The 103,778-nt window shown below is 36.5% G+C and overlaps 8 protein-coding genes across 15 annotated transcripts; 5 read left to right on the forward strand and 3 right to left on the reverse strand.

Moving 5' to 3' along the window:
- Positions 1 to 14,744: 14,744 nt before the first annotated feature.
- RB195_016277 (uncharacterized protein) lies at positions 14,745 to 24,319 on the forward strand (the record flags this gene model as incomplete). Its single annotated transcript, XM_064207360.1, has 10 exons — positions 14,745 to 14,852; positions 16,384 to 16,491; positions 18,354 to 18,510; positions 21,079 to 21,279; positions 22,285 to 22,446; positions 22,503 to 22,633; positions 22,726 to 22,877; positions 22,942 to 23,042; positions 23,998 to 24,123; positions 24,204 to 24,319. 10 exons carry the CDS (start codon positions 14,745 to 14,747, stop codon positions 24,317 to 24,319), a joined length of 1,362 nt encoding a protein of 453 aa, XP_064063241.1.
- An 887-nt stretch (positions 24,320 to 25,206) lies between these two features.
- On the reverse strand, positions 25,207 to 27,188 carry RB195_016278 (uncharacterized protein; the record flags this gene model as incomplete). Of its 2 annotated transcripts, XM_064207362.1 has the most annotated exons (6): positions 25,207 to 25,233; positions 25,315 to 25,364; positions 25,414 to 25,475; positions 25,970 to 26,050; positions 26,750 to 26,852; positions 26,969 to 27,188. In XM_064207362.1, the coding sequence occupies 6 exons, from the start codon at positions 27,186 to 27,188 to the stop codon at positions 25,207 to 25,209; spliced, it is 543 nt and encodes a 180-aa protein (XP_064063242.1). The 2 variants fall into 2 exon arrangements, with proteins under 2 accessions (XP_064063242.1, XP_064063243.1); XM_064207361.1 differs by lacking the exon at positions 25,207 to 25,233 and having other exon boundaries at positions 25,322 to 25,475.
- Positions 27,189 to 31,791: 4,603 nt separating this feature from the next.
- Positions 31,792 to 34,365, forward strand: RB195_016279 (uncharacterized protein; the record flags this gene model as incomplete). The annotated part of the gene is made up of 5 exons (XM_013437678.2): positions 31,792 to 32,071; positions 32,730 to 32,840; positions 33,756 to 33,863; positions 33,943 to 34,145; positions 34,285 to 34,365. The coding sequence occupies 5 exons, from the start codon at positions 31,792 to 31,794 to the stop codon at positions 34,363 to 34,365; spliced, it is 783 nt and encodes a 260-aa protein (XP_013293132.1).
- A 1,203-nt stretch (positions 34,366 to 35,568) lies between these two features.
- Positions 35,569 to 52,740, reverse strand: RB195_016280 (uncharacterized protein; the record flags this gene model as incomplete). Of its 2 annotated transcripts, XM_064207363.1 has the most annotated exons (7): positions 35,569 to 35,683; positions 35,768 to 35,948; positions 36,991 to 37,004; positions 37,042 to 37,079; positions 42,857 to 43,014; positions 52,219 to 52,435; positions 52,738 to 52,740. In XM_064207363.1, 7 exons carry the CDS (start codon positions 52,738 to 52,740, stop codon positions 35,569 to 35,571), a joined length of 726 nt encoding a protein of 241 aa, XP_064063244.1. The 2 variants fall into 2 exon arrangements, with proteins under 2 accessions (XP_064063244.1, XP_013293133.2); XM_013437679.2 differs by lacking the exons at positions 36,991 to 37,004; positions 37,042 to 37,079; positions 42,857 to 43,014; positions 52,219 to 52,435; positions 52,738 to 52,740 and having other exon boundaries at positions 35,768 to 35,943.
- A 5,692-nt stretch (positions 52,741 to 58,432) lies between these two features.
- Positions 58,433 to 77,573, forward strand: RB195_016281 (uncharacterized protein; the record flags this gene model as incomplete). 3 transcript variants are annotated; one of them, XM_064207366.1, is made up of 26 exons in its annotated part: positions 59,710 to 59,784; positions 60,766 to 60,890; positions 61,920 to 62,023; positions 62,489 to 62,612; positions 63,615 to 63,731; positions 66,733 to 66,812; positions 66,915 to 67,147; positions 67,506 to 67,601; positions 68,522 to 68,531; positions 69,143 to 69,181; positions 69,248 to 69,315; positions 69,408 to 69,542; positions 69,665 to 69,766; positions 69,896 to 69,994; positions 70,067 to 70,162; positions 70,449 to 70,601; positions 70,739 to 70,881; positions 70,963 to 71,089; positions 71,596 to 71,678; positions 71,757 to 71,835; positions 71,905 to 71,987; positions 72,530 to 72,623; positions 72,720 to 72,846; positions 75,790 to 75,990; positions 76,041 to 76,138; positions 77,460 to 77,573. In XM_064207366.1, the coding sequence occupies 26 exons, from the start codon at positions 59,710 to 59,712 to the stop codon at positions 77,571 to 77,573; spliced, it is 2,805 nt and encodes a 934-aa protein (XP_064063246.1). The 3 variants fall into 3 exon arrangements, with proteins under 3 accessions (XP_064063245.1, XP_064063246.1, XP_064063247.1); XM_064207365.1 differs by lacking the exons at positions 59,710 to 59,784; positions 60,766 to 60,890; positions 61,920 to 62,023; ... (7 more) ...; positions 76,041 to 76,138; positions 77,460 to 77,573 and having other exon boundaries at positions 69,283 to 69,315; positions 75,790 to 76,031; XM_064207364.1 differs by lacking the exons at positions 69,143 to 69,181; positions 69,248 to 69,315; positions 69,408 to 69,542; ... (12 more) ...; positions 76,041 to 76,138; positions 77,460 to 77,573 and adding an exon at positions 58,433 to 58,572 and having other exon boundaries at positions 59,676 to 59,784; positions 68,522 to 68,581.
- Positions 77,574 to 81,056: 3,483 nt separating this feature from the next.
- Positions 81,057 to 81,317, reverse strand: RB195_016282 (uncharacterized protein; the record flags this gene model as incomplete). Its single annotated transcript, XM_064207367.1, has 2 exons — positions 81,057 to 81,123; positions 81,181 to 81,317. 2 exons carry the CDS (start codon positions 81,315 to 81,317, stop codon positions 81,057 to 81,059), a joined length of 204 nt encoding a protein of 67 aa, XP_064063248.1.
- Positions 81,318 to 84,455: 3,138 nt separating this feature from the next.
- On the forward strand, positions 84,456 to 93,079 carry RB195_016283 (uncharacterized protein; the record flags this gene model as incomplete). 4 transcript variants are annotated; one of them, XM_064207370.1, is made up of 14 exons in its annotated part: positions 84,456 to 84,599; positions 87,899 to 88,066; positions 88,155 to 88,345; positions 88,819 to 88,963; positions 89,258 to 89,344; positions 90,071 to 90,160; positions 90,229 to 90,267; positions 90,329 to 90,344; positions 90,539 to 90,577; positions 90,637 to 90,705; positions 91,661 to 91,672; positions 92,245 to 92,337; positions 92,835 to 92,902; positions 92,966 to 93,079. In XM_064207370.1, 14 exons carry the CDS (start codon positions 84,456 to 84,458, stop codon positions 93,077 to 93,079), a joined length of 1,275 nt encoding a protein of 424 aa, XP_064063249.1. The 4 variants fall into 4 exon arrangements, with proteins under 4 accessions (XP_064063249.1, XP_064063250.1, XP_064063251.1 ...); XM_064207369.1 differs by having other exon boundaries at positions 90,229 to 90,256; positions 90,334 to 90,344; positions 90,645 to 90,705; XM_064207368.1 differs by lacking the exons at positions 90,329 to 90,344; positions 91,661 to 91,672; positions 92,245 to 92,337; positions 92,835 to 92,902; positions 92,966 to 93,079 and having other exon boundaries at positions 90,229 to 90,307; positions 90,637 to 90,713.
- Positions 93,080 to 96,168: 3,089 nt separating this feature from the next.
- RB195_016284 (uncharacterized protein) lies at positions 96,169 to 96,434 on the forward strand (the record flags this gene model as incomplete). The annotated part of the gene is made up of 2 exons (XM_064207371.1): positions 96,169 to 96,224; positions 96,287 to 96,434. 2 exons carry the CDS (start codon positions 96,169 to 96,171, stop codon positions 96,432 to 96,434), a joined length of 204 nt encoding a protein of 67 aa, XP_064063252.1.
- Positions 96,435 to 103,778: the final 7,344 nt, after the last annotated feature.

Consider the following 103,778-nt stretch of genomic DNA (forward strand, 5'->3'; position numbering starts at 1 on the left):
GTCGTTGTGGATAAGGGATAAAATTGAGAAAATCCGAAAATTTGATTCTATTAGGTTTGTGAATGCGAATCAAGTCAAAGCAGCAGGAAAATGTCAAGAAAAAAACGTCGAGAATGTTCTACAACTACAAAATGGTGCAACAGAGGTTCCAACCAAAAAGAGTTCAGGAAAAAGTTCTGGAAATTTCAAAAAATGAATGAGAAGACTTTCTATCTAGCTTAATATATAAAAGGCATAAAAATAAACGATAAAATCGGATAAAGTCACTGAAGTATCAACACATTTTGAGTTCCTAGGATACGCCAACGAGTTTCACTGCAATTCCTAATCGTTGAGGCTTTTTTCTGGAACTCGTGTTGGCCTATACAATGGCTAACGGAGCTCAGCCGCGATAACCAAGTCAGTGCTTTTCTCCTTCCAGACTTTAAGTCTGAAGTGTGAATTTATCCCACATCCGAAGGATGAAAGGCATGGTTGGGCCCTGGGCCGATTTCAAACCATCGACCGTGTGGCGCCACAGTGGACCTCGCACCGACTGCGCCACACCCGCCTGTGCAGATAAGTAATGTGTAGTAATATCTATGTGAATAATAATAATAATAATAATTTTATAATGTCTATATAAATATAATCTTTATTATATTATATTATGTTATATTATATTATATTATATTATATCAATCTTTATTATTATTATACTATGTTATTATTATTTATCTTTATAATATAATTGAATAATAATTAATATGTAATTTATAATATCTCTACATAATGTACCACCCTGAGGCTACCAAAAATGCAAAGGAACTTTTATTTTTCTACTCTGACCCCCTCCCCCTCCACAGGAAACCTCTCGGACGAGGATGATACGAGTTTTTCCAGTGTTTATTTGAGAAAAAGTCAAATTCACAAAGAACGACAACTATTCCTCCCCCTAGCCCTTTTGTTTCAGGGTTTCCAGAACACAACCAGGATACCTTCCTCCCATATGAGCTAAGTTTAATGCTCCCCGAGGATAATGCGTGAAGTATGTACATATATGGTAAGTATAGCGTCTAATCCAGATAGTAACCTATTCAGCTAATTCTACACCTTATTTTATTTTTATTTTTATAACTTTTTAAAATCAGCTCTTTTTTTGAGTGGACGTGAAGTACACGGAATGCTGGGGAACTCAGAAAAAGGAAAAAACGAAGAACCCTAATTTTGAAGTGCTGAAAATTCTAGAACTTTAAATCTAGAATCTATTAATTCACTGGATAACCAACCGCGCGATTATATTGTGTATATTCTTGTAGTCACATTTAGAACCCGATGATTCTCACAAAAAAAGATGAAAAATCAGAGAATCAGTAAAAAAAATACTCTGGGCGCAAGATCAGATATGTGAGACGTTGAGGAAAATGCATCATGCATAGAAAATATATTCCTACCTCTTTCCGGTCATCACTTTTGATGAATGAGTACGAATACATTAGGATTTTTTCTCGGGAAGAAAAGGAATAGGATGAAAAATTTGGCTTCGATCTGGTGGAACGGATGCAATCCTCCTTTTTCAGAACGACGTACGGGGAGCAGCGCGGAGAGGTTCGGATGGGCTCTCTCATCTCCACGCTAAATCCACGACGAGTGCTGTGCGGTCGTGTATGAAGGTCAAACGGGGAAAAGCTTGACATATGTGAGACGAAGGCGCTAAGAGAAAAATTAATTACTAAGAGCCACTTGAACTATTTATTATATTTATTTATATTTATCTTAATAAATTAAAGTATTTCTTAAAACTTCAAGTATTTACATTTATATTTATTTATATTTATAATTATCTATTTGAAATTTTCGAACTTTTATTATTACCTGTTATTTTTACTTCTTTCTTACATTATTTTTTTTTTAATATTTTTTAATTTCCATTTTAAACGAAGCACACACAGCAACATATTTTCGTCCATTGCTATGTCATAAACCCCAATTTTTTGTTAAAATCGAAAAAATTGAACTGACACTAAAGATATTGCCCTTATCTAAACTTATCCTAAGAAAGGAATCCATAAAAATTTAAACTCCTAAAATTTGTTTAATTTTTTCCTGGACAACTAGCTCACATCATTCCCATTAACGATAAATCATTGATTTTTAGCATTTGCATAGTTATTGTGAATTTTTCAAAAAAAAAATCCCAGAAAATTTTGCCGTATATTTCTACGGAGCGAAATCGAAGCGCTTAAAATTATCGATATTTGCAAATGAGGCGCTTCGGCTGCTCTTTCTGCGAGAAACAAACGCTCATTCAATTCTTCGCTTAGAATTTTCAAGAAATTGTTATGAAAAAGTTTGTATCATACATTTTTGGTGAAGGAAAGAAAAAATCGACAATCTGTTAATCAATAATCGTTAAAACTAGATCCCTGTTGACTAAGGTCACTAAGGTAATGAACAGAAATTTATTTCTAATTACACTTTTTAGGGCCCCTTTGGTACCTCTGAAAAAAATTAAAAAAAACTAATTTGACGCCAAAAATACCCATACAATATTCAAACGACTTCACGGTTCCTTCTAATACTTCATCTTTTCAATATTTTCATGTTCACATTTTTTTAATACGACGAACACCACTAAAAAATTGGAAATTTTATAAATGGTAGTGTTGATTTCACTGAATAAAAGAAAATGATGAAGTAAGATGCATTTTATGACAGTAAAACCGTTTCAAGGTTCTTTTTTCGCATTTTTTTTTGTTTTCTTAATAATTTAAAGTAAATACAACAGATTACCTTACCAGTTCTACGGTAAAACCAACTTGTTACTCCACTTTGATTTTTTTATTGTTTTTTCAGATGAGTTACGGCAATAACTGTGAAAAAGAGCATCCGCAACTTTTTTTCCAGAAAAAAATACGGTAATTTCATTGCACGGATAACCTGTGGTATATCCATAAAAGATATGAATAGGCCCTCACCTTCTCGAGAAAAAAAAAACACACACAATGAGGGAAGAATAAAATAAAATAAAATAAAATAAAATAAAATAAAATAAAATAAAAGAATAAATGGTAATAGTACTAAACATCACAGTGATAACAACAGATAAAACTAAAATAATAAACTAAAATAATAAAGATAAAATAACTAAAATAATAAAATAAAATAAAATAAAATAAAATAAAAGAAGAAATAATAATACTAATTACCACAATAATAACAACATAATAATACTAAATTAATAATAATAATAAAATATAAATAAAAAAATATCCAAGCAACATCCGTCCATTGCAAAATTATGGCCGAGTTATCGACAGCCGCTATGAGGTCACACGTATAGTCACATAATTATCGCCGTTAAGCCACATGCATCCGTCAGAGGAAAAAAAAAATTGTCCGTGGAAAAAAAAACTCAATCCTTCATCCGGCTTTTTCACACAAAGACACAATTAATTGAGTTTATCCAGAAATTTCTGTTTTTTCCGATGTTTTACACAGTTGTTATCTCAATGTATCTTTTGTGGATGAATCGAAAATCGAACAAGAAGTCAAATAACAGGTGCTGGGGCTGTTTACCTTAGCTGACATTTTTGTTATTGTTACTTCAAAAATTGAGAACTGGACTACTTTTACTTACTGATTCTTTCTCTCTCTCCCTCTCTCTCTCTCTCCCTCCCTGTTTTCCTCTCCGTGCTCGTCCATTCTCATCGACCTCTCTATCCTCATTGCATCACTCACACGGACTCGTTCGTCTCATCGTCGTCGCTGCTGGATTATTTACAAATGTCCGCGTTTTACACAACGCACATCGCATCGCATCGCATCGGATCTCACGTCCGATGTGTCTGTGCGTCCGCGTCCGTGTCCGATCCAGGCACCACCGGCACTTTTTCCATGACATTACACAGCTGGTCATTAATTTTTATTTTATTCTTAAATCCTTCTGATTTTCTGCAACAAATCATCCTAGATGATTTCTTCATCGTTTTTTTTCCTGGAAAATAAAATAATATGCGTGCGTATGATTGCTCTTTCTGTTCTGTGAAAGAAAAACCAGGAAAAATTACGTTCTTTCGATGGAAAGCATGGATTTGTTAAGATCAATTAAAATGATTGAATAAGGTAACAATTTATCCTCATTTTCCTCACAAAGAAATGATGAAGTACTTTTTCCATGACATTACATAGCTGGGCTGGTCATAAATTTTTATTTCATTGTTAAATCCTTTTGAATTACTGCATTATATCATCCTAGATGATTTCTTCATCGTTTTTTCCTGAAAAACAAATAAATATGTGTGCGCGCGATTGCTTCTTCTGCAGGAAACACACTCCAATTCAATTTCTATCCTGAAAATTCTACGAGATTTTTAAAAAAAGGTGCTACTCACTCCATTTATTCTTTGTGAAAAAAGAAGAAAATAATGGCAGCTTAATTGATTATTTTTCTTTTCTACTTTTTATTTTTTTTTATTTATTCTTAAAAAATTTACGTTTCTCGGTGAAGGAAACATTTCTTTAAATACCACTTACTCACTTCATCAATTCTTTGTGAGGAAAAGGAGGATAAATTGTTATCTTATTCAATTATTTTAATTTATGTTAAAAAATCTATGCTTCCCAGCGAAAGAACGTATTTTTTCTGTTTTTTTTTTCTCAGAATTGTTCTCAGTATAAATTATTTATTATCTCGTACATTTTTCTCATTTTTCCCATTTTTCCCATTTCTTCCATCCAATTTAACCGGTTTTCTCTTCAGTTCTTCGAAAAAATTATCCAAAAACTACTAAATATATTACTGAGTTAATTAGGAAGCTAATTAAAGTTTTAAAGCAAATAAATAAAGAATTTTCCATGCTCTGGCTAGAATTAGTGGTATTTTATCTGCCATTTTCGAATTTTTTCAGTCCTGTAAGAAAATCATCTGATTGCACTAATTAGGAAGTTAATTATTCTCTTTACCGTGTTATTTGAACAGAAAACTTCTGAAAATCCTTGTTTTTTTCGTGGATCTAGTCTTGAAACTGAAAAATTACCACCTAGATTGTAGCTTTCTCGAGTTACAGCGAAAATTTAATTATGACGACCTTAAACACTCCCTCAAATGATCTCTGACTAATATTTTTCATTCGCTCCAGAATTTCTGGCAGAATTAAAGATTTGTTTTCCATTGGATCTTAGCTGTGATTGATTGGATATGGTGGATTTTTCTTCTCGGATCGAGAATCGTGGAGTAAACATGGTTGAGAAAGACGTTTCTCACGAAACGGCGCCTCTATAGCGTATACATTATTCATGATGAGTAGATTTCTTGATAGCAACTGGTAGGAATCGATTATTTATTTGTTTATTTATTTTATTTATCTTTTTTTGCTAGTTGCTTGAGTACAATAAACACGTTTTACGTTCCATCTCAATCCACTAATGTGTTTGTGATTCGCAGAAGAAAATTCCCAGAAAAAAATTGATTTTTTAAGGAAAGAAGAAAACTTTTCACTAATATTTGTTTATTATCCTGTGCTCGCTCTAAGAGAAAAAATCTTCTAGAATAATGAACAGTGAAAAATTCTAAAAAAAACTCACCCTCTGATTTATTTTATTTTTCAGAGATGAACTTAAAACTTTGACAGGTGGAAAATGGATATTTTCTTGCAAAATAATTTTTCCTTCTTTATATTAAACTTTCAACTTAGTTTAAAGCCACTAAATTAACTTAACTTAATTTAAGTATTTTGAATGTTTTACTTTTATTTTTATTTTAACTATTCTATTCTAGTTTTATTTCAACTAAATCTGCCAACTTAATTTAATCCAACTCGACTTTTTTAAATATTTTACATCTATTTCCATTTCAACAATTTTATTCTGTTTTTATTTTAACTAATTTAATTTTAACTAGTTAACTTGCCTGCCTAATTGAAAATTAAATGCAATTTCGTCTAATTTTTAACCTATTTTTTTCTGAAAATAAAATTCGTATTTTCCTATGCTGTCTACTATTTCATTTCATTTATTCATATTTCATTTTTTATTTGTTAGCTGTAATTTCATATTATATTACAGGTTTCATATTACAAAAACAATATTTATTGGTTTTCTTCGCGTTCAATTAGCGACTCGATATCGATAAATTTATGGGGCTCCACAATATTTTTTTTTGGAATGCTTGAGGTTAGTCGAGCACCGACGTGTGTGTGTGTGTGTGTGTGTGTGTGTGTGTGTGTGTGTGTGTGTGTGTGTGTGTGTGTGTGTGTGTGTGTGTGTGTGTGTGTGTGTGTGTGTGTGTGTGTGTAATATTGCAAACACTCGCTCCGCCCCCAGCATATGTTTCGTTTTCGGATTACGTTTCAGGTGTATTTCTTCGTACGGCCGCGAATCGTAAGAGTCGTAGTAGACGCCGATTCCAGCGTTATCCGAGAAAATAATCCGCTCTAACTCGAAAAACTTTGAGAAAAATCCAGCAACGATCGCAGCCGCTAGGTCAGGAACTAATCTGCTCTGTATCCTCCCTTTAACCGGATTTATGGACGAATCGTTCTTTTCCCCTGCAAAGATGAGCGCGGCGTTTACGGGACGTAAACAACCAGGTCCCATTCAATAGCCAATGAGTAGTTGAGCGTCACGATCCTCCTGGTGTTCCTTCCTGCCAAGAACGGGAAGAGTAATTTTAAATTTGTTAGCACTTAATTAAAATTTAATTAATCAAATCGATTGAGTAATTAGATTAAGCAATTAAGTAGGTCTAAATCTTCTTTTGAATAAAGTTTAATTGAAGAAAATTTTTGAATTTAGTTTAGTTTTAGTTCAGAAATATAGGACATTTCTGAAGGTTTTCACTAACTATAGGAATGCAGTTATTTTGTAAACAAACGCATCGTTACATCAAAATCATCGTCATTTTACTTTTTACGCCAACGGTTTACTTTAAGCGGTGAGATTATTCTCGTTCGTCGACTGTTCTCACGCCCTCTTTCTCTTTCTGGATTTTAAAGGCGTGATGACTTGATTTTTTGTTTGTTTTTTGTTCTTGTTTTTGTTTTTGTTTTTTTGTTTGTTTGTTTTGTTTTTGACGGTGGTATCATCCACGAATGGATGGTGATTACGGTATAGTTCACTAGTATGACTGAGATCACGCTCAGTTCCTTCTAGTAATCAAGAAAAGTAGCATGTGAAAAAATCCGCTTGATCCCTTTTATCCCAACGTTGCAGCTTATTACAGGCAGTAGAACGAGAGCACTACGCAGCGTTTGCACGTTCATTTGGAATATAACGCTTGGTTAGAATGGGTGACAATGTTGAAAATTTGCTGTTCATAAATAAGTTCGTAAAGTCTACTAACTGTGGTTAAGGATCGCGCCATTGGGTGACCCTACGAAACAGAAGTTGTTCGAAAGCTTTATGAAATGCGGCGCAATAAATTGCATCGTAGTGGGCACGGGTACACTTGAGGCCGATTCTCACGCTCTTTTTCTAAAGAGCTGGGGAGAATTGAGCGTAATCGCGATCATAGTCGTAAACTTCACACCCATCATCGCCTATTCAAGGAAGAAAACTCTGCTATGTCGTCGTATGTTTCCTGATACGCCACCCTAAAATTGTTCGTTCGTGAAATATTTCGTCTCGAACCCCGCCCGTTCTTAGTATTAGTGGGACAGTAGGGCCTGAAGAAAAGAAGTTTCTGGAACCTTTTCCCTCCATTATTTTTCAATCGGATTACTTGTTTTTTGTGTAACAGTGTATGAACAACGATATATTAAAATAATATTAATTTTTTTGTTAGTTTTGTCGTTCCTAAATCAAGTTTTTTTGATGGTATATTTTTCACAGGGAACTCGCGTGCTCTGATAGACATTTTTCAAGTTTTTTTTTTCAGGGCTGATGTGGGACTCGGGACGATTTTTTTCACGGGGGACTCGCGACCATTTTTTTCACAGGAGACTCGGGACTATTTTTTTTTTCAGAGGGGACTCGGGTGCAATTAGCTTGGTCCAACGGGTGTTTCTCACGCTTTTGCCTGAATAACTGAGGAGAATTGAGGGTAATTACTCTCCAATGCATGATCTACACCCCCGTCGTTGTCCACCCATTCGTGGACAAACGTGACATCGTTATTTTTGTGTCGTTACCCGTATTATTTATCTTTTTCCTCCCTGTTTACACTTAATTGTTGAGCAATTTCGTTGACATATAGCCGGTGCTGTGGGCTCAACATATATAATCAGCGTGCCGCTTTTTCTTCCCATCGAGTCTCGTGCTCTCACGTGACTTGTCATAACCGATTTCTTGGATATATACCCCGTTGTTCGTAAATAATTTTAAATAATTTATTGTGGTATTTTTTCTTTCTTATGCTATCTGATTTTATTCGCTAGAAACTGCCTCCGACATATAATAATATAAAATTCAATTATAAATAATATAAAATTACAATAAATTCTATTACTAGAACGCTATTCCATCTTTTCTTTTTTCTCGTTTTATGGCACACCTGCAGGTGTTTCAATAAATAAATAAATGAACAAATAAATAAACAGATTTAAAAATTGAATAATTAGCGCTTAGCTAGCGGTTTTATTCTGTTTATTTGGTTTTTTTTCAATTATTTCGATCTAATTTTCTTCTAATTTTATTTTTCTTCCATTCATTTTAATTTTCCATTTTGCCTTCAAATAAGTTACTGTAATATTTTTTTTTTACAAATGTTACTCTCCAGATTTACATACTCTCCAGAACTTCTTTCCAGTATACAATAACGTGTTAATATACTAATATAATTAAAAATTACAATTAATTAATTTAAAAATCAGATAATTACACTGGTCTAGGAGCGTAATTCGAGCTTAGCTGATGTTTTATTCGATTGATTTGTTTTTTTTTTCAATTATTTCGATTTAATTTCCTTCTAATTTCAATTTTCTTCCATTGCGTTCATACATTTTTTTTATTTTCTTATATTTTTTAATTTCATAGTTGTGATTTCTTCTAATTATAATAACTTCCACTGATTTACTTGTCAGAAGCTGCTTCCGATATAAAATAATACATCAATTTATTCATATATAATACAAAATTATAATCAATTGACTAAAAAATTAAATAATTACTCTGATCCAATTGTATAATTAGCACTTAGTGATTCTATTCGGTTTGTTTGTTTCTTTTCTATTATTTCTTTCTAATTTCTCTCTAATCTTAACTTTTACTATTGGAAATCAACAATTGACTCATCCTACTCATTGTGAGATGTAAGAAACTTTAAACTGAATGAAATTAACTACTAAGTGCTAGAGGATTCTATTTTAATAGAATGAAATTAGCTACTAAGTGCGATGTTTAGTCCATTCTCCAATTTTTTAGGAATATTTCTTAGTCCTAAATTTTTATTATAATATTTATATTATTGATTAGTCATTTAAATTATTATATTATTGAATTTTTATTAGTATATTTATATTATCAATTAATCATTTATATTTATATTGTTTATCATTTATCATTTGTATATTATTTACTGTTTATATTATTTACTATTTATATTGATTATTTATATTTCTTCAATTCATATCTTCTTGAATTCTATCGATATTTCGATTGATTTCTATTCCTTTCTCTTTTTCCTTTCTCACTGCTGTCAGCCCGTACATAACCATGCCCGAGGCAGCACTCCTCCGTTTATTCGCGCCAGAAAAGAAAAGAAATTGTTGACTGCGTCAAAATTAGGTTATCCTAGCCCTGGGGTTATATTCGGCTGGGTGTTTTTCTTCTAAGAATTCATCTCCTTACTCGACAAGCTCTAGAAAGAAGGCAAAAAAGTTTCCACTGACATTTTATAGCCAAAAAAAATTGCAAAACGTCTAATCTGATCATGTCGAAGAAAAAAACATTATTGACTTTTTTGAATTGAATTTTTTGAATTTGAACGAATCGTATTGAAAATTATTCACAATTCCTAGCTTGACATCCCAAATTGACCTCCAGAAGATGCTCATCGTGGAAATTTTCAATTCCAGAAGCAGAAAGGGAGGAAAAAAGAAGTGTCGCGGATTTAAATCCAGGCTGAAAGGTGTATGCGATCTTCGAAATTAGAAATTCTTATAAAATCCTTTGAGTACACCCATAGAAACCATAAATGATTGGAGCATTGTTGACATGAAAAAACAACAACTATACGTTTTTTTGTGGAAATTTCTACACAAATCCATTGGGAAATTCCCATGGAACTTATTTGTAGTGGCCACACAAATGACTGTCTTTTTGTATTTCGAGAAATTTCACCAGAATCACTTCCAAAAAAATTTGGAACATCCATAAACCCATCATTTTTTCCACGGATCTCTCAACCTTTGATTTGACTCGCTCCTCCATCACCTCCTCGTGTCATCCACTTCCAGATTTGATTCTTTCAATCCGTAATGAATTCTTTTTTTTCAATTTCGGATTTCAATGAGAAATCTGACTACCGTCTTTATCTACCAACCTAAGAAACGTTTTCACCTAAGAAAAGTTTTAAAAAATTTAAAAAGTAAAAATTTCAATCTAAGAAAATCTTTTACATCAGCATTTAATCGATTGAGAAATGAGACTGTACAGTTCCTCTCCCCCTCTCCTTCTCCTCCTCTTCTTCCTCCTCCTCCTCCGCCGAAAAAAAAACTTCTAAACTTCTTGCTACGATTTTGGCAAGCATCCAGGAGACACCTTCACCAATCCTAAATGTCCAATAAAAATCAATAAATCAATCAATGTGCATTGAGCTGAACCGTCTATAATTTATAATATCTTGGAAACCTTCTTTATAGAGTGATTCTTCTGTTGTCTTCTATTAGAGGTTTGACGGTGGTCACTATTTCTTCATTGATCGTTATTGATTGATGTAGTTCACTACGGGGATCGTCATCGATCCATACTCTGCTACTGTTTTTGAATCCTTTTCATCCATACGGCAACTTTTGTAGCTTTTTCCAGTACAGCTCCATCATAAAAAGTTATTTAGATGATAATCGGCTTCAAACCGTATTTGTGCCGGAATATCAAGTCCAAATCCACCTAGATTTTCGAATTTTTCAAGTTTTATCAAAATATTTTTGGTTTTTTTCCAGATTTACTAGCCCTAAGATTCAAAGTCGGGAGAATCCAGCCGTTGGAGTTTTCGACACTTTTTCAAGTTTTATTAAAATATTTTTTCCAGATTTACTAATTCTATAATTTGTTAGGGCTAGAAATAAGAAGTCTTTTTATTATATGCCATATTTTTTTATTATATTTATTTCTCGTTAACTGTTAAGTCATTAAATAACTAATATGCTAGATAATATTAGACCTGGGACTACTGTAGAGCCCTTGTAGGTTCAAGACGGGCATTTTGGTTCCATTATAATATCTGGTATATTTATTAATAATATTTATTTGTATTTATATCATTTTATTACTATTTTATTATTATTATATTGTTATGTTTAAATTTGTGTATGGTTATAACTTTTAAATTTACTCTCTTTCTGCCTTGTAATAATTGCTTATAATATTGTCTTGTAATAGTAATTGCTTATAATATCTCTTATTATATTTATTTTATTGTCATTATTTTATTGTTAATATTTTATCATATTTATATCTATTTATATTTATAACTTTATATTTTTTTTGTCATAACAACGAGTATTTCCGCATAAACCAGCATATTTTTAGACTATTTTTATTTTTTTATCACCTGTCTAGTATAATTATTTCCTATAAATTTTTTCTTGTGCCCAACCACGTTCTGTGCTCTATGTATCCGTGTGTTGCTCCCCCTCATTAAGCTGGAAAAAGCTGTGAATCCATTTTTCTTTTTGCCTATCTAGTCCATCCAGTTCATATTTCTTAGCGCTCCGAGTTTTTCCCCGGGCAGGGATTACCTGTCTCCTCATTATCACTCAGAAATTGTCCGTGCGCATCCATCACGCATCATCGTAGATGACGTTGCGATCACCGGTTGGACGTGCTCAGAGCCGTGCAACGTGTGCCGGCGAAGTTTCGGCGCACGTAATTTCCGCCGCGAATTTTCTGTAACGTGTAGTGATCCATGAGCACACAACGTTTACTTTACTTAATCAATAATCAATAAAGATAAGCGATAAAGTCAAAGATAAAGTCTGTCGTTGATCAATCCGCTTGGAACCTGCGCCGTCAGGTTAAAATTTTGCTGGAGACCCTTAAACCTTATTAAGACCTTATTTTGTTGTTGGAGAAGAAACGACAATTACGCTTGATACGCGAAAATTTCAGGACCTCTGGATTTTGAGAGTTCCTTTTCCAGAAATTTCCATTTCTATCAGAAATTTTATCTGAAGATCAGGACTTTTAATGGATCGAGACTTGCGCCAAACTATATAAAAACAGATTTCCGAAGATCCCTCCGTACTACCGTATTCTCTTTTGATGTTTACAGTTACATTGCAGAGAGGATCTGAGGAGATTCTCATGAAAAACGTATAATTTAAACAATAGCATCACCCAGTCGGTCTGATGGGACCGAAAAAAATGAACTTTATTTTATTGCACCATTATAAAACCATAAAATTTAAAGTTTAGGTTTGAATTTTGCTGTGGACGCTAAGAATAACGTTTTATAGTTCAAAATATCGGATATTAGTCCAGAAACCCGGAGATATATTTAGTTGACTCTCGTCTTTGCGGGCACTTTTTTTTCTACGGAGAACATCTGCTTAACACAAACAGTGTGTCGTTCATAAAATATGAAATGTTATCCACGATTTATTATGAAGGACAAAGGATAGCGTGGATAAAGTCAATCCGGCGTCAATCAATCCGTTTGGGACCCACCTGCGCCCCCACATTCACGTCAACTCAGAATCATTTGAGGTTTACGAACGTGTAACTGGCCTACAATGGGTTACGGGGGGCTGGCCGATGTGTCAAGTCAGTGTTTTTATCCTCCCAGACAAGTCTGGTATCAATTTATCGACACCGGAGAGACGAAAGGCTTAGTCAGCACCAGGGCGGATTCGAACCACCGATCGATCGTGCAGGCAGAGGAACCTCTAACCGCTACACTACATCCGTCAATAATCAACAATTATTTTAATTTTTATTATTTTATCATTAATAATCAACTTAACAACTAAATTAATATTAATACTTGATGCCTAATTTACACTTACGGAATAACCTCCTCGTTTATTTAAGGAAATAATGTGATTCTCAATGAATAAACGTTAAATTTTAGTGTTGTGTGATATCCTCCGCAGAAAATCTTTCCCGTTCACCTCATCCGTGAAGCTTTTAGCTCACCTCTCTTACTTGAAACAATCAAATAAGGGAGAAAAAGAAAATTTTATCCATAACCACCTTAAGTATGGCATAAAAAGTAACGAGGACGCCTTGTATTGTCACTCTATGAAATGTTGAAGTTACAGTCAAAGAAGAAAGATTTTCCAGAACATTTACAGCACTCGGGTGAATAAACCACGGAAAATTCCACAGAATTGGAACCATCGAGACCATCTATTTCCCATATCGTCATTACAGGATCACAGGATATAGGAAATCGTCCGAGAAAATTCCGTCGATTGTAATTCAATCACTTATACTCTTTCGTTTTTTTTTCTGCGATACTTTCTTTATCACCATCGGTCCCCTCTTTCTTCTCTTCGTGATTTTTTTTCAATGAAATTCTTTTTTTGAAAAAAGATTAGTTCTCATTTTGGTCCATCTTCTTTATTTTGCTTATTTTTCTGCTGCTCATCAATTAATATTAACAATAACGTCAATCCGTTCATATTTTCACCTTTTTTTATTGTTACTATTACTATTCACTTATTTTCATTCATTTTTTTAAATTAATGTATTTATTTTATTACTATATTATTTTATTATTATTTTATTTTATTATTTTATTTTGTTGGTGATTATAGGAAGTTAAAATTCTAGTTTAAAAATAAAATATGACACTGCGTAAGTTCGGAAACTTCCATTTTATTCCAGAAGTCGAGGAACTCGAGTTTTACTGGTTGCACGAGAACTGTTCCCCAAATTTTTTGATTAGTTGACGAATCACTGAAGAGTTTTCTGAAAAGGCGATTCTTCCACAGAAATTGGGTTCACACCAGTCAACAACATAAACAAATACAAACAAACACCACAGCAGAAAAAGAGGGAAGGAGGTTCCGAACAAGGACCAGTAGAACGAGGGAGCGGCGTCAGTGGCGAGGCGTGTGAAAAGAGAGGACGAGCGTTCGTGAGGCGCAGAGGCAGGCGGTGTGAAAAGGTGGTGGTGCGTGCGTCGTGCTGCGTTCCGTGCGCGCCGCCTCCTTCTTCACATCCAAGCACTTTATCACTTGAATCGTTGGAGACAAATGGTTGTAGAGTGCGTTAGCACCGGGGAAAAAAAGCGGACGGCAACAGCAGTGGGGTTGTGCGGGCGTATGTGAGTGTGAGGGAGTGAGTGTGTGTAGGTGCACCTCGGGTAACTCCGTTCTTCTCCTCGTTCCGATATCAGTCTCCAGGATCCCGCGAAAAATTGATTATTCCCGAACTTTCTTTTGACTTTTTGAGTTACCATCCAAATTTCTTCTTTTTTCCCTGCCTGTTCCAAAATATTTTTCTCGTCGCCTTTTCCATCATCTCCTACCTCAAACTTCACCGTCCTCAATCACCTCAAAATCGTAATAGCGTTTCCGGATTTTTTCCGGACACACCGCCAACCACTCGACTCCGCCCTCCCAACATCTGTTCGAAGTTCTTTTTACAGTTTTTATACGACAATGCAGCAACGAATATTAAGACGAACGAGCCTCGCCGGATCGAACTCCAGTTTACGACGAAGCAGCATCTCATCCAAGGATATTCACGCTATTCAAGCGGCTTTAATGGTAAATTCTTATTTTTTACTTTTTTGTATTTTTTAAAGTGAAACGTGTTGTGTTCATTATTACACTTTAATTTCTCTAATTAATTCTGTTATTAAATTTCAAAAAAAGGAAAAAAACCCAGTAAAAATAGGCGGCAATCCTCTTCGCGAAAATCGCATCCAGAACCCCATCTACGACAAAAAGAAAAGGAAATTTCGGTAAACTATCACCAAATCGCTCTTATGACCATCTTTATGGAAAATACATGTTTATAGTTTTCTTTTTTTTTGGTTTTTTTTTTGTTTATAGTTTATAATGGGCAAAGTACACAAGTGGAGTGGTCGAATGAGTTGGTTGATTGAGCTTTCTTTTTTCATTTCGGATCATTAAAGAAAAAAAGTAACGTAAAGTAAAGTAAAAGTTGAAAAAAAGCAAAGAAAAAAGCCATAGTGAATTGTTCGGGTAAAATAACTCCCGATAACGACTTTTGGAAACTCTTGTATGGCCTAATTTAAGTTTTTAACCATTTAGTCATTGCTTGCAAGGTGATTTGAGGCACTTTTGAGTATTTTGAGGAATTCGGAATTAAAATTACTGGTTAAAAGAAAAATTATGACCTTCTCATTCGGAAGCATGCGCTTCGGTATTCCACTACTTTTCGCTTATTGATTTTCTTGGCATGAGACTCCTTTCAATATAATTTCGCTAAATATTTTATTATTATCAATATTAATTTGTTTAATAATATTTTATTTTTTAATAATAATAACAATTGTTGTTTTTCTCTCATTTTCGCCCTATTTTGTTTCGTCTTTGTTTGTTTACAAACTATGAAACATTTTGTTTTCTAAGTTGAATTAAAATAAAATAAAAAATTAAGTAGTAATATAATACTTTGGGTTAATTATTAAAATTCAAAAATAAGTTTGAATTTTCAGTTGTTTTAGTTCTCGTGGATTTTTTGAATTCTCTCTCCGTGTTGCGTCACACTACACAAAAAAAAATCCACGATCTAAACAAACATAGTCTGAAGTCAGCAGTGAAGTGGTTTCGATTCGATGAACACTGAAAAAGTTGGGGAAATCGTGAAAGTGTGAATTCCACAGGAGTTCCAGGAGAATCTGTTTTTATTCTAGCTTATTTGTGGATTTTATTACGCTCCGCTAACCGCAAAGTGTCCACGAAACTCGTTTTTTTTCCAATTTCGAAGAAATATAACGGAGTATAAACCTGATCGCCAAGGAGTATAAACCCGGCCACGGGGAACATTTAGCTACACTTCTGAATTTTTTAAAATTTCCCAACGATATTGCTGCAAACGGTCAAGAATATTCGCAAAAAGAAATCCTAATTTAAATCTTTTCGTTCAAAAAAGAAAAAAACGTACATGTGCGAATATCGCGCGTGAGTCATCGGTGCATCACATTGCGCATAAACAGCGAAACATATGTATGTGTTCAGCACCGAAAAGTTATTTGAGTTAGTAGTAGTCATAGTTCGCATCTCTAGGAATTTTGAAATTTCCTGGAAAAAATTTTATTCTTTTTTTCAGAGGCAACAAGTATCAACGGAGCTGGTTTTATGCTTAATTATTGCTTTACCGACGTTCTCGTTCTTCTATTTATTCGTAATTTATCAACATCAAAGTAATCTTGGTTCGGTGAGTCAATTTTTCTGGAATTTTTCAAAAAAAAAAACTCTACTAAATGTTGCTACTCTTTACACATAGCAGAATGCGGTTCTTCTCTGTGTTCCCTTTTTTCGTCTTCTGAGAAATTAAAATCAATTAAAAAAATTAAATTAAAATTAAAATGAAATTAAAATGAAATTTTAAAAAAACCTTTACTAGCTACTACTACTCATTACATAGCAGAATGTGGTAGTTTTTTTTCCTTTCTTCTTTTTTTTTCTTTCTGAGAAATTAAAATGACGACCCCTTGGAGGATAGAATCTATGGAGGAGAATTTTGAAGGGAAATTTATGATGCCGCCCTGATATTCCTCGTTGACATCGCTGCTCCAGAAATAAAACTTTTTTTTTGTAGTAGATCGAGGACGTTTTTTTGTCTAAGAGCCTATTTAGAACAATGGGAAATGATTTCTTTCTCTTTTTTTCCTACAAGTCCTCTTCTTTTCCGTTCACGATTTAATAGAAAAAACTGTGGGTTGAATAGTAAGTCCTGGAAAGTTTCTGGGTTGAATAGCAAGTAGTGGAAAATTTTCGGGTATGTACATTATACACAAAGAAAAATGTTATCGTCTTTGCGTCAGTGTTTTCCTACTAGTTTCTTTTTGATTTTCCGATTTTTCTCATTATTAGATTAAGGATAACATTCCCCCTAGTCACTGATTCTACTGAGAGAACAATCCTAACATGCATCCTTATCTAATTCCTTGGATAATTGAATTTGGATTTGTGAGGTTGCTACGAACGTAGAAATTTTATAAGAAATCTAGAAACTCTATTCTGACACCTTTTAGTATGAATGAATAGAGAAAAATTTCACACAATTAGAAGTATTGGAAGAAAATCAGAAAAATTAAAATAGTTCCGGTAGTGTATGGCAGTTCTTGCTTACCTGTATCCGAAAAGTGATTGTCAGCCTAATCCAACAACTAGCCTATACGTAAATATTTGTCTCTGAGCAAATCAACGCGAAATTTGTCCCGCTGTTTTGAAAACACTCATGCGGGAGCATCCAGGAGTGAATTGTGGCGATGGGTCAACACGGGCCATCCAATATTTTATGCAGGTCTCATACGGAAACCTCTCAAGGATCATACGCAGGGTGGTCCACATGAACTCTGGTGGGAATATCTTTTTTTGGAAAATCCAGGGATGCGTTGATTTATTTTCCGTTTTCAAAGAAACCGGTAAGGACACTTACTGGACCTTTCTGCAAAATTGGACGCGAGCCCACGGTGCAAAGAAGACACTGGAGTGGTCTCAGACGAATTTTTCTTTTTTTTTTTGTTTTTCTTTCTTTTTTCTTGACGTAAGTGTTTGGTCCTCAAACTCCAAGCCCGAGCTCAACTCTTAGAATTTTCCCGTCTGGTTCAGTTTTAGAGCAAAAATCCTGCTTTTTTAAGTACAAGTCATTGGATTTGCTGAAAAAAGTCCTGGAGAAGGTATGAGCTACGGGAAATGATCGTGCGCATCCTCACAAAAATTTCCGGAAGATATTAAATGTTTATATTAAAGCTAAAAGCGGTCATTTTGAATGTCAGATGATGTGATTTTATGTAAAATTTTGTGACTATTGAATTTAGAAAAAAATAATTCTTATTTGGTGTAAAGTTGAGGTCCATAACCTTAAATGAAAAGTCATTTAGGTTAACAGGAATAGAAATCAGCTTTAAAAATGATAAAAAAAAATGTAAAATTGTTGTCACGCGTAATTTGTAAATGTTGTAAAATTGTTTTTTCTTGCATCACACCTCATATGGACCACCCTGTATATTTAGCTCCGGAAAACTTGAAATCCTTCTGATTCCGGATCCTGATTAGAGGGGAATTTTTCAGGCAATTTCTGCATTGTTGACGAGACCGTACCTCTTAGCTCTACTGCCACCGTTATTCGATATAACGGCATGGAAATTCACTATGGTCTTTCTTTCGTTGCAATTAATTTTTCATTGGATTTTACCTCATGACACCGTGTATCTACTAAGATCAAGCGGTAAGTGCTTATTTTCAACACATTTCAGGGAAGCCTTTCACTTTTTTTCAAAAAAAAAAAATGTTTTAAATATGAAATAAATAAAAAATAAATATATAATTTTTTTATTTTAAATATAAATATGAAATAAAAATGATTGTAAAATAAATAAATAAAATAAATAATGATAAATAAAATAAATAACAATAAGTAAATAAACTAAATAATAATAAAATAAATAAAATAAAATATTAAAATGATGCATTGCTTTTTTCTAACTGATTTGCTTGAACAAATAAAAATGAACATAAAATAAATAAATAATAATAAATAAATAATAATAAAATAAATAATAATAAAATAAATAAAATAAAACATTAAAATGATGCTTTGCTTTTTTCAAACTGATTTACTTGAACAAAGAAAAATGAATATAAAATAAATAAATAATAATAATAAATAAAATAAATAATAATGAAATAAATAAAATAAAATATTAAAATGATGCATTGCTTTTTTCAAACTGATTTACTTGAATTGTAACCAAGTTAAGTATTGATCTATCTGTGTTAACTAACGTTTCAGCGTTAGACGTCAGACCCTGAAAAATCAAGGTTCATCAGTGATAGTAAAAAAAATAATTTAAAATAAAAATAATGTACTTAATCATACACGAGTAATATCTACGAATGGATCTAAATTTTTGTTCATTCAACATTCTTCAGAGCAGTTATTTTTTTTAGTAGCACCACTAGTTTCGCTTTCCAAGGCCTCCAGGATCTGGGACGCTTCCCCCCCCCCCCTCTCCTTCCCTACTACTCTGTACACTCTGTGAGCAACTTATCCGAGCTCACAGCGTTGCACTGAGACTCGGAGGTCCGTTATCGCATCTGAAAGCTGTTTGAGCTAAAATTACTGTTTTATAGTCCAACATTGCGTTATTGATTGCTTACGCGACGATGCGATTTTTAAGTGCTCGCAGGTGATTGCGATCCCGTTGCTAGGGCTCCGCCCACGTTGGTTGGTGAAGTGATGAAAATTTTCGGATAACCTGGTTGATTACCTGATTCCTACGAAGGATACCGACCCCGTGGTTCGTTGCGTTACGGTTCCACCGTTACTTGTTACGCACTCGCTACGCATCCGCTCGGAATGAGCGTAAAAACCCTTTGTCAAAACAAGAAATCAGATGTAGAGTGCATCTGTCAAATATTCGCGCTTGATCTAATTATAATTCCAAAAATAATTAATTTTTCAACTGGTTAGCTTATTATTTCTAGTGGCTCATGTCCACAAGGCTTTTGATGGAATACCACGCTCACGTTTTAGGCCTTGGCAAAAAAAATTAATTAAAAAATTAGCGGCTGGTGAGGAGCTAGATACAACTTTAAAAAAAAACTACTCTTTCTAAACATTGTAGAAAAAATCTTTTTAAAAAAATCGAAAGACATGCTAAATGCTATTTAGAACTGTCTGTCAGAGGAATTTTTCCTCTTCGCTTTGTTTTATATATATTTTTTTAATGGTTTGCCACCTCATATTAAATTTTCTTAATGGTTTACGATCTCACAGCGAAGGTGAGTAACTCTGGGCATCAAGTTACGATGCATAAATTAAAATTTCTGGGAATTTTTTTAGTTATGGAAGATGAAAACGATAGAATTTTTTTTTTCATTTTCTAGTATGGTACACTATCATGGTAAATGGTATAGTAATTTTCAGTGCTTTCCTTTGGTGAGAGAAATTTTTTGAGGACTTTTAGAATTATTTAATAGAGATTTTTAGGAGAGATTTTTTTTTGGGAACCTCAACCTGAGATTGACGACAGTAATGTGAATACCTTAGATTTTTGAAGTGCTCAGTTACGGGGTCAAAATAAAGCAAAAAAAAAACTCCATAGCCACATTATATGCCCTTAAGCAATCAAAGTGTATATGCCCTTAAGCAATCAAAGTGTAATAGGTATCCGCTAAAAACAACAATGCGATCACTATCGCAGCCACGCAAAAATATGAACCTTGCGAGAAATTACTCAAAGCAAAAGTTAAGCAAAACATTCCAATTAAGGAGGTTCTATAAAATACAGCAAAGCTTAATATTTCTAGATTTTTTTCAAAATATTTATTTATTTATTTATTGAAAACACCTACAGTTGTGCCATAAAACAAAAACAAGATGCAGACAGAGCTCAGTAGAAATTTACAAGTCTTTTAATTAATTTTTTTTTACACAACAAGACTGGCCCTTCAAAGCATAAGGGGTGGCAGGTCATTCTTCTGCTACAGCAGGAAGAAGTATATGCTTACTCTTTTCTCCGTAAGGATATTAAATCGATTGATCGAGATTGATTTTTTTAAACCCTCTACTTAGGAACTTATTTAAATGGGGGTCGAAGATTATCATAGTATTTTTCATTTCAATGACATAAATACTAATTTCTATAATTTAATAATTCATAATTAATTTAAATACTAATTCATTCATAAACACTAATTTCTTTATATCTGATGGATTTAAAAGTGACGAATTTTCTTTTTCTCTCGCTGAAAAATGGAAATTTCCCCCAGAACTCACTTTGTGGTCCTTCAGGTGACATTCGTACGTCAGTGAACGGTTTTAGTTCCTGTCTTCTTCTCTGTCTACTGTATGTGATGGGCAGTGGATTGGGAATCTATCGACATGATCTTGTATTTATTCACTTTTCATCTATAATTATGTGTCTTGCCACCGTTTGTATTACGATATTTTTATTCATGTTGATCACATATCGATGCGGTGATTACTACAATGGTAGGTGAATTTTAATTATATTTTTTTTTCGAACCAAACCATAATATTTTTCCTACGCCTCCTAAATATCTAGACCGATCCTATTTCGTCGTCGCCGTGTCTTATTTTTCTTTTTTTCCTACCTCACCAATCCATATAGACACAAAATTCTCAGCTTAGCCAGTTATTTTTTTCTATATTTCGCGGGTAAAAATTGATCTTTGAGGGCTAGGATACTGTAGTAAACATTCATAGTGGATAAAAGGATAAAGTGGATAAAGTGTCTGGCGTCGATCAATCCGTTTGGGACCTGCGCCCTCACGTTCACTTCAATTCAGAATCGTTTGAGATTTACGTGTAACTTGTAAATGGCCCGTACAATGACTTGCGGTGGCTGGCCGATGTGCCAAGTCAGCGTTTTTATCCTCCCGGACAGGTCTGGCACCAATTTATTGACCCCGGAGGGAGGAAGGGTTTGGTGAGCACTAGGGCGGATTCGAACCTCCGATCGGTCGATCGTGCAGGAAGCGGAACCTCTAACCGACTGCGCTACACCCGCCAATACCATTTTGTAATACAGGTTACACACACCATCAGCGACTCTATGAAAATATAGTAGGAAGTAGAAAAAAGAAGGATCCTCTACACTTCTAATTTTCCGTGTTTTTTTTTTTTGCGGTGACCGAAAAATCAGAAGCTTAAAGGTGGCGAAAATTTCGAAATTTCGGAATCTGTGGCTCTCCTAGAATTTTGGGAAAAGTTCTGGAATTTTGGAAGTCAAAATCGGGCTCGTTCCTGATCTCCCTGTCAAAAAGGAAGAAAAATAAAGTCCAATATCCAATGAAGCAGAATCAAATAGCGTGCTATACAAGGAAAATAACAAAATCCGAGAGATAAGAGCTTTTGGGGTTAATGCGGTCAAAAATACGTTTCAATTACCGCCTCTTTTCTCATATATCACATCATGTTTGAGATTTTTTTTGTTCTGGAAAATTCAAAAACTCAAATTCATTTCCTGTGTTTCAGTCACAACAATATCCGAATTTTGCTTTGGTGTTGAACTGCATCCATCTGTGCTCGACATTGACATCAAACATTTTGTCCGGTCCCGGGTTACGCTCGTCCTTTGGCCTCTGTTCATCATTTCAGCCGTGTACTACCAAAGAAATATGTATGGAAAAGTGTCTAGTGAGTTCCTGACAACAAAGAACAGATTTTTCCGGAGTAATCAATAATTTTTTTAGAAGGTTTAATTGGATGCAGTATTGTACAAATGGTTTACATTGTGAAATATCATTGGACGGAGTATTTGGCGTTAAACTCGCTCGACTATAAATGCGCAAATTGTGGTTTTTATAAATTATGGAGTGATATGGTAGGTTCCGTCTCGCTTCCAGACCATCAATTTCAATTCGAATTCGAATTCGAACCGATGAATGATCGTATTAATCGATATTGACTTAATAGGTGCTCTTCCCGGTGCTCTATTGCTCACCAATAGCTGTTCTAGCTCAAACACAAAAATCGATCTCATTCGTCCCATGCTGCATCCTAACCGTTGCAGCCCTATTCCTCATCTGCTTAACAACACTAATTGATAAACAAAAATATGAATTCAGGTAATTTCCTGGATTTCCCGAGCATCCTCATCCTGCATTCCATGAATCCTTGACCCTATTTCAGGAAATCAAAAGGTGTAATTAAAATTCATGGTGTTGATCCGTTCTTTATCACAGCCAAGTACAAAAATGACAACGGTGACACGTCAGCGAATCTGCTTCTCGGTTGGTTTTACGTTCGAATTTAGACTAATTCAGGATCTGAATCCACATTCTTTATTCTTTCTTTTCTCTTTTTTTTATAACAAAAAAAAATTCTATCCATTTTTTCTCCTCAGCCCAGAATATATTTCTGTAAAATATATTTCTCTAAATGAAAATAAAAATAAAAATAAATAATAATAATAATAATAAATAATAAATAAATAAAAATGAAATTTTCGTGAAATTTTTTCCCTTTCTTTCAGTAACAGTGGATTTTTGCGCAAATATTAGTTCCCAGTTATTTCCAATTACTTAAAATTGAATCCGGCGGGGCTCCTTCTCCTTAGGTTCTTCTCCTAAAATTTCTAATTTTTCCCGGAATTTTCTCCCTGTTTTTTTTTCCTGACATTATTTGTAAGTCTACTCAGAAAAGTACTTGGAGACTTCTATTTAGGGATATCAGAGGGAAGTTATCTAGGGGTGTGGCCTACACCTTAGCCACACCCATTTCCATTCTGCTCTTTCTGGAACTCTCTTTCCAGCAGGGAATTATTGTTATACAGAAATTTTCTGGCAGATTTTTTCAAATCGAACAAAAACAGAAAAAAAAGAACAAAAACAAAAGCAAACTTATAAAACATGAACAAGTAACGTGCAATGACAGAGTGGGACAGGGCTGATTCGGGCTAAGGGAAGGTCCCTCATTGTGAGGCACCGGTTACTCAAATTGTTTACTAAAGGCCCTTTCTAAAGTAAAACCTCATTCATCAGAAAGCTATCCATTCTGGATGCAAAATCGAAAGGTCAGAAGACAGCACACAGGGAAAAATGCAGAAGAAACGTTTATTTTTCTCTTTTGTAGGCTACAATTGAATCCGATGGTACTTTTCCTGAGATTTTTTTCTAGAGTTTTTAATTTTCCAAGTGATTTTGCACATTTCTCTCCTTCTTCCTGCAAAGATTTCACATTTCTAAGGTAGCGGATACTGGTCCATGAGCCGACATCCAAACTACCTAAGCGAAGCGGCCACATTCGCCATATTCTCTGCATTTCAAGGAACGGCGAATATCGTCTCACATCTGCCAGCCGTATTTATAGCAGGTTATCTTTTTTTCTGCTTTTTTTTTTTCAAATTTTCTCATAAATATTCAGGACCAGTTCGGTGACCGGGATTTTTCTAGGTTTTTTGGTCGTTCGACTTTGGAACGATGAGTCACGATGTCTTGCAAAATACGGTCAATGTTGGATACAATACTGCCATAAAGTACCGTTCCGGATACTACCTGGAATTTATTGATGTGGATAAAAATCTTTAAAAGTCCCAGTTTTTTTTTCTAATGATTTAACAGTCATTATTGACTAGTCACTATCTTCATCAGTTACCATTAATTCACAACCTCATATACAATTTTTTACTCGTATCCACCGTACTTGTCTGGTGAGAAAATTCTATAGAAATTAAACCTATAAACATCTAACGATTGCAAAGAAATCACCTATATTACAACAAAAAGTAGAAATAAAAATAAAATTAGGATGGGCGCAAAAAAAATGCATCCAATCAGTAAATTGGCCCAAGGCAACAAAATAAATAATCAAAATAAAAATACTAAAGAGACAAAATGGTTTCGTAAAGTTATTAGCTTCTAGAAAATACCATCACGTTAAAAACACGCCATCAATATAAGATATTCAACTCCAAAGGAATGCCTATTAGTAAAGGCAGGATCGCACGAATCTGACGATGTGGTGAGCCAATCCGAGGAAAAATCCAGGGATAAGCTAGAGCAACATAGTGCGGTTGTAAACTGCAGGATCCGGAGTGGTTCCGCTCAGCTCTCCTTGATCGTCGTAGAGAAAACGGCGTGGGAACGGCTTTAATTCCTACGAGGTACGTTAGAACGCTCCTCTACGTACATGTTCCGGTCCGCTCAGCAGCCTAATCATTGGTTTCACTTGTTAGGGCTGGCGAGAAGACATCATTGATCTTCGACCGCTCGCACGTGGACGCGGCGCGTGCACAAGGACGGCGCGTTGCAACTGAAATTGTAGGAAAGAACGGCTTCTTTCCTAAAATTCCAGTTGCACGCCGCTTTTTTACGACGATTAGGGGAAGATGAGCTGAACCACGCCGTAACCCACAATCTACAACCCCATCTTTAGTTTTTGCCACGGATTCCAGTGTCAGGGCAGATTCGTCGTATGTTGTCTCTGGAGGATTTGGAATGAACCAGTAAAATGGTAGCGGAAAGCTCCTGAGCGTGTTATCTACATAACAAAGCGCAGATCTACCGTATTTTCAAACGGCAAGTATTCCATGAGTATTGCTCCGGCTCGTTTTTCTGTTTGTTCGGCCATTTCGTCGGGAAGCACGCGATTGCGTTGACGCACGTCTGGTGGTTGTGGTTGTGGTGGTGGTGGTGGTGGTATTGGTGGACATCGAATGCGATGATCTGAAATTATCGCCTAAGGGCAGTTCACTGTGAATGCAGACGGAAGAATATCAAATGGAGGTCATAACTCGTGGGAGAAGGAATTTGTTTCTTCCAGAACAAATAAATAGCTGTGATGAAAAAATGTGGAAACTATTGCTGGAGTGACCTCGGATGATATTTAGGAGGAGCCGATTTTTTCCTACTTATCGATTTTTTGAATTTACTCGAAAGTGCAGCCCTCCAAGTGATAGATGTCCTAACTTATTCGAAACATCCACTCTCTCGAACGATCATACTTCTGGCTTCAGTGACTTACGAGGGTTTATTCATTGAATACAACAAAACGGAGTGTGAACTTCCTAATGAATTAAATTTAAAAAAAAATAGTAGTATCCAGAAATACGTTATTCCGTGTCGCTCAAGCACCTATTGCAGCATAAAAATTGTTCTCGTTGCAGATTGATCAAATTTTCGCATATTCGCATTCATCTAGAAGTTCAAAAAACTTTCACCTGCTAGAAGAGGGTAAACATTCGTAATAGTACTCATCCAGTAAAGCATCCTCGTATGAAGGTGGTGGTGATGTGCCACATCTAAACAATTACTGTATCTTTTTAAGCTTCAGAATACCATACAAAGTGTAAGTGAACAAATGGAGGAAAATTATTATCAGATCCGTAAGAACCAAAGAATAAACAAAACAGGAACCAAAAACCGCGTAGAGTTTGTAGTCTAATCGATCAATAATTTCCCACTGAAGATCGCTGTCAGTAATTATGTAGGATTCATTCGAATTTCAGTTTATTTTATTTCCAAATAATAATGATGGAAATAAAATTTGACCATAATGGTTTAGAAATAAGATTCATTCAAATTTCAGTTCGTTTTCTTTCCAAATAATAAAAATAAAAGCAATAATAAGAAACGTAATGTTTTAGGGAATCAAAAATTGTAGTTAAACTTCATGGTTTTGACCCGATCTCTTCTACTGGCAAGTACAAAAATGACGGTTACAAAAAGAAAATAACGGCTATGCGTCTGTGAACCCCCATCTCGATTGTTTTTTTTCTGTCCGAGTTTTTGAAAATTAGTTAAACAGATCCCTAATAAAGAATCCATCATTTTCTGATTACAATATGACAACTAACTGCTGAAGTTTGTACCGTAACCTCTGGCAGAACCAAAAGATGGTTAAATTCTACATCCTAGCGACAAATCCAAGGAGTTCGTATCAGCTATCGCATCTTCCAGTGAAGCAGAGATTTAGAAATAATTTTCTCAGAGAGACCTACACAGCTTGTTGTTGTGCCGAGTACACAGGAGGTGCCACTTCGGTTTTCATCTTCTTCACTGCAGCCTTTGCCGCCGCCGCACGTTTCCGCATATTGCGAGCATCTAAAAAGTCCTGGATGCAGATCATGTTAGAAAATCAATAAATCCTGCAGGAAATGTCCATACCAAACAAATATCACGGATGAAAATAAAGGAATGTCTCCGACGGATAAACATACTTTGAATGGTTTTGAAATTTTTCTCACGTAGCCGAGCTGTTATCCGTTGCACAACACGACGGGTTCGTCGCATCTCCACAATTTTGTCCAGTTCCCATTGTTTGCATTTATTGATGCCAACAAGCATTGCCACCACCATACCGATGCAGAAGACGATTGTCGGCAGCACTATGGATGTCATCACCTCTTCAGACGGCACGAAATATTCTTTAGTGGCCATTTTCTGGAATGGAGTAGAACAACTCTTTCATTTTTTTTTAGATATGATATGTTGGTGAAAATCTTCGCTACGCTGTCATTACGTAAGGTATAGTTAGGTCAAAACGACATGGAGCACGAACAACTGCGAAAGCGCCTGCGCTCGAAGCGGCGCGGTGGAGCGTAGCGGTTGGAATCGTGTAAGGAACCTCGTTACCGCCACCCATCTCTGCAGTTCGTCACCTCGATTCTAACCTCGATCGAGGTCTCACCTCGATTCCAACAGCTTTCTTCGCCGCACCGCTTCGAACGCAGCTGCTTACGCAATTGTCCGTGCTTCATATCGTTTTGACTATAGTACGCAAGAACGACTTAAGAGTTAAAAAATTGGAAACATATAGATCGAATAAAAAGACATCTTCCCGCAATGTAGAAAAAAGATTTGGGAAAGCAAAAACATGAAAAAAAAAATAAAAACCCAAGAACTTCTTGAAAAGATAAGAAAACAGAACAGGAACGTCGGGGCACAACCTGGAGGAAAAAATCATTCGAAAAGAAAACAATCAACATAATGAGGTTCGAAAGAATACTGGAGGTAATTAAATAACGCTTAAGTGAACCAGAAACAACGCAAGATGAAACTGATGCAGATATCTCAAATCTAGGATCTCTTAGAGATCAGCAAATGAATCCGCTCAATAATTTTTCGTAAAATTTGCACGAAAAGAAAGTGCAGAAAAATAGAATACTGACCTTCGAATGCTTAAGTGATGGAAAAACTTGATCCAATGATAATTTAGTCCGGTAACTGAGAGGTTTCATATATACTGTAAGCAAATAATACTTGACAGAAGAAATCCTTTGAAAGCGCATGAAAACCGGGTGGTGGAAAGTTAAGCGAAGCCTGGAATCAATCTATCGCGGGGACATCTGGAGCGATACAACCACTGTTTGCTCGAAATTAATGTGATTCAACACTAACTACGATAGTATGATCAATGTGGTCGTCGCTTGAGTTTTTTGGGAAGAAAATCGTTTTCAAAACGCTTCGATAAATAATTCGTGGCCTTTGCTAAGACTTTGAACCAATATAATAGCTTTTAAGCAATTATTTTTCACAGATCTCACAGAATCGGAAAAGTGAGGAGATTAGAAACAAAAAAAAATCAAACTCAACTAAAAGTCGATCTCAAAACGCTTTTTGTAAAAATATTTTTTCATAGAGTTGAAGTGACAAAGTGAGAATGAAATTCTCATTTCTAGGAAAAAAAACCATCACGAAAAGAGGATGGAGTTAGAACGAGGGGTATAGATTGCGTTGGAACAGTACGGAACGGAAAGAAAACTGAAAGGAGGAACAACAGAGAAAACAGATAGTAAAATTCAACAAAATGACCTCAAATTAACGCGGAAATTCCTATGGATCAAATGTAAAATGAAAAAGAAACATGAGTGTGAAATAAAAACAGGTAAAACACAAAGACTGTCGTCAACGCAATCTTTGTAATTATAATCGAAAGTATGATATATTTCACCTTCTTCGCTAGCCGCCCAAAAAACCACCAATACCAGTTTTCCAACATGAATTATTGTTCCCTGTAGCATCCAAATAGGGAAGAATATATGGGTCCCGCACAGACTACACACGGAAATATTCGTATTACTGTCCTTCCCTCTATGCGATTAAAATTAAAAAATCTCAAAAAAAGGTGCATGCAAAGTTTCCCCTCCCTCAAGAACACACACAGAGCCGATGATCATAATTAATTCTAACATCAAAGTAGTAACAAGAAAAAAGAAAAAAGAAACAAGAAACAAGAAAAATAAAGACGGAATGAAAGAGAACACAAGAAAAGAAAAGACAGAAAAAAAAACAAGAACAAGAAAAAGATGTAAAACGCAGCAAGGAAGGAAGAACGAAATTAGAGTGGAAGGAAAAATATCGGTGACTCAAACAGAGATGGAGAAAAGAAATCAAATTTCACTCAGCGAAGCCTCCTGAGGTTCGCGCGTATCGATCTCCCCCGTCTTGACACCCATAGCGAACCTAAATGCACGTCTGAAACGGCCTGGACGCGCTGGTTCACTAAATCGAAGAGGAAACCTACCGTAGATAGAACAGGCGCAGGACTACTCAGGCCTTCGCTGCAGGACTCACTTGTGGTAAGCGTGTCGAGGTGGAAGTCTCATTTGAGTCCCCAGCGAATGAAACTCAGACAATTGCGATCTGCAAGTACGTCTGAGCAACCGAACACAAGAGTGCATTCTAGGCAGTGGTCTTATCAAGAATACCTGAACTGCTGTAGACAGAGACCATCTTACCGTAATTCGAAATTCGACTGAATTGCATTTGTGGTACGTCCAAACTTGTTATTCTCAAATTTCTTATTCCTATTTTCTCAAATACCTCTGTGTATTTCGTGCGATATAGACACGAGTATGCGGGTCCTCACAAGAATTGAATGGATTTGAAAACTTAGCCGAAGAGAATAGTCTTGGGGAATGGATCCATGACTGGAAATGTACCGTACCTTCCAGCTACGGTCGCTGAAGTGTCACTTAGGCAGCTCAAAATGCCTTCAACAATAGTTTATCCGACAGTTTTTTTTTCCTCTAAACAACAGAGATTCGGAGTCTGTATCCAGTAGAATTCTTTCAGATTGAAAGTCGTGCTCTAATGGGAGACTGTGTCTTGGCTGGAGACATTGCAGTTACAGTTCTGTAAAAATTTTGCACCCGTATTTAATTTGCCGCGGAAATATTTCACCATTCTTTCTTGCAGTGGAAATGTTTCTGTGACAAACAATTAGGTCCCGCAGCGAAATGCAGCAGCATCGAGTTTGAAACAAACCTAACTGGATACCACACTCGGAGAAAGGATGCAACTAAGCATTGGACTGCACAATTAGAGATAAAGTTCGCCGATCCTTTTGCTACCTCCATATCCCCCCCCCCCCCCCGAAGGACGCATGTCTCGGATACGGTCCCATGTGCCATGTGACCCCAGTCCCAGCCATATAGTTGTTCAGAGAACCCCGACGAACAGCGCTGCGCTGGTAGTTTCGGCGACCCATGGTGCTACTGCGCCACGCGACCGCTCGCCTTGAAATTCAGGCTAACGGAGTATCTGTTGTTCGCAATTAGAACGATTTGCAGCGAATCTCGAGATCTTCATTTTGTGCCCATTTTTCTACTTCTTGTACTGAATTCTTTGCGATTTTTCATAGTTTTATGGTCACTTTACGAACGGGACACTCAATACTGTTTTTGGGAATATTTCCGTGGAATGTGGTCGCTTAGTTGTTGTTGTTCATTATGTTTATGATTCCATGTCTTAGTCCTAATATTTGAATCTTCTTAGTTCTTTTTTCCCGTACAAATGTTGTGTCTTTGGTTTATTTGGCGCATTTCGATATGGATTTGTCGTTGTTCAATCCTCTCTACCTTTTCCTTCTTACTTATTCCGTCACTTAATTTCAATGCGGGTTCGCCTTGAAATACTACCGGACGTTGAAGTTTTCCGTTAATTGTAGGTCAATATAAAATAGTCCAAATATTGTTTCATGCGAACATTCTTTTCGGTATTAATTTTCATATCAAACATTCGCGCGTGACAAACTAAATGTTTTTATAAGGTATAGCTGATAGTATATGCTTTTAAACTTCTCAATTCACATTTAGCGCGTTTGAAAAGTCTGTTTGGTATTCTGACAACATCCATGCCATAATTTCAATTCTCAAATTACAAGAGGGAAGATTACAAACGACAGAGCTTTTCTTTGATCCATAACGTTTTGCTGTAGGTATGCATGCATGTGAAGTGTGTTGAAGTCAAACATTTTTGGACTGGAACATCTTCATTAATCATTCTTACTGTAGTTATAATTGTTGAAGCTTTTCGTTGAGTCTGAGTAGCACGATCAACTTGGTTTTCAAGCCCTGTGTCATTAAAGGTTGTTCATTAGTACAATATAATAATATCTAAAAATCATTTGATGATTATTTTTTGAAATTTCATTTTCATTTGAGATTAAAGTTTTTCATTCTTTTGGAGCTTAGTCCATAGGTGCGTTAGGGAGAAGCCGGACCCTCCTCACGTTAAGGAAGTGTAGCTCATGGGGTGCAGCTCAAGTGAAAGGGATCCTTTCGCTCACCGTACAAAATTGAAGGGGGTAATTTCGCCAACCGTTTAAAAGTGAAGGAGGTCCCTTCCCCAACCGTTTAAAAGTGAAGGAGATCCCTTCTCCAACCGTTTAAAAGTGAAGGAGGTCTCTTCCCCAACCGTTTAAAAGTGAAGGGGGTCAGAGCACCGGCTCCGTCTATCGCATCTATGGCATAGTCTATATGCTGTAAGTAGTTTAGAATGTGTTGGTTCGTTCAAACAATTTCACTATTTATTTTTTCTTGTTATGTCTTACTAAATAGTAATATGAAGACAAATACACTTCCCAATGCCGAGGTTTCAAGAAGAGAGGGAGATTAATTTCGTTATTTTCCATTGGAGTGATTTTTATGCGAAGCTCCTTTTTACATTATGCAGAGTTTGGCTTCGTTTTGCCCGTGATAAAACTTTTGTCAATCCGTTGTTCGTTTCGAGACCTTACTTTCTTCTAGGGTTTCAAACAATGGGTCGTCGGATCCGTGTCCAGCGCAAAGGAGCTGGAGGTATCTTCAAGTCGCACAACAAGCACCGTAAAGGAGCCGCACAGTTGAGGCCACTCGACTATGCCGAACGTCACGGCTACATCCGCGGTATCGTGAAGGACATCATCCACGATCCAGGACGTGGTGCACCTCTGGCCATTATCGCTTTCCGTGACCCGTACAAGTACAAAACCGTCAAGAGCACCGTTGTCGCTGCTGAAGGAATGTATACTGGACAATTCGTGTACTGTGGTTCCAGGGGTTAGTCCTTTATTTCCAAGCATACTCCAATACTTAATAAATTGCAATTGAGTTGCAATCTTTCACCTAAACGAATATAATGAATTATTTGCGATCTTACGGTTTGAATATTGTTCGAAATTTTCGATTTAAGTTAGCTGATTCTTATCATTATTCAAGTAACTGTAAGTAGCATTTGGAAACCTTTTCAATTTGGGCTTTTTCAATTGAACTTGGAAGACAATTTCAGGAAAGTTAGGAGAAAATGAGCCTTATCGGTGGTTATGTCTATCTCATAGAATGCTAAGGCCCGAGCGCGTCATACATATCGTCAGTGTTTTTCTCTAGAATCCTTAGTTTCTTAAAAGATCCTACATACTGTGCGTAGCTGTATTCCTAGAGCTGGAAAATTTCAGACCATTCAAAAGGGTGGAGGTATTGTTCTTCCCTTCCTTTTGGGATTTCTTTACTTTACTCCAAAGTTTCTTCGGTACTTCCGCTTCTTTTTTGCCTTTGCGCTGGTAGATACGGCTGCACTTGCAACCAGATCCTTGTACTCTACTGGTTATTTTTTAGTAATTAGGCGCCAGTGACCTTGGGTTTTGTTGAGACGAGGAACTAGTCTCACTTTTCCACTTTCAAGTTTTTTTGAATGTGTTCCTCAAGCATTCGGTTTCAGCTAGCGTTCAAGTCGGAAATATAGTCCCCGTTGGAACACTTCCTGAAGGAACCACAATTTGCAACGTTGAGGGAAAGTGTGGTGACCGAGGAAAGCTCGCTAAGTGCTCGGGTACGTTATTGTTGAGAAACGTTTTCACTTGCATTTTCATTCTTTATGGAATTCATTTCGAAAATGACGCTTTACTCTCTTTATGTTACTTAGTTTGATTCGTAACATGAACGTCATTAGTGATGGCCACAAATGTCTATGATAAGTGTGAAGGGGTCCCTTCGAAAACCTTCAAAAGTGAAGGGAGTCGGAGCACCGTGTCCGACTGTTGCATGTATGGTTTAGTAGCGATATGTTTTTTTTTAATACACTAGAATAGTTTAGTAGAATAAAAATAAGAAAAGGATCTTTTAAAACTCTGCTTACGAATGTCGCTGGGTCACTTTCTTCGTAAACCCCAATTCACAAATGTCAATTTTTGTGTTTTTTAGGCGTTTTCATAAATGTAGCGTATTTTCGCGTCGTAACGCTATTTTTTTAGGTGGAATGTCACAGTTAATTTCGTCCACATTTGTTTTGATATCAGTGGTCATAACTACCAAATACCACTGAAGTAATCTCCTTAGAATAATAGCTTACTTCCGTTTTTAAACCCAGGACACAATAGTGGCCACAGCACATAAATAGTACTGCTGTTTTCGTAATCAGGATCTCAAATTATTCTTAATGCGAATTCTTGAGATCATGTCCAGAAAAAGTAAAGGACTGAGACGGTAGAAAGACTACGCAAATCGGTTGAATCTACCATTATCTTCAGCTGTTGTTCTATCCGAATTTACAAATGAAATCATTCAAATTCTCATTTGTTATTTGGGTGAAATGGTGAAAATATTTCAATTACTGTGATGTAGTTGGGCTTGTCAGCATCTTAGATGTACGGTAACGCTGATGTTACCACTGTTTTCGATGCTGTCGTCGTTTGTTCATTTTGAGTTCTAAAGACTATTTTTGTTGCTTATGCTTTCATCTTTCTAGGCAACTACGCAACTGTGATTGCTCACAATCCCGAAACCAGAAAGACCAGAATTCGCCTCCCATCCGGAGCAAAGAAGGTTATCCAGTCTGCTAACCGCGCTATGATTGGTTTGTGAATTTTTGAAGAGATTCTTTCAAGTATGATATTTCTGCACTTATCTCTTTCAACAAAGTAAGTCCATTCTAGGGTTGGTCGCTGGAGGAGGACGTACTGACAAGCCTATGCTGAAGGCCGGACGTGCTTACCACAAGTACAAGGCAAAGAGAAACAGCTGGCCGAGAGTCAGAGGTGTTGCAATGAATCCCGTTGAACATCCCCACGGAGGAGGTAACCATCAACACATCGGTCATCCCTCAACAGTCAGAAGAGATGCTAGCGCTGGTAAGAAGGTGAGTGTACTCTGTTTCAATTCTACTTTTTTTAAAAATGTTTCTGTCAAATTGTAAACCCGTGCATAGTATTTTCTTGAAAAGTGATGGGTTTGAATTCTTTGAAGAAAGTTTTGAAAATTGACGCAAAGAAATTTAGGTTGGTCTCATCGCTGCCCGTCGTACTGGAAGAATTCGTGGAGGAAAACCAGTCAAGGTTACCAAGGAAGAAGCCGTTTAAACTTATTGTTTTTGTTGAAATACAAATTTGTTATTTTCGTGCATGTTGAACATATACATATATCTTGAAGCACTGTGTGGTTTCTTTAGAAAGAAAATATGTTTGGGGTTGTTTTTCTGCGAGGATACTGGTATTTCGGGAAGTTGGTGTTGCTTTTTTTCGGTAATTAGAAAAAGCTTCAGCTTATCTAAGGTAGTAGACGGTGTTTCGATTATTTTGGAAAAGTTGGATAAAATCACCTTCACTTTGGACTTTCGTGGAAATTGAATTTAATGGAAGTCTCTTGATTAACCTGACACGGACAAAGTTACTAAAGTAGGTTCGCTTGATCGAATGACGTTCCATAGAGTTGGTTTCAGCACTGCGTATACGTTTCCTGGGAATTCAGGTTCGACAGTTCTATCAATCTGAGTTGCAACATTTCCTTGCCGAACGAATTTTCTAACGCAAGAATCTAATGAGCGAAAGAATTGAAAATATAGAATTGTGAAGAATGGGGTTACCTTGGTAAGAGGCAACTGAGGTCATTCAGAGGAAGAGCAGAGTTTTAAAACTGCTATTAGTTCTAGGGTATCGCTATAGTATTCCCTTCATTATTTTCAAATATATCAAATGAAAATAGTTGCACTATATTTACATTCTTAACTTTCTATCACATCCATGGGACCTAGTTGTTCACACTTCACCGTCACGTTCCCTTATGGTTTTCATGTATACTCTAGCCATTACGACGTTCCTCTCCATCGCTTACTCAATGCAATTGAGTAAGCGATAGAGAGGAACGATGTTAGCATCGATAGGGGACCCCTGCTAGCACCACTCATCGCTGCGCTTCCCGATAGTCCCACCTGGATTCTAACCGCTAGCTTCGTCAGGCCGCTTCGATTGCAGCCGCTTACGCAGCTACTTACACAACACAACTATAAATCATCCGTTTCCTGTAGCGATACGATAGGACAAAATATGTGTAACCAAGTTTGTTGAAATATTTGCACAGGGTTCTAGAAATGACAGGATCAGACCTACAATTACGACAATACGCGCATGATAGTTTTGTTTGTTTGTTTGTTTTCTGTAGTTCTGCACACAGAGAATATGGGCAAATATTTAACTCCACATTAAAGTGATCTGAATTTAAAACAAGAACAAAATTTATCGTTTGCTGTACATAAAGGCGTTTTGCGGTGAAGAGGAATAGAGGCTTCATAACTGTTGTGGTGCATTGTGAACAGATGAGACTCGAACGGTCGACGACACCAAATTTGTGCTTCGTGAATCGATATAATCCATATCTGGGCAGTCCATTGTTAGGGGTTTCCTGAGAAAAATGGAATCGTAAACGATACGAGTTGTTATATCGCTAAGAATTTTTTTTTGAGATTTCATCCGAGAAATAACTTACTTTGCGTCATTGTGCACTGTGATACGTACTTCTGGTAAATTCGTCGACTGTTTTTGCTTTCGACGGCAAAAACCGCATTTATAATGGCAATAAATATATAACATTAGAATAAATGCGATAGTGGCGACAACGATTGTGAGTATAATTAGAATCTGATTGAATTCCCACGTCAGCATTGCCTCTGAAAAGAAAAAGAAAACCAGTCATGCTTTGCAAGGAAAAAAAAAGAAAGAAAGCAGAAATAGCTCTGCAAATCGGCACAATTAGAACTTTGGTCAGAATAAAATTCATTGAGTGATCGTCTATTCATTTTAAAATAGCTGAAAAACACTACCAGTTCATCATTATCGCAAGGGAAACGCAGTCGAATCGATCGATACGAAAGCCCTGATTGGTTGCAATGACTACCGAGCCAATAGCAATGCAGTGGTCCCGCCTTTTTTAATATAATGACTTATACACCCAGAAAAAAAAAAGAAAATTTCATCGTATAGGCGCAAATGTGTAGCTTCCGTTCAATCAACGATAGGAATAAAGTTGTTATAATTCCCATTTATCGTATACATGGATTCTAAATGCGAAGGAAATTTAAATTAGAAAAAAAATTTTAAAAAAGAAAAACAAATAAATTAAAATAAATGCTATAGAATTTATTGAATGATCGTCTATACATTTTAAAGTCGCTAAAGAGGACTACAAGTCCCTTTCTACTGAGAAAGAAAACGCAGCAAAATCGATCGATAAAAAAGCTCTGATTGGTTGCACTGACTCCCTAACCAATAGCAACATAGTTGTCCCGCCCTTCTTAGTCTTAATATAGTGATTTACACACAAAGGGAAGGAAACGTTCGATTTCAGAAGAAGAGCAAAAACGTAGTTCTGGATCAACGCTAAGAATATGTACTTTTGTTCAAATTCTCATATGTATACATAAATTCTACACGGGAAGAAAAGAAATGTGTTGAATTGACGCATTTTTGCGTTTGTGATGGCTGACGAAGTGCATTTGTCATCTATGGCTACATCTGTAATATTTTCAGCAAAGTTTGTAGCTTTTTTTAAACTTTTTCTGGATTGATTTTTCACGGAAAAGTCCAAAGAATCGATTTTTTACCTCTTCATTATGCAAAAAATAATTTTTTTTCGATTAGAAAATCCCTTTTTTCCTCGTTCAATAACAGAAATAAGAAGTAATGTGGAGAGAAATCCATAGAAAATCTCACCTATAAATAAAAATCTCTATGAATCCACGATGAATTGTTGCCTAAGATGACTGATGAGTTGAGTTGATTGAGTCTATTTGATTTATTTTCTGAAATATAGAACAAATTGAAGAATGTACGTGTAAGAGGAAACGAACACATACAAACACTAAAACATTCCAATATGCACATGACGCGGTGAAAAAAAAATCGGGGAAAATGTGGATTCTTTCTCTTTTCAATGAAAGCGTCAAATCACATGCCTAAATTGAATTTTTCAATGGAACGATTGATCGATATTAGGACCAATTTTCATAGAGGAACACTCAGTTAAAAATACATATGCTCCCTTTTTTTTGTTTTAAGAAGAACTAAAAATGTTACAAATTATATTGTTATTTGTTATAATTGTTATTGTTCTTATTATTTGTTATAATTGTTATAAATGAATTTCCTCTTGAAAAAATAAAAATTTATTGTCTACTACACAATTTACAACTTTTGCACGGTTCTTTTCTTATTTTTAAAAAGAATAAAAATTTTGTTATTTTTTGCTTTTTATTTGTTATGTACTGTGCTTAATTTATTATTTGTTATGTACTTAGTTCTAGTTTTTTATTATTTATTCTATTAGTTTTATTTTATTATTATTTTATTATTATTGTTATTTTATTATTTTTTATTGTTTATATATTTTTATATTATAAAGTGTTATTATATAGCTATGCTCATATAATTTATTTTTGTTTATATCTATTTATATTGCTTACTATTTATTCTGAAGGTACTACACAATTTGCAGCTTTTGTATCCGTCCCCTTCGTTATTTTCCGGAAAAAAATTGTTTTGTTACTCACACTTTATTGTTTATTATACACTTATCAGCTTCATTTTTCTTTGTTGTTCATATATTTCTTTTATATAACATTGTATTATTATTTTGCTATGTTAATGTATTGGATTTTTTGTTTATATTTATTTACATTATTTACTTTTTATTTTGAAGGTTGAGGGTGCGAAAATCATAAACGCCGAACTTCGTAGGGTATTTTCTTATTTCCAGATTCTTTTTTCACGTAAACTAAAGTAAGTATTAAACTTTGCTGAGTCAGAATTAGTGGAATCAATTAAAATCAGCAGGGAAATTATCGAAATGCATGGATTTCAGAAGATTCATTCTTTAGGATTCGTTTGTATTCAGTAGGATTTACACACTCATTTCAATATTTAATAATTTTCATTATTTTTTTAAATAAATTTCATGAATTGCTCTTTTAAATGCAAACTTTAACGATGGTGCACATTTCACTTACCTCCCAGAGCGCTTAGTTCTGTATTATTGTCAAATAATAAAATGTAGTAATGAAATAATAAAATAATAAATAATGATAATAAAATGTAGGGATAAAAATCTAAATTTTATTCATTATTATTATTTATTAGTAATATTTCATTTTATAAGATTTTGAGTTTGGGAAATTTAGAAAAGGAATGGAAACCTCACATTTGTTTAAAAATAGATCTTTTTTCGAGCTATATGAGAAAGTTTAGCGTAAGACACGGGGGCATCCGTAGAAACGTCCAGCATTTTTTTCTCCGCATCGCAATTGTAAACAGTGGAATGAAATGTATTGCAATAATATTGCACTGCTTAGTAAACATTCCCTATGTAATCTAAAGGAGAAACTGGTTGAGGAGCGTTGGGGCACAAATATATTTCAAGGAAAATTCTCCAGTTTTTTCTCATATCATTAGAGTGGCAAATAACAGAAATACGAAACCAGTTTCATTCGTTTTCAACCTGAAAATCACAAGGAAAAGAAAACAACAAACTCCAGGAAATTTTGGCCGAGAATTGAGCAGAATAGCGGGTGTTCGGCTCTATTCACTGTACATCATTATGTACTTAGAGGTATAGAAAAAATTTTCAAATCTCTTCCAGAATGTGCTTTGATGCCCACAAGTAACTAACTGTTCAGTGATTTCCAAAGAACCGAAAGAAATTCTGGTTACGGTAGCGGCAAATTTATGCGGCAAGGGAAATGATCAACTAGATACTAGTAATATCTGCGAAAATCTGACTGGTGAGTCGGGTAGTTTTTTTGTGGAACTTGAAATATTTGTGGAAAAAATAATGAGGAGTGACACTTTCTACAACGTTGCGCCAAAGGCACTTGCTGTACATTAATGAAGTAATCTGTTCTGTAAAACAATCCAATAATCAGCTTCTTCAGGAAAAAGTCGACAGTAAAATTCCAGTGGAACGAATATGAGAAGAATTCGATCGGCTATAAAAGAAAAAAAAGAAAATTTCTGGATTCAACAACGAGGATCACGTTGTTTTCACGCGTTTTCATAAATGAAAACGATAACGAGCAGGCAGAACATGAAAGGGAACGGGACAAATTACAAAACATCAACGTTCTCCGAACATCGATCGACCGTGGGAAAAAAAGGAGTCAGATGAGTGTCAATGGCGACAGAAGCCACAATTTTTCGCAGTTAAAGACGAATTTATGGATTATTATTTGAAAAAGTTGGCGTCAATCGTCAAGATGTAATTGAGTGAACGAAATCAGTCAACAACAACAGCATCGGAATCCGAAGAGTGGCTGACGAGGGGAAAAAACTGACAAAAAAAAAGCATCAATAAGCATCAATCGATAGGAAAATGTAGTAATAAACGGAAAAATTGCAACAGATCCAACTAAAAATCTTGTTTAGAGCAATTAGACGGGTGCCTTTTAGTAGGAATTTTCCTGGAAATCCTGAAAATTTCGCATGGAACAGCATTGACATACGGACGCAAATAGAACGGGTTTTGCCTCACAACAACCTGCGTCACTTGCGGCACGGCTAAGCAGGGTACGGTGCAGCAGAAAATTCCATCAGAACAGCTACGGAGCAAAATAACTCAGATATTGACGGATCCGAACGTTGCCGCGAATAAGCCGAGCAGCAGCATTACATCTTATATATCTTCTTCAAAAAAATTCTATTTTTCATCCTTAAATTCTCTCTTTAAATTTTAATTTACTTAATTTTACTTAAATTTTATTTTACTTAATTTTCATCTTTGGTGGGTATCTTTGGTGGTTGGCTGTTTCTTCTTGGATTAATTTTAATTTTTTAATCAAACTATTTATTCTTAAATTATTTAAAAATTTGGAGGATTAAAGATTTTCTCCTAAAAACCTTCATCTTCGATAGGTATAATTGGCTACTTCATACTTCTCATCATTATTCGTAGTTGATTAACTAATCAATTAATTGATTTATTGATCGGATAGTCAATAAATCAGTTATTATTGACTGATTGAAACGTTTTTTTTTTCTGCTCGCCATTTTTCGTTTTCATCCTTTCTCAATTTAGTGTTTAGCACCTAATCTGCAAGGTCTAGGTAATTTTTCAAAAATTCCCCCGAAAAATTTCCAGGAAGTGATTTTTGGTCAGAAACTGATTTGGAGGAAGGATGTGGAAGAAAATAAGTCATAGCGAAAGGAGATAAAAATAGAAAATAGCGAAAAGGTCGTGTATGAAAGAAGAAAAAAAGAGAGAATGTTTGGATATAGTTCGGAAAAAATCTTCCTGATTTCCTGAAACTAACGCCTATATTATCTCTGTAGTGTCTCTTTTGATGTTTATATTGATGAATGAATGCTGAATAAATAGTCGAACGATGAACAAACAGAGCTAGAAGGCGGCGTGAATGAATTTGTATTTGCACAGTTTCATGTAGAGCTCCGCTTGGCAGCGCTTGAACCGCAATGGGCGGTCGTTGAGTGCCGAGGTGGAGGTTTTTTTTCGTTGCGATTAATGCCCGTAGGACTTTCTAAGACTCATATTAGGAGGGGAGAAGTAAACAGTTCCAGTGAAGTTTCATTTTTTTTTTCAAATAAGCAGGACTGATGCACGAAATGAAGGAGATTTTTTGAATTTTTTGGTATGTTTTTAGGTTTTTTGGAGCTATATTTCTGGAGCTAGAACAAAATTTACAAAATTTTCGAATAGAATAACGAGAATAAATTTCTGGGCGATAGCATAAAGTATGGGATCCTAAGGGAACGAGAGACTCATCCCATCGTTGACCTCGTACAGTCTCCGAGACCTAATCACAGCGAAACCGATTTATCGGAATAAAGGTCAAGATCTCAGCGCACAAAACTCAAGCACCATTTCCCCCGAACCCTTGAGCCGACGCCCGATAACCTCGAAATGAGTCATCTATTGAGGATTTACAGAAGAATTTGTTGATATGACAGGTGACTCACGGTTTCCCTTTTTCTTCATTTCGAATTTACTAAAAAGAAAAATTCCAATCAATCAATAACCGAACGGTACGGCGATAAGATAGGATAAGATAGGTTCAGTGGGGATTTCTAGGAAAAATTCGTGTCATTATCTTATCGTAAGTCCTCCGGGTGAATTGGGGAAAAACCGTCCGTGAACGCATGACCGAAGAAAAAAAAACGAAGATGTGGGCGTGGCCTTAATTGGTAAACACCAGAAAACGCGCTCGCGTGCGGTTGCGAATAAATTCGGCTAGATTTTTTTCCCTCTTTCAATCGAATTCGATCCGCACTAAACAATCAAAACTATAGCGGCGATCGCTTTATGTCCCTTAAAGATCCATCTACGGCTGAGTATTGGACGAGAAAAGTGCGAAAATGGAACTAAAACATTTTATTTCTTCGCTGCTGGACAGACAAAACATTTCCACGAATGAGTCACAGCTCACAGTTGACTCTCCGAAAAGGAAATGAAGCCGCGAAACTGGGGAAAAAGGAGGATGAAACGAATTCCAAACTTATAGGGTCCCCGAAGCAGTGTTCACTGATGTTTAGTAAGGTTTTAATGAGACCTTTACCTAAAACCTCAGAGAGGGACCTCAGAATAACTAGAAAATATTGAATGATTGACGATAAAGAAGAAAACAGAAGCCGGAATTAAGTCTTTATCGATTGATTCCCAGCTAAATGAAATTTGTTCATCCTAACACTATTCTTCCACCGGCTACTGTGACACTCGTTCGAACCTACATACATCGTTCCTAACCTAACTCGTTCCTAACCTCGTTCGAACCCTCTATATACTCATTAATATTATAGTAAGTGAATAATTTTACTTACTAAAACGAAAAGTGCACCAAAAACAAATTTTCGGTCGCGAAACATCGAAACATAGAACTCCAGTTTTTCTCTTCTTTTTTTGGAAATTATAAAAACTACGCCCACATGCTTCTAATAAGGGAATGTTTTACCTAAAAAAAAACTGCCGATACCAGGAAATCAGAGAAATGGAAAAAGAGAAAAAGGAGGCTGCATGATTGCGTTGTTAAATCACTTTGCTCTGAGTTTTTTAGCAGAAAATTTTTATAAAAATAAGAAATAACTTTGAAATTAATTTCAAATAATTTTAAAGAAATAACCTTTATGAATGGGTGAATAATGCACCAGCGAACTATTTTAAGAAACAAAATTTGAAAAATGAAAATTTTTATCTATTTATTGAAAACACCTGCAGATGTGTAAATATAAAATATTTTATTTTCGAGGACTCCCAAAATATTGCTGGATATCTCACTATAAAGATCCTCTCATCACCTTGATTTATGTTAATCATATTCACATTGTTTATTATTTATTTATATTTATTTTATTTGTTGATACAGTGATTTTTATTTACAGAAAAAGCAGAAGGAAAAAGAACAATGCAAAAGACGTCACCACCCACACCACATTATCACCGAGAAGTCACCACCCACAAAATCCCCACTGATAAGGTCCTCCTCGTATTATCGGCACCGACAACACAAAAAAACTATGCAATTTGATTTTTAGAAAAAAAAATTGGATGTTCATTTAAAAAACAGACGAGAAATCTTACCTGCTCCAATATTCGTTGCGCGCTAGACTGGACAATGCGAAACCACGAAAATAAAGACTGTATGATTTGCCGAACGAGCCGAGAACGAGAGTTATGGATGAGGTCGTTAGATCGAAGTTGTACGGTACCGTACCGTAATGTAACAAAAAAATTTGTAACTGAAAATATATAAGAGTGAAGATTAGGTCCAATAGGTTGGAAAAAAAAGAAAAACACGACGGTGGAAGAACTGCTGTAAGAAACAGGAATAGCGAGTGGCAAAAATCAGATTCCCCGAGCGATAAAAGGGAATGCATCGTTGTAAAATAAAAAAATAAAAATAAAAGTAAAGTAAAAATCCTAAGAAAAAAACCAAAAATAATAAAATAAAAATTTCTGTTGGAAATTTCCAGAAATATCGAGTGGGTTGGGTTAAAAAAGTCAAATTTTTAGCCATCAAATCGCTCACTTTAGAATCCCGGGATGAATTTCAAACTCCCTTTCCCACTTTACCTGTTCAATTGCAGAAAATAGAAAATATTTCTGGAATCAACTGTTTTCTGGAAAAATTTCCTGTTACTGCTCTTTTATATTAAGAAAGTTGCTCTCCCCATCCAATTATCACTATTTTGACCGGTGCAACCGTGTGTTCGACGGGAGATCCAGTGTCTGGGATGAATATTTTCAAAAAGAAAGAAAAAAAAAGAAAAGAGAAAAAGTGAAATAATGAAAAAATGGATGAAAAGTAGAAATAACGAATGGGAATAGTTTTGCAACTGTTGTCCTTTCTGGTAGCAAACTACCATATGTTGAAAATAATATAAAAATAAAAATAATAAACAATGAATGATAAATATACAAAGACGAATACACGATAAACAATAATTAAACATTATTAAATGATAAAGTATTAATGGATGAAAAATAATAGATTAATAATTTAATAATAATAAATAGTGTAATAAAGTAAATGTTTTAACGGCAAAGTAAAAGTAAAGTAAAGCAAAAACAACAACATCGTTTTATAGACTATATTTAATCGTAGTGAAGTATAAGGTGCTTTTTCACAAGTAAAAATGGAAGTTTTAATTTTTTTCAGCGGTTCAAGTGGATGAAAATTTTTAGAACTCGACATAATGTCAAAGTGTTAAAGTGGTCAACGATTCAGTTATTCTTCTAAAAATCTTGATTTTTTGAAAATCTTGGCATTTTCCAAGCACGTAACAGTCAATCAATAGGTGAAAGATCGATTTATTCTTAAGATATTATATACCTCACTGTTTTCCACATAAACCGAACAATAGATCACTTTTTTTGTTTGTAATAAATCCTTAGATTTTTCTAAAGACTTAAAGGTTTTTTTTTTCAAAGATGTTCACTATGTGGTGACCTCAGTAAGATAATATAATTCTAAACTAGAAAAAAGAGAAAAAAGTCGTATAGAAACGATGGAAACGGTATTGAATAGGAACAAAGAGCTAAAGATTTTCTCTTTTGATTTTTTGTATTTTTGCAACGTGAAGAGATTCGGGCCTAGATGATAAATCAAACATAATGGAAAGTGTGTGGAGGTTTGAAGGAGTAGGGAACTGTTCTTTGCGTGCGTTCTAATATATTGAAAAAATATCGATTTGGTTGGAAAAATAAAACTTTCAATACAGGTTTCCAGTTGAAGTCGACCATGGAAGAACTCTCGGAGAAATTTCACGAATAAATCATAAAAATAAAAAATAAAATTTCGTAAGAAATAAAAAAAATAAGGCAGTCATAATGGGCAGACAAGACAGACGACGTAAGTGCAAAGAAATAAGGAGTTTATTGAGGTAACGGTAGCAGAAAAGTCATTTTTAGAAGAAAAATAGAACATAGTTAACATTAATAAAATATACATAGCACAAATAGGTAGATGAAGCGAGTTATGACAACTTCCCACTTTCGCAGGATATCACATTTTGAAATTTAAAATTATCGCATCAATTGTTTAATCGCTAATGATAATACATGAACTGCTGTGTCGGATGCGTTTATTTATTTTTTCGCTGTGTAAACTTGAATAATGGTTTTTGTTTTATTTTGTTTTATTTTTAATTGTTGCTTCTAATTACTTACCTTTCTGAAATTCTTATAGATGGATTCATTTAGGATTTTTAAGACTCTAATACGGGACCCTGATCGAAGAATCAAGTGGCAGTGAGCCCAGTTTTCAACTCCAGGCCGATGACCGTGTATGTGTATGATTTAGAATAATTTAAAATTTCATGTAAGGTATTTAATAATAATTTAAAAAATTATAAAACGTCTTTAAATGGCAAAACGAAAGATATAATATATGTAATATTATGTATAAACGATGTAGATATGAAAAAATGTAGCGAAATATTTATTTATTTATTTATTACGTTCAACGGCGTGCCAAAAATAGATGTGGCAAGGACAGATACAAAACAAATACGGTAAATACTTAGTGAAGTGAAAAATAGAAAAAACAAAAAAAAATGGGTCCAAGATATCCTTAAAATCAATGGCAACACAGGAAGTATGGTGTTAGTTCTTGCCGATACCAAAGCAGATTTTAGTACGTGCAGCAAATCTACGTGAACTCATTCGTACAATGATTTTGCGATAATCACTGATTGAGTGATTGAGGGTAAGTTTTTATTTTTCGGTAAAAATTGTTTTTGTAATTGTATGGTTGGATGCTTGAAAAACTATTTATTTAAAGACGTTTTTTAAAATTTGAAAGTTACAGTTGTTTTTGATTTTATTGTTTTTTTATGATATTTTAAATTTTCTTAATATATCCTGTAACTTTGTACTGATATTTGCATTGTGTGCGCTGTGTTGATGGGTGTTTCGCGGCACTTTGATTGGATACTCACGCGTCGCTGATTATGTGTTATTTGTTTTTACTCTTCTGAAAAAACTCCTCAACGACTGTGGTGGTTGTGTTGGACTGGGACACCACTCAATAGTTGTCTGCATTCTTTTTTTATAACGTTTATTAAATTAATACTGCTCGATTATTATCGTACGAAGATGAGACGATGTTGTTTGTAAAAAAATGTAACATCGTTAAATTAGCGCTGCTGTTTTGGCTGTGGTCTTTCCTTTCGCACCCTGATGGGAGAATCACGTTAAGATGGAAATCTTTCTATGCTAATCCTATTTCTTTTTTTAAAAAAAAAAAAATTTTATGAGCAACGGATAAAAGATCCCGGATACTGCGTGGATGTTAAAGATAACAGTGACAGTTAATTTCTGCTACAGCTTATAAAACGTATCCAATCCAAGTTTATTTTAGAAAAAATATGTATATGAAATCGTCCATTACGAATTGATATAAAATACATATCAGATGGTAAACTTCATTTTCATCATTTTTTTTAATCAAGAAATCCAATCATTATGGAAAATTGATACAATTTATTTTTCTTTTTTTTTCTCAGATGTTCTCTGTTCAGGACAAATGTGTTTTTTTTTTCTTTTGGTGCACTATTGGTGTATGTGAATAAATAAATAAATAGATAAATAAATAAATAAATCCGAACTTTGGTAGAATTTAATTCAACAATAAATAAATTGCTAACAAGGGAAGAAAAACTACCATATGCTGTAAAATAATGTTAAGAACTATCCATTGTGGCAGTTTTAAGCACTAGTTATACTTATCATTTTATTTTTACTACCAATAGATGCCAAAAATTCAATAATATAAATCAATTCAATAATTCAAAGAATAATTCAAATTTATCTCATCGCTTAGTACTAGGAGGATTAGGTTTCAGTTAATAAATTGCAATGAACGATGTCAGCTGTTGCAGTTGATCGTACGTAGTTTTTTTCTGGAAGATTCGTCGACTCACATAATTCGACTGCGGAACTTTGTAGCTACAAAAACTATCTCGGAGCGAATTTTGGTTTAATCTAATTTAAATAGCATAGATTTTAACAAAATGACAGCTATTTAATGCAAAAATCTCTTTCCAAGAAACGTGAACGCGGATCCAGCAGCTAAGAACCGGCGACGAAGTTCAAAAACATCTGAGGAATTTCTGTGGACGGTAGGGATTGGGCGTATTTAACACGATTCCATCGAATTTTGTCTCACTTTCGGATCAATAGTGTTGTATGGATCAAGGAATTCATTATTAGTGAATTAGAATCGCATTGAGCCCATCAAATGGATTTTACAACTACCTTTTTTACTTTTTACATTTTTTTTTACATTTTACTAACTCTACCCTATGGCAGGAGTTCATATTCAAATAGAGATTTAGATTTTCAAATTCAAATTCAATATTCAAATATTCAATAGATAAATATGTAAATAAATAATAAAAATAATAGAGTATAATAGATAAATAAGTCACAAACAATACAATGTGGAGAACACGGTATGATGGGCTGTAAATCCATAATTGGGCAATCGCTCCGGTTTTTATCTGCCTAAATCGTGCATGTTTGCACAATTATGTCATCACAGTCGATCCGAAAAAAAAACTACGATGATGAGGGCCAGTTGCCTGAATCTGCTGCTGCTGTGACTGCTGTCATTGAATGAGCTACGACAAAATCACCAGCGGTCGGGTTCAGCCATGGGATTTTTAGTGGGAACGAAACGTCGCATATGCTTCAAATTTAAAGATTAACATCAAATAAAGGAAATAAAGTTCAAAAAAAAACATGAAAAGAAAAGCATAGAAAAAGAAAAAAGCCAATAAGAACATAGGAACCTAAAGATAAACGTAAACATAGGATAATACAACAAATAAATAAAAATAAATAACACAAAAGCAATAACAATAAATAATATAAAAAGCAGGACTATAGAATAAAGATGAAACGGATGGATTCTTCTCTCGCTGGATTATCCATTTTTCGGGATCAGCATCCTATGAGGTTGTTCAGTAATAGGTTTTTTTTGGTAACGTCGATCTAGTTCCTAAGCTTCTAACTTACAGAAGGCTCTAAGACATTTGTGCAAAAAAAACTGAGGTAAATTTGGCAAAAGTAGGTTGAAGTAGGGTAAATAACCTCTGAAAATGAAATTGAGAATTTCAAAACAAAAAAAAAGAAGAACAAAAAAAAAAGCCGCAGCAGCATGAGATCGCACAATGATGTTACAAACTTTACTCTGCCCGTGTTGAAAAAAGAACAAAAACCAAGAAAAAAAAACAAAAAAGGGTGACAATAGTGACATTTGTAATTAACTCAGCGAGGTTACCCCAATGACACGATATTTCACGGTATTTCGTTATCTCGTTGATTATCAAGAGAAAAAAACTAGAAAAAGAAAAAAAGTAATAGTTTATTTTAAAAAACTTGAAGCAATAAAATAAATTGTTTATATTTTGAAAATTCTTAAAGCGTGATATTCCTGGAATTAGTCATCCATATCGAATCGAGGCTTTCCCGGACAAGTACCTCAAAATTCGCTCGTCTCGCGTAGCGTTTCCCCTTTTTTGTCTATTTGACCGTACGACACAGTCTTTTTTCTTTCTTTTCCGCAGTATATGAAGTAAAAAAAAAGTAAAAAAGTAAAAATACAGTACAGAAAACCGCAGGAATTGACGAATTTTATTTTAAGATAAACAGGCTGATCTTCTGCCGCCGCTACGGTACGCTATAGTAAATTTGAAGTATTTTCAATCAACGTGTATATTTTGTACGTGCGGCATATTTCCATTGTCACACGTACGGCGACCACGGACCATAAAAGATTCATTGCTTCTAATCATCACCTAAACTAATCAGCTATACTGTGATTGTTTCAGGAACCAGGAAAAAGTTGTTCGAGAGGAAGAAAAAAAGAAGACAATGTCATGTAAAAAAAATGTCGAACAACTGACTTTTGAAATTGAATGAATGTTCTTCGTAAAGGACAGTTTAAACAAGCTGTCATTACAATTTGTTCTCTCGACAAAAAAAAACCGAATCATAAGTTTTCCTAGAAAGAATATCCTGGAAAAGAAAGAATTTTTGCAAAGGTATTCTATGAATACATTCTGATAGTGTCATAAAACACAATATGGGGACATAAAAATCGAGAAATGTGAGAATAACATTCAAAAAAATCAAATGATTGAAAAAAAAAGATTTTTCGAAACAAATCCTTTTTTTTTACTACAAACTCCTTGGAATAACATTCAAAAAAAAATCAAAAAATCGACAAAAAGAAGATTTTTCAAAACAAATCCTTTTTTTCATTACAAACTCCTTTTTTTCCTATCTTAGAATAACTTAAAAAAATAAAGGTATGCAGCAAGAAATTATAATTATACATATAATTACATGGAATACTTGATAAATTAGTGAAATCCCATCAGGATTATCACGAGGAGCAAATTGGTCCTCAGCTAGAAATTCACATTTCCTTGCAGAAAATGAGAAAATCTAATCTTTTTGCTCTCAAAAATAATTGAGGGACTTGATAGTATCATAACAAATCAACACCGCTAGCCGCTAGGTGTTTCCCGGCTGAGTCCTGAGAAGAAAAATGCGCATCGGGCTGCAACACGAGAGGAAACGATTGTTGGATATGGGCGGAACTAATGTGCAAAGTGAGCGGAAGAATGTTTGCCGAGAAAATCATCAAAAAGTGAATGACGACGGAGACGTGGTTGATCACCCATCGCCGGTAATCGATAATCGATCGACGTCGCCTGCGCGTAACCATATCTGGTAGCGTTGTATTGAGAAGATGACAGAAGATGCTTGCGTTATTCCCTTTTTAATGTCTCCTTCCCAGAATTTTAAGGAAAAAAGATTCTAACTCGGTTGGATGGGATTTTCTTGTGCTGTTCGTCTCGTGTCACTCACTTTTTTCATTTTGTCAACACCGACAAAGCGATTACAAGTTACAACGACTCGTTTTTCTCGCCCGCCCCGTCCGAGCAAAGCTTGGAAGTTACCAGTTCCGAGAAAATAATGGTGGCAATACGGAGCAAATCTCGAAAAATGAGCGAAAATGAAATTGGAGAGAAATTAGAAAAACAACAAATAGTTCTGCGCACCAACCGGCCGCAATTTCCGGCCATAACAGGCCTGAAGGAAATAATTCATCACAAAAAAAATAAAATAATAAAACATGGAAAGAATGAAAATAACATAAACAAATGGTTAAGTGAAATATTTTGAAGCATCATCTTATTAGGTCATTAGAAGGTCCCAAACTAAGTTTTTTCTCCTCCTCCACATATTTTAGATTTTTTTCTTCGGGTCCCATGTCTTTTTAATTACACGGTTTCTTCACTACCTCTGCAGGTTTTCGGGAAAGAAACGACTTTGTGTCGGCAACTAGAAATTTAAAAAAAAAACTGGTTGAATCAAGTAATTAATTCTTCGCCAATCCTTCTTCAAACACGAAAAAATTCTACCAATTATTTAGGCCTCTGAACAACAAAAAAGCAGAAACGCCAGCCTAATAAAGGTCTCATCTGAAAAAAATTGGGAACATGTTAGTAGAAACTCTTTTTCTTCGAGTAGTTTTGTCCAAAAAGAGCATCCATGGATACAAACGTTTCGATAGCGGAATTCTACGCATTGGATCTGGATAATTTATAGGTATTAACGGAAAAAACAGGATAATTATAGACTGAAAACTAATCGACGACTAGATTACTAAGAAAAATGAATGTTTTTAGGGTAATAAACCAGGAAAAGGCCTCAAGTGTAATGTTTTAGCAATAAAACAGTGTCAAAAAAAGCTCAGGTTGCATTTTGCCTGGACGGAGCGAACAATCTTAGGGCACATTACATCCCTAAAATCCTTAAACTCATTCCATTTTCCTAACTATCTTGCTTAGAAGCATCTAAGGATTAACAAAAAAATTGTTTTAAAGTTTCTAGGAAGGACTTCAGAAGATAAAAACAAATTAAAGCTACAGTATCCAGACTAAATGGTAACACAGCATAGCTCCTAATGTGTTATAGACTACATAGGTCTAGGATCTAAATTTCATTTCTTAGGATTTTCAAAATTTTCCAGTCTAAGATGAAAATCGACGTGACGAGTAATTAAGTACATGCGCTCGCAATAGAAATACCATAAATGACGCAATTGGAACATTTAGGAAACATCCGACGGCAGTAATCTTCCGGCGAATTCATGGTGAAGGAACATCCGGAAGAATGAGATGTGGATGAGTCACATCTGTGGAATTTGTTCTGGAAACGATGTTTCTACGGAGAAACTTGCTTTTCTTCAAAAAAAAAGAAACAGTAACCAAATTGAGTGAATCAGCCTTAGAAACATCTAAATAAACTTGTTTCCTTTGGGTAAATGAAGAAATCTAATGAAAGAAAATAAATAAATAAATTTTGTCTGTCTTCTTTTCTTCTCTGATGCGGTTTATTTTGAAAGAAAAAAAAAAAAAAAATAAAAATTGATTCTTCTCTGATGCGGTTTATTTTACGAAATGAAGAGAAATAAAAAAGAGAGGGGTAAGAAAGAAGGAAAAAAGCAAATACTCCCGAATAAAAAAAGAACTCTCGAGAAAAAAAAACGTCCAGAGCCACCAAGGTCAGTGCGATGAGTTAATTGGCGATGGAAATGAATGACGGGCGCGTAAGCGGCCGAGGACCAGCGCCAGCGTCAGCACTCAGGAAGAGGAGGCAGTCAGGGCGGTGAGCGGCTTCATCGCAGTAATTTACCAAGCCGGCTAACTTTGGTAATTGAATACGTACGTTTTCGTCCTCGTCGTCATTGTCGTCGCCGTCGTCGCTATACTTCCTTTTAAACGCGGCGATCGTTAAGCAGTAAGGTGTTGGGGAACGAGTCGGTGGTCAGGTGTTCGTTCGAAGACCTACGATCCGTGGATGTAAACGGTGTAATGTCGAGGATGATAGTTTACGCAGAGCAGCAGTGTTTGTAATAAAACAGCGGTACTCACACACACACACGTACGTAGTGCACACAAGTTTCTGGATGAATTGGGAAAAAAATTCCAAGAAATAAACGCATAAACAAAATAAAACAATTAATGACAGAATAAATTCATAAATAAATGACAAAATAATAATAGTAATATTATAACAGCATAAATAAATAAATTCGCTAAATTACAGAAGCGATCGTAGTGACAAGTGGATGACCAATCTCGTACCATCTTAAGTGTTTCGATAGATTTTTCTCGAACCTGCTGCCTGTAGTCACGGGCTAACTGGGGGAAAAAATTGATATGATATAAAATTGACATTAAAAAAATGTCTGCTTAAAATTTGAAGATGTCGCGATCGTAGCAAGACCCCACCGCTGCGCGCCTTTCGCTGATGGAGTGAGCACCACTCATCGAGTGAAAATAAAAAATAATAAAAAAAAAATAATATGCAAAGTGTAAAGTCTATCACATTTATCTTATTTATTATTTTTACTTATAAATTACTTAGTGACACAATGAAATGTGAAGCGTAAAATAATAATAATAATAATAATAATAATAATAATAATAATAATAATAATAATAATAATAATAATAGCAATAGTAGTAATAATACTAATACTAGTAATAATAATAATAATAATAATAATAATAATAATAATAATAATAATAATAATAATAATAATAATAATAATAATAAGATAAATATAAACAAGTACCTCTAGATAACTGCTAATTAAAACCATTGATTAATCAGAATCAGAAGAATTAATTAGGAGTTTGTGCTGGAAATTTCGTGAGGAGGAAGATCTTCTGGATGTCGAGTTCTAGCCGCTCAGATACCGCAAAATATAGCGGAACTTCGGTAAGGAAGGAGTTTTATCGACGCGCTCTAATGAGGAATAAATAAAGGAGTGACAAGTGGATGACCAATCGTACCATCATTAAGTGTTCCTCCGATAGATTTTTCGCGGACACGTTACACCACTCGTCGCTCGGTCACTCAACTGGTACTTTACGTACCATTTCGTCGATACCGCTCACCGCCGTACAAAAAATGCCTATTGATCGGAAATGCCCTCAAGTCTTCTTTTCTCGCAGAGCAACTGCTTAGAAAAGTAGCATTTCATTTGTTGAGCTTTCGCCTGCTTTTTCTTCCTTTCCTAGAAAAGCGCAAAGAGTCGAAACCATCGAAATTTTGACCTATGGTGCATTATTGCGTCGACGGTCACACACACAAAGATATCACAAGAGAATTTTTTTTTATTAATTAATTTTTGAATTTTTAACTTATTAATTGGAATATGTTGCCATCATTATTTTGCGCAAAAAAGAAAAACACTAAAAGAAAAAAGAGAAAAGCGAGAAAAAAACACTAAAAAATTTATCTCTAGATTTTCTGCGAAAATAGTACTGTGGAAATGATAATTAACAATTCGATTAGTTATTATTTTTTTTAGGTTTTTTTTTTCAAAAATTGATTAGGTAAATTCCTCTTGCACGTTTTCTTTTTTGAGGATTGGTGAGTCCTAGGCGAGTGATGGGTTTATTAGGATCACATCACAGCGCTACGACTACGCGATTTTTATGACTCTACACTGCCGAATTTTACGACATTCCGAGCGTATCCAACACTTAGAGTAAGGGTTAGAAAAAATCTTTCCTCTTAGACTAAAAATTGTACTTATAGACAGAAATTTGAAGAGGATTTTCTTCTTCTAGAATTAATTCTCAGAATTTCTTCCTTAAAAATGTGTCCTTGACGAGAGCAGGAGGATTATGGACCTTTAACAGAGTCCTTGAGTTGAAAAAAGAAGTCTCTAAGAAACAGGATAGTTTCTAGAAAAATTCGTACAAGTTTATTTTGAGAGTCACCTAAAGAGACTGCCTAGAATATTCGATTCCGACAAAAAGAACGATTTAGCCCAGTTTTTTCTACATCTTCCTTTTTTTGACGAAGATTTCGGACAATTTGGAAGGAAATCCACTATCTAAGCGATATTCTTCTGCTAAGGTTCAGACAACTGGTAGAACCTGTGCTCATAGGAGTTTTTTTTTTGTTAGAAAATGGTCTGTTCCAGAAAATTTGCAAGATTCGAGCGTTTTATTAGACTTCTGATCTTTCGGAATGTGTTGGTGCCCTCGGGATGAGAGGAAGGACGTTAGAACGACAGTATTACGGTAACGAGTTTATGGACGAGAATCCAGCTCGTTAGTCGACAAGGCATAAGAGGCGAAATATGTATCCGCCTAGCTTTGGGACATATTAGAACTTATTTACTTATTTATTTACTTTTAGACTCAAATTTGTTTATTTACCGTAACCGTACTTCCCCAAATGCTGAATACACCTTTCCGGTTTAGGAATTCCCTCCCGATGAGTTTACTGGCAGCTGATCCTATTCGACAGTAATTCGCTGTTTGTTTGAGAGAGACTGATCTTTGATCATCGCCAGATGAAATTGCGACTCCCGATCTCCCAACAGGACAAAAGTTGTGTGTGTATTTAAGTTACGTTTACGCTTACGGGTGCAAATACGGGTTTGTTTACAGTACCGTCGTTAAATACAAAATTGATGCAGCGTGATTCTACCGAATTGAACTTGTATTGGTTTGAACTCATGTAATAAAATCGCATAGAAACCACATCGGTGACGTCAGAGAACCCAAAGTTCAAAAAAACACAATTGTGAACTCAAAAGTTTGGGTATTACCGTCCTTATTATTGAAATACAGTAATAACATAAATATAATATATGTATTATTGGTGACATTTACATTGACTACTGCGAAATTTTACGCATATCACAGTAATCACAAGTAATAAATAAAAATGATAAAATTGATAACAATAATAATATAAATAATATGAATAAATATAAATATCACCAAAAATATAATATAAATGTAAATATTGACTTTCATAAATAAATATCATAAAATAATAATAGTATTAACATTAATTATATGAATAAATATAAATATCACCAATAATGTAATATAAATTTAAATATTGACCTTTAGATGGAAAAAATGACCTATGGATAAAATTTTGAGAAAAACACTAAGAAATTGACCTCTAGATAAAACTAAAAACTTCAAAGAAGAACTAAACAAGTAACGCTTAGAAAACATAAAGTTAAGGACCCACAAGGGCTCCAATCCAAGAAATCCCGGTCGATTTAATTTCAAAAATTGAAGAATTGGAAGTGATGACATCCACTTTAAAAATAGGTCACTCAGGGCAAGTTCTACGAATAGAAAATTACTTCATTGCGGTTGAGGATTCGGAAAAAGGAGCGTGTTTTTTTCGCTCCAATTCTCCAGGATACAAAGCAACGATATGAAAGAGGATCCATTAGAGATAAAAGGGCAATGTGATCGTAGCATCTGGCGTGGTAACCCGATAGAAACAACTGTTCGTATTAGCGGTGTGTGCAGCGATAGAACGCAGATAAATGATGAAAAGAAGAATGAAGAAGATGAATAATGAGGGAAAAACGGAAAGAAACAAAGATTATTGGAAGTGAGCGTGTCAAGTGCTGTGCACGTAAGAAATTTGTTTACATAACGCTTCAGGAACATGCGCGGTAGCAGGTAACAAACAGTAGGGGGAAGAGACGCATTTCCGTGCTTCCGAAAAAAATCTTACAAAGAATTTGAAGAGAAAATTTGAAGAAAGAAAAATTTGAAGAAAAAAAAGAAGAAATTGAAAAAAATTTGGAAGAAAAGTGAAATTTTTGCAGAAAATCACTGAAAAAGAGGGGAAAACTAGGTCCCATCGAACCCACTTCCTCCATTGAGTACAGAAAAAACGAGCGGCGAACACTGATTTCCGTGGATCTTTCAAGAGCTGTCATGGAACTTGAAGTTGTCAGGTCTTTCACTGTTTTCCAGTGAAAAACATCAAAAGATTACGAGATCACCGATTGCCATGACAACAAGCCAAGTTTGCGGTGAAGTTATATCATTTCGTTACATTAAACAACACCATGTAATCCATTTATTGTCCAGAAACCGAATTGATGAAAAAAAAACCTCGAAAGATGAATTCCACCAAGTACAGGAGTACAGATTTTATTAGTTTGTAAAAAGTGAGCACCGCTTCACTCATTTTAAGTTTTGAATGGATAAATTTTAATTTGTTTTATTTTTAATATATTTTTATTATTTAACACATATGTTTAATATGAGTATATATATCGTTATATATTTTATTTCTATACTGTGACTTTTATTTGTTATTATATTATTATTTTTCTTTATTGTCATATTATTGTTTTCGTTATGTACATTGTTGTATATGTCTCTTAATATATAGATTTTAATAAATAGAATAAAAAAATAAAAGAGTGAAAGGATAAAAATCGATTGATCTAAATGAAAATAAAATAAGAAAATAAGGAGAGAATAAATCCGCTGTGTGGGCAATCTAACCTAGAATGAACTTCGTAATAAATCACATAAATATTTAAATAGATTCAGAATATTTAAATAGTTAGTTTAAATAGTTTAATAAATTCAACATTTAAATAGATTCAGAATTATGTCGCCACCTTGTGGAACAAACTTTAAGATCATTTTCAAAAGCAAACTACTTTGAAAGCGCTACATATTCATCCATCTACCAACTATTCCTACTTCTTTTTTTACTGGATCACCTTATTCTAAGGATAATCTGAGTGATTTTATACATCATGATATAAATCTTATTTGTGAAACGTAATTTGAGTGGGTAATTGCCTATTACTTCTTAAATTTACAATATTTCATGGAATATTGATTGCATTCAGCTACTGCTTCCAGGCCCAAACTGGAAAAACTCTTGGTGGCTTCAGCTTCTTGATGCCTAATTTATTCAATTATTTCTTGCTTTAGCTGCTTCTAATACTACTATTTTATTTTTGTGGGACCCTTAATCCTCTATGTAGGAATGTGTTCAATTTACTCACTGAGAGCACACATTTATATCGGTGTTTTTCTGTAATAGTATGAAGTAAATAGTAAATACAAATATAAAAATAGATATAGTATAAAGTAAATAGTAAAATAGTAAATCTTCCAATGATAACAATTGTAATATATGTAATAAAAAATAATGTTTGTTGTGTGGTTTTTGTGCAGCAGATTTCTTTTCCTGTAGAAAAAAAAACATTTTTTTTTTCGATTACAACAACGTTCAGGCTTAGTTCTTTGCTCGAAATCAGGATGAAGAGTACGACTGAAATCGGATACGCATCTCGTACACCACCTGGTCTAACGCTTAACCTTCTCGTGAGACAGGCACAATAGATTAACCTCATAAAAAACCAGAAGGCCGATTATGCAGAATAAAAATAAACAGGGAAAGTGTATGTTTACAAGCAGCAACATTTCAAGCAGCGACAAAAACAACAACAATAACATGCAACATTTCATAGATACTCTGTGTTTTTTTTTTGGCTCACTAAGCATTAAACAGTGAAAAAAACAATAATTACACAGATGAATTTTTGAAAAATTCCCACCAAAAGCTACTCTAGGAATAGTAAACGAAACGAAACGAATATCGGATAGAAAATATGTGATATTGCTTGAAAACAGGAAATAAGTAATGCCGGATGAATGAAAAACACACAATGCTATTGAGAAGTTGAGAGAAAACGTCTAGTGTCCTTCTGTCCTTTGAGTGTCGTAACGGGACGCGCATATATGGCATGTGTCCCAAAGGGGCCTAAAAACATGGACACTATTCATGAATGTTCAAAAATATTGCAAGTTTGCATTTCCCTGACATAGCTATCATTAAATACGTACTACTGTTGCTCTACTGCCTAACTTCCATGAGCATTTATCACTAGGCGTGGAGGTCCGCAGGTCAGAGAAATCCATTTTCCAACGATCAGTCGCAAAAATCATTCTTACACCACGTTGGTACAATTTATAAGGTTTATAGGCTTTTATTTGCTCACAAGGTTCGAGCTCCTTTGTAGCCAGACGGTCGATGGTTCGAAACTGCCCTGCAGCCAACCAAACCCTTCACCACTTCGGCGTCGATAAATTGGTACCAGACTTGTCTGAGAGGATAAAAACACTGATTTGCCTGATCGCTTGGGCCCCGCAAGTCATTGTATAGGCCAACACGAGTTCCAAAACCTCAACGATTACGAATTCCGGCAAAAAGCGTTGCGGCGCATCATAAGCGGATTGATACGCCAGCCACTTTTTTCCCTTTTTTCCCTTCAGAAAGCACATAATAGAAAGGTTGAACAAACAAACTAAATAAAGATAAATCGACAATGAATAAACAATGCACAAATAAATAATAGAATAAAAAGATTTTTTAAATAAAGTGCATGTTTCCAAGAGGACATGCACTTGATTTTAAAAAAATCTGCTCATTCTGCTATGGACCTTAGAAAGTTGTGCTTAGAAAGTTAATGGGCTGAGGCATAAGGTTTTTTTTATAATATTATAATAATATATGCTTAAAATAATATAAAAATACAAAACACAATAATACAATATTAAGAAAATAATAATAATAATAGTAAATCCCGAACCATTCAGAAAATCCCGAGCAAAACTAAGTATATGTATTGTCTCGAGAAAAACACTAGATATGAACTTTTCCAGGTTCTTCTTCTTTTTGCGTTAATTATGTGCACAATCCCAGATAGTCTTGTTTTCGAAAGCGGTCTCCTCTCTGTCGATATTTATCCGACAGTTCTCGCTGGACATGCTGAGTGACGGGCTCCAAGATGTCAGTAGGACAGCAGCCGAAAAATCTGCCCGATCCAGATTTGAGACGTTTGAAGTCTCGGGAGTTTACGCTGCGAACATACAGGCACCATCAGCTATGTTTTTCGTTCTACCGAGGTAGGGAAGTGAGGAAGTGTATGCTATCCTTAAAAAATTACTGCTTTACTACCCGTGGACAGAAGGCTTCGGAATGCGGTTCCTTACGAAGTCCTCTATTGCAACGCACCATTCTTGCGCCCCGCCCCGCCTGCGATTCGTCGAATGAAATGAATTGCCCATTGGGGAGTCCGAATGGATTTTCGACGAATTGCAGGCGGGGGCAGGGCGCAAGAGTGGCGCATTGCAGTAGAGGACGTCGTAAGAAAGGTATTGTTCCGGAGCTGTTTGTTTACATTGATAAATAACTGTAAATAAACTAACTAGTAAATAAATAACCGTCTACTTGCAAAGAATCGAGCCCACTTTTTACTTCTTCTCGCAGAGAAAGAAAAGATATCAGATGAAAGTTGTTCTCGGAATGATCCTTCCTTCCGAATTCCGTAATGCACCAAGTCGCACGCTCACGCTTGTGCCCGACCGTTTATACTCAACGTTTTAGATTGCAGCACGAAGCAGTATAAGAAGAACCATCACGTCTGGTCCAAACTAGCACAAATTAGGCTAGTTTTGCAGACGTCCAGTCGTGTATCAGTGATATACCCATGTTAGGTCCATGAAATAAAGAAATACTCCACATTCTCATGGCATGGCCTACGCTTTCGCAGCCGAGGTCGCGACGAGTGGTATACCACCTTCCAGAACTGTATATTTCCTTAAAACTTCCTCCTTTCCTTGGATAAAGAGCTCCTCCTAAACAATTTATTAATCCTGCAGCACATCGATCGCCGCGCTCCAATCGTTGTGAGAAGAAGAGCGTCGTTGTTTTTACCGTAGCTACGTACGGCGCTCTATAATCGACAGCAGTCAAGCTTCCTGTTTACTAGCATCCTCTTTCTTGAGTTCAGAGAAAGTTTTCGATGAGAACTTCTTCTTTTCTCGAAATAGTTTATTGTCTTTGTGCTGACAGTATCGTGTGGTGCTGTTTTTGTACTCGCAGTCTTGCTAGCAGCTATTTTCGAGCAATGTTCAATGGTCCTTCCTCAGGATATTCTCGTATATAGAGGCACTTATCCGTAGTAGCAGCTATTTTCCTTCGTCTTGATGTTGTTTGGATTTTTCAGTAGTTTCTTCGAGGGTGTCCGTTCGCCCTTTCACATGAAAATGAAGGTGATGTTCGTCAATCGGCATGGGAAGCTTTCACTGCCTGTCACTCGTTTAAAATCAGATACTGTGAGTTGTGCTTATGAAATTATGTTACATTTACAAATTTTCGGTAAAGATAAGCGCGTCCTATGATTTTAGTGGCTGCTCGTTATTGTATTCTTGATTTTGTGTCAATTATTCCTCAGCATTTACAACGATCTCCCATTTTCTACTATTTCAACGCTTTTTGCACTCCAAAAGAAATGCTGCTCTCCTCCAAGAAGAATTTTTACAATTTGTTGCTCATAAAAGTGAAGCAAGAGTCAAGATTTTTAACACTCTTTATTACGATTTCACAGTTCTTTTGATCCTGAAATTCGATCACAATCACTGATCCTATTCCAAACATTTCATACGAACCCAAATAAACTTTTTTGCAGCCGATAACCATCATGCCCTGAAGATCTGCTCAAAACTTCCCGATTTGATTTGCCCAGATTTGTTCATAGATGAGAATGCAAGTTTAGGAGCTTTTTAGTAGGAGTTTGATAGGTCAAAAAGAAAACTGAGAGAATTGTCTTTTTTTCAACGTAGAACAAAATTAAATTTTGTGCGGACAAAATTTTCACTTGTTGCGAAGAAAATATCTCCTCTTGAAGTAGGATACACTCCAAAGAATAAGTCTATTATCTACTTTATTTATTTTGGAGGTTATTATTTATTTTATTTGTTTTGGAGGTTTACCTTATAGGGAGCAACCTCTCCACTAAAATATATAAAAAGCCACGTTTGTAGTATCTGAGGAGGAATCAAAGCAGTAAATGTGTTAGCTGCAAATAAAACATACACCTCGTGATTTCGGTCATTTGAAAGACGCCTTAAATTCTGATTCTGGTAGTATCAACAACAATTAAAAATTTATAACTTTATCGCAATTTTCAAATTCGTCCTTACAACATCCTTGTTTACATTGTTGTTAGCATCAACTTCTTCCGCGTATGTTCCTGAGAACACAATGTAAAAATACATGAAAATCATATGATATTTCTTGTCACATTATCATTACAGGCTCACCACCTTCTTCCTGGACCCTCAGTGCATAAAAACGGGAAATCAAAGACATCTACTATCAACAACCAATCTCAAATGATCAGTTTAATTCCACCCGCACAACGTACTCGATGGTTTTGCGGGTAACAGTATTATTTTTTTTTTAAAACAAAGCTGTGATTAACTTTTCTAGTGTAGACGCAGATTGAGACAGTAACAACACTACTGCTGTAGCTACATAAATACAGTATTACTTCACGAAAGGAATAAGGGAACGCTTGTCACTTGTTGCGTGTATTTGTGTGTTTTGATCAGCACCTGCCCCTGCTGCTAGAGTTTTCTGGAGGCTTCCAAGGTTGCCGCCGGTTACTGCCCTGTTTCATTAAACCGAATGTAAGAATGTATGTAATGGATCAATTTTGACGAACTTTTTATTAAGTTTAAGTCTCACTTGTAATAAGTAGCGTCCAGCAATAACATCAGGAAGTGATTTAATTACTACAGTCACGAACCTTTCTTGAATTTTCGTAGATAACTATCTCCGGACGAGCACTAGGTTTCATTCGTAATTTTGACCTAAAGAAATTAAATTGCGAAAAAAAAGATACTCGAGGGTGAGTTCTTACTTGTCACTGAGATAGTTAGATAGTTATAGGGTGAAGAAATGAAGGGTGTGTGGTGTGCTTCTTTCTTCTCACAGCGTGAAAGCAACAATATTTCACCGACGGGAGAAGTTCTGTGTTGAAAACGAGTTATATTATTTATTGCGGCCTCTTTTTTAGAAGCACTCATCTCGGGAACGTTATCAGTTAGTTGTTTTGTTTTTACTCCTTGCAAACACGAAATTGTGCCACTTTTTCTGTTATCATTCTTTTCGAATAAAAACATTGGTTCGCTGAAAACAGTGATTAACTGCACATTCCCGAATAAGAACGACCTTGAAAGGCTCTAGGTAGGACATGCTGTTCTGTTTTCTTCTGTGTTAATTGATCTACTACCTAAATTTTCACGGTGGTAGTCCTGAAAATATCGTTCAAACTCTTCAACGTTCATTCAGCGTTACACTTCTTTACAATACTTGTATCTAGAATAGGAATGTGAAAAATAACGGTTTTCAAAATATTTCATTTTGTTAATGTTTAAATGTTCAACCGAATATGTAATGATTTCAGGATCTGTAGGAAAAGTTTATCGTCGAAACGTTCGTATGACGAGCATATGAACATTCACAATGATGCGAGACCTTTCGCATGTGATCACTGCGATTACGCAGCAGGTTGGAGTTTGGATTTACACTGATTTTTAATGCAATACATAGTGAAATTTGAATTTACTTTTCTAAGTTCCGGAATTCGTCTGAAAAATCAAGTAGATTAGCTCAAACTATTTGTAGTTTCCGCCATAATGTTATGGATACCAATTCTAAAAACTCTTTAAGGTGAATCTTCATATCCTTGATCCTTGCTGGGGAGGGGCTAGCAGTTGTTCAGTTTAGAAATCTCCATTCATAACGCTCTTTGAACATTTTGTAAATAGTTATCTGACAGAAATGAAAAGCTTGAATTGCATTTTTCTGGAAAGTCCCGTTGCTGTTCCTTTGATATAGTTGCAGAATTCTGCTGAAAATAACAATTCTTTTTTTTTCACAACTCTTGTTTTGAGGTTTTACCTTGTTACTTTCGTAACATCACTCAAGTGGGGATGTTTTCAATGAAGTACCAGCAGCTATGGATGTTTTCAGCTAGTCAAATGACGTTGAGAAGACACAAATTGCGAAGTCACACTGCCAGACGTGACTGGGGATACAAATGTCCGTACTGTCATGAGGCCTACATGGAACCTGCTAGTTATCAACAACACGTGCAGTGAGATTTTATTAGTGTAATCTGGCTTCCATTTAACATTTTATCTCTTTAAGATAAAAATGGTAATCTACACATAATAGTTGCAACTCTTCTTATTGATAGCAAGAATTCATAGACGTGACTGTGTTGCTGTCACCTAGCAACGTTAATATGACAATAGCACTTAGTAGAATAAATCTTTACTCTACTGCTAAGTCTTAGGGTAAATTTTTGGAATTTTTCAAAATGAATTCATTAAGAGCTCTTCATAGCTTTAGGTTTGGCCGTATTAGGAAGTACATTTTTTTTCACTTCGTTCTAACAATTACAATGCACCTGCATCTACGTAAAATTCAAAAACTGTTAGGATTGTTTACGACTAAAAATTCTATCATTTTTTTAAACCAAAAAGCTTTTTTCAATAGAAAGCGTTTGGATCCTTTTTTGTCCTTTTAAACAAGGTCTGCTTTTTTAAAGGTTTATCTGCATGTTTCCTCGAAAATTTATCTCGTTTACGTCGTAAGTGTTCCTCTTTCTCCATAAACAAATTTCCTCTCTTTCTCTTCTTTTCCATCTGATATTTCGATTTTCTGTCGTGGCGCTAAGCGCAACGTCCATGTGTGTGTGTTATTATAGAAGAATGTAATTTTATCCACGTACAGCTTATTACACATACTTGACGTCTTTGTGCGAATTTATCTAGACAAATGTCTCGATTCTATGTAAGTAAAGTTCTCAACTGACGTCAAGGCGGGATCTTGACGTAAAGAGTGATTCTTCGCGCAAAATAAGATTCTGCTGTTTCCTCATTCTCTCGGTTGGCTTTCTGGTATAACGTCTTTTCCTTTAAAAGAAAAAAAAAGAGTGAAATAGAAACTAAGGCTTCTACTATAACTTAGAACTGCTCTTGTCTTTTTTTAATGGTGATCCGGCTATAATCTATCCTTGTTATTTAGCTATTTATCTTTTCAAGGTTCAATAGGGTTTTGCTTCTTGTTCCTTCTTTTTGTCAACCGCTTTCAGATCTCGGCATTTCGGTCGCTCAACAACTTTCGGGTGTCCTTACACCCAATGCACCTTTCAGTCCAAATGCTTTCGACACTTTCGCGAGCATTTAGCGAAACACAACAATTACGAGTCGTAAGTATAATTTCTGTGTCTTTTGTGCCTTCTGTGATGTCGGAAGCTTCTCTGTCTCTTCTGTGTTGTTTTGTCATGTGGGTTATTCATCATATCGAGAATAACATACGAAGTTTACATTATTTTCCCAATTTTCTCTAACTCATTGCAATTTCTGTCCTCATAAAGTTGTGAAGTCATTTGCTGATAATTTCCAAATATCCCTCACTAATTGCGTGAGACTCTGTTGAGAAATCGTGAACCACCCATGTTAAGTGCTTCTGCGAGTCATTTAGCAAGTCAAAAAATCGCTATCGTTACTATCAATAACTCTTCAAGCTCTCCACAGGCTTAATTTTGTCGAAAACATTTTTTTTTGGCTTCTTTGCAATAAGTTCGATTGAGGGTAGCGTACCGCGAATCTGGTGTGGTGAGGGAATCCGCAGGAAAAGCTAGGGATGGGGTTGTAGATTGCGGGATCCGTAGTGGTTCTATTCATCTCTCCCTTATCGTCTTAAAAACGGCGTGAAAGTTGCCGTTTTATACGACGATTTCAGTTGCAACGCGCTACCCTTGTGAACGCGCCGCATCCTCGTGCGAGCGGTCGAAGATAAATGAGGTCACTTCACTAGCATGATCAAGATAAACCAATCAATAGGCTGCTGAGAGGGACGGATCGTGCAGATCGTCTTAACTTACTTCGTGAGAACTAAAACGATGCCCACAATGTTCTTTAAGACAGTTAAGGAGAGATGACCGGAACCACTATGGACCCCGTAATCTACAACTCCATCTCTAGCTTTTCTCGCGGATTCCATCACCAGGTGAGAGTCGTAATAGGCAGCCTTTAAGTATTAAATACTGGATTGGACGTCGGGCGTGTTTTGTAAGCAGGACGATAAGTACTGGATCAATGTCCACTTTAAAGAGTATCCATCTTCAAAACCCCAAATTCTTCACTTATTTCTTTACAATTCCAGAAAATAATGGTATGCTATATAACATATAGCTTATATATTGGATAAGCTCCACAGAATCTTCTTTTTCACCTTAAAGTTGTTGCCTCTCTCACGGTTTCAGCAAAAAAGAAATTAGAGTAAGTTCTCCATTCAACGTGGGGTTTCTATATGCAGAGTTCACTTTTATAGGGTTTTGCTAATATAGAAGTCTCGAACAGTCATAAATGGAGAGATTAGTAGCAGCAGGAAATGTAATAAGAGAATTAAAGCTTTTTGGAAATTAAAGACTACTCTGAGGTGTATATCTAAGATTCAGCAAAAATAACTAACTGCTCGTTAGTTTATTTTCAAGTAGATCAATAGCTAACTGACCAACTATGGACCTGCGCTAAAATCTCTTCATTGGAGACTTTAGACAATGTAATTCTCTTTAAGAGGAATACAATATAATATAATAGATATAATTCTAGGGAAAAACACGTTAACAAGTAGTGCATCTCATCTACTCTGCGTTTACGTTACCAAAACTTGCACACGCTCGAAACTGCTCGGGGAACTATTCCATCCTTATTTTCCCGACTCATCCTCATGTTTCTGATACGTTCACACGTGATTTGCTAAGATAACGCTATCGTGTAGCAAATACTCTCGTATTTTGCTATCACCATGGTTTTCTTATTCCTCTCTTCTTAGGTGCTCTCTATTTTCTTATTCCTCTCTTCCTAAGTGCTCTCTATTCTTAGGTATGCACAGGAACAGGCTAATTTCCACACTTATATCTTGTCCGATTCAGCTCTTTTTATGTAGGAGTAGCTATTAACTTAGCTACTATAAGCGAACAGAAGGGCAAGGGCAAATACGAGGAAAACAGCGATCCGTGCATTTTTTTTCTGGACAGGTCGCTATTTTCCTTTTTTTCTGATGCGTTGCTAGTTGTCTCGATGGCTTTTTGTTTTTCTTTCTTATTCCTTCTTTGGTGGTGGGTAAGTTCAATTTAATGGGTCATAAACTTCTCGTTTTCTTGTGGCGTGCTTTCGCGACCTTCCACTAAGGATGTAGATGAAAAGTGCAATGCAGCTTAGCTCATGATGTCGTGTTTTACGTTTGCAAGTATTGTTTTCCTGCACTTGGAATATACTGGGATTTCTCGGTGTCAGTGCGTTCTCTGGTGTCGTCTAACAGCGAATGAGCACGTAACCGAGATTTGACTTCGCCATTCCTTTACACTGCGTTGGCTCAATTGCTTGTCCTGTTACCCGCACAATGTCTTTCACAGTCGTCGTGTTTACTCTTTTTTTCGTTCAATGGCTGTTTTTATGACAGTATCAGTGACATTTTTTTAGTCTGTGATTGAAACTAAAATTTTCTTATGTACCTTTCTGACCTTTCCCTTTACGTCCACTTGTTGTCGCCACATGGGCTCCTTCCTTCCTGTCTGTCTGGATGGATGAATGAAGATTTGTAGAGCCTCACTATGAGAGACTCCCCACTAATATTTACTTTCTAAACTCTACAATTACAATCACAATTCAACTGCTAAAATCGTTCGAAAATTTTTGACGGATGTTTATCTTTCATCTTACAAAACAGAAACGAATATGTGAAAAATTTCTTTTTCAATTTAGAAAGTCAGAGCAGTGGGGCAGTTCATAGATCGCTCTAGATTTTTTCGTTCAAGGGGCTGTGCTATTGGTTAGGTGAGGTATATCATATAGTCGTCCAGAACATGGTAGCGAGATCCTCGTTTACACTTTTATTTATATTTTTTCGAAAGGAATTTTTGTCGCTTGCGGGTGAGATGTCTTCAGGACGTATATTATGTACGTGCTCTTTGAGAAATCAAAAAAAAAGAGTTAAAATTAATATGAGTGATCTTGAAAAGTTAAAATTTCAGAATTGAATGTAGACTAATCGTAGAGAACATCAAATTTTTCGTTATTCTCGTCCTGTCTAGACTTATTTCTTATGAAGCCGAACAGTTGTTCCTTTTGCTACGTGTGCAGCATTGCATGTGCACGATAGTTACATTTTGAAGAAACCGTTGTTAAGAAGGAACATTCCAGATATGTTGGTCAGCCAAATAAGATTCCATTCTCATTTCCGGATGACGAATTGAACAGATTCTTGGTGGATGATGAATACGGTATTGTAATCCTTTCCGTATGAAATTATTTCGCTTTCACTAAGATAACTGACCTAACTAGGTCATCGGATTGTCTAGTATTATCGAATAGTATTATTACAGGTTATGGTTATCGCGCAAATAGTTCTGTTCGCAGAGTGCAGTTTGTGAAAGGACGATCTAATTCGGCGATCATGATGGGTAACGCTACAGTGCTACCGGTCAAGGTAGTTGAAACAAGTGATTCCCCACCGCTTCTCACCGCCGAAGTGATGGATTCGGATTATATGAAAGAGCCTATAAAACTGCGACCCTGTCTCGAGCCAACATCCAGCCAACGAAATGTCATCCCGGAGGTGAACACGCTTAAAAATTTTGGGTTCAGAAACAATTACCCTTGATGGATGTCGTTAAACTCAGTAGCGCGTATGTGTAACAGTGTTTGTTGTTTTCTGTGGCATCACGCTGTGATAATGTGGCGGTCACATGGTTTTTGCTCTGATATCATTGCGCCTTTGGCCGCTTGGTCACAGGATCGAACGCAGTAGACTGGATAGCGTTTTTTTTTCTAGTGCTGATGTTTTGTGAATGTGTGGACGGTAGGTCCACGACAGAGCTTCGGCTTATCTTTTATGCGATTCAGCAGTATTCGTCCTAGCTCAAATTTTTCTTGATGTGAGGTTATTCTTTTGGAACCCAGAGCACTTGATTTAGGTGCAGCAAAACTATGTTATGGAGCCTCCAACATTAGTTGAGGAAGGACATGAAATGTATCCGCCCGACACCGATTGGATTGAAGGAGAGATAGAAGTATGTTCACTGACACCTTTGATTTCACATATTATTTCTATTAGTGTTAGAATTATTGTTAGAATTCTAATATTAAATATTAGAATCACAAGATAATCAAAATTTCAACTCTTGAAATGTTATCTTCTGAAAGTTCCCAAAAAATGTGGACCAACTCCTAAGTACTCTTTTCAAATGCTTGAAAATTTATGGACACATGGGTAAGACTATGCGAAATAGGAAAATCTTTCTCATGCGCACGGTAGACGGTCAAAAGGTTCACAATTAGAGACAAAAACAGCTGTATTTAATATTTCCTTTCAATCCTCCTTAATCCTCTCCTTTCAATGCTATTTCTACCTTGCAGTCCGACATTTTTTAGAAAAGAAATAATTTGTTAGATGAGAATCGTATTATGTGCATGGTCCCATCAAGTTTAACACTTGACTCCCTCTTTGTTGCGTTTGTTGTGTTCCACACAAGTTGAAAACTAGAAATTACAGCATTCAAAAACACGCATTTAAGAGTTAATGACTTGTTTGGTTTCTTCTATTTTTCTTCTGTCGAAGGCACAGCATTTACTTACCATCTTTGACCTTCCACACAACACATTTGATCGTTAAGCAGTTGAAGTTTTCCGGTTTTATGAAAAGAGTTCTTTATTTCTTTTCTGTTTCCATTTTTTTCCATCTCCTTTCTTCTTTTTTAATAGTTGTATTGGTCCTAAAAAGTGTTCTTGAAATGTTGACCCGTGAATCATATTAAAGGCAAACTATTTGAAATTTTCTCGAAAGGTTTATTTTTGTCTCTTTAACCTCTTCTAACGTTATCTTTTCATTCGAGACACATCCTTTGGAAGAAGTCTTCTTTCAAGTTTTCTTTTTGCTTTCTAGTGCGGATTTCCCATTAGCAAATTCGTTAAATAAATGTTGTATTTCTAGGTACCAGCGAGTGATGTGCCGCTGCTTCCAGATGGCCAAATGGATATTGAATTAGATTAGACATTTATTGTTTTCTTATGGTTGTTTAGGGGTTCTTAGGTTCATTTTTGTATTTCTGTACACAGTATTGCATATTAGCTGTTTTTTCTTCCTCAGCAGCTTTTCCCTTTATCATGCCTTTCTGCTTGAGGTTTCGATTCGTGACTTCGTGCACATTAAGGGTTGTGGTTGTTATAATGTTCTCCACTTTTCTTTTCTCTTTCCACTGAGAGAGTTGAGTAGAATAATAAGCTATTTTTTGTTTATTCTGTTCCCACAACATTAAAGTTGTAGAGATTTTATTATAGAGATCACTGTGATCCTACTCAAGACGTGAATTTCACTTTGAGCTGTGAATATACTGGTATTTCAGCATTTTGTTAGTCTTCTCTTATGTTTTATGAAATAATTGCATAGTATCGATGAAAATAGAATGAATACTTCTCAAATAAGAGCAAAGTTGACTTGAATTGGAGTTGAGTCTCGTAGTATACCTCGCTTAGTAATAAGTTCTTAAACGGATGAGCAATTTCAAGTATATTGTTTTTAGAGATTATTTTACTTTTGATGTGAATCGTTAAGCGGTGTACCTTCGCTACTATCTGATCTGCACGGGTGATTGTGAGTGTTTTTCTTATCTTGTCTCTTCTCATATTTCCTGGTCAATTTTTGTGGATCTTCTTTCAGACACGGGTTTTATTTCGTTGATCACATTTTATGTGATGGACATGGGCGTTCTCGCCCCAGCAATCGACGTTAGTTTTGCTTCCTGTTCATTGCATTTCTTTTGGAGATCTAAGTTTGTGGCGAAATCTTCGATTTTGATTTGACCTACGCCGATTTTCAGCTGCAAATTGCTGATGACGTAATTGACGAGGAATCGCAAGTGAATGTTAGACCATCATCACAATATGTAGAGGTTAGGAGTGATCTTCCTGGTGATAGACTTTCACCTATGCTTCCATGCTCTTCGAATCAATTGGTTAGCACTTTTTATTGTCAAGTAGTTATAGTGTTGATGTATGCTCCGGCTTACATCACGCAAGATAGCCACTGCTACAGAATTGCTGTATTTTAGTTTAAATCATACGTTTTAATCTCCAGAAACTCTCCGTTGGTGGAGAAGACTCGCCAGAGGAAGACGATATCTGCGATCTTCGTCAGAACATCCATATGTGGCATCTCCACCCCCCTGAAGCAGAAGATGTGAGGATTTCATGTTGTTTTCGCCTACGTTTTGAACCGTGCCTTGTTCAATAGGTTCCTCTGAACAGTATATTTTCGTACTCATTCTCTTGCTCCGATTGTGGTGTATAGTTGTACGAAGGCTTTTAGTTCACTGAAGTTGATGATGATGTCGGCTTATCTGCAGAGCGAGTACAGTCGATTATTGCTGGTCAGGGATTGTTATTTACGCCCTTGAATGAGGGAACGGTCTGTTTATCTATTCACATGCCATTTCAAGTATTCCGAACCAGTTCATAATTGTGGTCTTTCTGTTTTCAGTTTGTTGAGGAGATTTTCTCGGAGAAAGGTCCAAAATCTCACAATGGCTACCTCTTTGGAGCAAAAATTGGTGAAGGATCGTATGCTAAAGTTAAAGTAGGTTTGAAGTTGATGGTTTATTGACTATAAGTTATAAAATTAGGTGTTTTAACAGAACGGTGAACCTTTCATACTATTATACCGTATGGACTGTTAGATAGAAAAGTCATTATGAATAATTGTAATGTGAATAAATAGATATGTAATGTGATGCATATGATATATATATATATATATATATATATATATATATTAAGTGAAGAATTGAGTGGTTGTAATGAGTAGTAATATGTAATATTCGTAGTAGTAGCGATATAATGCCGCAAACTTTTTTTAATTTAAGGAAGTTGTTGATGAAACAACTTTGGTACGTCGAGCAGTGAAAATCATCAAGCACAGTCGGTTGCGGAAAATCCAAAATGGACAGGAAAACGTGGAGCGCGAATTGCGAATTCTCAACAAAGTGAAACACGAGAACGTAATTCGACTGATAGAGGTAATTCGTCCCGCTTTAGAACATGGGAATATAGCACGGCTAAGCAATTGGACTTTTCCATTTTATTCTACTCTATTCAATTGTGCTGAAAAACTTTTATTTCAACTAGGCCTACAACATTTTCTACGTATCTTCAGGTGTTTCGAAGAGAACAAAAGAATAAATTGTATGTGGTACTTGAGTTCTGCATGGGTTCTGTGCAACAGTTGCTCGACGCTGCACATGAAAATCGGCTTCCTGACGCAGAAACCCATAGATACTTCGTAGATTTGATAAAAGGGTGAGATATACCTTTTTCCATTAGAAACATGTTAAATCCACTTACTTTCAGAGTTTGCAGCTAAGAAAAAAAACTTTTCAGGCTTGAGTACCTACATTCTGTTGGAATAGTTCATAAAGACATAAAACCAGCCAATCTACTTGTGTCCTTAGACTACACGCTAAAAATTTCCGATTTCGGGGTTGCTGAGGAGTTGTCAAAGTTCCAGGTAGGAATTGTGTCATTTTTTTTCTTTTTGCAATGAGATCTTGTATCTAGACTCTAGGTTTACAAGTGTCATTTTATGAGAGTAGTTATGCTTTCCTTGCTTAATTGAATGACACTGAGGTTGTTTTTCTGTCGTAAGTATTTTCAATTCCCTAAAACTCTTCTTTGATTTTCACACCATGATTACTTTCTGTTTTGTTTTCTTTCACGAATATTTACTCAGCAATGCGTACATCCCTCCGTCGCAAAAGTTTCCACACTATTCCGCTGCGCGAGCATTTTTCAATAAAACCGCTGTTGCAATTCCGTAGAATCAATGAAAATGACAGTTTTTTCCATTCCCATTCCTACCGAATTGCAGTAGTATTGTTTGAAATGTTTCTTTTTTCTGTTGTGTAAATAAAATCATCACAGAGGGATTCTCCTATGTTGAAGTTGGAGGCCAACTACGTTTAGAGATCTCATGTTCATATCGTCTAGCTACAGTAAAGAACACATCCATTTTAGAAAGATGACTCGTGCCAAGTTGTTCAAGGAACTCCGAAATTTCAAGCGCCAGAACTGGTCTCAGGGAATACTGAAAGCTACAGGTATGTTTTTTCCAAATCATTTTTGGCTTTTCTTGTGTTCCAATTGATTATTTTACTCAAAAGAATTGCTTACTGCAGTGGGTTTGCATCTGATTTGTGGTCATGTGGTGTAACCTTGTATAATATGATCTCGGGTCTGTACCCTTTCGAAGGAGCGGTGAGTGTCTTTTTTCTTTTCCAGTTCAACCATTCTGAACTGTTGAGGAATTTAATTTTAAGATTTCAGGTGATCATGCGGTTGTTTGATAATATTGCTCATGCTGATTTGGTTATGCCCACAAATGTAGAGTTGCATCCTGATCTAGTCATGTAGGTTGTCTGGAATCTCTTTAGATGTTATATTATTTAAATTCTTTCTTTCATGCACAATTTCGATGGCAAGATTTTATTGTTTATGAGACTTTGGGTTTCTCTTTTTTTCCTTCTTCACTTCTTATTGTCTCTTGTTTGCCTGCTCACATGGGAAGTATTCCTCATTTTTCGTTCTCAACATCGATTTGGAATAAAAAACAGTTGAGAAAAAGCAAGTAATATGTAGGGAGCTATTTCACCCTAAGAGAGGTCCTTAATAACGAACTGGTGCACTAAAAATCCACTTTGAGTCACACATGTGTCATCCTTCAGGATATGTGCTAGTAACTGCATTAGTATTGCACATAGATATTCTCTCCGAATATTCGAATATACCATTCTTCAAACTCTCGATTTCAATGTGTTTTCTTTTCTCTAAGAATTCAAATGGATATGGTGTGGTTATTCGACTCTCATTTTGTAATTAGTTCATTTTCAAAGATCAAATATTCGAACATTCCTACTTACTTTGAGCTCTAGACGAGATCGTTACATTGCAGATTGCTGAAGGGTTTACTGAATAAAGAAGCGAAAAAACGTTTTACTATCGAGTGTGTGAAACACAATGCATGGCATGCAAGGCCTCGAGCAAAGGTACACCAATTTGAGCATTATTACAATAATCAATAGTCTTCGATAAGAAGAAGTAAGGGTTTTTTGATTGCAGAGCTGAGCTCTTGTATGTTTCAGTTTTCTCCTTCAACCCATCTTTCTAAGCGAGGTTCCGTTCAACGCCCTTTAACTATTTACCCTGTTCTTGAGGAACGATTCGGAGCGATACCATTGGATCGAATAGTAACGGAGAATGATCTTGACGGTATGTTTGCGTTCCATTTACTTCCTGCGATGTTTTTTTTTCTTGGCGGCTATTCAATTGAATTTAATTTTGACAAACTGTTGGACGTTCGACGCGAGTGCGTAGTTATTTCTACTATTTCTATTTCCCTTTGTTGACGCATGTATGACCGACGAAAACAGCTTTGAGTGGTTTGCCAACTCTCAAGATCCATTTCATTTGAGATCGATCTTTCGGAGGAAAAAGTAGAGGTTTGATGAGGAAAGTAGTAAGATTGAAAATAAATCTAGAAGACTAATTTTGACAAAAATAGCTAACGGGATGAATTTCTTGCCTGAAAATTCATTTCATTATGTTATGAACTGTAGTTCAGTTTAGCTAGAAGTTAATGAGCATGTTTCCCCAAGTTTTTAATATTAAGTTGAAAACATTTCCACTTTAAAATGTCTTTTGCAATTGTCATTGTCTCATTTGTCTTTTTCACGATGAGATGGTGACTTGTCTTTTATAATGGGTTACATATGTGGCTTCTTGCCTAGAATTTGTTGTCATTATCTATCATGTGGCACTACGGGCCGTGCAGCACAGTCGGTAGGAAGTTCTACTGTTGCTAAAGCATGATTGATCGTAAGTTCGATTCCGCCCTAGTGCCAATCAAGCCCTTCATCCATTCTGGGTAGATAAATTAGCACCAGACTTGTTTGCGAGGATTAAAACACTGATTTGACATACTGACTAGACCCCGCAAGTCATTGTACATACTAGTTACGCGTTCGTAAACCTCAAAGGGTTGAAGTGGACGCGATGGCGCATCTCATGCGGATTGATTAACGCCAGGCACTTTATATTTTATCCTTTATACCAACAGTTAGCTATCTTGATGTGTGCTATAGCCCTTGCTTATTTTGGTTCAGATAGATGGAAGTATCGCGTCATGTCTGCGAAATGCAAGAACACTTGTACAACAATTTACGCGTCATGCGTCACTGACTGTTTTACACCGTCGGAATGTTTTCTGAGCTGAGAGTATCGCGAAAGACGAAAGATAGCGCAGTTAGCTAATAGTTTCGCGACGATGTATAGCTTTGCATGTTGCCGTAATTGAACTATTTCTATATATTATTCGTTATTGGATCGCCACTAGATTTTGAACCTCATTAGTTTTGAGATTTGAGTGTTAGCAGTAGTAACTGCACTTTTATTCTTATGTGGAATGCGGGGAAGTTTTGTTGGATTTTCTCGACGCTGCTAATGTTATGCAAATATAAATAACTAGCCTAGAATTCTTCTACTAGAACGGATGTTTAGTCACAAATATGCATTTGTGAATCTCGAATTTCACCATTTTTCTGTTGTCAGGTGACTCATACATGATGCATTTCCTCTCCAAACTAATGCATTGGAAATATTGCATCGGAAATTGCACTTTCTTCCCGAAGCGAAATACGTTCCTTGCTTGATTTTTATGAAGAACGTTGCTTTGGGCACGTAGTTTGTGGGTTAATTTCCAAATGCGTGTCTTGGTAAAGTTTCTACTAAGCTTTTTCTACAACAATGATAATAAAAGAACAGCTTGTGTCGATATTTTCTTTCGGGGCATCTCTGATCTCTGGAACAAATCATAAAACATAAAAGGATAGAGTTAATCAATGCTTTTGGGATGCGCCTTTGCTTTCAACTTCAATTCGGGAACATTTGAGGTTTATGAACGTGGAAACCTGTGCAATGACTTGCAGGTGCCAACCGATATATCAAACCAGTGTTTTTATCCTCCCACAAAAGTCTGGTAGCAATCTATCAACTTTGCAGTGATGAAAGGCTCGGTTTTAGAGCATTCTTGAGCCATCGACCGTGCAGTCGCCGCCGAACCTGGTAACGACTGCGCTACACTCTCCTAGAGCACATCATAGAAATATTTTTATTCATATATATTTGCTAAATTTTTTGCGCGAACGTGTACGCACGAGTGTGGCCAATACAATATCTTAAGGGGGCTAGCCGAAGTGTCAAGTCAGTGTTTTTTTTTATCCTCCCAAACAGGTCCGGTATCAATTTATCGAACGCGGAAGAATGAAAAGCTTGGTTGGCTTGGGTCCCACAAAGGTTTGCAAAATAAAAATATTCACTTTCAAGCCAAACAAGAAGGTAATGTATGAAAAAAAAAACAGGACATGGGGACGAGCAACTACCTTCTACCTCTCGCGAAGCAATAGGATTAAGCGATAGTTTGGCAGAACTCGTGGTTCGTTCGTGTTAGAAGTTGTGCTTTCAACTGTATTCAAATAGTTATTGGTTGAAATGATCTGAAAAAAATTCTAAGGTGACATTTGTGGAAGGGTTTGTGATTGTTCATTAAAGGCATCACCCCACGAATCTGAGGTGGTACGGATTTCAGGTGGAGTATTCTTATGCAGGATAGTAGATTATGGAGAGGGGAGTGATTCCATCCATTTCTTCCAAATTGTCGTAAAAAACGGTCCGGAATATGTGGCGCGTGCACAAGGCTGGCGCGCTCCAATCGAACTCGTTGTAGAAAATAGCGCGCCGGATCGCTCGAAGCCGTATCGTTCGGGCCGTTTTTTACGGCAATTATGAAGAGATGAACAGAATCACCCTTCTTTCCTTTAATCTATGATCCCCATATACGAATACTCCACCTGAAATCCGTACCACCTCAGATTAGTGGGGCGATGCCTTTAACTTACCTAATATATCAGAGATCATGCTCAAGTGGTGGTGCACTATGGTGTAATTCCATTGATTATAATAAACTCCTTATAGTTGTTTTTTGTAACTAGAGCAGGACGGGTGAGCATAGTATTAAGCACGCACAAGTTCCTTGTTGCAAATGAAATTCAAAATTTACGCCCCCCCCCCCCACCCCTTTTTTTTTGATATCATTTTGCGACTCAGCTTACTGTTTAATGCTCATAAATTCTTGATATCTACGAAAAATTGTTTCAGAAACCGTTCTCAGTCGTCAACACCACAGTAGTGGCACTTCACATGCACATTCCTCGTTGATATTGCCGCCCGATCACGGACGTGCGGGATCCGAGCCATGTATCAATGCCGAGGATCGGCAACACTATAATCCTATCAGTGTTCCGGCGCCAGCAGCTACATCACCGTCACCGCCACAACCACGCCCACCTCGAAAAAATCGTAGTTTGCTCAGTTGTATACTTCCTAATCGCTCACCATGACGTCTATAGCCGATGTTATTGACGAATTTTCGAAGTCGGATGCTTTGTTCGTGCAGCGCCCTGCTTTTTGTCGAAGATTGATTTTGCTCACCTCTCAAGTGCGTGAGGTACGCGTATGTCACGATCACCATTAGTGTAACATCCGAGTTGATAAGCGAGACTATGTAGCTTACTGCTCAGGAATCCTTGAGGAGAAATTGATTGGCGGCCAATGTTCTTTAAAAAAAATCCATTTTTATATTCATCTATAAGTTTCATGCCTTCCAGTAGCCGCTTGATCTCTTAGATGATAACGTATCCTATAGAGCTATGAGAAGTCGGCAGAAGTGGGCAGCAATAAAGAGAGCCCATTAGCGCAACGCATAGTATATGTTGTGACTGACAGATTGGCGAAAAATTTCTGACTGCAGAAACTGTGGATTTCTCGTTTTAAATCTACTTATGATTTTTCTTACTCGATTGCTCCGCTACCGAATATTGGTTGTTGCAAAATATGATTTGTCCGAGTTTACTGGGTAGGAAATCATTAAAAAAAAACGATTTACAGTAGGAAATTGGTGTTTTTTTTAACTGCTTCATTGAGAATGTACTCCTTATCAAAGTCGTAAAACCAACTTCGTTCGAAACTTCGTTGTTTTTTTTTTTGTTGCGGCTATCTAGCTTCAAGCTTATTTTTCGTAGGTATTAGAACACTAGCTTTTCCCTCAAAATCCTTTCTTTTTTCTAAGTAGCATTTATTACTTTCTCCAAAGGAGAACCTTACCAAGGGTCAGCTTCTCATCTGAAAAAGGCGAAGTTCACCTTTTATAGAGAGCGCGCGAACATTAGACAGTGGCCTGTGGCAGCAAAATATTAGGTGAGCTCTGAGATAGCTTAGCGCATAGTGAAGCTCTCATGCTGCCATAGAAAAAGCTACAGCTTCAGCTATGAAGTTTCGCGTACAGGAACTGAGAACTTCCCAAATAGTTCGTTAACCAGTCCAACCAGTTTGTTTTGGACTATCGAAAACCCTTCTCTCAGTTCTTAGAAAGTTGCTAAGTGGTTCATCATCGTAGCAGTAATATCGCTATGTCCCATATGTTCTATCCCATCCATCTTGAGCGCTACTTATTGTGACTGTTCACCGCCGCGGTCAGTGTTAATCTGCGGACAACAATATTGCGGTGGCGATCCGAGTACTTCCCGATCTCACCTGTTGATCGGTCAGGTCGCTCTTTCGCCGTCGCACTATTTCGATCGTTTCCGTCTGGCACTCTCTATCATTACTGCGCTGCGTTTTCCGTGTCTTTCCTAATCTCATTCTCAGCGCGGCGTTCCTCAGCTGACCCCTCCTTCGCGGCGGACGCAGCTGATCTTTATCTCCTCCACCCGTCTTCGTCTTCTCGCCTGAATTACTACTACTTTTAGTCTGACGTAGTCATCATTCAGGTGTGCCTCACGTGCATTAGCGGTACTAGCATAGTTTTGAAAGTTAGGTCGATTGTTGTAGCCCAGGCCTCGCTTGTTGTCAGATCAGTGAGCCTCTTGTGTCATAACAAGTAACTACTTAAGTAACCATATCCATTTGACTAAGGTTACTCTACAATGATTGATGTAAATGCTATAAAGTTTTAAAGTGTACAGCCCATTTAACCAAGGTTGAATGTATCTTGTCTATAATGTGTGGCATCTTCAGGTAAAAAGTACAGGATAGTTTTGATCCCCATTTACATGACAACCTGTGTGAACTATCTAGACTTATCTTTCGTTTAATTATATGAGATATACAGGTAGCTGACCTCAAGATGAAGGTCGTAGAATGTTTGTTGTGAAGTTAATGTGTATTGTATGGTTTTAACAACGCATTTCCCCTCAATACTGAAATGTAATTTGCTTACATTCAATTTAGTCGTGTTTTCCACATGTTTACCTGTTGATTTCGTTTAAGAGTCTACGATACATTTAACCTATGAGGTTGTTTCTGTTTTTTTTTCGACATTATGATGCTTGATGATTGTACATGACAGTTTGGTGCTTCGTGCTATACAGTTTTTCGACTTGAGAACAGATAAAAAGGAAACGGTTTTAAGGGATACTGGGAACAGCATGGTAGAGGGTGTAGTTATGGTACTACAAAGAAATGAACATTGTGTATAGCACCACCTCATCAACATTTATCTCATAGAATCGATATCTATGATCTAGTTCAGTTGTTGCAAATGGAAACAATATAGTGTTTTTTAACGTTAATATTCACTACAGTTTAGTTTCTTTTTGTATATTTGAGGCTAGTTGGTTTCTACGAAAGCCATCTAAGACGATAAGAGAAGAGGATTTGATTTGGTCGTTTTTTTTTTGAAAATATCCATTCAGAAATGCTGCCGTATACTTTACCGTAAACATTGCAAATGTACAAATAGAGCAGATTTTTGCTACTAATCGCAGCCTAGTCTTCCAGCGAATACTTCATTCTGAACGTTTTTTCTCTTGTCATAATATCCAAATGTATCGCCACGCTGGGTGTATTTCTGAACTCGGAATTGTGTTCAGCATTCCTGAGTTTTATTTCATTTGTTCATATGAAGTAAGCTTCCAGGCAAGTTTTTTTTTAACCTCTAAATGTGAGCGTTCCTATTTTTAGCATCTTCCATATGTGCTGTAGCGCGTCACGTTCTTCTTTGGCATTATTGTTATGACTGCCAGCACACCATGACGAATGTCGTCACTATTGTACTATATGAGAACCGAAATATTTTTATAATATGCAGATTGTTTTTGTTAGTCAGTAGTATTTTGGGGTAAAATGTAGTTGAGGGAGAGCACTCAGTGGCCCTCTTATTTCTCGAAGTAAATAATCAAATCAGTCGGGGCTCTTAAGCCTAAGCATTAGTTCTAAAGGATCTATGGCATGTGAACTAAAGTTACTAGGAAGAAAAAGTTAGAGCGTCGGAAAATAATCAATTGCGCCAACGAGTGCCCCCAACTACATTTTTTGTATTTGGATTTTATTTATTTTGGAGTTCGTGGCAAAATGTATACAACACAGGGGCAGTTGAGATCGTGCCGTGTGTGCACAAGGAAACAGTCGATGATGACAGCGTTAATTCAAAGAGATCATGTGCAGTTTTACTGGTGTTGCTCGTTTCTTTCTCATTTTGATAATTGACGTTTTTCTTTGATATTAAGCATTTTGAATGTTTCCTAAGTCTGTCTGTGATTGTGTTTCTGTGTCGTTCTCACAGCACCAACTTATTCCGAAGAGTCGACAATACAGTCGGTTGCACAAAATGAATAGGACGAGTTTTTCTGCGCCAGAATGACTTACTGTTACTGTTCCTTCACCAGTGTTACTTTCATAGCTTCGATAATTGTTGTTGTGTCAGAGAAAGAATTGGTACAAAAAAAAAGAATTTGGAAGGGAACGAATTGATATAGTATCAAGTGATACGTCTGAAAACATATGATTCGTAGTGGTGCGCAAAAACGAGTTGCTTTTCATTTGGCGAGATTGACCCAATTTCAAATTGTTTCTGGGTCAGCGTAAATGTAAGTTACTCTATGTTTTCGGGCTATTAGATAAGAAGGATCAGAGAAGAGTCGAGAAAAAAAAAACTTAACATTCACGTCAACAGATCGGGACAAGATGAATGTCCACATGCAAAGGGTTGCGGAGGAGAGGATTTCTTTTGATTAAAGAGCACATATTACCAAAAAGAAAAGAAAAATTGATGACACATAGCTAACTAGATCTATTCGAAGAAAAACTTCATCTAAAACTGTTTGTAGTAATTCCTACAGTTCTGTTGTGTTTGGTATTATTTCAATTTTGCAATATTTCTCATCAAGTCCAAAATTTGCAGAAGGAAAATGTGAAAATGTACCCAGTATGTGCAATATTGCAATTCTCGGTACATATTTATATTAAAAACCTGTTTAAAGTAGCTCGGCATGAGCAACGCTGCAAAAGTCAAACAATTATTTCTATTTGGAAAAAGTCGATGGGGTTCACATGCAGATGTTTCTGTAAATTACAATGTTAAATGGAGCAGGTGGATGGTTTAACGTGCTTTATTTTTTCGTTCTTCTCCAATTTTAATCGATTGTTTTTGAGAAGGGACTCTATTGAACGATATATAAAAGCCAGACGATTATAAGCTTATCGCTGTGGCCTTGTTTCCGTGTGGTAGAGCTGGTATTCTGTCTGTTAGCATCATTATATCCGGTTTGTTGTTCACGTTACTTCTTTTTGTTTCCCAAGTGCTCTGCTTTTTTTTCCATAGTGCTGTAATTTTCACGGTCGATTGGGCTGGATGTATTGCTGGACTATCGCTTTTCGCAGGCGATGTCATATTGATTCAAACCAGCAGCCGACGCAAAATCCTTCTTTATTCATGCTTAACATGATCGATCCTTTTTTTAATGGGAGCGGAATATTGTTCCTATAAATGTCTAATGGCTTAGGAACACTTTTGTTTCAATGAACCATTCACACTTCTAATGATAGCGATCATTTCGTTTCAAAACTCTTTTCAAATGTGCCTTTTTTTAATGGGAAAATGCAAGGTTTAATGTTCTGGAGCGAATTGCAAGGTCTACCATCTTATTATCACTCATAATGGTGTGATGTGCGATGTGACGTTGAAAAGAGGTCAACTATGAGCGGCGAATTCATGCTAGTGCATTTTATACTTTTTTTTTGTTCGCGAGCTAAAGTCTGCATGGTTCAACGCAATGCAATTGCATTCGCGTTGGGCGCGGCGTTTTTGTTCGGCCTCACTGCCGGGGCTGTTTTCGTCCCTAGGAGTATCGTCACGTCTAGAGCTAAAACCAATTATTTGATCATCGCATGGTCGGTCAATCTCTGTGGTATTTTAAAAGTTTCTGGTTTCTTTTTCCAAAAATTAACGCGAAGAATTATGCTGCACGTTGTGTTAATTTTTTATTTATTTATTTTATTGCTTCTCATATTTCTATTAGTGAAGGATTGGAATAAAATTTTTCTACTGGAATTACTGGTACTGAAGTTCTAAATTTTTATACAAACCATCAGCAACCTCTTTTCCGCCAGTGCCATTGATTGCTCATTATTTGACTAGATGTGCATGAGTTCTTTCTAGAAAAAAAAACGTATACATGCTTGCATTAAATTTATTCAGATTCTATGAACCACCTAGTGCCACAATTTCCACTAAAGGCATTGAGAACAGCTAGATCCAGATGTGAACTTAACACCAACAGGTGGTCCAGTGTAGTAGTTGAAAAATTAAGCAATAAACGAAACGTTTGCCCTTTAAACTCAGACCTCATGCTTTAGCGATTACGAAAATCGTAATTAGAATCGAAGACGTTAGTTTTTCTAATATTTCTGCTCTTTTATATTTGCAAGAAACTTCCGCACATGGATTTCGCAACTTTATGTGTGCAAATGAGCGCCATTCATGTGCTGTGGTGTTCTTTGGATCTTTCTAATCTCACATATATATTTGGATAAATTCTGAGCCTTTTTTTTTTTGGCCGAGTTGTCTTAGCTTTCATGCTTTTACCAGTTTTCAGCTTCTACCACCTAACTTCCCGTTACTCGCTTTAAAATTTCGTCTAATTTTTAAAAACGCGAAGAGAAATTTGTCAAACGAAAACAAATTAAGTACTTCAGTTGGTTCCAGTTTGACAAGTCTTTGTTGACATTCGGTGTTTTTCGAAGTGTTACTGGTAACTATTTCGAAACTCTTCCCTAGAAAACTCTCTTAATTCGGAAAATTCTTTGCAGATGCTTTGCGATAGAACTCCTCTTTTTGATAGATAAATTTTTGTTTTGTCCCAGCTTCTAAGAATTCTTTATGTGAAAGATTTCATTGCTTGAAGTACCATGTAATCAAATAAGCCATGTTTTGAAGCGTTGGATTTCTCCAGGCGTCAAATATAGGAACCTGTTTTTTGCTAGTGATATTGAGTGAGTGAGATGGGAAGTTCTTCCAACTATTTTGTTTACCGTAGCGTACCTGAGCTGGGCTGTTATATTACGCTTTTTTTTCTTTGCAATGTCTTCTGTTGCTGCACTGTGTTCCTACGCGAAAGTTCACCATAACGTTTTATGAGGCGTGAAATATCTGTGAAAACAGTAAGTGCACAGCTTATCGAATCATATTGCCGTTCTCTGCCATAAACTGATACGATTCGATTTTGTTCCGCCCATCTGGTTTGCCGAACGTTTTATTACCAGATGCATTTAATAGTTAAGCACAAAACGTGCTCAATAACAACTTTCATCAATGAATTTTCAGGTTTCTTAGCTTAGTGAATGTCTTCGATGTAATCTAGTTTGAGTAGACGACATTTTTCAGCGCGATAAAACGTTTTCTTGTTGTAATTTGCGGAAGTAGAACTAACACTTGACTAGTTGGTCCAATTAGTTCCTGCGAACTTTGGACAACTTCTTCAGGAAATAGTTCTCAATTGCGCGAAGGCGTGGAATTAGTTATTAGGTTGCCTGCTCATTTTTTTACACGCGTATTCCTTCTTTAGCATTTCCTGAACCAAAAACTGCTCAGTTCTTTCATTAACCTCATATCCGCGATTGAGTTGTTCTCTGAGTCCCAGGCCCTCAGCTTCTGGTCCTAGAGAACTGTAACCTTCCCTAAAACTTAAAATGGGACATGGATTGATGTGGTGAACTTTTGACGAATGATTGTGTGATGATATGATATTTGATTTAAATAACTGTGGAATTATGAAATGTGTCCGTGTGAAAAAAGAATAAGTAGCGAACCTTAAATGACGGAACGTTTCCCGTCTTTGTATTCATTTCTGTCAGGTTGGTTGTTATTTCGGTTATTTTTTCCTGTACATTCTGTTCGATTTATTCGCCAGCGATCACGTGAACACTGGTTTTTAACAGTACAAGCAACTGTCGTGCATAAATTTTGGTACATTCGTTGCAGCGGCCTTAGCACTTTGTTTGTTCTGCTTTTCTATCGTTCTATTTAAGTAGAAACGAAATCAAAATTTTAAATAAATAAGCGTTTGTAAACATTCTAGAGATAGTTAAAAATGAAACGCCTGCTTACTGTTCCTAAAGAGAAATGTGCGGCAAAATTTGAATTTCCCCGTAATATATCTTAGTGTTTTCATCGCAAACGTATTTAGCAGTAATCTAATGAAGGACTGCAGATTTCGAAACAGTATCACCAAACCCGTAGACCATAAAGTGACGGGATGTGACTCACCGTTTTCATCATCCCCGCTACCTTGCCCACTTCTGCATTTTTTTCAATCCATCAATCAGGCAGAATCAGGTGATCGTAAACACGTTAAGGTTTCTAAAATAAAGTAACTCTCCTTTTTTTGTCGTAAAACAGTAAGGAATCGTTTGGTTTCCAACGTTCACGTATCCCAATAGAGTGGTTTGTTTGTTCAGTGTTCCTCTTTATGCATGCTTTCCGTTTGATGGAGTTATATTGATTTTTTTTCCGAGATATGGTGTGCGAGGGCGTGTTCGGGGAACTAGCGTATGCATTATTTGTTGAGATATTATTGAACATGGTCCAATTCTAATTTTTAATTCCAATTTGTTTCTTTAGTTTGGAAATATTTCAACGGTTAGTTCCCGCATTTTTTTTAAATCGAAAATGGAACTATGTAACTTAGAACGGATACTTCTTTGATGTTTTGCTCGCGAAACGTTGGTGATTCGTAGAAAATAGAGTTGCTATTGAATGTTATAGTAATTGATGTTAGTCATTCATACTGAAAAGTCTCCCTTCCTGCTGAATACTTGAATTCCTTTTCATCGAGCGTTTCGCGGGCTATTTCATAGTGTCGCCCGTAGCTACGTCCACATTCGCAACTAGCGCCTTTGTTCATTTCCATATTTGTGGTCTCCTTGGAGATTAGTGTCTTGTTCCTGAATTAGTGTATAGCTTTGGAATCGCTGCATGCTCTGGAATTATGGCGTTTCATTGGTTTTATGGATGCTGATTTGTGATTGGCCTTTGCTCCAAAGAGTTATTGTCTCATTTTCTTTCTTTCATTTTGTTCGACTAAAGCAATGTCTATGCTCGTCTACAAAAATTTGTGCCTGAATGATTTGTGACTGATGCTTTTTCTTCCTTTTTAAATTCGTGCGCAAAATGTTCACTTGCGTATATACAGGCGGAGATTTGAATTGTGGCGCGCGATATTCCAAAAAATTTTGCCACTGTAATTTTCGTTTCTGTTGTCGCAGCTTGTTTTCATCGGTTCCCTCTCTCTCTCTCTTCTTTCTTTCTTTCTTTCTTTGCTTTTAAGCAGCATTAAGTTATCACTCCCCTTTGTCATGGTCCATTTACATCAAAGCGTTCTTGAACCACATACCTTGTTTCGTTCTGTCATTTTAAGATTTTGATTGGTATTGTTGTTAGATGTGTAAAATTGCAGAGTGATACTTTTGAGTAGCACTGGGCACGTTGTATGGCGTCGGTGGTGAATGTATACGCGACGTCGGCGACGACGGAAAATCTATCGAGGCATGAAATGTTGATGTGGGTGAACGATTGCTTGCAAAGCAATTTTTCGAAGATTGAACAGTTGCACACTGGAGCAGGATATGCACAGGTTAGATATTAAGCTCGGTTTTTGTTACGATTTCTGAATGGTCACTTTTAAAGTGTTTTCTTTTCTTCAATATTTGCATTTGTATACTAGGGGTGGATTTCTGAATTGGGTGCAGCTCAAGTGAAGGGGTTCCTTTTGCCAGCCGTCCAGAAGTGAAGAGGGTAATTTCGCCAATCGTTTAAAAGTGAAGGAGGTCTTTTCCCCAACCGTTCAAAAGTGAAGCGGGTCAGAGCACCGGCTACGACTATCGCATGTATGCTTGCATACCTGGAAAAGTTTTCATTAAGTTGTATGTGCACCGTGAAAATTTTTGTGGTGGTGTGAGGAGGGATGATTGGTTGTGCCTTTGCGAGAGAACACTGCGAAGGTATGAATAGACTTTTCCGTTTTTGAAACTGAAAGGTTTTTCTATGGTGCCAAGCAAAAAGTAGAGGTTTTTTAAGGAAATGGTGATTGCACTTATTTGTTTATTCATTCAAATTCGCCCTGAAGTGCGCTAGGAATCACAAAGTGCTAGCACAATCATACTGAACAGTCCGGTCTCATAGGAAATTATCAAGTGCAAAGCACGAAATAGACGATATTAGGATTTCTCCGTGAAAATATGGGGTTAAGGGTGTAGCTCACGAGCATGAAGACGAGCATTGTTAAATCCTCTTTAAATTGTCACCATCAGAGAAATTACCATACTGTAGGGGAAGTAAGTGTACTTCTGGATATCATAGTTAGAGTTGGAAAGCTTCGGAGATTTCAAGAATGACTTCTGCTATGCCTTTTTTGAAACGAACTTTGCTAAAAGAAATTAAAAGAAAATCAAGGTCGCTTTGAAGGGTTTCTTGTAAGGAAATTAACTAACTTTTGTCATTCTTTAACTGCTGAACCATTAGTATGATAGATAATCAGAACAACTATATTCTCTGGTGAGAATAGTTCCTTCTAGCGCTGTTCATTGAGGTCCAAGATTGATTAGCTTATCTTCCGATACGGATTGATAAGGGAAAGTCGTTTCGCGGAGATGTAGAGTCGGTTTAAAACGATACGAAACTTGCTACAGTTGCGTAAACGGCTGCTCTTGAAGCGACGAGACTGGCGGCTGGGATCGAGGTGGGACCGTCCCATTCACTCGAATTGCAGCTACAAGTGGAGCAAGGTCCTGGATTCCACCTCGAACTCAAGCGCTGAGCTCCACTGCTAGCTTCTAGCGCAGCCGCGTAGGCAACTGTACCGGGCTCCAGCTCGTTTTGACCCGACTATATCTAATTTCAATGCTAATGCTGATTTGCTACAGATGTAAGGAATATAATGAGCCCTGAATAGCTAGCGTTGGGGCGGAAATTTTCAGATATTTTTAACCCTTTAATTTAGCGTAAGAAAGTATTAGATGTTAAGTACACATTATATTATTCAGATAATTTTCCGTACTTCCTTTAACAAATAGGTATCTATGTTGTTCTTGGTACCTAGGTTCAGTTTTGTTCCTCATAGCATTATTGATTTACAAAACAATTGACTACTATATGAACTATTGACCCAAAAAACATTGGATTAACTTTTACATTATATTACAGTTATTACGCATTACTGTTTCCTTTTATTACTGGTGGTTAATTCTTTATAACAATGGTGTCAATCAGTGTTCACGTATCTGATATCAAGGCCCTTGAAATAATCTTTCCATTAAAAATGATCTTCTATCATTAGAAATGTTTGTTATGGCACTGTGCTTGAAAATTAAGGCAAAGTTTCACGAAACTGATGATATTGGCGTGTCTGTGGGCAGATGTAGAATCTGGGATTTAGGTTATTTTTAGGACGATTAGGGGAAATTGCGCTGTGCCACGTTTATAGTGGTAATCTATATCCCAAGCTCTATTTTTGGCCCACAGATGCACTAACATCGTATGTTTCCTCATACGCTGCCTTTAAGATCGCTTAAAATATGCGTTTTGAAGTGCAACAAAAACGCTATTTTTTTAACGCACTGGAAATAAATCTTATGAAACAGCTGATTATCATATCATCTCGTTGAAAGAAGCTTGATGACTTTCACTTCCTGACTATTTTGAGACCGCTGAACATCTTATCTTTCCACACAATTTATAGCGCTCCTCTTCACGTAATATTTTTTGCCTGATAGCGAAGAAAATGTCATAACCGAACTTTTTATTAATTTGATGTTGATGACCAACGAAGTAGACACATCTCAGTCATTCCTTTTTTTATGGTGATGTAGTGGTCATCGTGGAAGTGCTCTCACGAGAACCAGCTGCGTCTAGTATTTGTGTGCATTCTGTAGCGATCCTTGGTGGATTTTGATGATCAAGATAGTGTGCACAACCTGAATTAGTATTTTAACTCTTAATTATCTAGAACTACACCGTTCACTAGCATTTGTAAGTATTTGTTAACTTTTAAACTCGCTCATGTACGTAGACATGTGGCTTCGATCGACAGACACGGTTACCGCTACGTTTTAGCTCTCATGATATAGGAGTGAGCAAATGGCATCCGAATTATTGCTGAATGAGCTTTTTATCCTACCGCATATCCAGTAGTACACTTTAAAAATTGCTGCTCCGATGCAGTCGGCGAACAGCTGACTTTACACCAGTTCCATAAGACTTCGATATAGGGAAGTTCAACTAACACAGCTGTTTTATTTTCGGTATTTTCACGTACAGGATACGGATGTATTCTGTACGTGAAAATACCGAAAATAAAATTTGAGATATTCATGGAATTTGAGATATTTTCTATTTGAGGTGTTATTTTGTGCAAATCAGAGACATATACAGTCGGCATGTTCAGTCGGACTACTGGGACGCGTCTTTCTCTTTACTCATCCTTCTTTTTTTCCCTTACCCTAGCAGGCACACCGTTCTCACCTGGTTAAACGTAGGATTAATTTGAGCCGGAAGAGATTTCGTATGCGTTTAGAAAATCAAGCATATACATATAGATGCTGTTTCCCGTCTTGATTTACTAGAACGGTTTTCTAGAAGACTGTTGTTCTACGGTACAATTGTTTTAAATTAAGAATTGGCACTCTTCCGTGAAAAAAGGATAGTCGAACGGAATTAGTCGTGTTAAAATGAATTGTTGAAAGTAGGACCGAATTGGACCCTATAACCAATCTATCGAAATTTTTTAAAATACAGATTAACAGTACATCCAGCAATGTACATCCATCTATTCTAATAAATGAAAATTCATTGATGTTATTCCTTCGGAGATTCTCCGCTATTTTTTCGCTCTATTTTAGAAGTTCACACCGCGTTCACGTAAAAATTCTTTTATAGTTCACGGATTTCCTGTTTCCTGGATCGATTCCGTTGAAGAAGGTGAAGTGGAATTCGCACCTGGAATTAGACTGGCTTGGAAACTGGAAAATTGTTCAAACTTCATGGAAAAGTCTCGGTGTCGAGAAGGTCGTACCTGTTGATAGACTTATAAAGGGAAAGTTTCAGGTGTGTAAAATATCCTAAGTTTTAAAAACATTAAGAACAGTAGCACTATACTTGTTGGAAGTGGTTTATACCTGGCGTTACTTTTAAGGACAATTTTGAATTTCTTCAATGGTTCAAGAAGTTTTTCGACGCTAACTACGATGGACACGAATACAACCCACTGGATGCCCGTGGGGGCGAACCACTGCCTGCTGAAACTGCACCTGGTAAACCATCCGGACCTGCAGCGATGTCCACACGAATGCAAATGCCTACACGAACGAACAGTGCAGGAGTGACGTAATTTTTAGTACTTTTCTGAACAAACACAAAGCAAATGTTATTTCTGATTTCTAAGTCGTTAAAATTGTCCAATGGGAAGTTTTTTTTCCATAGGTGCCATTTTCTTCGGAGGTGTTGTTAATCTTCGTGTTCTGCGAATTCTGAAATCCAGGCGGAATTCTGTCAAAAAGTCTGAGAGATACTTTGGAATGCTTACATGCATTTTCCTGAAATATTGGCTTCCTCTAGATGATGAATATTTGTATGATAGAGGATAAGAACTGCATATACGTTTGGATTTTTGTTGTCAGTTTTGTGGATCAGTTTACCGTCAACTAACCTATAACAGTTGAAGTCGTTACGTGATTTTTTTTCAATTTGATATTCTTGAATTCTTCTTCTAATTTTGGTTTTGACCATAGCACTTTTTTATTAGCGGTGCTCCTAACAATGAATAAATAACGAATACCAATGAGCAATTTCTTTTGCAGGCGAACCGGTCCGCCGTCCCGAAACGCTTCTAATTATTCAATCAACGCCACGAACGCGACACCAGCAAAACCCCGTCCTGCTTCAGCAGCACAACGTCATGCAGCACCTGCCCCTGCTAAAACTAATAACAACGTAGCACCTAAGGTAAAACTCTTTCCCTAGAGTTCAGTTGCCACCCTAATTTCTCTATTTTTTATTGCTTTGGATTTTAAATAACAGGTTTTTAAGCCTTGTAACAACTTTTCTATTCATTGGTGATGAATACATTAGAGAGTTGATGCTGACACATCTTTCATATTGCGCTGTTAACTCATCCATTCCTGCAGTATTCTTCAATGAAATGAACATATCTTCAAATACTTGGAGAAAACTTGTCTTTATGTGTTGTGAAACCTTTTCGGCATTGTTCTACTCTCATTTGTATTACTCGTTCTTCAGCAGCCATCCGCTACAGCAGCTCGACCTTCTGCAGCTCCATCGGTTGACGCAATGCAATTGAAACAGCTGAAGGAAGAAGTTGATGATGTGAGGATCTACTTTTTAAAGTCCGGTTTACATCGTGCTTATGTTTTCCGGTATGAGTATTTCAGACCTTGTGAACAAAAAAAATTATATTTCTTGTAGACCTGCTTATTTTTACATTATATCACTGTTTTTTAGTCTTTAATGTGGTCACATTCGGGTTCGGAATAATTATTTACTCACGTACTAATCCTCATATAATTGTTTTCTTTTAAGAGTATGGTATTTCGAAAACCTTATAAGATATTCGGTCTACTATGCGTTCCGATCATTATTCCGCTCAAAGAGGGTTACACAAGGAATATATTAAGAATTTGGAACTCTTTTTTAAGACCAAATTTATTTCTGAAACTACTGAATGAGACAAATGCATCGTGTACAAGGGAAATATTAAAATTCGCATTTTAAAGTGTTTTCCTTATTTGCATTTGAACTGGAATCACTGATTCAATTGTCCTGTACGTTTCTTTAACATATTCTTTTGCTTTTATCGAAGAATTAATATGATTTCTGAACAGGTGATTTCTTAGGATAGCCTGATTTTTGTCAAAAATGGTACAGTGGTCAAAATTCGTGTTAACGTGGAATACATATGGTTAGGTTGAAAATTGGTCCAAATTTCTTTATGTACAATCTCCATCGTGTAAACTTTGAGGTTTTTTGCTGGACCACATTCATACATCTCCATTCGGCTTCCGGATATTCCGTTAAGGTTTTTTTTTATTTCAGTTGACCCGTCAGTTAGGTGAAAGTGATGCAGTAATGAGTAGCTTGGAAAAAGAACGTGATTTCTACTTCAACAAACTGCGACAAATCGAGGTAGGTGGTGAGGACTATGTCTTCGCTTAAATTTATATCCTTCATTGAAAATAATGCAACACGTTGAGGTTGTCTGCCAAGATAACGAGTCGATTGGTACTGTAGAAGTATCGCGAATCCTGGAAATACTTTATGAAACAGAAGAAGGTTTTGCTGCACCCGATGAAGATGAGGAGCAGTAATGGCGAGTTTTTTTTTTCAACATATACTGTAGTTCTGTTCTTCTTCAGCTTTCTCCTACTATAGGTATTTTCGAGAATCTTCTTGCAATATATTCCTGTGTATTTATTAGAACATTAGTTTCATCTGCTTAATTCCACTTTTCAATTACAATTCTTCCTTTGGTTTTCTTGAAGAAGTTTAAAAGTTACAATTAAGGTCGACTTCGAGACTTCCTCTATTTCCAGTACCATCACAGTACGTCCTTATTTAGTATGAGACAATAGTAATATTGCTATTACTGATGACAATTACAGTATTACAGTTTATTCGAGAACTGCGTGATCTGCTTCCATTCTTCCCCTCGATGTTGTGTTGTTGTAATGGTGTCTAAACTTTCCATTTTGTACTATTTCTCAATGAATTCCAGAAAGAAAATTGGCCTTCGTTGTCACGGTGCACTCTCTTCATTGCGATTTGTATATTTATAAATAGTAGTGATTATTCGATCATTTCTTCTCTTCAAATCTTCTAACTCATATTTTTACTTGTATCTAAATGAAACAAAAGTTTGTTTTCCATCAGTCCTTATTCATGTATAGAATAGTTCTTCATAACACCTCTGCGAAACTGGAGCGGTGTAAATTTCAGTAGTTCTAAAAGTTCGTGTCAATTGTTTGCAATTGAATATCTAATGGCTTTCTCACAATATTGCAATGAAACGCTAATAATGCTTTCTGTCTGTCTGTTTTGGTTCTGTGCTTGCATTAGATTTGCTCTGAATCAGAACATTTGTTCGAGAAATAAATTTTCTATTTTTTTTTTCATTGTTGTTCTGAATTTTCAACGTTTTTATCGTGGAGGCGATATGATATTCGCATTTTTTCGTACAAATATGTTGTCCTTGCGAATGCTGTTAGCACCACGACCATACAGAAATGTTTGTTTTGTTTCGTTGTTGAAGAGTTGCTTGTTTGTTGGATCTGCTTGTCCGGATTATCTTGCTAACGACTGAAAGATTGTAAATTCGAACAAAATACGAAGCAAATATATAATTCTTTGTATGAGGATTGTGTGAGAAGTTCATCTAACTTGAAATGATTCGCTACTTATGCCTAGTTTTGTTGATTGTCTTCGTAAACTACTTCAAAGGATCGTGTGTTTTCTTTTGGCGCTCTTCATTTTCAGACCTGTTTAGAAGCGTTATTTTGAAGTTGAAAAAAAGCTTCGACAGGTTTCAGTTCTTTTGTTTGATGTTTTAAAGGATAAAGTATCTAGGCGCTAATCTACCCGTTCGGAATGGGACCAACATCAATTCACTTCAATTCAGAATTATTTGAGGTTTACGATCGAGTCAGTGTTTTTATCCTCCAAAATACGCGCAAATCATTATTTGAGGCTGAGTGGTGGCACACTATAGTAGAGTCAAAACTACATGAAGTTGTGCTCCAGTTGCGTAAACGGTTGTGCTCGAAGTGGTGCGGTGGAGCGCAACTGTTAGGATCGAGTGAGAACCCTTTTGCCACAGTTGATTGCTGCAGTTCGCGATGGCATCACTTTGATTCCAACCGCTATTTCCGCCGCGTTGATTCCGTCGAACGCAGCCGCTTATGCAGCTGTACCGTGCTTCATGTTGTTTTGACTCAACTATAATTATAATAGATGTAGCATCTCCATAGTCTGTGTGGTGAACGAGGACTTGAAGTGGATCTGTCTTGTAATTCCGATCGAAGCCAGCCTGACATTTCCCATATAATCCAGATTTGTTAAGGTGTTTTCATAAAATACTGGGATTAACAAAGTTATATCTATGTAGAGATCATAGATAAATTTGCGCATTGATTGTTTTGAATGAATGATGTATTGAACATATTCTACTTCTTCAACCACGAGGATTTTTCTCTGTATTTCGACTTGTGCTTTAGTAATGGCCTCAACTACCACGAATCCCTCAACATTGTTGCCACTTGAGTTGGTAGACAAATGCATTGGCTCAAGGATCTGGGTCATTATGAAAGGTAAACTTTGCAATGATTCACTTTTGATTTCTTATTTGTGTACTAAAAAAAAAAAGACAAAATAGTTTATTATGAGTCCTTGTATCTCTGCTTAATAATTATGTACGACCTCAATATGGACTTTGAAATTTGTTTAGGAAGGTTTCCTCTCGGGACTGTTTTTGAATCGGACAATTTTTGAATCGACTAGCATGGCTTCCACCTTTTTTTCTGCGAAGTTCAGCTGTACAAATACACGGAGCAGAGCAGTATTTATAGTCATGCATAGAATTTCTCGTCTTTGATGTTCGGACAAAAGAAATTACTGTCATGTGGCATTGTGGATTATAAAGATTTGAGGGTAGCGAATATCTGGAGCTCTCTGTCGAACTCAAAGTTGCACTTTTCTCAAGCCGAAAAGTCAACCAAATAGTTGCTACGTTTATCATAATTAAAAAGAACTATTGACATATGAGTTTCAGTTCTCAGTGTCCCGTCTACAATTCCCGTATTTACAGGTGAGAAAGAAATCGTCGGAACATTGATGGGATTCGATGACTATGTTAATATGGTCCTAGAAGACGTGGTACGTTTACTTGGTCTTTTGCTGACCTTTTCTTCCAGCATCTAAAAGTTCGTTGTTTTCTAGGTCGAATATGAACAAACACCTGACGGTAAACGGGTTACAAAATTAGATACGATATTATTGAATGGGAATCATATAACAATGCTTGTTCCGGGTGGAGAAGGACCAGAAGTCTAGCATAACTACTCTGATGTTGTGTTCCTTGTTAATATTGTTTTTATAATGATGATAATCCATTCCTCATTGTTTCTTCCTTCTTTCGTTGTTATGTAAAGTTTGTAGCAGGTAGTGTAACGTGCTGTTTGAAAACGTTGTTTGTTTACAAATCATTGCTTGTGACAAATGTGAAACCGAAATAATGGTATCTTTCGTTGGTAATGGACTTGACTTACGTTGTCATACGTAGTTCTTACCAGCGCTGTCGTTCTGCAGTTTACCGCTTTACATTAGCTACGAGCTACGTTAACGCTGCTTTGTGCTACTCTTGTTTCAATCATGTCCTAGTAAAGTTCAAGTTAAAATATACATAAAATAATAAAATATAAAATAAACGTAACGTAAAATATATGCGACGTTAAACCTAGGTAAGAACTATATATTCGCGTGTGTAGAAAAAAGGTGTAAAGAAACGAAAGCAACACATATGCATACTAAATTTAATGCCACTGAAAAGCAAAACGAGGAGCGATGGAACGATTCAGTGGCATCGGTATGGCAATAATCGGCTTTTGATAGGGCATGCATGCAACCAAACTAGTCTTTGCATCTGTTGTATTCTAGACGAGGGACATACATTTGAAACTGAAGAGCAATCGATATTTGAAGCAAATGAACTACCACATTTCGTTGTGAATAGGCTACTGATAGGTAGACGCGTAGGAATAATTTTAGAGCTAAATTAATTTTTCTGAAAAATACTTGAGCCTATCGAATGGTGCAGCGGAAATAAATACTTCAAATAGTAAAAACAACAAAAAAGTAGTGTTGACTTCATAACTATCCTAGGACCGATCAAACGCTCTCGTGTCTTCGAACATCGGCATAGTTCCGAATATAATTTCTATTATTTGTAACTCTTGAAACAATTATAGAAACATTGAACCAGGGGCACGGTGTTACTTGCCAGAAGAAACGGGAGATTATACCAGTCAGTCTCTATTTAAGCCTCCGAAGACGGCAAAAACCCGAAACGACAGACTAATAAAAGTTCCATCCAAAAATTCTCGTAGGCACATCAATAGAAAACAACAAAATCAATAGAAAATAGAAATCAATATTTGGTTGAACAGTTAGAGACCGGGTGATGCGTGCAGCAGCCATACCTCATTTGATAGGAATTTGACTAATCCCTAAGATATCGGAATGGATTGATGGACGCACCGATTTCATGCATCAACGGGTTCATTTGTTCATTGGATATAACGGAAATTTATTGTAGTTAATTCTGCAGTACACGATTGCTGTCATCTGGTTATTATACCCTGCAAACTTCCGAAGCTCATCAACTCGTCTTATTGTAAAATGGTCACAGTGGATTGCATTAGCTCGTCGATAACAGGCGATAAGAGACTTTTTTCCTGAAAAAAAGGAAAAATACAAGCTTCCATGCAGAATTCTAAACTCGATTCAGTGTAAAGCGGTCACACGGTCGCACCGATAATAGGCACTAAGAGACTTTTTTTTTCAAAAAAGGAGAAAGTATACGTTATCTGCAGAATACTCTATCAAACGTTACATAAGAAGAGAGCAATCATAGAAAAATTGAAGCGAAATTCGATAAGTAAATGGTACGAACGTATGGTCGGGTGAAAACGACATGAAACATGATGCAGTTACGTAAGCGGCTGCGCTCAATGCGGTGCGATGGATTGATTGAGGTCCCATGCTGGCACCTCTCATCGCTGAAGATCCCAATGGTCCCACCTTGATTCCAACCGCTATCTCCACCGTGTCACGTGGGACGCAGCCGTTTACGCAACTGCAAGTTATAAATCACGGAAAACTGCACACAAATCAGACAACTAGAAAGAAAGAGAAGAAATGAAAAGAAGGTTCGTAGGCTAAAATGTGCACAGTTGCTGAAAATAAAAAAGAATTCTTCTTTCGAACAACGGTATTGGAGGTCATAGGATTACACATCAGCTCATCAATAACAAGCGCCTGAAGATTTTTATTCGCATTACAATCATTTTTGCAACAAAGCAGCTATCTGTATCTAAATTAAAGATTCCAAAATGTAGGATATTAATGCGGAAAATGAAGATAGCTAAGAATTTTGGGTGAAACTTTAGAATTCGCTTAGTTTAACGAAAAGATAACGATTTTGATCTTTTTTTTTGATGATCGCGATGATTTTTTTAAATCGCGATACTTCTTTTTGTCTCATATTCAGTTTTACTCCTATAATAGAATGGAATAAAATAAATAAAAGTGAAAGAATCAAAACAAGTTGTGGCCACAGGGTTATTTCGCTTAGAAAGCTTGGATCATTTTTGACCGCATTATTCATTCGGCTTTTGACCCGTTTCTAGGACAAATATTCCCGCGCAATGTTGGATTATGGCGCCACTGACTCCTATTTATTCCTATTTTTGTTTGTTCCGAGGGAAAAAGCGATGCGTACCTTCCTTGTTGTCATTTGATTCGTTATCCAGCTTACTGTACTGATACTTGTTACATTTTTGCTGGTTCTAGTTCACCGACATTCGATGAAAGTGGTTTCACTTCACTTATTTTCTGTGAAAAAGATTTCAAGAAGACAAATTTCTACAGAATAATTCATATTTTCAGAAGACCTCATTCTATTTTCAGCCATATTTCCATGGAAATATTTCTGCCGCAATTTTGTTCAGGAATAGGAGTTTTTGGATGTTTTGCAGAAAATTTTTGATTTACTGTGGGGATTATGAAATATGATTGTTCCAGCTACTGCCACCTGATCGTTATTGATCTGGATCTGTCGATCTTGTCCAGTTCAATCTCAGTTCCAAACTCTCATTCTCCGACTTATGCTTGGAACTCCGGATGACCGAAGCAGTGTTGGTACCTGCACAACCTATGCCATCCATCCCAACGGGATTCTACTGATCCTAGGTTCCAGGCTATTACTTTATTCAACAAAACTAAACAATTTTCTTATTGAACTGGTGAGTTTCAATTTAAAATCTCTGCCCTAAAATTGAGATGTGTTACTTAAGATATCTATGATGGTCTTGTCGCCACAAATTTTTGAGGTTTCTTCATCTGTTGGGAAGGATTTAGTCTAAATGGATAAAATAAATGGATTTCTGGATTTCTTGTCATGCACGGCAGTTCATCTACGGTTCAGTTACCTGAGTTATATGATGGATTACCTTCGTATCAGACACCTCCGGGGTTTTTTAGGAACACATTTCAAATTCCAACACTTTTCGTTTTCGGTTTAATGTGGAGAGTTCGCATGAACGAATTCGTGATTCCAAGTGGTTGCCCTCCCTACCTCATCGCATCCGAACTCCGGAGCATATGTGAAGTGTTCACCATATTGAGGTGACATTACTTTTGTTCGCTAGGACAGACACCTGCGGACCATTTTGCAATAAATTTTCCACATCTTTGTTCAACGATGCGTTTTGAATATTTTCGATGATATTTATTTTAATATGACGTGAAAAAAACTACGAACAATACGATGATATTTGTACCTCAGTACACAAATAAAAGTTAGAAGCCATTTTCTTTCTGGTTTCTATACTAGTCGGAACACCAAGTCAATAATAAAATATTCCATTGAAGATCTTATTTTAGGTTTAAAAACAGTAAAAACAGCAAAGATCGTCTTGAAATTTGATTGGAAAGACAGGTCATTGAAATCAATGAAAATCCCCTTAGGAATATCAGAGTGTGATTGTTTCTGACTTGTGTTTTTGATTCATCTGAACTGACATATGATGCAATCGTATGTCAGTTCAGATGGAGAACTAGTTCGTCCTTGAACACACCATCGGAAAAAAAGAATGAACCTGGTAGTTCAGATCAGATAGCAGTAGTTCGGATCATCAACCAATCGTGTACATATAGAAAAAAAATGGATTCAAGAGAACATGCAATCTCGACCAACATTTGTTCGAAGAAATATAGCCGTGAGAAGAGAAGGAGCTGGGACACTGAGACGAGAAAAATCTAGTGAGTTTGATCCTTGGAAAATCAAATAGATCAACACATTGGAAGAATAAGAATTAATACGAAAATGGTGGAGGATTCTTGTTGTTGCTTGGATTTTTTTCTTTTGAAAGATGGTTATTATTAGGTAGGGAAATATAGTCTTGTCCATACGACATGATACACAAGTGTAGTTGCGGTGCATTTGCGTACGCGCTCGAAATGGCGCGGTGGAGGTAGCAGTTTGAACCGAGTTGGGACCATCGGAACCTGCAGCGATGGGTGGTGCCAGCAAGGGTTTCACCACGCTCCTGGCGGCCACGCTTCACCGGAGCGCCTCGAAAAAGCCGCGTACGCAATTGCGTACGTGCTTCATGTCGTTTTGACCCTACTATAAGTTCATAGAATTCTACGTCATATTTTTTTGATAATTAAAGTAAATTGAAATAACGGGGGCTAAAGACTGTACGAGGTCGCAGAGTGCAAAATAGGGTAGGATAGCGTCATTTATTCCTAATTGCCGTAGAAAACGGCCCGAAAAATGCGGTGCGTGCTCAAGGCGCTCCAATACAACTTCGAGCGTTCCGGAACGTTCATTTCTACGACGACTTCTATTGGAGCGCGCCAGCCTTGTGCACGCGCCGCATCTTCCGGGCCGGTTTTTTACGGCAATTAGGAAAAAATGAGCGTTATCCACCCATTTTTGCAATCAACGACCTCGTATAGTCATTAAAGTGGATAAATTGCCCAGCGTTAATCAATCCATTTGGGATACGCCTCCTCGTTCACTTCAACTCAGAATCGTTTGAGGTCTCCAGCGTGTAACTGTCCTCTACAATGACTTGCGGTGGCTCGGCGATGTGTGAAGTCAGTGTTTTTATCCTCCAAGACGAGTCTAGTACCAATTTATCGACCCCGGAGGGATGAAAAGCTTGGTTTGCACTAGGGCGATTTCGAACACTCGACCGTATAGCTACAAGGAATATCTAACCGACTACGCCACACCCGCCACACCTCGGGGGTTCGAATCCTCCCTAGTGCAAACCAAGCCTCTCATCCCTCCGAGGTCGATAAATTGGTACTAGACTTGTCTGGGAGGATAAAAACACTGACCTGATCATCGGCTGGCCCCCGCAAGTCATTGTATAGGCCAACACGCGTTCCAAAACCTCAACGATTACGAATTCCAGTAAAACGCGTCGGCGCATCCTCAGTGGATTGATACGCCAGTGACTTTATCCTTTATCGTATAGTCATTAGCCATCGGAAATCCATACCACCCCAGATTCCTGGCTGATGCCTTCAAATTATAATGCGTATATCATTTCCTGAACCTTGTAGTAATAACAGAATTAAATGACAGAACTAGAAGAGAACTAGATAGTAGATCTTATTATTATTTTTATTATCAGAGGTTGTAGTAGTCACTGGATGTAAAAAAAAACTAATAAAAAACTAACTTAGGTTACTAATATTTATTAACCGAACTCAGTAAAGGAACGGTAACAAAAGTGTTTTATTGTGTCTTGAACCTGTCGTACACGAACTCACCAACACCACTGGTCATTAAAACCGACGATGTTGTTATCTGTCCAAGAAAAGATAGAGCTCTAGATGTAGATTATTACTATCAGTGTGAATACGCTCAACTCCCCCTAATCATAGTGAGAAATGGCATGCGAAATACCCTTACCAAACGTTGTTACCTACGACGCACATCAGAACACGTCACTCTTGTACACGCGCCGCATCCGCCAAAAAGCGGACGATGATCAATGGGGTTTCCGAAGTAGCCTATTTATGTGAAATCAATGGATAGGCTGCTGAGGGAACCGAAGCGTATGCAGAGTAGCGTTGTAACGTACCTCGTACGAAGAAACGATCAGTAAGCCCGTTTCCCATGCTGTTTTTCCCAACGATTAGTGGGAATTGAGCGTGATCATGCGTATACTTGTAATCTAAGTCCTCGACTCTACTTTCTCCTGGAGAGATCCTAACATTGTCAATTCTATGGGGTGCTGCTTTGCCTCTTGCCTCTTTTGTGCCTCATGCTTCTTTTTTTGTTTTTCCCTGGTATTGTTGTTGTTTTTCCTTCTAGCATATTCCCGTAATCCTTCTGTGAATGTTGAGACCATCAACGACAGCATTTCATCGGTTCACCGATACGATTTCGAGAGGTATTGATTTTGGCTGTGATGATCATCGTGATCTATTCAGCCACAATCTGGGTGCACACCTATATCAACGACAATACGGTACATAGTGTCAGCTTATGCGATCGAGTTGAACTGGAAGATAAGAAGATCGATAGTTAGTGGATGTAGAAAATCTGACCAGAAATCAGTGGACGGAGACGAATATTGCGAACAAAATGTTTGGAAAAAGTTGCTTCGTACGTGACGAGCGAACGGACAGACAACGCGCGAGTGGGCGGAGCGAAGCCGTCTCGAACCAATCCACACTGTTGCGGCCACAGTTCCTCTCGCTATCGTGGCTGAGTGCAGCTCCCTCCAGTTCAGCTGAGCCCACACCTTCCTGGATCACGATCGAGTCCAGATTAACGTCTTTTAGATTCTAGTTCACTTAGGTTTACGTTCTCCTTTGAAATGAGTTAGGTGATCTGACTCTATCGATTGACTTCTAATGAATTACTTTGATATTGTCTCCCTACTACGGTCCCGTTCGTTCTTTAGTGGATGATCCTAGAATGAGTACCTCATCCTAACGCTTACAGCCGTACCCTACTCGTCGCATTCCCAGAAATAACATTGAAGGAAGAAATAGTAGTTCAGATTTGTCGTGCAGTTCCCAACAATCGCCGTCGTTCGCCTTTTACGCGCCTGGATGTATTGATCCTGGTTTTTTTCCTTGCTAATGCAAAAATTGCATCGCATTCGCATTCCCATAACACGGGACTAGTCACCAGACGGAAGAAAACATCGATCACGTCTAGTTTGCTCGTCTACTGCGTATTGTTAAACTTTCAAGTGGTTAAAAAATGGTACTTATCTGTCTAGTGACTCACCCTTCTATTACAATGACAAGACGAATTGTTCATTTTCGTAAACTGCGATGATAATGGACTACTGTAGTTGTGTCATTATTCTTTGTGAAATCATCTTAACATAAATTACCAGATAGCAGGAGAGAATAGATCCGAATTAATCATACTGTAAGTCACTACTATTTCTGTTATTGCAGAAATGAGGTAGTAATTGGCGTCATTCACCAAAGCTATCGACTCTCGGAGGTCGATTTTACATTCTACTAAACCGCATTAGAAGAGAATATCACTTTGCAATATCTTCGAGTTATAATTTTAAGGATTTCTAGACCTAGAATGTGTAGGTATACAAAAAAGCTAGGACATATGATGGGAATTATTCTGTACTGTGATGTATTTCAAGTTGAGCGAAACGACAGCCGCACAATCTGAAGAAATAATAACGGTGATCTGTTGTGACTCTTATCACATGTCTTTCCCTACGTTCAAATGTCATTTTCATTTTATTTTGAGAAATTTCTGAGAAAGTGCAACCAGTAATGTGCGAAGTGCTAGTGTACTTTTTCTCTGCTACCGGCAAGCAATCTTTCTGTATAATCCTAAAAATACCCTGTACCATCCATCGCTGTTGGATATTTCCTGTTTTTATTCAGAGAAATATCTAACTACGTAAAGGTCTTGTGTACTACGTTTTTTTTTACTGCTAGCAAGCAACAGATGGTTATTTAAAGTACTACCCTGTGTCTTTCACTAGCTGTCACATACGTTTCTATTATTTTCACGTGAATCTCATCATCGTAAGTACATTTCGGAGTTTTTTTTTTGGCATGGCTGCTCCAAAAATTCCTCTGATTCATATGGATCTCACGTGAGTCTCATGAACGTAAGTGCATCCATCTAGAAGTTTTTTTTTTTGGCGAAAGTGCTCTAATAGCTTCTCCAGTGCACGTGAATACTCGATGCGGGCCTGTTTCCTAGAAATTTGCAGTAAAATTATAACTGCCACTATTATATATTATTATAATAATTATAACTACCTAGCCCAGCATTATTATATGTATGTAAGCGACCTGAATTCTCTCTTTACAGTACAGTCTTACATTTCTCTCTTTAGAGTCTATCGAAATATCAACCGCCTTTACTGAGTAACGTCATCTTTGCTGCCTTATTTCTTCAATTACGGAAATTAGCGATGATTTTATCAAGGATCAACTCAGATTTTGTTCTCAGCACCTCTTGTAATTTATGGTAAAATCATTTCACAAACAATGCAATAATAAAAGACTACAGTAATTGATTTCACTCTATGTCATCACAGTTTATAAAGCGAACGATTCACTGTGTTATTTTCAATAATTAATTATATAATAAAAGGTGCCAACATTGTCCATGTATGAGGCGTTATTTATTTATTTTACCCTAATGTGAGGCGTTATTTATTTGTTAATTATATTATATTTTATTTTTTTTTTTTGGAAACACCTACAGGTGTGCCATAAAACAAAAAGATGGATCAGAACTCACTAGAATTCCGCACAAATTTTGCACAGCAGGGCTGTTCCTGCACAGCACAGTGTGTGGTGAGTTGGCAGGTTATCCAGGATGGAAATTAATTCATACGTCTGTTTATGTACGTGAATATAAACATCTCAAACGCTAGAGCACTTAGGATTTTAACTAAATCCCCATCTAACAATGAAAACGCTTTAGTCGAGGAGCGGTTTTATTTGGAAACCTACAGTACACCATTGCATCATAGCGACTGACTAATACAGGATAAAAAGAAGTTCCCAATGCCACTTACGCTGCACCTTTTTTGGACGGCACCGGCTTGGTCGGGCGTCTGCTGCCGCACGAACGAAATGTTCGCTTTTTTTACTGGGACATTTTATAGATGTTAACGACAACGCGCTCCGTTCAGTTCCTTCACATTTTCCACATTTTCTCCATCCCATAGGGTAGATGGGAAAGCCAATACGTGAAGAATTATTTATGTAAAAGAGTGTCACTTGAGATACAATACCCGAAAGTTGATTGTCTAGGTGGCATTTCCAACAATCGAAGGACAACAACAATGACGTCGTACTTATCCGATGTACTACTGATGTTCGGTGTTCCGATGTATTCTTTAAAAGAAAGTGTAGATCACTGGAACGGGAAAGTTAGACGAATAATTCTTTTTGCTGAAGTCTTCCTTCCGTCTGGTGTAAACGTTTGTGTTTGAACTGGTAACAAGAGACATTCTTTCAACGCACGTATCGGTAATACAGTAAAAACGGGAACAGAGATGAAGTAGAAGCAAACAAACGGGTGCAGCTATGTCTAGATTACTTCTGACAACACTTCTTTCGCACGGCATCCATCCGCTTCCGACCTGTAGTCCAGCCAGAAATTCGGCCTTTATACCATTAGATGCCAAAAATCACTTCCCCCAACCAATCTGCATTCAGTTTAACCTGAGGCTGAGGAACAGAATCGCAAAGGGGGAAAAGTCCTCAAATTGCACCGTTACATATAGGCGGTTCAAGAAACTTGTGTTGGCCCGGAGGACCGCAATGCGCGTACGATTGGAGCAAGCAGGGAGTAAGCAGACCAAAAAGTGTATAGGGAAAGTGCATATGCTCTTGCGAACGTGTGTAACTAATAGCTAAGCGGTTTGACGAAAGGGTTGACTTTTTTCTTTTCTTTTTCTTCTCTTCTTTTTCTTTTTTCTTTTCTTTTTTCTTTTTCACTACTTTAGATATTTCACTCCTCTCCTTAGGGCTAAGGTAGTGCAGTTGGTCGGTAAGAGGTTCCACAGGTAAAATGTAGTTTGAGGGGGGGGGGGGGGGGGGGGAGGAGCATTCAGTGGCGCCCTTTTTTCTGGAAGTAATTAACTGAATTATTCGGAGTCCTAGGACCTAAACATTAATCTTAGTGGATCTATGACATGTGAACTAAAGTTACTAAAAGGAAAAAGTAAGACAGCGTAGGGCGTCTAGAAATAAAGACGCCACTGAGAGGCCCCGCCACCTACATCTTCCCCGGTTTCGCGTTGTATCTGCGCGATCGATCGAAGATTTGAATCCGCCCTAATGCCAACCAAGCCTTTCATCCTTCCGAGGTCGATAAATAGCTACCAGACTTGTCTGGGAGGATGAAAACACTGACTTGACACTTGGAGTCACATCCACAAGTTATTATAATTACTTTCGTTATAATTGCGAATAGTCATTGCGCTCGCGTTCAAAAATCTCAAACGGCGTCTGTGTTGACGCAGAACGCGTAAGCGCATTCCAATAGGGATTGATCAATCCCGTGCACTTTCTCCTACCAGTGGAGAAGGCAGGCGAGATCTATTAAAAAGAAACAAGACGCTCTAGCAACGGCACATTCCAGAGAGAATACAGAATCAAAAATCAAGAAATACAAGATTATAGTGAGGTTACTCCGGCTGCGCGTCTTCAGAGATCATATCCAGTAAATTTATTCCACGTAAATAAACGCGCTCTAGCGAAAAATGTGCCTTAGTTGTAAACAGTGCTATGGAATAAAAATTTCCGGCAAACACGTAGTGTTGTAGAAATGGTTCTCACTCGTTTTAACCTGACAATGCAGCAGACGCTAGGTCCCGCATCGAAATGGCGCCTCACCGAGTTGGCGTCAGCAGAGCAACCTGACGTGATAGTACTGAATACCACGAATTTGAACCGTGCACACGTGCCATACAGTTTTTTGCAAATATATCAGCCT

Source organism: Necator americanus, chromosome V (assembly GCF_031761385.1).
Source record: "Necator americanus strain Aroian chromosome V, whole genome shotgun sequence".
Lineage (NCBI taxonomy): Eukaryota > Metazoa > Nematoda > Chromadorea > Rhabditida > Ancylostomatidae > Necator > Necator americanus.